At 35.5% G+C, this 144,179-nt stretch overlaps 1 protein-coding gene across 5 annotated transcripts; it reads right to left on the bottom strand.

Annotated features, from left to right (window-relative positions):
• Window positions 1-27,830: 27,830 nt before the first annotated feature.
• LOC131060987 (uncharacterized) lies at window positions 27,831-139,886 on the bottom strand. 5 transcript variants are annotated; one of them, XM_057994486.2, is made up of 14 exons: window positions 139,428-139,886; window positions 116,366-116,478; window positions 83,470-83,644; window positions 81,153-81,754; window positions 80,948-80,991; window positions 64,221-64,311; window positions 64,019-64,126; window positions 63,660-63,821; window positions 56,220-56,291; window positions 46,296-46,451; window positions 45,650-45,823; window positions 32,815-32,973; window positions 28,951-29,223; window positions 27,831-28,853 (listed from the first exon to the last, which is right to left on the bottom strand). In XM_057994486.2, the coding sequence occupies exons 1-14, from the start codon at window positions 139,675-139,677 to the stop codon at window positions 28,374-28,376; spliced, it is 2,859 nt and encodes a 952-aa protein (XP_057850469.2). In that variant the 5' UTR covers window positions 139,678-139,886; the 3' UTR covers window positions 27,831-28,373. The 5 variants fall into 5 exon arrangements, with proteins under 5 accessions (XP_057850469.2, XP_057850467.2, XP_057850465.2 ...); XM_057994484.2 differs by having other exon boundaries at window positions 56,220-56,285; window positions 81,153-81,778; window positions 139,428-139,885; XM_057994482.2 differs by having other exon boundaries at window positions 81,153-81,778; window positions 139,428-139,884.
• Window positions 139,887-144,179: the final 4,293 nt, after the last annotated feature.

Below are 144,179 nucleotides of genomic sequence, written 5' to 3'. Positions count from 1 at the left end.
CATGGTCTAAAGGATACAAGCTTTAGGACCCTATTGCAAAGAGGTTGATAAATAGTAGAAGTGCTATTTTTAGAGAAACTAACACTCCTTTTGTTACATTGCAACAAGAAAAAACTAAATAGAAGATGTGATACAACTTCTTTCCATGCTTGATAAATTTGAATCAAGAACCCTAAATCGACAAGAAGTTGAGGAAAGCTCATCTAACTCTAAATCTTCACAAGAGGAGGAGGAACCTCCAAATTAGGTTGTTTGAGGGTCTACAAGATGTAGACAACCACTTGAAAGATATTCACCTAATGATTGGTGATGTGTTTTTGCTTTGAATACTAAAATAGATTAACCTAGATCTATAAAAGAGGCATTAAATATGAATAATGAAAAGACCTCAAAAATTGCTATGGATGAAGGAATGACAACTTTGAAAAAGAATGATACATGGGATCTTGTACCATTTCCTAAAGGATGGAAACTTGTTGGTTGCAAATGGGTGTTCAAGAAAAAGCTTGGTTTAGATGGAAGAATTGAGAAGTATAAAACAAGGTTGATTGCAAAAGGTTACTCTCAAGTTGAGGGCATTAATTATGGTGAGATATTTTCTCCTTTTTTCAAAAATGGCATCCATTAGATCAAGTGTCTCCTCCTACTTAAAGCATCTGCCACCCTATTTTCCTTCCCCTTAATATATTCAATTTAAAAATCATATTCACTTAGAAACTCTAACCACCTTCTTTGTCTAGCATTTAATTGGGGTTGGGTAAAGATGTACTTTAGTCCTTGGTTATCTAACTGTAACTCAAAGGGCTTCCCTAGTAAGAAGTGTCTCCATTTCTGTAGGGCATGCACAATCACTACTAACTCTAAGTCGTGGGGTGCATAATTGACTTCATGAGTCTTCAGCTTCTTGGATTCGTAAGCTACTACCCCTTCATCTTGGACAAGTACTCCTCCTAAACCTTCGATAGAAGAGTCAGTTACGACTGTGAAGTGTCCATTCAAATCTGGTACTTTTAGGATGGGTGTTGAAGTTAGTTTCCCCTTCAAAATTTGGAATGCCTTATCACTTTGTTCTGTCCACACAAACCTTTTACCCTTCCTCTGTAATGAGGTGATGGGGTTTGCTATCTTAGAGAATCCTTCCACAAACCTCCCATAGTACCCTGCTAGCCCCATAAAGCTTCTTACCTCTGAAAGGTTTTTAGGGATCGACCATTCTACTATTGCCTTTATCTTATTTGGATCAACTGCTATTCCTTCCTTTGATATTATATACCCAAGGTAGTGAATCTTTTCCTTGAAGAAGGCACATTTTGACAGTTTCCCATATAACTTATGTTCCCTCAACCTTTGCAAAATAATTTATAGGTGTACTAAATGTTCCTCCTCATTACTAGAGTAAATCAATATGTCATCTAGAAATACCAAAACAAATTTGTCCAAGTAGTCATGGAGTACACTATTCATTAGGTTCATAAATGCAGCTTGGGCATTGGTTACACCAAAAGGAACTACTGTGAATTCATAATGCCCATATCTAGTCCTGAAGGCTGTCTTCGGAATGTCCTCCTCCTTAATTCTGAGTTGATGATATCCTGATCGGAGGTCTATCTTGGAGAAAACTGCTACTCCTTTCATTTGGTCAAAAAGATCCTCTATTCGAGGTAAGGGATACCTATTCTTTATTGTGACCTTGTTCAACATCCTATAGTCGATGCATAGTCTTAAGGTTCCATCCTTCTTCTTAACGAATAAGACTGATGCTCCCCATGGTGATACACTTGGCCTTATTAATCCCTTAGCTAAGAGTTCCTCTAATTGCATTTTGAGCTCTTGTAATTCAGTTGTGTTCATTCGGTAAGGTGCCCTTGATATTGGTTCAGCTCCCGGTAGTAAGTCGATAGAAAAGTCAAACTTCCTTTTAGGAGGTAAGCCGGGTAATTATTCTGGAAATACATCCTTAAATTCTTTTAAGAAAGGGGTATTTTCAAAGGTTGGGGTATTTTCCTCTTTTCCTTCATCAATTTCAACCATATAGATTAGGCCTCCTCTTCTTCTTTCCTTCTTTAATTGCATGGCTGATATGGTTTCTATATTAATGGGGTTAAACTTTCCTTGGATTTTGACCCTTTCCCCCCCATCATCCAAGAATTCAACAACTTTGTTATAGCAATCTACATTAGCTTGATGATTTGTTAACCAACTCATTCCAATAATTACATCATATAATCCTAGGGGTGCCACATAGAGATCTACCCTTGTCTCAAACTCAGGAAATTGTACCCTTGCCCTCGGCAAACACTTAGTTACTTCCCTAGTTGCCTTATCCCCATATTGAACCGTCCATGATGACTCCATTTGATTAAATTTTAATGCATATTTGCTTACTAATTCAGGTGAGATGAAACATTCAGATGACCCAGTGTCAATTAGAATTGAAATTGGTTGTTCAAATAGTGTACCTGTAGTTTCCACGGGAACATTCTGGAATCTTGCTCTTCGGTTCCTAACTGCTACATGAATCCTTTGTTGGGTCCCTTGTTGTGGTTGATTGGCTCTGATCTGACCTTGCATCCTAGGACATTCTCTAGCAAAATGCTTTCCCCCACACATAAAGCATCCACCTGGAGGACCCTTCCTACCTTGATTCTTAGGGGGATCATTCCTTGTTTCATTGGCCCTGGGTGGATAAGTTATCTTGTTCTGCTGGTCATTCCTATTATAGTTGCCTCTGTTATTATTGCCCCTGTTATTATTATTATTTCCATTCCTCTAATATTGATTAGGGGGTGGCCTTCTTTCAGAAGAATTATTCCTCTGACTTTTGTTGAAGTTAGTGTTCCCCTTGAATTCCTGCTTCCTTTTAAAAGAGTGGTTCCCATTATAGTTATGCCATGCTAGGGTTTGAATCTTCCTCTCTTGCCTTAGGGACTTTTCAAGTACTTTGTTCATGTTTTTGGGTCCATGCATGTCAACCTCTGCCCCTATGTTGGTATTTAGTCCCAAAATGAACTTCCTCGCTTGGCCTTCTTCATCTTTCTAGTACATAGGTACGTACTTAAGCAATTTGGCGAACTTATCCCAATATTGTTGGATTGATAGGGGCCCTTGACGTAGATTATGGAATTCTGTCACCTTCTCATCAAAGAACAATTGAGGGAGCCACCTTTTTTGAAAGTGGTGAACAAATTGATCCCATGTGATCGTATCCCTACTATACCCATTTTGCTCCTCGGTGTTGGTCCACCAACTAGCTACCTCCCCTGTGAGTTGATAGGAACCCCATAAGGCCTTGGTTGTTTCGCTAAAATCTCTTTGGTCAAAATACTTTTCCATTTCATTTAACCAATTCTCAGCTCCTTCACCAATTTGCCTCCCATCGAACTTAGGAGGGGTGATTTTCTTCAAATCCTTAGAGAGTTCCAATATGTTATTTTCTTTTCTATTGCCCATCATATTCCCCTGATTGCTACCAGGGTTCCCATTTTCAGTTCCACTTTGATTTTCAATGTCATTCTGCCTTGCCCTAAGGTCCTGCATTGATTGCTCCAGGAAATTGATTTTATCCCTTTGTTCGGTTAGCAGGTTGATTATAGCCTCGACCCCATCTTCGTTATTCCCCGGGTTATGTTGATCCCCTTCATGGTCTTCCTCATGGTTTTCTTCATGGTTTTCTTCATGATTTTCCTCATGGTTAGCTTCCCTTTGTCTCCTAGTGGTAGTACGTCTTCCATTTCCTCTTCCTCTTCCTCTTCCTCTTCCTCTTCCTCTTCCTCTAGCCACTCTAGGGTTTTACCTGGAAATTAAATTATGTAGTTAGTTCTTGATTTAAGATTTTATAATTTAATCTCTACCATTGCAAAACATTCCCTTAGTTATGTAAATTGAAGTGAGCACAAGGCCTAGATTTAAACCTTTGCTCTGATACCACATGTAATAACCCACCTTACTTAACCTAACAAAATTTGACCACTTTTTTTTGTTTGTTTATTTTAATCATTTGTGTTTGATTCAATCGCATACTCTAGGAATCCATCCATTAGGATTAGGCATTCGTCCATCCGGGATGAGCATCTAACTAGACGGGTTAGGCATCTGTCCATACGGAGCAGAATGTTTCATCTATCCAATACGAGATAGGCATCTACCCATACGAGGTAGGCATCTATCCAATATGGATAGGAGGTGCTTTGGCCAGAGACTTAGACTCATCGGGACCATTCGGGTCCTGAGTCGCTCACTAAGTACCACACTCCTCTAATAGTAGTGCACCGAGGTCGCCGTCCTTAGGAGAAATCAAAATAACATAATACAAGCTTGAATTCCGCCTCAGAATTTGGCTTAAAGCCTCGAGAAGTCAAGCGAATCCATACAGAATTCCTTCCGAGTATGCATTGAATTACTTTTTCCTTTTATTATACTTATCTTTCAAATTAGGATTCTTCTCAATCCTTCTTCTAACCAAAACCTAGACCCCATCCATGAATGCCTGAGTACTAGGGACAACTCCGTCCCTAGACTGCCTACATAACCGTTTCGGCACAGGATCAAGGCGTAAAGTATGTAGTTCTATTTTCTACTCTATGGTTTGATGTAAACTAATTAGTGGGTACGCAACCCTTTCTAGGGTCAATGTCCCAGATAGTTTCTTTGCGGTTGCTACCCACGGTGGTAGCACTTAAGCAAAGGCTCAAGATGGCCTATTGCTTATGGCTTAAAACAATTAGATCCTAATACCTATCATAAGCGTCACCCTTGACCCAATTGTCAATCGCCAACAACTCTTTGAGGTTAAATCAATTTCATAAAAGCATTTCACTCAATCAACCCTAAAGGGGGTTTACTATGGTTTTACTCAACGGATGAAAACAAATCATTTAAGGGTTATCTTATTAGATTATCGATCCAAGGGGGATTACCCACCCCTTGGATTTTAACTTCCAAGTGTCCCTTATTACTCCCTGACGATTTATAGGGACGATGCCACAGACGTCATTGATGCAACTTTATTAGGTGTTAAGTGCAATAGTTCAACACGACAACATTACCCGTAAGCGTGACCTAGAGGCATCGTAAATACTGAACGTTGCAAGGTTTTGGTTTTCTGACTTCCTTTATTTAGTTTTCTTAACTAAGAAGCTATGAAAAACATCATGCTTGAAAACAATTATGAATTGAACGTGCATAATTAGACATTGCAAAGCTTAATTAATTGAAATAACTACTTGATGAACCACGTGAAATAAAAACCATAACTAAATTATTTAATATTCAAAACTTGAAATATAACTTGCATAATAATGACAATTATGAAACTCGCATATTAATAATTAAACATGTAACTTGCATGAAGCTGAAGAAAATGTAACTTTGTCGTCAATAAATGCAATTAATGTAAAGTAATTCGCATGATGCAAGAATAGTGTAGGTTACATGCAAGGTTTAAGCAATGTTTTATTTTTACCATGAGAATAATCACATATAGAGTCACTGGTCCCAAAAATAGCAATTAGCTTAGACATTTGGTTCAAATCATATTAATATGAATTAATTGCTTTTAGTGAGTCTAAAATGCCAACTAAGTGCCCCAATGGATCTTAAATAGATTGAAAAATTCTAATTATAAAATTTGATATAATTTAATTTACAATTATAAATTTGCTAAAGATAAATTAATTATAAATTCACTAAAGATAATTAAAATTACCTAAGTTTAAATTTTATTAAACTAAAATAAAAATTATGTCAAAAATCCAATTGCCAAAAATTCAAATGTTATGTAGTGGCTTGTTAAAGTAAAGTGGGAGTGGGGGCCACGGGTCCCATCACCACTGCAGACCTGCGGGTGCAGGCCCGCAGTGATGAGGGGACCATCGTGGTCCCCTCCACTAACCTGCGGCCACTGCCGTAACAGTGTCCATAGGGTAGTGGAGGGTATCCCTCCCGGTGGTAGTAATAACTCCGCCCCCCTATGTTGGCCCATTAATCTATGCAAAGGACGAAATTTATTCTTCGGATGTCTTCGTACTATTTCGTATATATTTTGTTTTGTATAAATTATATATATATATATATATATATATGGTTTTTCATTCCAGTTTATTTAATAATATATGAGAGAAATATATAAAAAGATATATGTATAAGAAAAATGTTAATGTAATGTAAAAATGAGAATAGGAATTTAATCATAGGGATGCAAATAAAATAGAGAAATTTGTTTCGGCAATATACAGATAACTAAATTATCACAGAGATAGGTAAATGCTTAAATTTTGATTTCACAGTGATCATATTCAACAAATTTGTCTTATGTTGACATAATAAATTTTTTGATGAGATTTCCAAGAAATTGATATTCACAGAGAGAGATTTCTGAAAACAAATAAATAACAAGATAATATTTCCACAAGGATTTTATACAAATAAATTGAGAAGAATTCCTACTTGAAATATTATATCACATAGCGAGATTTCTTAGTACAATGATTATATGCATAGAGAAAAAATTATTTACAGAGATAAAAGATTTTGAGTTTGGAACAAGATTTTATTTCTTTAATATAATTCACAGCAAGAATTTGAACAAGATTTTATTTATCTAATCTAATTCATAGCAAGTATCTAAAACAAGATTTCATTAATCTAATTCACAACAAGAAATTGAAACAAGATTTCATTTAGTTAATCTAATTCTCAGCAAGTAATTGAAACAAGATTTTATTAATCTAATTCACATTGTATATGGTGAAAATGGATAACAATGATAACAATATTGAAAGGCTAAATGAATCCAACCACAAAACCCTAGCCTAACAATCAACAAAGATCCACCATAACATATGAAGATTACCTAAGACAATGCAAATCAAACGAAATCACAAAGATTATACCATCACATGTCCAATAGGGTTTTGATCTCCATTCTTCCTATCTCCATTGATCTTGCTTGATATATTTGCTCTCAGATTTTATATGCACAAGAGCTCAACAAAGAACGGAATGTGGTTGCAAGTAGGATCATAGTGTAGTCGAGTTCTCCAAATTGTCGATTAGGGTTTGATGATGAAGAAGGCATCTCCTTAAATAGAAAACACCATAAGAAATGGAGGGATAAGACTGAGAGGTGTAAAAGGAGGTCGGCTAGGATTAGAGGGTAGGTAAAAGAAATAATAAAATAATGAAAGGGGTAGGTAGTGTAGGAATTAAGAGATGATTGACATGTGTCATGGGTAGAAAAGGCTAATGAATTAAATAAATAAATAAAGATTTATTTAATTAATAGAAGAAGTAGGATAATTAAATAAATAAGAATATTTATTTAATTTAGGAAAAGGATAATTTAAATAAATAAATGTATTTATTTAAATGAGAAATAAGGCTAGAAGAGGATAAATGAATTAATTAAATAAATAAGGATTTATTTAATTAATAGAAGAATTAGGCTTAGATAATTAAATAAATAAAATATTTATTTAATTAGACTGGACAATTTTAGGTGTCTACACACATAAACAAGATTTTATTAATCTAAATCATAGCAAGAAATGGAAACAAGAAATCTAGTTCTCAGCAAGAAATTGAAACAAGATTTCATTTAGTTAATTTAATTCTCAGCAAGTAATTGGAACAAGATTTTATTAATCTAATTCATAGAAACAAGATTTTATTAATCTAAATCACAACAAGAACAAGATGCATGGTTCAAATTTAAAAAAAAAAAAAGAAAAAAAAAAGAACCTGGATACTTGCACTTGATGTAGAATCCCCTCTGAATTCTTCAACTATCCTCCCTTGATCCTTCCTTACAAGCTTGGAAAATTTTCTTCAAAACAACCTTAACTATTCTCCAAAATTAAAATATGACTACTAAAGCAACTATTTGAGAAAACTTTCTTCAAAGAATAACCAACTCCCTCTTTTGAAAACTTGCATACAATATATAGGAAAAATCCCTTAATTCCACTATCTAGAGAAATTAATTAAGAATGAGATTCTTTTTCCAATATTGGACCCATGCAAAATTGATTGATATCCTAGTGGGGGAGTTACATGCAAGGTATTGAAGATTCTTCTAGAAGCTTCTAATTTCTCCTACAACATGTGCCATAATTGGGAACGGGAAAAAGAATAAATAAATAATGCCTATTTAAATTATATTCTCCAAGTGTGTATGTGGGTCCATTATTTATTCTTTTATAATATTCATTCAATTATTTTCAATAGCTCAATCAAAAATAATATAATCGAATTGTATCAAATCAAAAAGTGATAAAGGAGGGTTGTGACACCCGTTTCTCTTTCAAGGTGTTCAACAAGTGGGAGAATGTTAGGATAATGGTGTCTCAACCTTCCAAATACATAAGGTTTCTATTTATAGTAAGTTTTCATTTGAGTATAAATTGGTCCAAATTTTTTCCCAAAGCTATGGATTGGCTAAATAAGCATGTTGGTAAATTTTTGTTGCAAGATAATGCTTGGAATCGAAGATATTAAAGTTTCTATTTCTCAAAGTTGTGAATGAAAGCTTAAAAGTTAATTTTAAAGGCCTTAGAGGCTCCATATGGGCCTAAAACTAACTAGTGTAGCTGGTTGTAGCTTGATAGACCACTTCAAGAGCTTTACAGTGCTTCAAACAATTTGTCAATCAAGCACCTAGATCAAAAGTTATGGCCTCTAGAAGTTGGGTCTCCTGAAATAGGAAATATAAAAATGTATTGGACACATAAATGAGTTGTAAAAGAGAGTTACACATGTTGGTGTGTGTTCTGACACACCATAGGGCATCCTAGATTGGACATAAGTTGGCTGCCACCTTTTTGGTGGTTTTAGCTCATTGTTTTGTAATACCATTTGACGGTTTCATGTATTATATCTCCTATACATTAGATGCATGAGGTGAAGGTTGTGTGTAAGAATCTCATAGCTATTGATTTACCTCCATAGCTTTGGTTGGTGATACTCCTTTGATAAGCTTTCTCTGCAAGTGTATTGTATTTTGTTGTTGATTTTTGAATAATATATTGAGCAACTTTTGGAGTGTGAAATTTGACTCCCGTAAGAGTTTTCCCCATGTAAATCATTATGTTATGATATGGATGTTATTTATGTAATATCTATTTAATTTTTGTAACTATTGTAAAGATCTAAAAAAAAATTAAATTACCCTCCTCTCAAAATTAGTGTAGGATGTTGTTTTGCCACCTTCACTTCCTAACAATTCTTTGTTGAATATACTAATGGTTTCATGTCTTCTTGTAAGTATGCATGCAAGGAGAAGCCCAAAAGGAAATGAAGTACAAAAATAAAGATTATCAACTTTCTTTAAAGACATTCCTCCCCTAGACTAACATTATAGATACAAACCTTGTACATTTAAATATGTAAGAATTTCTATAGAGGAAAAATGTTAAAGGAGACGAGACATATATGACATAATTCTTAGTGAAGTTGAGGTTAGTGCACATTGTTTTTCTTCCTGTGTCCTCGAGTCCCTACGATTGGTATTGGCCTGTGCTAAAGCATTTGATCAAAAGCAAAGATGTTTGGCCCTACAAGTCAAACTATCTTAGATATTAATTTAGAGGTTATTGAGAGAGTATTTGGGCTCTCCACTTATGGTCACTATGATAAGATAATTATGACGAAGGCAATGAGGTACCATGAGAGCCACACTACACAAACAATTAACTCTATAATGATAACATGTTATTGAATAAGAGGAAATATGTAGTCAAAATGACCAAGGTAATACATAAGTGTGAGTTCTAAGATCCCAAAGATGCCATCATGCTCCTTAGCAATTTTTTAAGGTTGCCTAATTCTATAGAATTATATCCTTAGACGTTATGCTTGTTAGATATGCTATAAAGCAATTAGTCTAACATAGATAACATGTCAGTTTACTAACACTTTGCTAGTATGATCAATGTGACCTCCATATAACCCACTTGTTTGGATTAAATATTGGGATGCAATTTTAATCTATCATTGGGTTTGGAAAGTGAAATTACATGGTGAATAAAGTCATTTAAAATCTATAATTAGCAAACAACATTAAGAATAGTAATACTTATGTTATAGTGACTTTAGGACGCTATCGAGTCAAGCCAAATGGTGTAGTTTCCCAATACTAGTTGCTATCTTTAGTGCTAGAATGAGTGCCTCATTCAAAATTTAATTAGGCATATGATCTATGTATGGAAATACACTAATCCAAGCAATAAAATACTATAATAGCCTACTCCAATTTTTTCAAAGTGTTGGGTGAACTTTTTTTAATGTGATTATCAATGTTGGGACAACATGCCCTCTAGTACGATGTGAAATGTTTTTTACCTAGAGCTATGAACTAATGAGGTCACAAATGGGGAACATCATCTCCATTTAACAATGGGGGTCAGACATGCGAGCACATTGGATCAAAAAAGGTATAATCTTTTGATCACAACGGTCCAACGGGGTTTGAATATTGGTGGTCACAACAATAACACCACTACTTAACCAAAACACTATGGTAAGAACCCCATGCACCACATATTTCACCCGTCTTTAATTGATCATATTTTCTAGATTAAACAACTCTTAATTTTTTTATCTAAATGCTCAAACACTAATATTAATTGAGCATGTTGTGCCCAAAAGTCACGTATGGGGTGCGACAAAACAAATAGTTTGTTTAATTATGTATTTTTATTTTCCTTAAAGTTGTGTTGCCACTACATTTGACTCATTTATTAAATTTATAAGAGTATAAATATGAAACATAAAGTATATGGAAAGAGGTATTATATATCAAGTCATATTTATCTTCGTTTCAATTACATTGTGAATCATCTTGTAAGACATTAGAAGAGCAACATTTATGTCTAATATGATTATTTCAAATAATTCCTCTCTTAACTCACAATCTTGAAAGATTTAATATATAAATATTCTTTCTAGACCAAATGATTATATTCATGTGTAACCATAAAGCTTTTAATTATGTTAGCTTCATTGCTTAAGGGACTTGTCAATGTGCATTCATTAGTTCTTGTTTTATTCTTATTAGTGATAACCTCAATTTGATAATATTTAGTTCTCTTGATACAAATATTAACATTTTCATTAATAATGTTGCTACCCTCAATATCTTTCATTTCCCTTGTACTATACACAACATCACAAATCGCTCTTTACTCCATTTAAGCTCGTATTCAATCATTTAAGTTTTACCATTTTCACCATTTGATATTGAACTCAAGGGATGGCCACTTTCTTTTGAAACCTTTTAAATAAATATATCCTCATGAATTCAATAAAATAAGTCAAAATCTAAATGTAAAGGATATTATTTGGTTGTCAAATATTCCAAATAGATACAAGATTTACACATCATATATATGTATACTATTTGAAACATGATAGAAAATTTAGACAATAACCACTAGTAAAAATTGCATCAATTCTCTCACATTTATGGCATTTCCACAAAACAACTGAAGCCATAAGAAGCGTATATTAACCCTTTAAGATAGCTCAGATCTACTAAGAGGAGGCAACAAAAGTATCTTAGGTGAATAATTGGTTTTTGAATATTATATGAAAATGTTATTCAGTTTATGGATTTAACGTTGAGATTTGTCGATGTAAATTTATTTGGTATCAATTATTATTATTCTTAGTCTTCTTCACTAGGATTACTGTGCAAGGCAATTAGAAGAAAGGCATTGGCAGTACAAGTGATTTTTTAGGCCTTGAGGGATGAGTACAGAAATGTTCAACCCCAAATCTATTCTAGCATCTAGTTGGTTGCTAACCTATAGGTGTGAATTTCAATGCAAATTCGAGTAGTTCCAACTTTCTCGATTTATATTATTTGTCAACATAAATGGTTAGTGTAAGAGATTGGGGATCTATTAAAATTACTCACCCCTTTAATGCACTTGAAGGTAGCATACTTAGCACATGAACCCATCTCTCAGAGTGATGTTGCATTCAGGAGCTTTCTTTGTGAAAGCAGATCTAGAAGATCTTGTGCCTAAAGGCAATAGGAGCTACTATTGTAGAAACTACACCAATTGAGGAAAGTGGTTGTAGATAAAGTCAAGGCTGACACAAAGGGCCCCATAGGCCAGCGAAAGAAGTAAAAAACTAGATCCTTGAGAAAGGTGTGGGAACCGGTCTACATTCCAATAGGTCTCCTTGTCACCTTTTATCATTTCTCTTTGCTTTTTTTAATTTATTTTGTCACCTTTATGGAATAGAGGACAAAAACTAACAAACCCACAAAAATTGGCAAACCCACAACATATTACTTACATGGGAGTTAAATAAGAGTGTGAAGGAAAACATAGACATGGCATGTCATGGATTCACTATAGAAGCCTCACAAATATCAAAAGAAAACACACTTCCAAAACATTTGGGAGGATTGGAGTGTATAATGAATACAAACAAAATGGCAAATGAATCTCAAATACAAGTAAAAGATCTATTAATATTTTTATGTCAAGAAGGTTTAAGATCATCATGGAATCACACTCTTCAAATGGAAGACAAATAGATTACTTCCTACCCCAGCATCCAAGTTGCAGATTTAACAAGAAATTGGGGCTCTTTATTAATAAGATCCCCTTAGAAAAACACATTGAATCCTGTAAACATGGAAGAAAGGTCGATTTTTGTGAATGCAGAACAATATAAAGGGATTCTAATGCATAGACAAACTTGGAAACTAAGATGAACTGAAAAGGGAAAATTCACTATGATTTTACCAAAGATAAACAATAGTACCATAAAGATATCTAGTAAGATATTTCAAAAAGGAGAACAAACTGATAAATCTAAGTATAAAGGAAAGGAAAATCTAGCCGGAAACATGGAGAACCTTGAGTCAAATATGGGGAAAATAGAAGGGCTTGCTGCAACCAAGAAGGTCACTGAAAAAGTGTCCCAAGAACTTTAAAGCCCCATATCCACATTGCTATTATGGTCATTAAAGTTATACGTGGAAGAGCTCATGAGAATGAAAAAGAGACTTGAAATTCTAGAAACAAATGTGATCTGTTAAAGCAGGATGCTAAAAGAAGTTATAGAGACCAACAACAAGAGATGTAAAAGGAGGATAAAATACTCCAAGAACAAATTTTAAATATGAAGAATAACACAGAAAGAGAACAAAAATAATTACTCACTTTAAAACAAGAGTTAGATCAACTAAAATAAGAATCCAAAAATGGGGGGAGAAGTTTAGAAATAATGCAAATAAAGGTGATCCAATTAGCATTAGCAGACATCGAGATAAAATAAAACCAATTAAGAGACTAGATATAAGAGGCCAAATCGTGGTCACAAGTGGTAAGTGGATCATAAAGTCAATAGAGAGAAATCATTGAAAAAAAAGTCATGAGACAAATAAGGGAAGAAAATGACAAATAAAGAAAGGCTGCAAACATTATAATTAAAGGTTTGAGAAACTTTTGGTGACAAGCAGAGTATTGACATTCTAAAAAGGGACTTCCTTAAAGTTAAGTTGAAGTGGACAAGTTATATCCAACAAGCAAACAATATTTGAAAAAAAATAGATGGAGGAAGAGATAGGCACGTAAGACTCATTTTGAGAAACATAAAGGATAAGAATGTGATTCTAAAAAATAGAGTTACTTAGAGGCACACACATTTACCTTGATGAAGATTTGACCTTTTCTTAGCATGAAGAACAAAGGAAAGAATGGAAGAAAGTGAAAACAACAAGAAATGATAGGAAGTGGGTATGGTTGAAGAATGGGAAAGCCTAAATCAGTGATCCTTTTTTCAACAAAAAAAAGGGAATAGGGGTCGCATAAGAATACTTACATGTTGTAAGTTGGAATTATAGAGGATATCCATGGAGAAGAGGACCTAGATTGGGGCCCATAGCAAAGGGAAAATATATTATCATTCTTACAAAAACACATGAACAAGATGACTGCAAAAACATTCAACAGAGGTAGGGGGCAAAAAAAGATTCGCTTTTTTTTCATCTTCACCGAAATGGGGTGAATCTTATGTCAAATTTGTTATTTAGCCTCTTTGAATCCAACCATGAGGTTCATTTTTAAAGCCATTTGTTAAACCTCCACCTCAAAACCCTCAAAATGAAGATTCGAAGGAAACCCATTTCATAATGAAGATTCAAAGGAAACCCAATTCAAAATGATTTTTCATAAACCTATATCTACAAAAAATGCCCACAAATTTTCAATCGGGCAAAACCCTAATCTACAAATAACAACCTATACCAAAACCCTCATATCCAGTCATGTCTTTCATTCTATCATCCAATCCATAGATTCAACTCTAATACATTATTTGTTCAACCTAGGGTTATAACAACACAACCATGACTCTAATACCAAATGAAAGGAAACTTGCAGCCTCATATAGACAATTTACATGTAACTCAAATGATAAATCAATGCAAACTGGCTCTTTGAATCGCTATGAAAAGGAATAGACAACATACCCATCAAAGATGACATGAGATATACCTTGGGAAAGCCCTCATGAGAGAAAAACCCAACCTCCAAAAGAATCCATGCACCATGTATTATTTAGCAATGCAACATTAAAATACACCCATGAAGGCCTTTGAACCACAATCCACCTACAAGAACTCCATGTGAAAAAACATGCAAAACATCCAATGACATGCTTCCAACCTCCACCAATGCTAACCTTTCTACTAACCTTAAACAACTACCCTTGTGGTTGATTTTATAGAGTCAAGCTCCCATTAAACCATCAAGTGGTATTTCATAAAACCATGTGCTAAAACCATCAGCTACCTAACCATTGACCTCACATATAATATTAGGTACTAAGTTTTCACTTTATTAAATTGCATTTGTCAATATTAAATAAATACAATATAATATTACAATGTTACAATACAACTCATCTAGTGGCCCCAAGAATGGAATCTCTATGTGATGCACGTCCATGTGCACCACACACAAAAAATAAAATAATATGATTACATAATATTATGCAAGGTGTACAACACCTTATTCACAACATTTTGCTCCCAAAATCTTAGTACTAGATTGTTGGAGTTTGATAGTTGGATTGCCCCATTGAGATGAAATTTGATCACTTGCCTCTTCTTGTTAAGTTGGGCATCTCTCCAATCAGTCAACATAATAAACAGGTTTACCACATGCAAAAGAAAACCCTTCCCAAGGATAAAATCCTGATAAATTAGGAAAGAGAGAATTATTTAGTGTTGTTCTTAAGAAATATTTCCATGGTCTAAAAAATATCATAGGGAATAAAGCAACCAATGAGTTGGGTGTTCCATTCACAACAATTGTTGGTCCCAATAATTCACAAGGCATTAAGTGGATGCAAAAGGTCCCATCCCAAGATGGGAGTTGCAAACACATTCCCAAAAAACCCATGGTATGATCACGGTATGATGAAAAATGTAAGGTAGCCAAGAGATCACTCAAAGAGAGAAATGAGCAAAGAAAACAAGAAAAAATATGAAAATTTTGGTGTAATAAAAAAAAGATTATGTAAATGAAAGGAAGGAACTAATCTCTCTTGGAAAACATAACCCCAAAGGTTTTTGGAAGGAACTACAGTAAAAGAGAAAAAGGTTTGAAAACAATATTTTAGATGTCCAATGCTTAGAATATGCACTATACTCCTTTATGAGTAGGTACATGATAAAGATTGTACACTAGTTGTTAACACATCAATGTAATTTTCATGGTGGATATTATTAAATAAGGAATAGATAATTTAGCAAGTGGTAAAGCGCACAACATAGATGGGTTACAAGCTAAATTTATTAAATGGGGGATTGAATCTCGTGCCCCTCATATAAAAATATTTTTTAATAATGTCAATCAGAAAGAATTTCTAGAGGAGTGGACAACTAGTGTGGTCATCCCTTTCTTTAAAAGTGGTGATATCAATAACCCATCTAATTACTATGTGATTATGGTCTATCCTCTCCTTGGCAAGCTCTTCAGGAGCATGATAGAATGAAGAATCATCAATTGGGTAGAAAATGAGTATAAAATGGAAAAGGGGAAAGAAGGCTTTAGGCCAAAATACTCTACCATTGATCACTACATCACCCTTAAGCACTTGATTGAAATTTTTTGGGACAATCAAGGTGAGGAATCTTATTGTTGTTTTGTGGACTTTAAGAAAGTTTTTGACATGGTACCTAGAGACAAAATATGTAACATAATGGAAGAATTAGGCATCTTAGATGTGTATAGAGTAGCTCTACATAGACTATATGAGAAGGTTAGAGCTAAAATCATAACAAGTGAAGGTATGTTTGAGTGTTTTGGTAGCAACATTGGAGTCAAGCAGGGATGCCCTCTATCTCACATGCTATTTGGTCTATACATTGATAAGTTGGAAGCATGGTTAAGCAAGATTGATGGGGAAGGTCTCCAGTTGGCATGGTGAAGCAACTTCTTAATGCTAACGATCTTATCTTAATTTGAAAAACAACTCATGGGTTGAGAGAACATCTGAAAACATTATAACACTTTGTCATTAGGTTGGGATGCAATTGAACATCACCAAGACCAAAACCATGATTTTCTTAATGAATAGAAAAGATAAGTAGATTACCTTTCTTTTTTAAGGCAACCCGCTAGAAATAGTGAAAGAATACAAATATATTGGGATTGACTTCCATTATAAGATTAGTTGGGAGACTTGTAGAACAAAAAGGATACATTGTGGTTTAAAAGCCTCATATTTCAAAATAGGTGGAGAAAAGTTGAGCTTTGGGATTGGAAAACCAAGAAAACCCTTTTTTTATTTACTAGTCACATTGATTGTCCTTTATGGCTATGAAGTGTGGGGACGTAGCATGTCAAACTACAATTGGAGATAACTAGAAAAAATCTAGAAACATCTAATTACAAGAAATCTCAAACATAAAACAATAGTCCCATATGAAATTGTTTTGGTCGAAGAAGGAAATTTTCCATTAGAAGCATCAACGGTAACATGATTGGCAAGTTATCTAAAAAAGGTCGAGAACATGGATAATCATCATTGGCCCAAAATGGAGGTGAAGGAGGTGATAGAACATAGGAAGAAAAATTAGATGAATCAAAACAACAACTAGATGAACATGTGGGACATCAACTTGCAAGAATGTCCTAACGCCAATGAAGAAATAAATACTTACATGGCTGAAAAATTTAGAACTGTCATGTGGGCAAAAGAGATTTGGCAAAAAAAAGCATATTACATCAAATAGTTTAACCCAACTAAGGACCATGGTGCAAAAACATATTTAGGGGCAACTATTAAAGGGAAAGTGAGGTTGTTAGTTCCACGATTAAGGATGGGATTGCATCATCTTAGGTGTGAGACTAGTACATGGAAGATAGCCAAAGAAACTCGAGAAGAAAGAGTCAATATATTCTATAATAAAGGGACAATAGAAATGGAATGATGCTTCATCATGAAATGCTCAACTTATAAGGATACCTATACTCAATACAAAAAGGGCTTGAAGGTTAACAACATGCACCAATTATTTGTGGAAGACAAGATTAACCAAACAACCAATTTGTCAAAATTAATAGTAAGAGGTCCGATATTGAAAAGATCTTCAAGATAAACTAAGGATGTTAGTCTCAGTCCCATAGATTGTTTAGTCCTATTGACATCATTGAAACCTTTCATTCATTCATTCACTTATAGTTGTAGCTTTGTTACAAGTAATTCTTCCTCCAAGTGCAACTGGGGATAACGTACTTCGGCTCCTTATTATTTCTCCAAAAGAATAAGAATGAAATCCCATGAAATTGTGTCACATAAAGGTTGATGCGATATGAAAAGCATTAATGTCTTTGAGTGTGCAGTGCACTATATCAACAGGTCTTTGAATACTCAAGGTGATGCAAGAATTTGATGGTGTGATAGATGGGGATCCTCCATGTAAGGCAATGTAGGGTGCATGCAGCTCAAATGCCTAGTAATGAATCCAAAAAAGGGTTAAATGTGGCCAGCCTTAAACCATAAACACTAAACAACATATTAAGCCTAGAGAATGTCAATCAACTTTGAGTGTTTAACACTTTTAAGTCTAGAAATCAAAGCTTAGTGGTGTGATTTAAGCCAACCGATTAAATGCAATGGGGAAAGATGCAAACTATAGGCCCTAACTCTAAAGAGTTATAAAAGCCTCCCACGGAGTCGTACATATGCATTGGGTGCAAACTTTTCCTGTTTTTCTTTTTCAAGTTGGATATTGTATGTGTTGGACTAATGATACAGTGACCTTGTTGCAGAGAGTTGGCTTTAGAGTGTTTTTGTAGCTATGCAACTAGCTTCCCCCTCCCCCTTGTCCTTCCATTGATAAAATCTTACTACATAATAAAGAGGGCCTCACACTATTGATGGCTTGACCATCAAGAAACGCAAGGCTGAGGGTAGAGCAAGCTCACATTAGATTTAGCAGTATGGTCTCTTCTTTAATTTATATTTACTTTGCATACAAGATAACTCCCTACACAAGCTATTTTAATATTGTTGCTTTAAGATGAGTATGTAAATGTGGTGGCGCTTCTATCAGGTCTTCGATTAGCTTTATGCATCTCCTTTAAAACTACTTTGAATCCTACTTCTTAATATGGCTATAATACTCTAGAATGCGCATATTAATATGATATTGATCTTGTTTATCATGATTTTTATTTATTTTTTGTTTTGTTGACAGTGCACTATTTAAATCTTGTATCTCTCTTTTCCTTTTGAGTGCAGATCCATAAAAGAGAGATTTAATGCATATATGTGGTCTAAATTTCTGATGGTCTAGAATTCGTGTTAGCCATTAGATTTATAAGATTTGATCTATTTTTTTTGGGTTTTATCTTATCTTTATACATTTACCATAGAATATATTTATAGCCATCTACTTGCCTCAAGTAAAAGGACCCTTCAACATTCAAAGTTTGAAGCAAATACAATTGTATTTAAGAGAGTTAGTTATATACAATACTTCTATTTCAGGCTAATGCATTTATAAGAAGATGAGCATATGATTTTTTGGATTATGTTTTCTTTTTTAAATTATTTGTTCAGATATCTTAGTTGTGGTAATCATGTTAGTTCACAAGTATATAACATTTCATCTAACAATGCATTGTGTTTGATTTAATCTCATAACTTACTTATTCCTTGAATTAAATACTCTTAGAAGCTTTCTTTCGTAAAGCAATTCAAACTATATATATTTAGTCACAACATTTCCATGCAACTAACCCAATATAATAATGCAATTACGGGTTATTTCCACTAGTCCAAAAAAAAGAAATCTTTTTTATAAGAAATATTATTCCAATCAAGGAAAACTTACTCATTTTCGATATTTAAACTTTGAATCCAATACAATGCTTCTTTTCTCTCCCCATACAAGAATCACAATATGAGTTACATATATTTTATCTAAACTCAAATTCACAAATAACACCCTTAAATAAATGGATTCAAAAGGTTCATAGACCAAATCTTGACCAAGATCATAACTATAAAATATAGTGAATGTCAAAACAAATGAAAAAGATTTGCTCTCCACCCACCCATATTGGCATCATGAAGCCTCATGGGTTGTAACTGAAACCTTGAGAAAGAAGGAAAAATTATGTTACCATTGAGTTCAATGGTAATGACTTATTCACATAACACATTTACTAATTTTGCATATACACCATTCTAACATTCTCTCTAACCCATATATTTTGTAACATGAATACATAGGGCAAACAACTTTACCAAAAATTAAACATAGAAAAGGGAAAGAAACTTATCTCTCCACAAGCTCTATATTTTGATCTCTATCTCCATGTGCAAGATCCCCTTTCCTCTCCCCAAACTCTCTTCTCTCATATTCTTCGTGAGGTATATAGGAATTCAAAACCAATGCTTTCTCTCACATGTGTGAGACCTTGGGAGATGTCGGGTGTACTTGTACACTCTTTTCAATACTGCCTACAAGGTGGCTTTCACATATGTGAGCCTCGTGCTAATCCCAAGTTCATTAATGAACTTTGGGGGTTGGGGCATTGAGAGTGACAAGTCACTCATCCCGAGTCCGAACACTTCAAACTCATCACATTCATAAATTTGGACTTTTAAGGGGTCACATGCTACCCCAAGGACAAGTTTACATGTCCAAAGGGTCCCATCTCATAGGTATAGGCTCTAAGGATTTGCTTTTACTCAAAGACCAAGGAAATTGACTAAACAACACCCTCTAAGACCCATTTAAGAATCCATCAGAGTTTAAATTGTACTAAGAGTCTCCAATCCGAACCCCACAACACATACCTTCACAAACTCCATTAAACTTGCCCCACTATAATAGACCTTATAAACATAATTACCCCCATAATAAAACTTCATTCCCTTCTAAGTCAAATAGTGTTACCCTTACAACTTCTCAAGAGTTGTTTGATTTGGTGCTATTGTTTCTCCTTCTCTTAGTGGTACTTTTACTTTCCTGCACAATGCAACCATGAGCTTAGTTAGATCATAGCAATTCATATTAGTTGTTAGTCAATTCTCAAAAATTTCACTTGTGAACTATTTACTCAACAATTTCACTATGGCACAACAAATCCGCCTTATAATTCAAGTCATGTCCATTAATTCATACACAGATGCATCTTTATTAATAAACAAAAGACAATTCAACATAATGCCAAAATAAGATTGAAGAGCTATTGATCCCCTATACCAGTCATTTATAAGCTAGTTCGATTTCACCATAATCAAAGAAGAGACATGTAAGTACAGTGTGCTTACTAATGATAATAAGAATATAGCCCATGTGACAGTCATACAATCCATTTCATTTTATCATCTTTAATCTAACTAACCACAATGTGTATAACAATCAAGGTTGTATTAATCTTCTACGAAGTGGATCTTACATTAATTTTCCTTATTAAAAAATACCCAATATAAATAAAAATGCCAAACATCCTTCATCTTGCAATATAACAAATCAAATGACATATACAACTCCCTTATATTGTTTACTTCATGCAGTTTATTATAATTCAATTACTTATCACTAAATACAAGTTGAAATAGTGTTTCTTCTTACAAATGAGGTTAATGATACAAGAAATTATCTCTTGGAGATAAGTATTTTAATCTACTCAATTGCCCAACTTAATAGAGTTGTCATATCATTTAGCTCATCGTAGAGATAGAAGTGCACATTTAAGACTTTTCCCCTTATTCTGCACTTGTTTTAGTGCTCACTTACAATAAACATAATTATCGACACTTTGACTACCTTCAAACCTAAATTATCCCAAAAACACTCCATCCTACATTGATGTGCCACCTTTTTCAGAAAAAACCTTTATGTCATCCCTATTATGCGCAACCACTTAAATGGTTCTAAAACTTGAAAAAATTAAATCAACAGCAAGAAAAGAAAAAAATCAACAAACATAGAAATCTAAACATAACCCAAAAACTCAAATACCAAATACAATACATCAATCAAACAAGTAATATTTCGTTTATGTCCCCATGATAGGACCTTGTACACTCATTCCATGAAATTAAACTTTCATGATTCGCACTTTAGGCACTTGCCTTTTCATGAACCACAAACCCTATTTTTTGTCTAATGGTTAAATTAGGCCTGATAATGTATTGAATTGGTGTTGTCTAACACTCATCTCACACTACCTAACACCTCTAAGATAAACTTATTATTTATTGCCCCGTAGGCCTTCCTCCATTGATACACACCCCACCTACTTTCATAATTACAATCTTCTACACATAAAACCTAGGGACATACTCTAAAATATATTTATAGTACATATGTTGGATCAAGCTTAGGGGTTTGAGTAAGGAAAACTCCTAAATGTGCTCTAGGCACCGATTTTTCTCATTTTAAGCAAAGCAATTGATGTTGGAAGTGCATAGATTTATGTTAACAAGTATAAAGGCCACAAGCATGTATAACGAAACAACGATGTGTAAAAAATATATAATAAACATAGTTCAATTTCTAACAAAATCCTGAAATAACACAATATTAAATAAATTCAATAACGTAGGCTCCTTCTAATAGATTACATAAAAACAAAACCAAAAAAATTGATCATGACTCTTATCCTCTTCTTTCCTTTTACATCTCACTTCATGCTACTTCTAACTCCTACACTCATTTATCTTGAGAAAATTGCAGTAATTAGATGCTTTATTTTATGTTCTAAATTTTTTTTTTTAATTAATATGTATTTATCTTTTATTTTTAGCTAACACGAAATTCATTTATCCAAAAAAAAATTGTGCAAGTTTCTTTGGGCTTTCTTCTTTCTTATGTTTTAACTAGTGAATACTTTTGACATCCTCAATATGTTCATCTATTGCACGTTCTTCCCAACATATCTGAGTAACTTCTTCAAAACAACATAAGGCCAAAACTAAAAACATGATATCCTAAAAGAGGATGGATCGCTTTGATCTCTCCAATTGTACTCCCGCCTTTGTTGTTTTGAATGTGTTGGCTCCCTATGCGGGAGGTTCATGCCCCTCCCCTCTTACGTGTGCCTTGGTTGGGTCCTTCGCCAATGGTGGACGCTCTACATAAGCAAGGATGTACATGTTGCTCCTGCTTTCATCCCTTCTGGACCCATGCCCTTTGCATTGGGTGAATGTCATTCCTCTACAACTACCATTGGTACCTCAGTTGTTACCCATGTGGCTGCCTTGGGTGTTTTTGCCCCGATGTTGGGTGTGGATGTCCTTACTAGGGTTGCTATTGCAAAGGGTCCTCGATTTTATGGTGCTTCTCCCCGGTCTGGCGATGTTGATGGCAACCCTGTTGTGGGTGTAATGTTTTACCCAGACCTTTTGCTGAGAAGCGTAGCTTTGCTCATGTGGCTAGGTTTGTTGCCCAACCTTCCAAGGGGGTTCATCCTCTTCCCTATGCCAAGTCCTCCCCTATGGTGGTTTGTGGACAGGACGTTGTGGACAACATTAGGTTCTTTCAACATTGTGCTTTGGTTTGTAGATTTTCTTGGCTTCGTCCTTCATTACCTAACCTTCATTGCTAGGTGAGTGACTCATGGAAGCCTTTGGTTGCTCATAGTATTGAGTTCTTTCCTTGTGCTAAAGGCATTTTTCTTGCTTCATTTTCTTCTTCATCTGATCGTGACCTGATTTTGGGCAAGTTGTGGGCTTGGGGAGTTCACTCCCTCTGTGTTAAGCCCTAGACAACTTCTTTTAATCCCCTTACTGAACCACTCAATGTGCACCTGGTTTGGGTTTGCCTTCTGAATCTCTTCCTCTTCATTTTTTGGAATATTCTTGCTACAAGGCCATCAGTAACACTATTGGTTGATTCTTGAAGGTTGATAATGCCACGTCTTCCATGGGCCACTCCACCTTTGCTTGCTTCTTAGTGGATATTGGCATCTCCTTGCCTCTTCCTGGGGATGTGGTCCTTATTGTTGGGGATAGGCCTTGGACTCAACTGTTGGATTTTGAGGGCCTCCCCTTTCGCTACCAGAAATGCTTTGCCACGGGTAATTTAGCATCGGATTGCTCCCTCCTGCACCACAAGGGTGCTGCTACTTGGTGGAAGGATGCCACTTTAGATCACCTGACTGTCTATGCTTCTGACCCTGTTGACTCCCCTCTGGAGGATGTGTCCTCCCCCCAAGATGAAGTTGTGTCACTCACCACCGATGATGTTGTTACAATTCGTGAGGATTCAACTCTTGTTGCTCCTGATTTGTAGCTTCATTCCCCAACTACCGAACTTGCTCTTGATTTTGTTCCTCTGCAACAACCTGCTCCTATTCTACAACAGTTTGTTGTTGTTCTGCACTAGCTTGTCGTTGTCCTGCAGCAACACCCCATTGGTGCTTCTCATTGTGTTCTAACGAGGCCCTCCCCACTTGATCTATCCACTGATGCTCCTAATGACAATATTGCTTGGACTGTGGTTTATCGTAGGCGGAGGGGGAAGTCTTCTCTCCCCATACCCCTCCTTGTCTAGGTTTGGGGTCTCTCCCCTTCCTTGATTGGGGTTCTAGTTGTGTTTCGGTCTAGCAGGGTTTTCTTTGGCATGTCCAACTGTGTTTCTTTAGGGTTTTCTCCTTTTTTGTTTCTCTTACTACCTTCGAGCTATTATGTAAGGGTCACAACCCTTGTTCTTACTGCTATTTTAATCAAAAACATAAGGCCAAAACTTTTATCAAGAAAATAGTTACCCATCTTTGCCATTAATTGGTCATCATTCATTTGAACTCCCCTTGTCACTAGATTGTAATATTTCAAGCAAATCAAGATTACCATTTTCATTCAAGGCCAACATTATATTAAAGATAATGGTTACACCAACCCACAAACATAGGACTTTTGTGCCATAACACTTGTTTGATTCTTCCCTCGATATCAAGAATATGGAAGACAACATGTCTAATGTAAATATCCCGAATGTAGGAATATTCGGTATTTATTTTAAAAGGTGGATCAAAAACTTGATATCAATAGACCCTAAAAACTAGGGTTTGAAGTCAATATGAAGACAAAATACATTTACTCCTAATTGAAATAACTACTACAAGATCTTTTGGGCTTTCCTTGCAAATGACTTAAATTTAGAGAAACATACCTCTCAAGCTTTGAAGCAACTATCTTGAAAACCATAATTCTATGGTTATCATTCTCTGAGAGTTCTACAGTTATTAATTTAGGCTTTCCTTGCAGATGACTTAAATTTAGAGAAACATACCTCTCAAGCTTTGAAGCAACCATCTTGAAAACCATTATTCTATGGTTATCATTCTCTGAGGGTTCTACAGTTATTAAAAAAAATTAACAAATTTTTAGGCTATTGTCTTACGGATGTTACTGATAAAAAAAAAAGTCTTTAACAATTTAGAAGTTATATGAATTTTCAAGGAATAATTAATGGTAAAAACTTTAGTTAAGCCTTAGAAAATTAGTGGTCATATTCTACAACAGTATGTTGTTGTTCTGCACTAGCTTGTTGTTGTTTTGCACTAGCTTGTCGTTGCAGCAACACTCCACTAGTGCTTCTCATTGTGTTCTAATGAGGCCCTCCCCACTTGATTTATCCATTGATGGTCCTAATGACAGTATTGCTTGGACTGTGGTTTATCGTAGGCGGAGGGGGAATTCTTTTCTCCCCCCATACCCCTCCTTGTCTAGGTTTGGGGGTCTCTCCCCTTCCTTGATTGGGGTTCTAGTTGTGTTTCGGTCTAACAGGGTTTTCTTCGGCATGTTCAACTGTGTTTCTTTAGGGTTTGCTCCTTTTTTGTTTCTTACCACCTTCGGGCTATTGTGTAAGGGTCACAACCCTTGTTCTTACTGCTATTTTGATCAAAAACATAAGGCCAAAACTTTTATCAAGAAAATAGTTACCCATCTTTGCCATTAATTGGTCATCATTCATTTGAACTCCCCTTGTCGCTAGATTGTAATATTTCAAGCAAATCAAGATTACCATTTTCAATCAAGGCCAACATTATATTAAAGATAATGGTTACACCAACCCACAAACATAGGACTTTTGTGCCATAACGCTAGTTTGATTCTTCCATCGATATCAAGAATATGGAAGACAACATGTCTACTGTAAATATCCTGAATGTAGGAATATTCGGTATTTATTTTAAAAGGTGGATCAAACACTTGATATCGATAGACCTTAAAAACTAGGATTTGAAGTCAATCTGAAGACAAAATACATTTACTCCTAATTGAAATAACTACTACAAGATCTTTTGGGCTTTCCTTGCAGATGACTTAAATTTAGAGAAATGTACCTATCAAGCTTTGAAGCAACTATCTTGAAAACCATAATTCTATGGTTATCATTCTCTGAGAGTTCTACAGTTATTAATTCGGGCTTTCCTTGTAGATGACTTAAATTTAGAGAAACGTACCTCTCAAGCTTTGAAGCAACCATCTTGAAAACCATAATTCTATGGTTATCATTCTCTGAGAGTTCTACAGCTGTTAAAAAAAATTAACAATTTTTTAGGCTATGGTCTTATAGATGTTAATGATTGAAAAAAAAGAAAAACGTTTTTAACAATTTAGAAGTTATATGAATTTTCGAGAAATAATTAATGGTAAAAAAATTTAGTTAAGCCGTAGAAAATTAGTGGTTCTATAATTTATTTAAAAACTGCAATACTATAATGCTACATTCCAACATTACAAATATCAAAATGTAAATTTTCTCTCAAAAATCCTAAAACCTTTCTAATGAGGCAAAAGAGATTAAAAAACCTGAGCTGGTGGAGAAAATTTTCATCCTATGCGGCAGTTGCAGCTGAAAATGAAATGCCAAAAACAAAGTTCCAGTTGTCTTGCAACATTTTTTCCTTTAATATCATAGGACCTCTCTTTACATGATATTATATCCTTTAGTCACCTAAATGAAACCACATCCTTGTGAATTGCACTGCCCTAGAACTTTCTTTATCCTACCAAAATCTTAGCTCCACAAAACTTAACTCTGTCAATGCCATGTAGAAATCTTCTCTTTTTTGGAGCCTATATCTGAACTAAATTTTCACCAACTTGAAGACTCTTTTACTCATGTAAACCCCAACCTTGTTAATTGTACCACTTCAGAAGTTTTCTTTGGGAAAGCACTTGCTTGAAAATCTTCCTGCCAGACTATCCGAAATTTAAGAGCTTGGAAATATGCTTCTGAAAATGCTCGAGGGGATGAGAATATAACCACTTCAATGCAAAGTGAGAAAATGAGGTAGGAGACTGATTATAAAGGCAAACAGCTCATTGGCAACTTGCAAAAAGCACAAGGAGCAAGTATTGTTGAAGAAAGAGAGACGAGAGTAGAAAAATCGCTTGAATTATAGCCTTTTTGAATCAAACTAGTGCTAATATCTTCTATCACTAGGTCCAACTTCACTCTTAATGCTTACTTCCAACCCTGACATCTATATGAACTGAAGCAACACCATATTTGCTAATAGAAAAAGAAAACTTGGCCTTTAAAGGCTATGGAAATCTGCTATCATGCTACTTAACACGCTCTTACAACATTTGCTCAATTTATTTCATTTCTAGAATATTTTTGCTAGGTAATTTAATTTAGGATATTTTGAAATTCGCTCAAAATCTTTGCTTCAATAGCTCCACCTCTCAATTTAAGGTCATAAATCATAGGGTGAATCCATCCAGTGGCCCTCCCTCTATATCTTGGGTTGGGTTGTACTGGGTAGAACCTGGATCTAGCATCCCTTTCTATCCTCACCTTTCAATAGAAGGCTATGAGATTAAACCCTCCTCAGACCCTCCCATTGTTCAGATAGGTCATTCACTCGATTGAATATTATTGCAAAACTCTAGTTTAGATAAAGCTTACAATATTACTTTTAAGCTCTTCCTTACAAAGTGATATCCAACATCAATTCTTTGTGTTGTTTATGTTTTTCCCTGTGTATGATAATTTCACACTTTTATGTGCTCTTCATCTTCTGCTCTGATATTTTGGCATGTAGAATAAATGTCTCATCATCAAACGAATATAAAATTACATAATCAATTATCAAGCTGTAAGCACAAAAATAATACATTATCAACAATAGCATTGTTCGTAGGTCACATTTAGTATTTCACAAGTTCAATAACCCCGACCCTCATTCTACTTTAGAAGGCTTATAATATGTTATCTTCTGAAAGCTGTGATTTTTAGAAAAGCAAAGTCAACGTGAGAATTATGTTTATTCTCAACTTACAAATCATTGTAAATGGAATTGAAAACCTTGGCAACTGAAGCACAGGTAAATGTTCAAAATTATGCCATCTTACAATATTTAAAGAATAATTCATTGGTGGCATAGAGTTTAGATTCCAAGGAACTTAAATAGGGTTTGACGTTGTGTCATCTACAACGCCAAAATAATACTACCATTTTGTATGGAATTTCCTTCTTTTAAAATCTGTGAAAATTGGATAATGTACTAAGCATTGGGGTGGCGGCCACAAATACATATTTAGAGCACTAATATTCCAAAATCTGGACCTTGTAACTATATCGGCAAGCATAATAACTCCGATAGAGAGAAACTGCTACAATTACAAGAAAACCATGGAAAAGCAGTGGAAACATAAAAATCAGATAGGTTTGCAGTAATAATCAATTCCCTGAGTCAATTTTGATGATGAAATTGAATCTTCTGGTTGACTCAGTATTCATCTGTGGCTATATGACATCATTGTAGGTGAGAAAGCCGGAACATAAGACTGCAACTTGCAGCTTGCCACCATTACAATAAATAAATACAACTATTTATAAGCTTCTAGGATGAAATAAAATGTCTAGTTGATTATGATGATTCCAGTTCCTCTTCTTCCTCTGGATCTGCATTTATGTCTAGATATCTTTCCCTGGTGCTAGCAGTGCACGGTGGCAATAACAAATTTCTTCTTGTCAGGTTTTTTTCTTCAGCCATCTTATCTGAATTGCAAGTGACACCTTGGTGCAAATCTTCCCCATCGACAGAGGAATCACTTGAATCTAATTCCTCAGATGAATCAGATGATGATTGCTCTGACTGAAAGCTACCAGTTGATTTTCTCTTCACCTCACTGTCTCTTTCTCCATCTCTGTCTCTGGATTCAGAATCATCTTGAATTGAAGGAATAGCTAAGGTGCCAGTGCCAATTGATTGTCTTTGAGATTGAGAGACAAAATTAGGATAATCAGGGCAGAAAGTAGAGCAATATTCTGCTCCAGGAAGCTCGCCAAGAAGCTGAATAACCATAGGATGTGAGAGGCCAAACATCTCAGTTCCACTGATAGTGATCTGAATCAAAAAGAAAAATAGAATTGTTAGCTTTATATTAAATATAAGTCCAAGGGAAAAAGATTAAGATGATGATGTCTAGAATTTAGCATCAGACCTTTTGACGTTCAATTCCCCGAATCTTACTACTAGCTCCAGCAACAATGGCCCATGCACCAGATGCTGAATCCCTTTCAATAACTGTTTCAGGGCTGTCATCTGGTATTACTCGAAACAATGGACCTGCACTTCCACCATCTCGAATCGTACAAGTGTATGTAGTCCGTTGTTCTCCATCCACCATACTTGCATAAATTCTCATAGAAGTATAGCCGATAGGAAAGACATGTCGGTCCGTATGAAAACCAGCACGTTTATATTCAATTGTACCCTAGTCACAGACAAGAAAATTTCGTGTTATTGGTCTTTGGGCCTCACAAGCATTCTCTATAGTCTAGACTCCAAGTCTAATAAAAGACCAACTACACTCCAAAGGTTCTAGATATAATGACTTGTATATTAGACTCTAAATTGAGAGTCTAGTCATATGCTCAAAAGCTTAAGCTGAGATGGACATTAAATCTTTTAAAGAGCTATAGCAACATAGAGTTGTGTTTGTACGGAAGTGATTCTTTTTTAAAAGATCTTCTAAATTCTTCTTTCTTCCTCCTTTTTCTTTCGTTTAATGATTAAGTTTTGGTAATAACCCATATTACATCAATGTCAAAATTCTAGCCCAGCCTGCTATAACACTTTCTAAACAGAAATTCTTACAATAGGTTTCATCTTGATCTCCGCAATCTCAATTGTAAATAACAAAATTAAATCACACACAAATTCCTTACCAAGTACGTATAAAATTTGGCAGAAACTAAGTTCAAAGTGTTACTGCCAGCTAAATGTTCTAGTAACTATATCCTTGAAATGCTTTCTAATCAAGAAACGGGATTTTTTTCTCATCACTAATAATTTTAAATTACATGAGGACTTCCTAGAGTATCAGCACAAAAATGTCTAATAGTTTTTCTACCCTGCTGTAAATATTATCAGTAGATTGCACTGAATGAGTCTTTAACCTTGTAGAACTGATGATAAGAGGAGTGATAACTAAATATGTTATGTACCTAACATAAAACCCAGATCCATTATTATTTGGTAATGCAAGAAACATGTTATACCTGTTATCATATGGAAAACTACCTCAAATAATTGATCAATGGATTGAAAGCCATTATTTATTTAAATGATATATAGGTTATTGACCCGTTTAAAAGTTGGAATAACAAATATGGTTCTACCATTGATGAATACATCAAGTGCAAGCGGGACAAAAGGAAATAAAAGTTAGTATTCTTAAACAATCAACCTGGAATGTGAGAAATGGACATGAGAAAAGACTGCTATAACTGATGTTGAATAGCACATTTTGAAACATGGACAATGACAAGTGATTGTTATAGCTGATGTTGGATAGCACATTTGCTAATGAGAAATCAATAGAATAAAAAAATTGATTGATAAACAAAACCTAAGAGCAGGCCTTCAAATTGGTTATTAAAATTCATTAACTTTTTACATTTGACCCTGGAAGGCCCCAAAGTGCAGGGTTTTAAACATCCATTTTTGAGTCTGTTAACATTAAGAAGAGTTCAATTTTTAAGATCATCAATACGTTCTTCAGTTACGGTATCCAATTAAATTCCGCTAACATTCTTACGAGTTACGACAGTTGTTTAAGGCTATTTTCTTTTCAGAATCTAGCATGAGCCCTAGTTCTTTCTAATGCTCTTATGCTTCACTCAGTTATTATTGTGTTACAGATATTGCGCATAAGGTCATTGTTGATGAGGATTTATTCCTAAGCTCTAAATATTCAAATGAATTCAGTTTACAAATCAACTAGAATCTAAGGCCAAAACTAAAATGAGCATACCCATCCATTAAAATTACAGTTAGGAAGCAGGAATTTATTGATTTAGAAAAATGTGTAAAAGGAGCGTAAAACAAACTAGGATTCACTTTTCATTAATTAAGTTTTATTTGAATGTCATCATAAATATTCACTTAGAGGCATCCTCCACAAAACAGTAGCAATTTTGTAAACTTACTTAGTTTTGAAAGTTAGTTTGCTTTTATATTGGCTTCTATTTTATCCAAGCTCAAAGTTTAAATTTGCATGTTAACTTGTTATTCCAAAAAAAGCATTAGCACTTAAGGGGAATGCATGGAAATGCTTAAGGGTAGCTATGATACCTGTCATCAATTGTCTATAGAAAGATAGTAAGATTATAATCACAATTGGACCTAAAGGAGCAATAGTCGAGAGCAGAGAAATTGTAGGCTCATAAAAGTACCTATTAAATATTCATAGCATATGTGTAAAGTGTATATATATAAGTCTCGAGCTTGTGCAAAGGTATCAGCAGAGCTCCATATCCTTCAGCTCTTTGCCACAGCCCAGAGGGCACACCACACACATCAAACAAATGCAGCGTACCAGCAATTGTGCAGCTGCTCAAGGTACTTACTAAATATTCATAACATTATGTACGTAAATGATAAATTTAGAGCTTATTCTAAATGCAAAGGCATCATGTCAGCTCCACATCCTGTAGTTCTTGCCACAGCAAATAGGGCACACCACACACATCAAACAGATGGAGCATACAGCAATTGTGCAGCCACTAAAGGTCTATTTTGACAGCTTTACATATACCAACAAACTGATCTAGAAAAGTGTGCACAGAAAGTTTCTATTAATCATGCATATTATTTTTTTAAATGTCTCATAACTGCATACAAATCTCTGCTGAAAAGCATTTACAAAAGCAAAACGCTGCCCCAAAATCATTTTCATCTGTACAACACATGCAACCTAGAGCATGTCCCAAAAAATATAGCTTCGAGTATATACATCCTACAAACCTTGTTTTTATCTTATTTTCAGTTTTCTAAAGGCCAGAAATGACTCCAGAAGATGGATTACCTGTATCGGGGCCTACCTTATAAGACTTGGGTATAGGCTTGTTTACAGTTACAAGTATACAATATCTCAGTTGTATCATTCTTGTACCCATGGCAAGTACAGGTATTTATGAATCTGGATAGGCGAGCCACACATCCAAATATTTTATAAAATCACCACCATGTGCATTGGCTTAGTCACATGTTTGAAGATGCAGTACAATGTAGAAGCAAGCCTTAAAGCTTTTCCTATTTTTTTTTTAAAAGATTTTTGAAGACCTGATATGACTTTGGATGATTGGCTGCCTGTATTTAGGCCTACCTGATAAGACCAAGGTACAAACTTGTTACACAGATCCGAGTATGCAATTCTGGGCTATAGCATTCTTGTACCTGGGGCAAGTACATGGATTCATGTATCTGGGGAAGGGAGCCTAATTCCAGCTGTTTTGTAAAATCACAAGCATGTTCATTTGATTTTCATCATCTGTTGGGGGTAGCATCATGGAGAACCAAAACTGAACACATCCTGACCTGCATACGTTTAAATAAACTATCTATAGCATATGATTGCTATATTAATAAAGTTAATATATATTATATCATTAATATTATGATCAGATAATATTCTTATTGTTATAGTTATTGTTTAAGCTTACCCAATAGCACATACTAGGATTTGGCATATGCAAAACAACGAAATTCTCAAATGCTTTATGAATCCTGTATTGAGTTTACTGTCAACCAAACATTTGGTTCAGAGAAAGTATGATATGAAGCCAACCGAAACCAGTGACAAATTTATGGGCCAGACATAAACATATATATATTTTGAGGGGAAAAATATGAAATAACCCTACTCAGTTTATGAACTTGACCATACATAATATAGCATATTTCAGCTAGCCTCGACCCAAAGAAAAAATTGTGATTGGATGAATAAGTTTAAAAATTCCAAATAATTAAAGAATGAATCCAAATTATAAATAGACAAAATTAGTAGATCAAAACAACTTACAAGATCCAAAATGGTGAGTCGCTCAGTTAGAGCAAGTGGAAGAACGGGCCTCCCATCAGGTGTTCGAGGAATTTCTATATGGCGGGTGCGCTTGAAACGCCTTGGTTCTTCAGTTATTTCATTCTCTTTATCCTCAACAAAATTCCGCTTACGCCGAGCCTGTTAACAGTAAATTGTACTTCCTTATATAAGAAACAGGATACCATGCAGCAGCAGGGTTTACAAAACGATAACTCATGAAAGTTCAGACCATAGTCAGAAGATAATATGTGGCAAGATAAGAAACAAAAAGATAGTTGGAAAAGACTTTTCCATTTGGCACTATTAGAACAGACACAATACTCAAAACCACGTCCAACTTTTCAAATTACAAACTAATGTAAGTCCAATGGTCTTGAATGAAAACATAAAACTGTAAGCTTGTCCACACAAGTGGAATTCAACAAAAAAAATTAAAAAATGTCAGCATTTGATACATCAGCATGGTTTGACATTTAAAGATTAAAAGAAATGAACTTTACATATTCTATTAGAATATTTAATTATATTTTAGTCACCTATATTTAGTTCCTTGTTTAATGGTCATTTAAATTTTTAGTTAATTAGCTTTTAAGCTTTATTTAGCATTTAGCTTTTTCTTTTTAGTTAATTAGCTTTTAAACTTAATTTAGCTTTTACGCTTAATTTAGTTTTTAGCTCTTTAGTCTTTTACTTTAACGTTATGTTCTAATTATAGAACATCGTCTTGTAACCTCTTTATATACATCTGTATATCATTCAATGCAATCATCCGATTATTGAATCATTCATTCAAAAAAAATTTCATGGTATCAACGGGTCGATGAGGTTATTTAAAGTTTGGCGAATTTTTTAATAAAAATTCATGACCTTCTTTCTAGAATATTTTTCAGATTTTTTTTTTTATTATTGTTTTTTTAATAAAAAACGGATTTTGCTTTTTGAAGGCTTTTTGAGGGTTTCGAGGGTATCTAGTTCGTGGGTGAATTTCTTTGTGCTGAGCAGCAGTTCATGTTTTTTAGGGTTCTGGAGATTTTCGGGCCTGCAACCTGGAGGTTTTTTTTGCAGATTGAAAATTTTCCTAGGGTTTCTACAATTTTTTACTAGGGTTTTGACCCTTCAGTTCAAGTCGAAATTTTATTCTGGTTGCAGATTCTTGATGGGTTTTTCGAGACCTCAACTGGGTTGTCATCAGATTTTTCTAGGTGCATCGTTTTTTGTGCCTCAATTTTTGAGCCGTCGGATTTGCATTCTGATTTCAAATTCTTGGTGGGTTTTTTGAGACCTTTTTGGGTTGGTCTCAACTTTTTCTGTGTGCCTCGTTTTCCGTGCCTCAAATTTTGTGCCAGTAAATTTGCCTTGGAATTTAAAAACAGTTAGCGATTTCTGCTAATTCTGTGGACGTCAGGAATTTTGGTGTCTTTTGGGCGCCGTTTATGTTGTACATCCGACCTAGGGTTTCTGCCCCTATTTTTTTTTTTTGCGTTTTTTTGGAAAACAAACTCATCAATATTTTTCTGATTTTTTTCTGCAAATTATTATTTTTTCTAATTAATTTTCAGGAAAAATTTCAGGTTTTAAGTATGCAGAAAATAATAATTTCTGGGTTTCTTCCAAACCTCGAAATTCGCGCCTTAAAATTTGTGCCAGAATTCTCCTCCAGGGTGTCAGATTTTTGTGCAGTTGCTTCTATTCTAATTTTTGAATCAGATTCTTCTGTCTCATGCTTTCACTAGGTTGACCTCATTCAACCTCCATTTTCGTGATGGCATCTTTGACCAACATCATGTTGGAACACAGTCAAAAGTTGAACAACTATCACAACACTTGGAAACAATGCACGTTCACAATATCTGAATATCGTTACCCTTTATCAGATTGATTTAGGCCAGACCTTGTCTTACATGTCCCAAGGTTTTCAGGATTTTTTGCTGAAAAATTGTCGGTCGGTTTTCTGATTTTTTCCCACAAAAAATCATGGGAGGGCTTTCACGTTTTTTCCTCAAAAATTGTTCGTAGGGTTTATAATTTTCCCTTAAAAATTATCTCATTTGTAATCCGCGATATTCGCGTAAGATTTTAGTTATCTGTCATCCGCAAAGCTTGCATGGGATTTCTAAGTTTTCATTATTTTTTCTTCAAAAATTGTTTGCTGGTTTTTACGATTTTTTCCTCAAAAATCATCTGTAACTCGCGTGGGATTTGTGATTCGCGAAGTTCTCTGGTTTTGATCAATTTTTCTCTTTGTTGCAGTCAGTTTGGGTCGCACCTGTCAGGGTGAACATCTACAACCGTGGTATCTTGCAGTCAGTTTCGGAGTTGTTACTCTTCTGCAAAAGGGTTTGCTGATTTTTTCCTCAAAATCATGGTTTCAAGCTTCAGTAATTCATGTGTGCCAGATCTCTAATTTGCATGTGAAGGCTACATTAGCTTGGATGGCTTTTGATACTCTTTGGTCATTTACATTCCGCAGATCCTGGGAGGGTCTCCATCGCAACAGATTGTTCTTTTCGTTTGTGATCAAAAGACTTGCAGTGCCTTTTGTAGGGTAGTTAGTACATAGAATGACCATTAAGGGAGGGTATTAGAATATTTAATTATATTTTAGTCAATTATATTTAGTTCCTTGTTTAATGGTCATTTAGATTTTTAGTTAATTAGCTTTTAAATTTTATTTAGCATTTAGCTTTTTCTTTTTAGTTAATTAGCTTTTAAGCTTAATTTAGCGTTTAGCTCTTTAGTCTTTTACTTTAACGTTATGTTCTAATTATAGAACATCATCTTGTAACCTCTTTATATACGTCTGTATATCATTCAATGCAATCATATGATTATTGAATCATTCATTCAATTTATTTTTCATTCCACACAATCTGATGTCCCTAAAGTATCTAGCGGGTATGAAATATTGTTAACGTGAAATAGGTTTTTTAACAACATGATACTCCTTACATCATATTCTTAATCCCTGGGATGCAAGAATTATTCCATTAAAAATAATCCTATTCAGTACATTAATGAGGAAGTAGGGCATGCTTTATGTGATTATTCATTGAGATATTTCATGGGATATTACCTTTGAATAAGCAGCACCTATTATTCCATTCATATCACCTGGATAATATTGAGATTTACAAATACATATATAGGTTACATGTGATTAATGATGAATGATTTCAGATAAAGAAAAGATGATTATCTAAAGAAATGAGTTTCAACAAATGTTCTAAAAACAAAAATTGCAACCCCATTCCACTTTGGACACATCAAAAGTTAGAAAATGTCACATGATTGCCAGGTGAAGCATCTCCTACCCCCTGAGATGTGTCTCAGAGATGGAGGTGTGTCTCCAATACCAGAGATGTCCCTGGAAACTTCTTGATGCATAGGGTGCTTATGGCTGCCGTCTCCAAAATCCCAACCGGAAATTGACATCTCCCACCAGAAAACTTAGGGCAAGACACAGTAAAAGGCAAAAAAGGAAGGCAAATAAATTAAATAAGCCTGCAGCAAAGCAAAGTCGTAGGGAAAGAACTAATAAGGAAACCATACCACAGGAAGGCAAAAGTCCATGCAAAGTTATAGTGATTAGATCTACTGAAGATCTACTGACAGTGTAGACTTTTTGAGAGGATCATGAACAGTTGTCTGACTGACTTCTTGTCATTGTAATGGTCTAAAGAGAAATTGCCTTTACTATTTAGCTGACAATATTGAGTGTGCCCAACACCCATATTACCTTACTTTCACTGAACTATTTAGAATGGCTAAGGTACCAGCAGTATAAACAATTTTAATTTAATTGTTGTTCAATTTTAAAGTTAATGTTAAACATTATCACTGTTCTTATTTTCAAACTTCTATGTCATGATATTTTTTGGAAATTATTAAATTATAAAAAAAACGACGTCTCCAAGTACCCCCCGTCTCCTGATAACCTTGGGAAATGATTAATGGGATTCATTATTTGCTCAGGAAATCTCACATGCACCTAAACATCAAATCTAACTGAGTTGCTTATAAAGCTTGACATGTGCAATGCTTTCTACCACAGTTACTAGACGTTCATTATCATTTTTCCAAAACCAACTTCTTGTAAAGTCACTAGATTCTGATAAGCATAAAACATTCATGACATTTGAAACATTACAACACTATATTGAAGGAGGCATGATGTCATTGATCTCAACATAGACCCCATGTTTTGCATGCCCTAAAGATAAGACAAAATTGGTTCTATATGAACTGTTCCACATCCCTTTCTGTGTCATTCCAAATCGTTTCAATTGTCCTTATTCTTTGTTCAACAATGACTGAATTTCCAGTATTATGAAACAGTGTTAATAGCAAAGCAGAATCCCAAATTCAGAGATATGATACCCTTCAACCTCCAATATTCACTAGTTTCTAAGGTATGGAGATGTTGAACTCATTTAGGTCATCCATAGAGACCATATTTGCTAAGAACTCTAGGATTCTCTTCTAGGTTTCTAAATTTGACTTCCAAGATAACATTTTTTCTTTCAAACCTATTGTCATGTGGGCCTTCATATTTCTTGAGATGACTTATAGACCTGAGACACCCTCCTAAGGAAACTGACTTCCACTAAAACATGTGCGAAGTGATTTGTGACACCATAGATAAAGCAAAAAGCAACCCATTTTTTATAAGCCCTTCATTATTTCCAACCATGGAAGTTTGTTTGAGGGTGGTTCTATGTAACAATATCGTGCAGATTTGTTTAAGTAGGTAAATTAACAAGGTTGGAAACATCAACCAGCAAACAACCCATTTTTTGTACCTTCATCATTTCTAACTACAAGGAAAAGTAAATTGTCTTCTATTTTTGCCATAGCTTCAGAAAAATACACTATGGACCTTACTAATATTTCAGCCTATCTGCTAGTGTCTTCAATACCGCTTTTATTGTCTATCAGGCCATTTACCTTGTAGCTTTTGTGTGCAGCATTCTTGGTGACAGGTACAATCCTGAAACTGCCATTGGGAGAAATTTTAGTGTATGAGGCTCAAAGGTGCAGACTATAATTACCTCAATTTTTATCTCTCTTAGTGGAAATTGGCGTCTTCAATCTGCCTTCAAAGTTATTCTCAGATCAGGATGATGAAGTAGGGATTAAGCATCTAGTGCAATCCCTGCTTCATACCACTCCAATTTCTAGAGTGTCCACTGTTTGATAAATTGCCCTAAAAATGTGTTCCACTTGAAGTTATCGAAATCAATTCATTTCATGAATTGAGAGCCAATATGTAGTCAACCATCCAAGAATTTTAATTTCAAATTGATACTTTTATTAATGTTTAAAAAATCCAAATTACTTTTGAGCTCCCCTCTATCATAAGAACGGGGGCTGCTAGTTCATTGATAATCATGCTACTTCAACATGCTCTTCCCCGTTTCCTCTTATTTTCTCTGTAAAGATTTAACTTGCTGAATGGAGATGGCATTTAGGGTGTAGAAGTCATTAGTTTTGGTAGTGTAAAGAATATGGTGATATTTTTCATTTTTTTGGTGAGTAATCTCCTTCAAAGATAGGCAAGAACTGACAGAAATTATACTTCTAGCCTAAAAAGAAACAGACTTCGGCAGGAAAAAAACAGCAGATTGGTGTAAAAATTGCAGGTCAGCATTTTATAGCAAAAGAAAAGAAAATATCATGATAACAAAATCTCAGTCAGCAAGAAATTCAAAATCTCGTGCAATTTTCATGAAAATATCAAGGAGAGTACAGGACAACCTCTCCCTAATGCATCACTCTACATCCATTCATTCTCCCTAATGCTTCATTCTACATCCATTCATTCTTAAGAATTAAAGAGATCAAACAGAATATTTAGGAAGTTGTGAATAAAGGACACGTCAGGCCCAGCTTTTCAACTTGCAACAATCTTATTGTGTGTGCGCCAAAGGAGGATAACAAACAGAGGTTGTGCATTGATGATGGAGCCTTCAAGAAACTTGCTATTTTGAACTAAGAAAAGAATACCTCCTGAATCAGCTCCACAATGCTGAGTTCTTTACCAACATAGACCTCTAATCAAGAATCAACTTGATCACGAATGCTTATTGATGTAACCATGTGAAATCTTTTTATGTCAACTTCTCAGATCATAATCCCTGATGCCTACTCAAGATGCATCATATTTTCTCTTCATCCCAACAATGGATCACGATGTATGATCCCAAACATTGATGTAAAAAATTCACTTGGTTACATCTAGAAGCATTCATGATAGCTAATATGGTCTGTAAATATTTTGTCTCTAGTCACTAAATTCATGTTCAACCCTCAAATCTTTGGAAACTGCATTGAAAGCAAAGGCATATTTGTTTCAATTGTTGGTTATGCTGTCTGGTTTGATCAATGACATATTGGCATTCAAGTGGATGATGAGAAACATCCCACTACACTTGACAATATCATTTGATGCTGTCTAGTGTCTACCATGACAGTGCATTAAGTCACAATAGAACATGGTTAAGAATGTTTGAATCATATCCACCAAGCACTCCACTCTCCACAACAACACACTTGTTTGCAAATATGCATAAATGCTCATTCGCCATGAACAAATACAATACTTGATATACATTAAGTACATGTATATCCAGCCGAGATTAGTGTCATTCATGAACAATCTACACTAACCATCCTCACAAAACATTGTACTTGGGTTTCGCAACTTCTATGGGAGTTTTACACTGAATTTTTCTCACATTGCTTGATCATTGACATATGTAATAGCATGAAAGAAAATCTAGATACAGTACTCTATGTGCATTAAGTGCATGTAGATCTGGCCAAAAATAGGGTCATTCAAGAATGACATACACCAAACTTTCATACAAAATCTTTATGCAGGATTGGCAATTTTTACAGTAAGTTTCTACTTTGTTTTTCCCAAATCACACGGTCTTTGGATCAGTTAATAGTGTGAAAGAAAAATTCATTTGGTCAACAAAGTGGAGGAATTGGAATGCGAACTTTGTTTCATGCTATCGCTTGCACTTCTAGAACTTTAGCATCCATTTGAAATTATGTGGACACCTTGAGTATACACTTCAAGCAATTCTTAATCAAATTGGTCACCTAGTTGTTTACCATGGTTAAACATTCACTATCATGGTAAGAAAGTATTGCACATTTGACTAGGCATGTAAGCATTAAATTGCAAAAGAAGACCATTAATCATATGTACCACAAACCCATTGCATTTGTTGAAACAGCCTACAACACAAGTGACATTAGGGATAATGTTCTTGGCTCTTAACTAGATATCCCAATAATTATTTATCATCATGGCTAGTTATCCTATCCTATTGCCCATATCTAGGATTGAGTTTAGCCATCTAAGTGAATATTGCCAATAACAATCAATACACAACCAAAGAACACACAAGTTTCCATATGCGAAATACTTCCATTATTTTATATCAACTTATCTCACATGACTACATATCATCATTAGTGCTCAATGCTTAAAATAGTTTAACCTCCTTTCCCAATCCTATCCCTTAGGCTTACAAAGAAAGTCGCCAATCTATTCTCTTCCCTTAGCCTAGAATAGACTAAATCAAGAGCTCCAAAACCTCCAATAGTTGCTGGTTTCCTCCATGTGTGAATTTATATACTCCCAAGGCTAGGATTTAGCACTAGCTAACAAGATTTTTCCCTACCCCAACACCTATCCTCCAAGTTATGCCACGTGATAGCAAATCCATGATATCTGACACATGGATGCTAAATGGGATCAAATGTCCATTATTTGTTGCCATTTGCAATCCTCACTAGTCCACCTATCTCTCACCTTATTCAATGACCTTTTATCTCAAGCTGATTGCCAATTAGTAATCATCATATTCTCCTATGATGAGCATGTTGTTGATGGTACTCTTTTTTTTTTGGTGCCAAAATCCAACACTATCTATTTATCTATCTCAGTCAAGGCTTCAGGACACTCTTCTTATACTTATGTTGTAAACACCTCCACACATGAATTGCCAATGGTGTCACTTGACTGAAAGATTTTGTTGTCCTTGCATGCCCTAGAGGCTTTAAATTTTATATAAAGATTCTTGTGTTCTTGCACTAGCCCTTGCCATTTATTCACTATCCCTAGGCATATTTCCTTGACCTCTCGACCAGCATGGCATCCATAATCTACCCTTGAAGCAATCCCTCCTTTAGAAGTTCCATCTCCACTAATGCCTGCTTTCGAGCATCATTCACTACATTGAGCAATGTTTTCAGTCCACTCTTCAATGGTTTTGCTACTAAAAAGATCTCATCCATGTCAATCTCTAGCCTTGATCTAATGATAATCTCAATTGTTTCTCTCAAGTTCCCTTCATCCCTTTCTATTTCATCTAATTGTTCCAAGGTCATCAAGATTCCTAAATTTTATAGTCTTTCACTTTTCTCTTGCTCTTGAACATCCTTTGCATACTTTCTCAAGCTCCATCTGTCACCAACCTCACCATTTGTATCTAGTATTTTTGCAGCCCTTGCATTCACCACAATGTGTTGTTCCTCTCCCTTTCCCCTATGCAAAAAAGTTATTGTGGTCATTACTGTCACCTCTACTCTCTCATGTTCTATGTTTGTGATGCATTTTAGTTGTTCATCAAACAATTTAGTTATTACATTGTTGACTCTTTTTTAGTTAATGACAATCACCAACACTCTTTAACCAGGTCTTCCCTGGCACAAAGGCTTGTTCCTCTCCCTTTCCCCTATGCAAAATAGTTATTGTGGGTATCACTATCATCTCTACTCTCTCATATTCTATCTTTGTGATGCATTTTATTTGTTCATAAGCAATTTATTTGTTACACTGACGACTCTTTTTTAGTTAGTGACAAACACCAACACTCTTTAACTGGGTCCTCTCTGCCACAAAGGCCTGTTCCTCTCCCCTTCCCTTATGCAAAGTAATTATTGTGGGCCTCACTATCACCTCTACTCTATCATATTCTATCTTTGTGATGCAGTTTAGTTGTTCATCAAGCAATTTAGTTATTACATTGACGACTCTTTTAGTTAGTGACAAACACCAACACTCTTTAACCAGGTCCTCCCTGCCGGAAAGGCCTTTGTACCACTTCCAAGAACTAAGAAAATGATTCTAAGTCTTTTATCGTTAGCAGTCATTGCAGTTTCACAAAACAAGGACCTAAATTGGTAGTGTCACAATTGATAATCCTCCCTTTCCTACCCTATCAGATTTCTTTTCAAACTCCTCACCTTCCTTCTCTTGGTTGGTTATCCCTTAAACAAGAATACCTCTTGCATCCCTGAGATCTTTACTTCTTTGGTGTTTTCTATGGCGTGGCTTATTACAACTTCATTGTTGATTTTTGTGTTTCCTTCTCTGGCATGTCCTTGGGAATTTCTATGCTCAAATCCAATCCTTAGATTTTGATAACTTTTGCCATAACCACTGGTATCTTTGCCATTTCTTCTTTTAATGGCCTCCTTTATTGCAATACACCATTGACTGTTTTTTTTCCATGCACAAACATCCATTAATTATTAAATTCTTTTGCAAACTTCTATTCCGATTCTTCCATTGTGTTTCATAGACAAATCAAGAACATCAAATTTATCTTTACCATAGACAGGTGCATAGTTGTTGGTCACATTTGTATCCAATTGGTTCAGGTAGTAAAAGATCTTTCCCTTGTCAGAAAAATAAGGCAGCATTATCACCTCTTTTAAATAACCTCTCCCAATTCACAACCAGGTGAATATTATGCTTCTAAGCATAAAAGAAGAGTTCTGAAAAGTAATCTTTATATCCTTCCGATAAACCATCCAATCAATTTATACTTCCATTCAATGGGACCTTCATGGGCCTGCTCTTTGTTTGGCATTTATACTGATCTCCATGCCAAATATGAAATTCACTTTGTTACTGCTTGTTTGAACTTGTACTTCCTTCTTTGCTAAAGTTTCCTAGCGCGTTAAGGGGCCCTAGACCCAAAAGGCTGGCGGGTTGCCAACAACACCAAGAGGGTATTTTACTTCATCAATGCTAAGTTTATGCAGAATAAGGGTGAAATGACCAAGATTATGAGTAGCAACATGACTAAAAGACCACTAAACCAATCAGCGGTAAATAAACAACCATTAGCTAACTTCAACGAATTTTATGGAATGCACATACATCCATCACATCTAGAGAAGACACATAACTAGCAGGTCCTTATGCTATGCTTATTAAGAAAAGAATCCTCCCCCTCTCCTATGAATAAACTCTCTCTTTCTGAATTCCCGACATGATAAAGAATCCAGCATTAATCTTTCAGATTTTAATGAGTTAGAGTGAGGAAGGGCAGACAATTGCAAATGCTTCCTCAGATTTTAATGAGTTAGAGTGAGAGGCAGACAATCACAGGAGATCATCTATATTAGGCAATAGATGTACGGGTGCAAATATGTATGCTCCCATGGAATACAAATCATTCAGAATACTTAAAGTCAAAGTCTTTTACCATAACCTTTGGAAACAATGAACATTTGCAAAATGATTTTTTTTCTCCAAGCTTTCACCATGCACAGTATTTGACCAAGCCCTTAAAGATATAAGGACACGCAGACAAAAAAAGGATAGAGACACAGCACACACATGTCTCACTCTAATTCATGAGGATAATACACCTAATTCTTACCTCTCTGCATTTCCATTCTCTTATACTAAATCAAATACACAGAAAATTTGAGGAGACCACCTTACCACATTCTCAAAACAGTTAGCTATCTTTTCCAGTAGAGAAGAGCACACAGCAGAACTGAGCAGAATGGAAATGGTTAAAAAGAAGAGAAGGTAATTTCTTCTAATTTATCTACACAACCTATTCTTTCCAGGGGTTTAAAATTCATAAAACCCTGCAAAGCTTAACACCCCCTTAGAAAACCTTTATCTCAAAGAAAATTTACAAGTGTGGATCAAAGGATGCAAGAAAGCTATGAGCCCTTCATCATCACGAAAAGTCACAAAAAAACTCAGGTTGCAGAACCAACGGAAAGAAAATGAAGAGAGTGAACCAGAAGCAAGAACAGAGAAGACTCTCTTTAGTTTTAACAGAGATGAGCTTGACAACCTCAAATGCAGACCCAGATTCTTAAAAAAGTGGTACTAACTGTAAAGGCTAAAAAATAACAAATCTGGATTCAGTGGGGAAGGGTGAGGGGAGGGGGCGGGAGTTGGAGGGAGCTTAAAATCATCTCACAAAGCCCACACCACCTAGGCATTGGGAGTAGATCCAAATAAACCAAATAAGTGGGGAAAAAAAAAGGGCACAAATGGGTGAGAGCCCCCATCAACTGTTATTTATCGGTTTGATTAAAGTAAGAAAAAGCCAAGAAGGGTTGCCTAATTGAGAGGGCTTGAGCTGCATCAACTACAATGATGCTTTGGAAATCTTTGCCCATAGAGAGTCAGAAGCCCCCGTCAAAGATGACAAATCACTTTCATATTCACCATCAGATCAGTGACCTCACTTCTATTCCTTCTAATATGCTCAAACGGAAGTCAACTTTTTAAGCCAGCTATTTTAATTCTTCTATTAATGCTATATGCTGAAATCCTTCACTGGCACTGCTATTATTACTTCTATCCAGATAGTACACAAACAGAGAAGCAGCAGTTTTCTGGACCAGCTTCAGAGGTTCACTTTAAAAATTAAATAACCATGCTGCGAGTAGCTGCTTTGTTGTATCTTTGAGCACTAAGGAAATTCCAAATTTTCAAAAACAAACCCAAATTTACCATGCATATGGGTAGTGAATCAGTATGTGGTCACACTCCAATGCTTGATGGTATAATAGACATATAAATGGACACAAAATACTCTTCTTAATTTTTCATATAGATCAAGTTATCCACTTGGAAGCCAAACACAAGAATGAGTTACCTTACGTATGCCTATGGAGATCCAAACCTTCCAGTAAGCAAATTTTTAAAGGTGTCTTTCAGATACTAACGAGGCTTCTTTAAATGCTATTTCAGTGTCATCTGAGCTGAGACAATGCTCTCCCAGATTAACATTTCAGGCTTTCAGCCCTAATATTGAAAAGGAGAGGAATGTAAAGGATCTTTTCTCAAGCTTGCAATCTCTTGACAAAAATGAATGTTGAAACCCTTCTGATTCTAAACGATGTAATTGTTGGCCATGGAAGTCCAATATTAGATTGCATACTAAGCTAAATCCCGAAATTCCTCCTAAGGAATCAAGGGTAACCTTTCTACTCAGACATCCTTAGAAAGGTGACACTTTCTCCCTTCTTAATCCGCCAGTAGATTTTGGTTATTCTTAATAAATAGTTCACACATTATAGTCTATATGTTCACAACAGAGTGCAATATAGGTAATCAAAGACTACAACAATTTCTTGTAATATACAGAAGCTATAAAACTGCACATACACATATAAAACAATCCTGTACACACACAATCAAAAAATCCAGAAGAAAGACCAAGAGAATTTATAGCTTAACATCAATCTACTCTCAATGCATAATTCATTATTCAGTTGATCTGAATAAATGCTATTTTTGGCTTCTGTCCAATATAATAATAATATTGGTTATTTCCATCATATCAAGAAGGATAATTTCATATTCATAAACAAGATTCCTACAAAACTATTTATCTCAACAGCTCTATTGTCCTAAGATCCATTGATATTTAACCGCAATGCTAAAATACCATCAAAAATAGGGTTTTGCAGACCTTAAGTTTTCATTATGTAAGAAGATCCAACAGCTTAAATGTTTCAAGGCAATGAGAAAAACCTTTAGCTTACGGAGGTGACGACGAAGATTACTACCAATGAATCTGAGGCGTTTCATGCAAGCTTTAGGATCAAGGTGGCTACCAGATTCTGAAATGGGATAAGCATTACTGAAGCTCAAATTGTTGTTTCCAAATATCATTTCCCAATTCCCAAAACCATGTGCCAATACACCCTGTATGCACAAACAAAATCATCCATTCATTAGAATCTTTGAAGAAAAAAGAAAAAATGTGCAAACATTCTGAATTAGCCAAATAGCAAATTTCTTTCAGTTGAGTTTGTCTCAATTTCTGTCCCTAGAATAGAATTTGGTGCTCTCAGGCTCGACAAAGTGACAAAGGAATAACCATGCAACTGATTAAGGCCCTCTAAAAAGGATACTCAATAAACTATAAAGCTTTCTATATTTCTCACAATTGATTAAGGCCATATTGCTCACACATGCTCAAATATATAACATGAATCACAGCTTACAATTACAGTACAGTTAATCACTAAGTTTGCTCTAGATACATTTCCTGCCTACAGTATGAAATTTATACTCATTGCATAAGACTCGCAGAGAAAAACCAAGCACTACTCTTCTTTAAGAACCATAAAAAGAACAAGCAAAAACTGGCATAGAAGTCAAGATAAGAACAGACCTTCACCAATTCTCTGTCATGATGCCCTGCCTCCCACCAAGATGGCATATTATTCCGTTGACTAAGTGGCAGACTTAAATGACCCCAATCTTCTCGTAAGAGATTCATTGCTTGCTTCAAAGTATCAATCAGTTCAAGCCTCTCTTTTAGACGTACCTTTCCAATAGGCAAAAAATGAAAATAAATGTGTGAGAAAGAGGGTCTGCTCAAGCAAGCAGGAACAAATCCAATGAAATGGTGAGAACCATACTTGCTAGCACAAGCAAAAATTTACAGAATACATCTACTTTGAGCAACATTTTATCTGAACATTCCTAGAGGAAAGTTAACATATCTTATATGTGGAGAAACAGCTGTTGATGTATTTCAATGATTTACAGGATGTGTGATAATAGGAATACAATTGCTGCATAAACATAAGATATTCTTCAAAACTCTACTTTCCTTCCTTATTTGTAATCAACGAATGTCTCACACAAAGCATACAAAATAAATTTTAGTATGTAAATTTGGTACTTTCTGTTACGGCCTTTTACTTTATAAAATTCTAATTCCAGCAATCTTTGGAACCTTCTAAATAACAGAGTGATGCATAAAAACTGCATATGCAAGTGTGTTCAAACCAAAAATTGTTAAACACATTTACAATTGTAGTTTTACAGGTTTTGACTTAATAATATTTCTGAATATATTTCTGTAATATTCAGAACTTATGTTAAAAGCAACAAATTGCAAGAATGTTGAAAAAATAAAAATATGCATACATGTTTACAATGATACTTTTAGAGCACATCTTTAACGTTGAGTGCAACAGGAATAACTGCGGCCCAAAATAATGGGCATTTAGTGTTTTCAAGGTTGGCAATATTAATATTTGAACTTGAGTTTGACAATGTCCTGTGTTCAACCTTTTAGTTTTTTTCATTTTTGGACAAGACCAGTCTAAATACCTATACTCAAAGAAATTCCTAAATTTAAAAGGTAAATTTTCACCATCTAGCTTTTGTTTCCAGGCATTATTCATCAACAGAATCTTGAAGCAAGACAGTTAAGGTTTTTGCAAGTATCCACATGAAATTTAGGTTACAGTCAACATAATTGATTCATGAAATCAACAAAATTGTTTCAAGGATGTGCTCAATCTGTTCAGAGCCATCAATCAACGAAACCAAGGGTAAAAATACAGGCATTAAAATAATGTTGTTTTTTATTTGTAAATTGTGGGATTACGGCCCACTCCCAATAAATGAACAAATTAAATAATAAAGACCGCCTTAGACCCACAAATGGGGAGCACAAAATTTGATGAAAAGACTGGAGAATCCTAAAGAAAGCTCAAAAGACCAAAGTCTCAAGGCATAGAGATTAACTGGCGAATAGGCTGCTCCAGACATAGCAACTAAAAATCAACCACCCTGTAGGAGCAACTCATTTAGCCTTTATGGCTATCCCCTTCCTCCTAGTGAGGAGGGCATCCATGGTCCATTGCATTCCTTCATCAATTGCATCTCTGCCTTTGATACGGAACTTCTCTGCTTCTGATTTGCATCCTTACTTCCTTTTGGAAGGGAAGTTTGGTTTGCAAATGGCACTAGCAGTTTGGGATATAGTGCATTTTCTAACAAGCACAGCCACATCATCTAAAGCCAAAAAATCAGAAAAATACTCATCTGGATCATCCATGAAAAGAAAAGAGCCCTTAGAATCACAACCATTACCAGCCACCTCAATCAGTTGGACAAGACCGAGAGGATCTGCGTTGAGCTGAGAGGGAGGTGGCTCGCTTAGAAGACCGTTGGGCAATTAAGAGGGCTGCTCCAAAGTAGAATAATCCGCAACTAGGGCCATAGGAGTAGGCACGGGATCCTCCTAAGCAGCCAAAAACTTCCAATGATTACGCCAAACAAAATCTGCATCTGGATTACCCGACTTCTTGATCCATTTCTTTTGGCTGAATCTCTGTGAAGTGGCTGCCCTGGAAGTACAACCAGCAACTTTGTGCCCGATCTTGTTGCAGTGAAAGCACCTGAAGGGGAGACCTTGTTCATAATTAAAATAAACTTGGTGTAGTTAACAAATTGAGCATTAAGGGGGGGTATTAAAATAATATTGTTATATTTAGTTATAATGGTCAATTAAGTTGTTAGGATAGACTTTAGGAATATTCTTTATTCTTTTAGTTGTCATCTGTTTTTCTTAGTTGTTGATACTTAATCTTATTCTTATTGGATAAATTGTTTGTAACTCTATGTATCATTACTTTCTGTAATATGGTATGAAAGCTTGGGTTTTCAAGACCTCAGGATAGGTGAACGCAAGTTCGTATTCGTGAGAAAGAATTTAGCAAACGAAGTCATTCAAATTGGTACAAGGGTTTTTGCCAAATTTTTTCAGTAAATTCATGGATTTTGAAGTTTTTTTTATGGGTTTCCTTTGATAAATTCATGGGTTTTATTTATGCTCCAAATTGCGCAAGGGCTTTTAGAAAATTATTTCCATTCCAAATCGTCCTGGTTTTTTGGATGAAATGCCCCATTTTTTGTCTGCAAAATTGCTCTAGGGTTATTTATGTTCATGCAACTATTTCTTCATCATTTTTGCAGCGATTTCAACAGATTTTTTGCACAGTATTTTTATAAAATCATGGGCAACAGGGTAAGAAGAGTTTTTGTATGATTTTTTTCAAAAATCGTGACATTTTTATGCTGTTTCTGGGATGTGCGAAAGGTTTTGGTGGCATACGGAACGCAATGGATTTCTAAAACCTTTTTGATGATATTTGTGGCAATTTTTGGCACGATTTTTATGTGTTTTGGTGGCGACCTAGGGTTTTCCACTTTTTTCCATAAAATCATGGTTTTTCAGTCATTCTTTTGACAGATTTGTCAAAAAATGTGTTCCTTAAGTAGTGAGCTAGGGTTTCCAGCAAATTGTACAACATTTTCTAGAATTATCTTGCAGATTTTTTTACAAAAATTATGGGTATTGTTCCCAACTACAATTTTTTACTCTTTCAATGAGTTCTCGTTTTTTATGAGTTGGGATTGCAAGAGGGATGGCTTTATTGACCATCATGTTGGAAGGCAGCCAAAGGTTCACTAGCAAAAATTACAAATAATCAATAACAGAGAATGGTCACAATCTTCAAATATTGGTGCCTTGATCAAATCATCCTCAGCACTAACAAGACCCAATCAATGGTTGCGGGTAAAGAACAAGACAAGTTCAATGAGCGTAATCGTGAAGCTGTTATGCTCATTAATTATATGTCACAAATGAAATGCTCCCGACAACACATTCAGGAAGATTTTCTACAAAGCTTCAAAAAAATTTGCGAGATCTACACAAGACATCATATAAAGGCAAGGCCTTCTTCCTTAAAGAGATGTTTCCAATCATGATGAACAAGAAGATGTCTATGTAGGATCATTTGATGAAGATCAAAGACATTCTCAAGCAATTAGCTTCTATTGGTCGCACGATGGAGGAAGACATGGTGGCTATAATGCTAAAAAGCTTACCACAATCTTACAAGCATTTCATTGAAACATTTAACATCATGTCTACCAATGTTGAGCTGCAGTTAAATGATTTGTACAACAACCTCTTGTAGCGGGATAGATGGGAAGAAGAAGTTTGGTAGCAACAGTGATTCACCGAGTGGGGAAAAGGCTTTTGCAGCCAAGGACAAGGGCAAAGGCAAGTGGCCACAAAAGAAAAGTCAAGGCTCGAATGAAGATACAAAGAATCTAAAGACTATCACATGTCATTATTGTGGTAACTTGGTCACATGAAGAAGCATTGTAGAAAAAGGTTGGCTGAAAAGAAATTCAACCAAGGAGGGCCTCCACCAAAGGCTCACATCGCAAAGCATTCTAAGGAGTTTGACTTCTACGCTTTTATGGCCAAACGACCAACAAATCACCCCAAGTCTTCCATGGTACATCAATGTTGGAGAATCTAGACATTTTTCACACAAGAGGATTTGGTTCACTGAATATACAGCTTGCTCAGGTTTAGTAGTCTTTGGTGGTGGTGAGTATACAATCGTCAGCAAAGGCAATGTTCAAATAAACTCTGGAGAGAATATGGTTGGAAGTTTACCTAAGATCCAGTAACAAAACAAGCAGTTTGCGGAGCTTTCCAAGCAAGGAAGCTACACAAAAATCCATTTTCAAAAGGGTAGGCTAGGAGAGAAAGAAGATCCTTTAGCTGGTTCATGCAGATATATGTAGACCAATTGATACATCATCGATCACTACTGCTATATATTTTCTCTTTTTTTGTAGATGATTATGGTAGGAAAATATGGGTGTGAATTCTATCCAAATGATTTCATGAACGTTTGTGCTAAACATGGTATCAAACGCTAATTCACAACACCCTATACCCTCATCAAAATGGTGTCGTTGAGAGGACGAATCATACAATAACAAAAATGGCCCGATGCATGTTGGAGGAGCAAAGTGTTCCCAACAATTTTTGGGCAAAGGCAATGTACCTTCTCAACAAGTCTTTGACATAGGCAATGAAGGAGAAGACCTTAGTGGAAGCATGGTTTGGGAGGAAACCAAGAGTGAACCATCTTATGATTTTTGCTTCTACTACATACATCTAGATTCCAAATGCCAAGAGAACCAAATTAAACTCCAGTAGTCAAAAGTTAATGCTTATAGGATACAATGACAATCATAAAGCCTATACCCCTCAGCAGAATGGCATAGTTGAGAGGAGGAACCATACAATTACAGAGTTGGCCTAGTGCATATTGTAGAAGCAGAGTGTTCCCAAGAAATTTTGGGCAAAGGCAGTTTACACTGTAGTGTACCTTTTCAATAGGTCTCTGACACATGCAATGCGGGAGAACTCAGAGGAAGCATGGTCTAGAAGGAAACCACGAGGGAGCCATCTTAAGGCTTTTCGTTCTACTACGTACGTCTAGATTCCAAATGCCAAGAGAACCAAACTAGACTCACAAAATCAGATATTAATGTTCATAGTACAATGACAATCATAAAGCCTATAAGATGATTGATGTGGATACTAACCATTTGACATTCAATAGGAATGTGATGATTGATGAAGTTGGGCCTTTTCAGCTCTCTTATGACATCAAGAGTAATGGAGATCAGCCTCTCAAGGCTAAAGATTTAGGTGTCCAGCCTCCATTAGCTACACCCGAAGGAGAGAACTCTAATGATTTTGAACAATTGGAATCTCCCAAGAAGGTACTAGTACCTGTGCCAAAAGACTTTCTCCAAGAGAACATAGATCAACAGACCTAGTCACAACCATGCTAATTTGGATGGGGAGGTTTCTACAAAGACACCTAAGTGGTGGGAAAAACTTGTTGCTGATGTTCGGGATGATGAAATGATAGAAGGCAGATCATCTAGAGGCAAGGGAAAGCAAAACACAGTTAACTTTGCTCTTATGGCTCACATTCAGAGTGTTTATGAACCCCAAGATTTTGTAGAAGCAAAAGGCAAACCTGAATGGGAGTGTCATGGAAACCGAACATCAAAGTCTTATGAAGAATAGAACTTGGGTTCTTTCAAATCTTCCACTAGGGAAGAAACCCATTGGTTGCAAACGGAAATACAAATTCAAGTACAAATCTGATGGTACAATTGACAAGTACAAAGCATGTTTGGTGGCTAAAGGATTTTCACAAAAAGAAGATATTGATTGTGAGGCAACATTTGCTCCTACAACAAACATGAGCACCATCCGATTGGTTTTAGGCATCGTAGCACAGTTTGGCTAGAAAGTCAACAAATGGACGTGAAGAGTGCCTTCCTCAATGGAGACTTGGAGGAAAAAGTGTACATGACTCAGCCTTCGGCATTTCAAGTTGCAAGAAAGGAGCATCAAGTATGTCAACTAATGAAGGCTCCTTATGGCATGAAGCAAGCACCCAAGGCATGGCACATAAAGATTGACAAGTATTTGGATGAACAAGAGTTTCTAAGAAGTCCTTCAAATCCAAGCTTGTACGTCAAAAGCGTAGGCAATAACTATTACAATCGTTTGTTGTTGTGCCAAAAGCTCAATCTATCAACACCCGATACAAACACCAGATTTAACCCGGCACAAGGGAGGCGCTTAAGCCATGTCACGAGTCTCCAAGGAGGTGTTGACCACCACGTCAACAATCTTCCCCTCACCACTGATTGAGCCTTCAACACCCATTGAAGGGAGACTCGAACCCGTGACCCAAGGCTCTGATATCAATTGTTGGAATTGTCTGCCATAGCGCCAAAAGCTCGAACTATCAACACCCAATACAAATGCCAAATTTAACCCAGCCCATAGGAGGCGGTTAAGCCATGTCACAAGTCTCCAAGGAGGTGCTAACCACCAAGTCAACAATAACATCATCCTTTTGGTCAATTATGTGCATTGTGGACAATATCATCATAACAAGAAGTGAGGTACATTTGATTGAGCAAATCAAATGGAATTTGAGCTTCTTACATTATCACCTAGGTGTAGTAGTTTGGCAAACAAGTGATGATATTCTTATTTCTCAGTATGCTAAGAGTTTGCTAAACAAGTTTAGAATGACAGATTGTGAAATCTCGTCTACACCTATGGAGAAAGGGCTAAAGCTTTCAGCCAAAACAAACTCAAAGGTGATCAATGAGTTAGCATTCAAGCAACTAGTGGGTCGCCTTATCTATCTTGCAGCCACTAGACCTACCATGAGCTATGTTGTAAGTTACATTTCTAGACTCATGAGATTACCCAAGGCAGAACATTTGGTTGCAACAAATCGGGTGTTGAGATATGTGAAAGGACACTCGACTTTGGCATTTTGTATAGCATAAGCAATGATCCTAGGCTGGTTGGTTCACAGATTTAATTTGGAAAGGTTCCTTTGATGACAAGAAGTGCACTTCTAGATATGTTTTCAATCTTGGTATGGATGCAATCACATGGTCTAGTAAGATGCAGCAAGTAGTAGCTCTATCCTTGACTAAAGCTAAGATTGGGGAACAGTCAAAGCAAAATGTGAGGCAGTATGGATTCTAAGGATGCTTCCAGACATGCAAATATCTCAAGCAGGGTCTTCAAACTTGTATTATAACAATCAAGGGGTGCTAAAGCTTGCTAGTAATCCGGTCTTCCAAAAGTGTACAAAACATGTGGAGTTTCATTGTCATTTCATATAGCAAATTGTAGAAGATGAACCACTGACATTGCAGTATGTTCAAACTGAGGACCAGGCTATGGAAATTCTTACAAAGTTCTCGAGTCTTCACAAATTTGTAAAATTTTGGGATAATCTTGGTATAGTTAACAAATTGAGCATTAAGGGAGGGTATTAAAATAATCTTGTTATATTTAGTTATAATGGTGCAATAAGTTGTTAGGATAGATTTTAGGAATATTCTTTATTCTTTTAGTTGTAATATGTTTTGCTTCGTTGTCAATCTTATCCTTATTGGATAAATCTTTTGTAACTCTTATTTAAGGAGTCTTTTGTTCCTTTGTTAATATTGAATGTCTTGGTAATCATTCATTGTATCACTACTTTCCATAATAGGTGTGACCATAACCAGACCAATGGTGTTGATTTAAACCCTAGGTATGATAATCAGATTTATCTTATTCAATTATGCCCTGGTTTGTATTAGATTTGCAGTAGTTTAGTGAACCAACATGCATTAAATTGTGCCCTAGATTGTAATCAGATTTGCAGAACTTAGTAAGACAACATAAATCAGAAATATGATAGAAGACAAACAAGCATACCCTAGGAAAACCTCCAAGGACGAAAAACCCAGCATGAAAGACCCACAGGTCAGATTATATATTCTCCTCTAAATAACAGTACAATACTTAGCTCGAATCTGATCTTGACATATCAGATCTGTCCTTGTATGCTTCAATGACTTGCCTCAAGATATGCTATGTCCCCTTGGACAATATTACACCAAACTGAATAATTCGCCCTCTTCCTTAGGTTCGCACAGCAGAGCTAATTTGCATTCTGATTTTAATTGAACTTGATGATATTGACTTGCAAAATGATCTTTATTTATATGCCTCTTTACTTTATTAAGGTCGGCCCTGTCTTGAAGTCGGCCTCCTTATATTTTAGGCGCTAATGTTATTTGGTGCTAATATTTAATTGATGTGTTTTAGCGTGGATTTAGTATAGGGCCACGTTAGGGTAGGACCCGGTCCTAAAGGAGTTCAAATGTTGCCTTAAGGCAATCTGAACCCCTATACCCTAGTTACAATCAACAAATGGAAGATGTGTCATCAAGTGGACTGCAACCTAATTTTGAACTCCTCTTCTTGCATTACTTTTTCCACTGTATTAGAAAGGATATGGATATCACATAAGTCTTTTCTTTTAAGGAATTCAGTTGTGAGGCCAAAAACTTATAAAAAGTCGTGGATGTGGTTTTTTATGATTGTTGATGGTACATGGTGTCATTAAGCATTGGTATTATTATGTAATCAGTATCTGACATTTAAAGAGATTAATGATATGGGGGTTATAGACTGAAGAATTTATTAAGAATCACTGTTTTGGAGTCCATTTATCATTATCTAGCAGTCACCATTCATTTTAATTTGGTCTTTATTGTTGATTCTAATTACATAGGTGGCATGTTTGGATGCCATGATATTCGGGATATCTCATAATTGAGCAATCACTGTTATAGCAATTTGAGTCTGAGGTGAGATATTATTTTAGTTTTGTCGCCATTACTAGGACTATTTTGTACTTCAGATAGGTTTTGAAGCATATATCATGAAACATAAAGAATTGGACCTTAAATGATTTCTAAGCCACCTCATCCCTTTCCCCTTTTGTTGGTGGGATGACACCCACATAACTCTCAATGTTTCATCTCATTGGCGAGTAATCCAACTTTAACATTACTCCAGAGGATATGAGTCAGGCTTTAAATATACATGTAATGAAGTTATAGAAACATAAAATACCAAGTTTAACAAAAAGTTGGATGTCTGTCAGGTGTAAGTAACAGTAGATTATTCATCTCTATGAAAAGTTGACGATAGCCACCTTTTAACAGCTCATCCAAGGGATCTAATACTAACATTATTGTCACATTGTTTAGCTCTTTCATGCTAATCCTTCCACTGTAGTTTGTTGCTATCTATACATGCAGCTGTAAGGAGGGCAATGCAATGCATGCACTCTCAAAACTAATTGCTCTAGATTTAGAAGTCTGAAACAGAAAAACGAGACCAAACAACGTGTTCATCCCCTCAATAGTAAATTTGTCCCTACTTATATATATTACATCATATAATATGAGTGACATTCTGACTAAACAAGTTATTTGAATTTCATGTAGTTTTCATTACTAGCTATAGATTATCTTTGAGTCACACACAACTCATTTTTAAGTCTATGATAATTTTGAGTCATCCACAACTTATTTTTTAGTTTCTATTAGGTTAAATTTCTTGAAGTTCAAATGATTTCCAAAAACATATGTTTTGCAAAAAATCCTGCAACACAAGAACTCATGGTAGCAAGTATTCTCAGATAACAGTAAATCTTTAAACTCAAAAGTTCAACGACCATATTGAAAGGGAATCAAAGAATGTGATTCAAAAAATAAAGACAAACATACATTAAATGTTGAAAAGCAAATGATGTTATAAAGAGAAACATCCTAGGCTAACACATTATAACTCATCTAAAAATTAACCAAATTGATATACCAAGTTCCAAGTTCTGCCTCAGAACCACTCCTACCAAAGAATAGATTAACTCGTAGATATCTCAATTTTAAAAGATCCAAACACAGAATGAAGTACAATTCATTAGCTATAAATTTTGTTTAGACACCAATATGATTGTCATAGAGTCAAAAAAAATTAGGAGGTGATTGAAGCCAGTTGATGTGACAATTGACATTCCAAGACACATACCGCTGTTTTGTAAGAAAGAACTTTAGGCCCAATGAGCATTGCAGAAGCAGGTTCAGATGCGTTTTTCTGTTCCTGTCAAGCAATATAGCACATGCTTAGAAGTTGAAGTATTGAAGAATCAAGACAGTAGTAAAAAAATACTATAAACAAGGAACTGCATATAATATAAATTGCTATTGTAATAGTTGTGAAAAGGTAAAGTCAAAATGATAATAACTAAGACAACAAAAAACTATCATATGACTGAGCTCTTCTATGTGCTGCAAATCCTAGCCGACCAACTACACTCCCTTAATAAATCACAGATCTGAGTTTACTAACCTTTATATGAAAGGAAAAACTGCCTGTCATACATACTGAGATAAACCAATTTGATTGATCACAATGCACGTTACTTTTGTTAACCATTACTGTCATTAGAATTGTTGTTATCATATCTAAGTCCCAATGTAATTTGCACCAAGAAAAAGTTTGAGACTACTAATTGATGTGTTTAGTACATTTAGTCCTGGATTAGTTTTCGATTGTAATGATTAGACTAATCATTATTAAAAAAATTATATCATATGATCTTCTTATCAGTGGTGAAGCATGATTGTTTTGCATCGATGTGATTAAGTGATTGATCATTGTGATGCTTTTGTTATCGATCAATTATTTGATTTGGATTACCATCATGTGTTTTGGCATTTGCTTGCAAGTTGCTAGCTAAGTATACAAGAGGATACATAATGAATTGGATGATACAGTGCAAGCAATGTTTATGGAGAGTGCATATGTAAACTCCACAAGCAACTATGACTACATTCTTAATTGTTTATTTCACTAACTTATTGATTCTTGTTAAATATTTGAGGTGCGCATTATTACAATAATTATATTTATAAGCCAAAGACTCAAATAACATCATTTGGTTATAATTTGCTAGTGGTTGTTGATATTGGTAAGCTCTTATTATGAGTGCTATAAGGATCAAATTTTGAAAATAGCGATATTAGGGGCATTGAATTTAGGAAAATTTCACCATGACTTCACATTTTGCTTGATTGTGTTGGTTTAGCATCACATAAATAGCCTTGATTATCATGGGCATGTGTTTGGTTGGTTTTAATATTATTATTGGAACTTTTAGGTCAGTATGGTACTGTTGACATATTATGTGCATGGAAGTTGTCAGCTTTGGTCAGCAATTTGCCAGAGGATAAAGACAAATTATGGAACGAGTAATTGAACTATATTTCCACTATGAGTAGACGACCCTACATGGCAATTGAAGAGCTTGAGTACCTAGAATCTAGTTCTCAACTCCATGAGCTTAAGTCAATCCTTCTCTTTTGGAAACAATGTTGAACTCTTCTTGCATTATTTTCTCTACCATATTGGAAATGATGTGGAAATTTCAGAAGTTGATTCTTTTATGGAAATCAGTTGTGATGCCTATAAAAAGTTGTTGATGTGGTTTGTTATAGTTGGTGATGGTGCTAGTGAAGAGATTATTGGTAAGGGGCTTATGAATGTTAGAAAAAAGATCAATCTCTAGTTCAATTGTTAATCATCAAAGTTTCATTCATTCCATGATACCAATTGGTGATATACAAGGTTTAGAGTTAGACTATTACGGTATGAAAATCTGAAAATTTTATGCACATGTGAAATTAAGTTGCCTTAATATGGAATTACTATGTAGATATTCAACCTCTTTATGATTTTTAGATTAGCCACTTTAACATGCTTAATACAACTATTTTAGATGAACTTAAAATAGCAATAAAAGGAAAATAACATTACCATAAGATAGCAGCACAAATCATCAACATAAGAGTGCAAGAAACTCCAAAAAATCATCTCACAACACAAGATTTACATAGAGAAACCCTTTCAGGGAAAAAACTCCACCAAGAAGAGAGGCCATGCATGAATCATCTTCAAAAGCAAGATTACAATACATTCATTTCCATCACTCCTACTATGTCTTCAATCCAACAACACCTATGTAGAGAGATTTTCCTTGCATCTCACACACTCCCTCGAGCACTTGCAAATAGAAGTTTCCTATTCACTTATTTCCTCTTGTTACTACCACTATAAGCACCTCTTAAATAATGGTTTCACCCCTTAAATAGGGTTTCCAAGTTGGTCATCATATCCCAACAACTTCCTTGAGGCAGTGTTACCCAAAAACGTGTTTCCGGCCTAAAGGCACATGTTCCGGAAACGGAAACCGTTTTAGGGACTTGAGGATGGCCGGAAACGTTTCCAAGCTGTCCCCGATCCCCAAAAAATTTCAAAAACTGTCCCGGAAACTTGGAAACGGTTAACCCTTTTTTCGGGGACCGTTAACCGTCCCCGGGACGGCTAGGGGTGCCCAAGCAGTCCCCTAACTGTCCCAGGGACGGATAGCCATTTCCAGCAGTAGGGACAATTAAAAAACAATTTATTTTTTTATAAAAATATTTTTTCATTTTTCAGACACTGCCATTAAAAATTATTGTTAAAGAAAGCAATTAATTTTTTTTTAAGAAAATCCCTGCTCGCTGATAGAAAGCAAGTAAATTTTTTTTTGTTTTTAATAATTAATAATTATTAATAAAATATTAAATAATATAATAATTTACAAACTCAGTAAGCGATTAAATTTTTTTATTTTTTTTTACTTTCACAGTTTTGTTTCCATTTCACTGTTGATTTCAATATGATATTATATCGATATACTATATGATATGGATATAGTATATATATATATATAGCCGTCCCCTGTTCCGAGAAAAAAAAAAAGGTCCCAAAAACCCGGTTCCCCGTCCCCCCATCCCAGAAACTCGGGGTAACATTGCCTTGAGGAAATCCAAGGATTTATTACGTAAATTAATGTAGGTTGTAACCCCATTAATCACTATTAAATATGAACAACTAATTTGTCCTATCTTACAAGGTGGTTTCTGTCTTCATGTGAAAGGGATATAACTGTCCAAAACATCAAGTGTCAAAAACAACTTCATGGAAATTTGGGCACCTAAAACCAACTTAACCTCCAAGATGCTTATCTGATAAATAGTAATTAGTAACTCATTGCCAGAAAAAAATTTGCTACCAAACCTAGTAAAAATTAAATTACTATACTAGTAAAATCTTAAAGGTCAATATTTATTATCACTGTTGGTGAAACCTTCATCATGAATGATTAACAAACAATATTAGCAATAGTTAAATGACATACGATTTACATGGTTGATGGCACCTCAATCCTAATAACAAACTAAAGACTTCATTAAGAAACACTGTTTTGGAGTCTATTTATCATTATCTAGCAATCCTTATTTATTTTGATTTAGTTGTTATTGTTGATTCTATCAAAGTATGATGGCATGTTTGGATGCCATGATATTTGGGAAAGCTCATGGTTGAGCAATCACTGATATAGCAATTTAAGTATAAAATGAGAAATTGCTTTAGTTTTGCTGCCATTACTGGGACTATTTTCTACTCTTTTTGACAAATCTTTTATTGTTCTTCTCATCGAATGGAAACCCTGTTGGTCTGTGTCATTATGAGACAATGGATCAGTTGTGAAAAATGAGTTTAGATTGGTTGAGCGATCATATTTGTTTGCTGTTTTAGGTTGCATTTGTAGGTCTCTATGGCAAAATATTTTGATCCTTGCCAAAGGCCAGAAAGCTGGCTGAATGTATCCGTTTGAGAAGAATATGTGATAAGGTTTCTCATTAGATTCTTATTGTTATGCACCTGTAATACCTACAGGTTTGAGACGACTGTGTTTATTGTTGAAATGTTAAATTCATTTAAACGCTGGAAGTGAAATGTCTATTGGTGACCATTGGCATCAAGTATAGATAAGTAGGGATTATAGTGTTATTCTCTCAAACCATTATAGTGTTATTCTCTCAAACCATTTTGAAAGGCAATCTTGTTTAACAGAATACAACTCAAAACTAGGTATTGGACAACTAAATGGTTCTTATTTGCAGGATGAGTCCAAATCTTGAGAGCTAATCTTAAGGCTGTTCTAATCATGGCTCTTATAAAAATGCAGAGCAATACCCGAGAACAAATTGTCAAAAACCAAAGAAATTTCTTTACAGAAAATGCTGCCTTCCTCAAACAAAACAAGTATAAGTACAGTGTAAGAAGGGGCATTTATAACCATATGAAGACAATTAGTTTTGCCAAGGTTGACCCCTCTCAGCTACGTAATGGTCACCAACATGGAATTCCATATATCAACTTTTATTTTATATCAAATGCCAACTATAAGAGAAAATTATGCTATACAACGGAAAAATGTTGTGTTGTGGAAATTGAGAGCAAAGCTAACATTTAAAAGCCACACAACATAATAGGAAGACTGTATTAAGAAAGAAATGAATTGCTTGAGTTGGAAACAGAAGTCCCAACGCCCCCTATCATCCCATGTGGGTACCGACAATTTCTCTTTCTTGCAATTGCTTGTAGCATTTTAACAAATAGCCACTTGGGTCTGGGTGCGGTATTTTTAGTTTTTGTTAATGCAAGACAAAGAATGCGTCTTGTTTGTTGTTTTCTGTATCATCAAACAAAATGCAAGTGAAAAGGACAATCGTTTAGGATTCGAGGTGTTCTTTATTCTCACGTCCTCATTTTTTATCTAAAAATTTAGTAATATTATTATTTTAGTTGGGCCCTATAATTTCTAATTTTGGGGCAACTTAACATTATTACTATAATTAAAATAAGAATTCTTTTTAACATTATTACTAATATTAAGAAAAAATACTTTTGGAAATTTTGTCTCGAGGACCCATTCTTGAGCACACTATAAATGTAGGCACCTATCTTCATTTGAGGATCATGATTCAAGTTATCCTATTGCATACAATTTACATATTTAAGCACTTTGTTCAATCTAGCTTCTAGGGTATAGGAGGATGAAAGCCCACTGTACTTGCACTTTGTTCAATCTAGCTTCTAGGGTATAGGAGGGTATTAATTGCTACATTTCTGCTGTATCTACTGTGAGTGGTTTTGCATTGTAAATTCTGAAATTACTGGTCACGGCTCTCATAATCAGCATTACATTTACTATCATGGAATAATTCCAGTTTGAAAGGTTTATATACAGCTGTGTATTCATGTCCTACATTTACCAACAAAATACATTCTGATTTTTTGGCATTTTGTTCATGTTGGCTATCCATTGGTGTAAGGGATTTTTCTGTTTACACCAGCATTACCTAGTTTCCAGTTTGCTGTTGACTTTGTTTTTGGCTCAAAATAAATCCAGAAAATAAGAAAAAAAATCAGATATGTAGAAAAATTATATTTTGGGGCATGACATTTATGGTCAAAACTCAAAAGTACAACAAAAAGTATTGAAATTGCCACTGCTAGAATCACCCCAGAATCACCTCAACCTAGATGTAATCACCCGTGTACGCTCAAACAATTTCAAACAAATACATGCACAAAAACCCATGCCCTATACTTGACTTAAATAAGATATTCATGTATGGCACACAGTTTTTGAGCATGAATTTATTAGGAATCTTTCATGAGCATATCTGGGCAATTCCAGCTAGGTTTATGGAATTCCAAAGCAATTCCAGCAACAGGCAATAATTTCAATGTGTTTTGTTTTACTTTTGACCATCACAAATGCACACTAAACAGCAGTCATTTTCACTTCCATTTTGTTTGACGAGTCAGGAAACAGCAAGCCAGAGGCATTCTTTGTTTTCAGTGATAGGGTTAAAAAATATACCATGGCTACAGCCAAGCAGATATTAATAAGTAGATAGCAGTTAAAAAGATACAAGCATATGTGAAGGAGGGGACACTGTCAATATCCACATGGGATGACAAAGGGTGTCAGGTCTTCTCAATCAAACATAAATAGTCCATCTCTTTCTTAACTTAGTCTGCCTACTCAATTGTGTGCCCTGCCAAACATAGGCTCTGCTCTTGCTTTCCAGAACACAACATTTTGTTGCAGTGTAGTATAATTTCCCCTTATAGTTATTAAACTTATAGGTCAATTGCATTCTATAAAAATTAAAAGCCAATATCTGCAATTCTATGTTGGTGGCCATTGTGTAAACAAGTGGGGAAAAGCTTGGCAAAACTAATTGTCTTGGTGAGGCTATAAATGCCCTTTCTTCCCATACACTAATACTAGTCAGGTTTGAGGAAGCCAGCATTTTCTGTAGATGGGCTTCATAGGAATAGTCAGTCATGATAATAATGATGGTGTTGATGAAGACCCATATGATGCTGATTGTTGATTGTATTATTTTAATATCGAACAACAAATATCTATCATGACATTTGAGTTTGACAAATTGATACTGAATCAGTATACCGTTTTTCAAATTTGGAATACTTATGGTAAGTTTGTTTAGCATATGCATGATGCACAGTATTGTGGACTTAAATGCTTGTTTTTTAGCCTGCAAATATGTATATATTTAAGATTTTTATATATTTTTGTACAGACATACCCAGAAAATACCCATCCAAAAAACATTGCCATAATTGTACCCATACAGATCCCCAATTCCAATTCAGCAACATGGAAATTTTACTATAAACATGTCTTTAAGACAAACATGTATACAGAGCTTGCACCCATTAATATAGAAATTATATTCAAATAGCATTTACATTTTTTCAATTGTGCTTGTACCCACAAATGCCTTATTACAACAAACCCAGAACATAAATTAACATTTCACATTCTAAATTAACAAAACTGTGCAAAATCAAGTTGGCAAACAATCATAGACCCAAAGAAAAAGGTCCCTTTCAAAAAGAATAATATGCCAAAACAAAAGTACCATGCAGACAGGCCTGTTCCCTGTCTTGTTTTAAACATTTTCTAACTTGCAAAAATAACTAACAGTCATCACTCTCTTCCTTCCTCAAGAAGTAGTTGTCAGAAATGTCTATCATCACAAAAAATTTGAGCTACATTCTAAGGCTTTTTTTTGTTTTCACTTCAAAACCCCTTTTGGACCTCATACACGATACATTCTTCCAAGACCACTTATCTTTTGGTTGCCTCAGGTATTGCCAAATATTTGGTTTCATTTGAAGCTTAATTTTTCTCTATGCTTCCATTGTTTTTTTCAGAAAACAAATTTTAAGAATATCTTCAGATTTGTGTTCTTTGTAAATTTTCATTTAACAAATTCAGAAGTAATATTTTGACAATGGACTATCACTTTGTAAAATAACTAAGCGTATTCCACATTTAGCACAATAATAATTATGTCACACACTGCGAAAATACCACCAACTTGAAAACAATAATAATCGACACAAAGGGAATCATGATATTGGTATGAAGAATATTCAGAAATTGTTCACTACAATTACATCTACAAATACAGGAAATGATCGGTTGTATCATGATTGATGTTTGTCATCAGAATACACTAAAGATCCCAGTACCTTGTCTTGAAGACTGTCTGAGGATTCTAGTAATTGCTGCATTTCTTTTCGTAAACTTTTTATGCAGTTCTCAATACTGGACTCATCCCTGTTTTTCAGTGGACCCATACTTGCCTGGTTCCTGAGAAATTGCCAGTGAGCATTTGCACTGTCTTCCATTGCCTTTAAGACAAACATGCATATAGAGCAGAAAACAACTTCAATGCCAACCAGCCGAAATAAGAGCAAGTGCAGTTATTACATCGTAGCAAATGTATGAATTTTAAAAAATAGGCCAAAAGGAATCAACATAACAAATGATGCTTGTAACAAGATATATTTTTTTAAATGTCAATGGCACTTGTCAGACACCCACATACCGGAGGACAGCCCCACATCATAAGAATTTTTACTAGCTCCAGTTTTTCCCGCTTAGTCCACCCACGAGTGGGTTTCTCTTTGATGTTCTTTCCAATTGTATCAGACTGCTACAACATAAAAAGATGCAAAAGCATTTACAAATATTAATAAACTTGATAATTGTGTTTTCCAGAAGAGGGCTGACTAAACTAATGCATGCACCTCCTTCTCAATGCGACTAATGTGATCAACTAGACGCCTCAGCCGTCGAGTGAGGATATTGGCCTCAGGCCATGCAAATTTATCTCCCTCTCTGCAAAATTCAAAAAGAAAACATAGAGCAAGAATTGATTAAAATGTAATCTTCTACATGTTTTTTATTACAACAAAACAAACAAAAAACAAAATTAACTTTAAAAACAATTAGCAACATCCACTCTCCTGAAAATAGAATTGTGAAATCAGGATCAGCTTTCAAATAATTTGCCCCCTTAACTACTACTGCTAATTACGCATGCATAATTTTGCAAGGACAGAAATGGTTCTAGATGGTACAACGTGGAGAAAGTGCCATGAAAAAGAGACAAAATACCCATGCAAGGCAGCTAGTAATTGGGTCTTAATTTAACAAGCAACACATATTGTGGGACAAACTACACATCATATTTGTGGTGTAGATGCATCATCAGTCACTCTTCTGTGCTTTGTTCACCAAATCCCCTAGGCTTAATCTCAATGATAAATGTTTGTGTCTCCTTTGGCCATGCAACAGATTTCTGGGGTCAGATTTTATTTCAATGTATGGACAGTTGCTGTGGAACTCAACACAAACTTTACTTCATCTGATGCTGTATGTGGTCCTACTTAAACATTGGCCTGTTGTTTCTTTTTTATAGATATGGGAGATATAAACTCAGTATACCTTCCCTTACTAATTTTGAAATTTGCTACATATATTTGTTGCGTCTTGAAATAACTTACAGGTACAGCACATATAACGGACTGGGCAAAGATGAATCTAAATTTTCAAGCCCAAGAGTGCCATGAAGCAAGTTACAAGTGGCACAGCTTGCAAGTAGCTAATTCAACTTAGATCTTAGGAAAGAATGCATACTTCTCATTACAACACAAAGGCTATCTGAATCATTCTCACCATGTTTTTCCATCAACTGCATAGATTTTCCAATTTGCAGCAGCTCCTGCTCAATAAACTACAGCCTTACCTGTTTCTGGCTGAATAATGATTTTTTACAGATTAATTTATGTCTTTTGCAAGTTCATCTAAGGACACCTTTTCTGGTAATTTAAAAGGATATGGAACAAATAAATGATATGGAACAAATAAATGTATTACTTGCTCGATTAAGTATTAAATGTAACAACCTTTGTTAATTATAGTCTATAAAACATTAAAAGCTTTGTTCAAGCCTCCATACTCATCATCCATATTCATTACTTTCAGATCAACGATGTTGCTTACTTTATTGGTGGGTCAAGCAATAATGCCTAATCGGAAAACTTCAGTAGATTGAAGTTTTAACCACAGTCTAAGATCAAATGCAATATGCATGTAAATTTAAGAAAACTAAAGAAAATTTTGCAAATAATGTTCCATAGAGACTAGAAAAAAAAAAAAAAAAATCAGCAAGCCATTAGAGATGATGTAAAAGCATGTAATTTTCAGAAACCAAAAACAGTTATAAAGGAGGTTAAGAACTCAAGCCAAGCATTGGAGAAAAACAAAAATAAGGAAGATAACTGCATTCAACTGGAGTTGAAATGACAAGAACCCCAGAAAGGGATATAGAGCAGCATAGAAGTACAAACAGTTAAGGGGCTGAGATAGCAGGAAGGTCTCAAATGCTGATGCTGTCTCTAGGCTTAGCTCAATTATTCAGCCATGTTTTTAAATAGATTAATAGTATCTCTAACACATCAATATCAAAAACAATGGCAAATACCTTAAAAGTTAATGCCACTTCAGCTTCTAAGCTGAAATCCTGAAAATTGTTGCTTGAGACAACACTTGTGATTAAAGAAGTGGCAGGTGATAGACCCAAGATGTAATTCTAAGAGGAGATGTATTATTTGTACTCTGGCTTTTGTATATTCTCACTTGCCTAGCATATACTTAATTGGGTGCATGCTCTATTTTATGCATTTACCTCGTGCATTGTTCCCCCAAAGCACATCCTAGGGTAAAACAAGCATAGCAGGTGATGAGAATGGCAGGACAAAGACAAAACAGCCCCCTATTGTCCCCTTAGGTGCTACCCCCAAATGAGGTCAATCAGGTGTATTATGTACTCTGGCTTTTGTATATTCTGACTTGCCTAGTGTATGATAAATTGGGTGCATGCCCTATTTTGTGTATCTACTTCATGCATTGTTCCCTTGAGGTACGTCCCTAAAGTAAAAAAAGTGTACCAAGAGACAAGAATGGACAAAGACAAAAGAACTCCCCATTGTCCCCTCAAGTGCAACCCCACAAGGTCATACCCAAGACAGCCCCGACAAGAAAGGGGTGTCCTTGGGGGTGTTCCCCTTTGGGGGGTGCAACTCAATGTAAAAAAGAACTCCTAGGGGAAGAGGACAAGGATAAAACACCCCCACTTTTGTCCTCTCAAGTGCCATCCCCAAATGAGATCATCCCAAGATAGCCCTATAGGGGAAAGGGCATCCCTAGGGATCTTCTCCTTTGGGAGGTGTGTCCAAGGGCACCCTACCATACCTAAGATAGGCAAGATAATTGCAAACTATAAAAATGCTTGTCTACCCTCACTTATCACCAACAAGAAGCTGGGAGAAGCTCAAAATTCCTTTGCACATTTTAGCCTATAAATTGACCCTGAACTGCCTGGTAGATTTCTCCCTATCCATGGCAAGGAGGTGAAAACTAGTGTCAGAAAGGTCATCAAGAAAATGTACAATGCAAAGAAAACCACATTGATCTAACATAAGTGGACGAAATCTATTGAACTCAATGGATACATGAATTCAATAAAGTTAGATAGGGAGACCTTGGCACATGACAAATCAGTAATTTGCTGGCAGTTGTATGGGTCTCCATAACTAATAAGCACACTAGCCATTCACTTCTTACCATAAGTTTGTAGTTCCTCTATTGTTGCAAAGAATTGATCTACATACAACTTCATCCACTCTATCAAGAGTAATAAGCTTACCTCTAAGAAAGTGGACAAACTTGTGTTTTTACATATTGCCTCAAGTCTCACGGATCACAAGATGATTGAGTACAAGGACAGTCCAGCAACAAAGTGGGATGTAGCCCTAGGGAGGCCAGCATAGATCGATGAGGATAAAGCACATACAAGGTTGGCTGGTTTATAATTGCAAGAGCTATATTAATATAACAATTCTAATGATGAGAAATGCCATGCACTTACTTCAAACAATGAGTGCATAGCCATTGCCCACTGTACTGTAACTTTGTATTGCAAACTTTATGAAAATGAATATTATAATATATATTTGGAGTTTTGGATCAACTGATTGTCAATTTGTTTAACTAAATGATAAAGTGCAATTCATTTTACTATTTTTAATTAATTTTTCATATCTGCTGTTTGTCTGCTGTCATCCCCAAAACTCATCCTCTCATCCTTCCACTCTCAAAAACCCCTCACATAAATTTGACAGCCATTTGAATTTCAAATTAATAATTGTATAAAAATAATTTACATATAAATTGACAATTAATTTATATAATACAATTAAATATATTATATTGATAAACTAGCATATATATGTCAAATACATCTCTTTAAAAGATGCTGAGAGATTTCAATTTGAGGCACATATATCAAATGTATAACATAAATTATATAGGCACCTCAAGATTGATATCTCTTGGCATCTTTTAGATAGATGTATTTAAGACATCTATGCTCATGTTAGATTTAGTTATGATAGTTTATCTTCAAGTGCTGGAATGTTTCTTTCAGAATTCTATAGCATTTTTTTATGAACACCCAAGGATACAATTAATATAAGTAACTGAACTTACATTTGAAGCTTGAGCATCCTTGGACAACAAAGTGATTCAACAGAATGGATATCATTTTGTTACTTTGTCCAAAAGGCCAGTTTAAATGGTTTGAAGAATATCTCACATCTCCTTGATGCAAGTTCACAACAGTCTTAAATTTTTAACAGTCTTCTGTTCAAAACTTGCAAACTAAAAACAAAATCTTTTGCCCAATATCAATACGAATGGCAAGTTCCTCCAAAGTTCGGCCTACTTTGGCTTCCAACCTCAAATCCTGAAACTTGCTACTTGAGATGACACTTATGATTAAAGATTTGATCACATGCATAATTTTACACTGGTTTTGTTTATTCTGACTTGCCTAATGTACACTAAATTGGGTACAAGCCCTACTTTTTGCATTTATTTCAAGTTAAATTAAATTTTAGATACTTCATCTTCAAGTATTGGAAATTTTCTTTTGGCATTCTATGGTAATCTTTTTGTTACTTAATAGTCAAGGATGCTATTAATGTGGACAACTATGTCAACATTTGATGCAGGAGCATCCCTGGAGAACAAAGCAATCCTACAGACCGGGTGTCACAGCTTGATGAGTTGCTTTGCAGCTCTCTCCATGCTTTCATTCTCCCTACTCAGATCACAGCTACTATGGAAGGCCAATCTACTTGGTCAAGGGGTATTTTCCACCTCTCCAATATAAGTTTGCACCTTTTTGTAACTGAAACCAAATTTAACACAATTTTGTGTCCACACCTTGCAAATTACCCAAAACAATATCCTGTGATATGTCAAAGCTAAGCAGTGATATGTCTCCCTTGAGAGTGTCATTTACTGGACACACAAATTAAATATACTTTGTTGTTAAAATTCTATATCTTTCTTACACGTCTCTATTTGATCATTTTTCACTCATTCTCAACATTGCTTCCACCTATAAAACATCTAGATTTCCACAATTTAAAGTGTTGTTCCCCAAGACTCCCTGGAATCCTAATCACTACTGCCATACCAATTTTTTAATTTGCATTTCGAAATCAATTCTACAATAAGATTATTCATGCACGCCTTTACCCATGAATATTAAAAAAAGAAAGGAAGACAGGCAGTTTCTATATCAGACTTCTTTACAAATGTCAACAAAAGAGTGAGATGGTATATCCCCAAAAGAACAACTCCCCCAGTCTTTTCACAATCATCTACCTTGAATGCCAACACATCTTTTCAACAGCATGATCCATTCAAAGTCCAAATGAATCTTGAGATTCTTGTGTTTCAAGCAAGATCAGTGTCATTCCATTGGATGAATGGATACACCTATTTCAACTGTATTTCTTAATTGAGTACTTCAAGGATGTTGAGAAGATCACCTTCGTCATGCTGAATATTTTCCACATTAATTTCACATGGTGAGATGTCTATAGCACCCAACATAAGCACAGATTCAAACTTCTCAACAAATGGGAGAAGTTTGGCAATACCATGCACAAAGAATGTTATTTTTTCAAACAATATGAAGATGAATATATGAAGTTTGAGCAATCTCCCCAATACAAGGATAAATCAATACAAAACTACAAAAACAAATTTCATGACTATCCCACACAGTTAATTGTTGCAAAGACAAAACAAAATAAATCATTAAAGCACATTAGCGGAATTTACCCTAATATTTTTTGGTCTTCTTCAATTCATGTGCAAGTAGAAGATATTGATCTTGATGTAAATTGTCTAAGCACCAACACCTCTTCCAGAAAAATCTCTAAGGCAAGAGAGCACCTCTTCCCTAACATTTGTTGGGCCAAAGATCACTCTCTTCATATCATCATTGACAATGTACGCCAAAAGGACATCAGCCCCCTGATGTGATTAAACATCTAGGCCCTATGACTTAACACCCTCAACCATACTCTTGCAATTGATTATTGTAAGGCAAAAACCATAGTAGGATTAAATTTACATGGCATTCACACAGAAAATTGAAAGTGTAAATGCAATTGAATTACAAGTGTTTTAAACAAGAAAAGCATACGAAAAAGAACACAAATTGAACCTAAACCCTAAAACATGAGTTTGACCAGATTTGACTAGGCCAAAGACATGCAAATTTGACTTAGTTCTTGAGCATTATTTAGTCCAATCAACCATGTGTTATTGTCGTTTTATGATTCTATGGTAAAGACCACAAAGTTAAGCACCAATGAACTTTTGAGCATGAAGTCAAGCCCACGAGTGATACTAACATCTATGCACCACTCAACATATGTGGCATTTTTATCAACAAGCCGTATGTTTATGGCTATAGTTGTTCCCCAATGAGATAATCCACAAATCTAGGCCACCATGGTGAAGGAGCACTTTTGCAACATTTTGGAATCTATTTTGAAGACCAAACATCAATTGGGTATTGGCCAAGCAATGATGCAAAAAATATACAAGTACCAAACAACAATTTGTGATGCTCATGACTCATCCAAACGCCCCTACATGCCAAAGTAAGAAGGCACTACTAGCATATAAATAGAGGCATGCAACAATGTGACAACACCATATTGACAACATCCTACAGTAGTACAAAAACATCTATGACATACCCAAGGGCATTCAAATTCGAAACACTCTACACAGTGAACTATCATATCAGCCTACTTCCAACATCTCCTCTTCCAAACAATCCATTGTATCACATGTCCATTTGTGTGAAAGATGGTATTAACATAAACTACACAAGCTCCTAAATCAAATCAAAGTCTTCTCCATATGGTAGTACACTAATCATTGTGCCAAAGAATAATCAAGATAATGTTGAAGAATTGATATCTCTTACCACATATTAACAACTTTCTAGACCAGCTTTAAGGTGTACAATTATTCACCAACCATCAAATTGATCAACACATCCCACATGTCTATGTAACTCTTGCACAAAGTAAACAACTTGTCAATTACTATTTTACAATCACATTCTCCACAAGCTCAAGGATCTTTGCATTTTTGCAAGCACACATTGCTCACATCTCAAATGAGAAGTGAATTAATCCAAGAAAGCAAGATACTTTAGGGTAAGCCTCACATTGTCTATACTCCAAAAATGCTTCTTTAGGATGCTATATACACTAGAAAAATCCATTTCTAGCAAGCCTCATTGGAAATGTTAGATATACAATAGAACTAGTCTACTGCATTCTATCATTGACAAATGGACAAATAGAAGTGGTCAATTGTATCATTGTACATTTGTTGTGCATATACAATAATGGACACTTGTGCACCTCAAATGATAACCTTTAAATTAAACCTTCAATAGAGATTTTGCACAATTATACTAGCTAATGTCCATTTTAGACATGCTTTGATTTCCATTCCAATACGCCCCATAGTATCTCCTATCATGAGACACAATGCACATTATCATGCGAACCAAAAATGAAGTAGACAAGGTTCACCAACACATCTAGTATATTCTCTAGCAAGTTCCAATAGATTCCCACACTAGCAACAAAAATACAAAGGGTGCTAATCATGCTTCAAAACTCACTAAAATTGTAAGTACTTGCGAGTAGCAAAGGAGTTGGACTAGTTGCCAACTTTCCCTAGTTTCTCATACCCCCATGTCACCCTCCATGCATTAGTCTTAGCAATTTTCTCACTTAAAATTCTTCGACTTCACCTAGTCTAGTGTAACTACCACTTTACTTGAGTAGCAATAGCAAAACTACCAGAACAGCTTTTGCCACTACCCTAGCAGTTTCAAATATGTCAAAGCAATCTCCCAATTGTCATAGCAATTTTGGGGCCACCAATCTACTATACTCGAAGATTCCCCCAACTACAAAAAATAAATAAAAAAGAATTTTGAATTCTTTACCTTCCCCTTATAGAATGTACCACTTCCCCTTATGTCTAGCATCTTGTGATGATCCGATTCATATCCCCTTATGCCTTTCAAGCCTTTCTTTCATTCCTTTTCGGGGGTCCTTTAATCTTGAGTTGAATATTTTGTTCCCCAAGTCAACTCTCTATGAATCCATTAACTATATATAAGTTACTAAATTGGAATTGAGTACATGGGTATGGAATGTTGGTGTGGCAAAAGTTTCTTTGGGGGTTGAGTACATTCATAAAAAAAAACATACAAAAATCATGAATATATACATATTTGTAGCCTACAAGCATGAATTAAGCTCAAAATACCACATATCAATCATATGTTAAACAAAACTACCATACATAGTACAAAGTTAAAATACAATATACTAATTTGTTATCAAGTTGTTAAACTTAAATGGCATAATAGATATCCAAAAATTGGAACAATTATAATTTCATTATTCGAAAAGTGTAACAATATTTGGAAAGCAAAACAACCTAAACTATTCGATTTTAAAATTTTAAATTTTACTATTAAATTCAAATTGTCATAAAACTTTTTAAAGTATATAATTTTTAGTTTTGTAAGTATATTTATATATGAATGTGTTAGACGTTTATTTCTATCTAAATATTAGAAGACAATACTCATATACTTAAAATTTAAAAAAATATAGAAATATTACCATTCTAAATTAGAATATTAAAAAGCAAAAACAGTTGTGGCATCTATTAGACTACTTGTTTACCTATTGATCTATTGGGGTGCCTACCTACATTTATTGTCCTTTCACCCAAAGAAAGAAAGATGCAAATTGTTCCATTGTTGTCAAACTGGCCCCTATCTATATCTGATGCAATTGAGAGTGAGCACGCAAATCTAAATCCAAACTCTTAATGTAGATCCAGATTAACGACACTCCTAATGAATGTAGATCAAGTTGACGTAAATTGAGTTTCCACCTGAAAAAAAAAACCTGGGGTAATTCTACAAGCGGTTCCAATAGGTGACCAATTATAGTACTCATATCTGGAAACGAGGGTACATCTAACTGATTCAATGACATTGACTATTACCACCATTTAATCAAGAGTTTCAACCAAGATGACTGTCCTAATGTTCTTTGCATCAACCACATAGCAGCTGAAACTTGAAAGCAACATAAAAATCAAATGCATAGATAATTACACCTTCAAATCAGCTTTTAATTTGCTTCAAATAAAAATGTTCACTAGACAACTGCACAGTATCTTATCATTGTATATATTTCTAATCTTCAAAAAGCTTGTAGGAGACGAGTTGGAGGATAAGTCTGCTTATTAATGTATATCTATGCATAAATGCACTCACTTTTTACTAAAAGTGAAAGACAAAATAGACTATCTAGAACCACTTCCAACATGTTCACTGTGAACCTGTGCAAAAGTTCCCATCTGAGCTAAAAAAAATCACAACTCCTTAACAAAGAAGAAATTTTGCGCCAATCAAAGTTTATCTCTAAATGCTTCAAACTTCCCTTTTGGTAAGGGCTTGGTCATATTTGATCTCTATGTGCTTAGACCTACCATGAAACATTAGATTCTCAGAGACTTTGATACAACTCTGACTATCATAGTAAATGACAGTGTTCCAACCCATAATCAAGCAATCCTACAAGTAACTTGTGAAGCCAAATGGCCTCACATCTAGAAGTATTTGCTGCCATGTATTCTACTTCTACTAAGCTAAGTGCCACAGAAGTCTAATTCCTATTGAACCAGGATATCACCATTGATCCCAAGCTATTGCAACATCCTAAGGCGCTCTGCCTATCTATTGCACTACCTCCCCAATTTGAGTCTATAAAACCTTGCAACTTTACTTCCCCATCTCCAAGATATCTCAAACCAAACTTTACTATGCCCCTCAAATATCTAAGCACAACTTTTCCTGCTACCAATGCACTTGCCTTGGTTACACTATGAACTAACTCAAGTGGTTAACTGCAAAACATATATTTCAAAGTGGAACCCATCAACTATTGAAAACCGATAGCTAGATCGGATTATATAAGCAAATAAATATGAACAAATGTATCTACATTGGGCTGGGCCCAAAATTGTTTATTGTAACTTGTAAATAGGGTAGGCACAATTTGGGCGGTAAAATCAAATATGCATTTGAGCGATTATTTATGTAATTGGGCTGGGCCCAAACTCATGTAGCTTGTAAATGAGTATCAAGCAATAACGTCTTCATAGGTCAAGACCTATTTGAGTGGTATACATAATATTATTATGAAATTAATAAGGCAGGCCGACTTGAGACTTGACACCACAAGTCAAGTATATAAGCAAGTCATTTGCATGGCATAATCAATCAATTATACAAAGCGAATTACTTCTCCTATGTACTCAGCGAATTCCTTTTGAAGATCAGCGAACCATCTTTAAGGCTGTCAACACCATCAGCGAACATCCTTCTTGAAGGCAGCGAATATTACTGTGTGGCAGCAGTCATCATTGAAGATCAGCAAATCATCCTTTAAGGCTGTCAACACCATTCTAGGATCTGCGAACCTCATTCTTGTGACAGCAAACTGATCTGATGTTGGAGATAAGTTTCATGTCTTGTAATTGCCTTCATATTTGACATAATATAATTGGATTTTAAGGCTGGGTTTTTCACCTCCAAGAGGGAGGTTTTCCCAGGGTATTGCTGTGTTGTGTTTATGAGCATTGTGTTTTCATTACATTTTCAGTTTACATTGAATTCTATTATATCTGATTGCTTAAATTAACATCAACAACCTAGACAACGTAGGATCCACCAACTATAAATCCAAAGTTGTCACCTTCAAATTAGTGATCATAGGTGTGACCATTACTTTGCAATCCTCCATCCAAAATCACTTCAAGGTTTCAAGTTCAACAACATGCTTACCTTGCCCAAAGAAGATCTCCCTTGATTTTTGCCAAACCTTTAAACCCAAGAATAAACTACTTCACACCCAGCAATGCTCTGCTCTACTCCTGTAATAAACAAATCATCTACATATAACACCAAAAAAAAGAAAATCAGTCTCAACAATTATATAATATAGATTAGGATCTACTTCACTATTGGTGAATCTCATACTTTAAAAATCCATCTATCCTGGAATACCAAGATCTCAGTGCTTGTTTGAGTCCATAAAAGGTTTCCTTAAGCCTCCAAACGTAGGATTCCTCCTGTTTATCTTAAAGCCTTGAGGCTACCCTATATGCACTTCTTCCTCAAAGATACCATTAGGGAAAGTTGTCTTAACGTCCATTTGATGTATCGTCCATCCTATAAATGAAATTAAAAACTTAACTGTTCTAATGGGTGTGTATCTAGTGACAAGATTGATTGTCTCCTCATAGTCCACTCTCTCTTTCTAGGAGAACCCTCTCAACACAATCCTAGCTTCAAACTTCTTAATGCTACCATCTTCAGCAGGCTTGATTTCATAGAGCCACTTGGAACTCATAACTAATTTCCCTTTTGATTTTGGCACTATGTCCCATACATCATTTTAATGATGGACATGTATTCTTCCACCACAACATCCCCCCAAACCTATTCGTCTACTACTTCAGAGAAGATTGTAAAATGCTTCTAAGACTTGCTTTCCTTGAATGTGCTCTTAGGAACCTCAACATGCTCCTAAGCATTCCCTCAATGGCTGTGTGAACCATCGAGCTCTCCTAACAAAAGTAGAATGGGTTAAATTCTCTTTTGAAAATTGTTGTTGTAAACTAGAAATAATTGATATCTTTGGAGACAACTCAACCTTGGGAGCTTACTGCTCCTCATCCTCTATTGTTGGAATGAGATCATGGAACTTCCTAGATGCAAAGTCTTCCTCAAACTTTACATTCCTATTGACTACTATCTTCCTCCACTCTAGAATATAAACCATATAACTTTTTGAAGTCTCATTGCAACCCACAAATAAACCCTTCCTATTGGAAGATCCCAGCTTGTTCCCCATCTCTATAGGTGCGTGAATATAAACTAGACAACCAAAGATGGAGAAATGACTCGCTTATGGCTTAATACTAGTGAATTCCTCTTCTGGTGTCTTGTCCTCCAAGATCCTATGAGGACACCTATTTTGAAGGTAGATTGATGCATTGCATACTTCTACCCTAAGAAACATTGAGAAGTCCTAGTCATGAATCATGGCCTTAGCAGCCCCTATAATGGATCAATGGACAGAAGCATATCAACTCTGAATTTAATTTCCTTTAAGTGCTTTAAGCTTTTCAAATCTCTTAGTTCATTGCAAATCAAATCATCGTTTGCATACTAGCATACTAAGCATTTAGACTTGAATTGTAGGATTAGCTTAAATTGAGAATTCGTTGAAGTGCATTGTTATCATATCTTTTATTATTTGGAATCTTGTTTGCTCTTTATCCTTGTCTATATCCTATTATTGTTTCATTCAATCTTCAAGATTAAATAAGTTACATTAGTAACAGAGCATATAGGGAAAATCATATAGGAAATTTACATCTGTACATTGAATACTTTTAGTTGCATTCATCTATGCTAATTTGGCTTTATTACCTTACACATTAAAAAAAACATTAGAAAAATTAGAAAACCAAAACGTTAGCTAGCTGTGACATTGCATCCTTGTGCATTCATGTGGCCTGGGATCTGGTTAGATGCCGCAAAAGAGTTGCAAGAAGAGGGTCTTCTCCCTCTTCGCTTGCTAGGTCTCCTCAAACAACTCAAAGTGCTTGGAGACCAAGTGAGAACTGCTACACCACTCCAGCAACAAGGGTTACACCTTTGCCTCACTACAAATAAGGTGCTTTCGGACCATGCCTCCCATCAACACTCTCCAGCTTCCCCACAAATACACACAACCAAGAATTCTACTTTTTCATCCTTGAGGACCTCCATTGCACTTTCTTTTGCCATGACCACAATTGAAGCCTCCAAAGGAAACTCATAGACCTAAGCCATAGTTGATCTATCTATAGTTCTTTGGTCCTGATTAGAGTCATCTTGTGCAGCTTATTGATCAAGATCCTTGCAGTTGACTTTGTTCAGCCACTGAAAGATGCGAACTAGGGATTGGCACAAATCTGATTGGTTTGTCTCAACTGAATCTTTGACCAGCGAAAAATGGTTTGGTTTTCAATACAGAGTTTTGTGTTTTTTGGATTTTTTGAGGTTTATGCTTGAAACAGGCATCCAGCGCTAGGATTGAAGGAGAATTATTGGCCTGAATAGGTAGAAAAAATGAAAGAAGCCCTTCCAACTGCAACTAATAACTCCAATGAGCTTTATTCACCTCCAAGATACTTACCAAAAACAAATCTATGAAGCAATCTTAGTTTCAGTGCAATTTCTAAAATCTTGCCAGGCAAGATCTCTAGGAATGAAGTATTTCCCTGTATTACTGAATATGCTGATCACAAATGACTTTATTTCTCCAAAATAACCATTGACTTCTTCCTATTTGCTGCTAACAATGAAATTTGAACAAAAATACTGCTGCAAAACCCCTTATTTTATTTTATTGAAAAACCCAGGCAAGCTGAAATGGTACGGCCAGGCTGGGAAATGTACGGCCAGCTTGGGGATGGTATTAGCCAGCATTAAAAGCACAATAACTGCTGGAAACTATTCCCCAATCTGCTCAAATGTGTTGTAGTTGATTTATTCTTTCTGAAAGTATGAATTTTCCTCCAGATATTGGCCCCAAATGACCTGAAAGAGGATTCCTTCAATGCAAAGGTGAATGGGTTTTCGTCCACACACTGAATAAGGGTGAGAGTTTTTGTTCTCAACCTGAAACTCTAATCAAGCTTGCTGCTGCAGAGATCTCCAGGGAAGAAATTGTCAAATATCCAATGAACAATGATTGAGATGTTGCCCCAAATGTCTTTTAAACATTCCTCGAACCCTAATTCGAATTTGGGGTTAGGGTTGTACTTTTGGCATCAAAAAAAGTGTTAAAATGTTTCTTTTTATTAAAAAATAACTTCCCCTTAGTGGTTTGACCCATTGAGGGTTTAATTCCTCATTAAAAGTGGCTATAATATTAAGTTATAACTTCTAGGGAAATGTGCCAAGGGGCTATTTTATAATTCATCATTCTTTTATTAATCTCCTTTTTAATAAAGTTACATTATAATTTTTCTAATTATAGAAGAAGTAACTTTATAACGAGTTATTATAAAGTCTATGTAACTTGAGCTCACCAAGGCCAAAATGTGACCAAGTATAGACTCCTCTTGGTAAAGCCAATCATCCCCTAGCCTCTGTAACTGCCTGTAGAGATGGCTGACAGGCAAAACTATGCAACTGAATGATCACAAGAAAAATAGGGACATTACAGCCGCACAACACAATAGATCTGCCAAACACACTTGGTGAACCCTAACTCCTAACAAACCAAATGAAACTTTATCCACTCACCAATCTAACCCACCTTGACCTAGCAGGATTTGTACATGAGATCTCTGTTTGAGGTCTCTTAGTGTGTGGTCCTAAAGCCCTAGATTTAGGTTCTTTGGTTCTCTATCTAGGATTATATGGCTTTCCCTAGCAGAACACCAATAAGTTACACGATGTGGAGATTCCTTGAAAATATTTTTTATGTATACTTAGAGCCCTAAGTGGTATTACTCTACTCTTTAGAAGGAGATACAAGATTTTATCTCTAACAGACAACCTTACTGAGATGCTGCCATTCAAATTGAGTATGATGACTTAATGAAGAATCAAACCTAGAAGCTAGCCAAATTTCTTCCAAATAAGAAGAGTCCAGTGGATGCAAAGATCTACAAGATCAAATGTAAAACCAACAACATAGTGGACAAGTGCAAGGCTCATTTGTGGTACAAGAATCATCTAATTTGTCAGTTTCTTTGTAATGTCCCCTATGTAAATGCACAGGTCTGCTATTTATATCAGTCTGATTCGCTGCCTATACTTATGTGTGTGTATGAGAATTCTTTCTATTCTATCAGGTCTGATTTTCTGGTTATTAATTAAATGTTTCCTCTTCTTTTCCTCCAATGCTTGCTTAATTATTGTTTGCAGATTTGTATTTGTGTTCTCATCTCTTTGATAAATGTATCATTCTTCCAGATTTTCTTATAATTCTGATTTAGGTCTGCTCCTAAATCTGCTTTTAATGCTTCAGATGTTTTGTTCTATTACATGGATCCTTCTCAAATGAAAACTTCTCCCCTTTATATCCTCCAATGTGAGGGAAAGTCGCACCTCTTCATAATGGTCACAACCTTTCACAATTACCACCCTTCGAAAGAGTCGCAACCCTTCATCATTACTGCCCCTTTGAAAGAGTCACTTCCTTATCTTCTTCCCATAAATGCTTCCTTAATTCCTTTGCTCCCATCTTTCTTCCTTCATCTCTTTTCTCCCCAAACGAAGTTCTCTTCTGTCCCTTTTATATCTCATGTTTGAGGGAGTCGCAGCTTTTCATATCATGCCTTTTGACCATTTATTAAACTTAGATAAATTTTAATTATATTAAATTTTATTTTTATTCTTTTATATTTTAATTTATTATTATTACTTATTAATAAATCATATTTCAATAAGGGGACATTACATTCTAAAGTCACTCTATGGGCTTAAGCAGGTTCCACAATCCTAGTACGTGAAGACTGATAAGTATCTTTGAGGTTTTGGATCGAAGTCTTTCTGATCCAAATCTCTATGTCAAAAGCAATGTTGATTTACTAAAAGAACTTCTTTCACATAGCAGTTTTGGTCAAAGGACAAAAATCCATTATATTTCAAATAACCTACAGAATATAATTGGTTGCTTCACAATTTTCATTGTCCACTAGCTTGTTCCACTGCAACCATATTAGCCATGTTCATTAAAAATAAAAGAGAGAGTTCAAAGCAATGTAACATAAACCTTGAGCTAAAAAATCACATAAAGAATAACTTGATAATTTTTTCAAGCATTCAAACTCTTCTAGTTTACAAATAATGTCTATATAAAATTTTGGTAGAGTAGTTCGGTTCACATAAAAATTGAGGTCTATTAAGGTTGGAGAGAGAGTAGTTTTCTTCTACAAGTAGGTAGTTATTTGCCATGGTGACTATAACTGATTAAATGTCACCAGCAAAACACTTTGTAGGTATCCATCGGTACTCATGTCTCACCCTAAAGTATTTATTTGGATTTCTTTTTTATAGATTTCCTGTCAATAATGATTACTAATTTTGGACATATGTTACAGCTATCTATGTATTAACAGTTCATATTTTGTCAAAACTTCAAATCTAAGGTTAATCTTGTTACAGTTCTCTTTTTTATGACATAAACCTGTTACTGAAAAAAAATCATGAAATAAAGACTTTAATTGAACAAACGTATGTGTTCCCATCTGACTTTCATATATTGCATGGCATAAGAAAGAAATCATCAACCCACAGAAATACCTGGGCATTATAAGTATTAGATTCTGATATGCAATGAACACTCAAGTTACAAAAATAAAGAAAAACGTGATGGTCCCCCAGCTCCCACAAGCACCAAAAGTTTCTCTAAAATGGGATCAATTTTTGCAACCACTCAGAAATTTCCCTAAAAATCAAAGCTTAGAATTGACCTTTTGACAAACTTTTAAAATATTGGAAGAGAATAACAATTATTGTAAAGAACTAGAAATTCTTATGGTTGTATATCTAGATTAGTTTGTACCAGGGATTTCTTGGACGTGTTTTTCAAAATATTCACCAGACAAAAAAAGTGATAGCATGCTTTATAAACTCAGTTTAAACAAACACAAAAATGAGTAATAGTCTCTAGCTAAAACAAATCACAATGTAGCAAGTTACAAACAACAAGAACTCTAAGCATTCATTTCAAGCACATCGTCCCTTCAGAATACTTTTATTATTTATAGCATGCACAATTGATTCATTGACCAGGAAATAAAATAATATGATCGATTCATGCCACCAGAATGCAGTGTACACCATATGCTTTTGATTACTATATGCAACCCCATGCCATCCTTGATATTAATTTTGAAAGAAATATACTGAGATAGAACCTACCTCAAAGCTAGATTTTCAGGATCATTCTCTACATGAAATCGGTCCTATCAAAACAAAAATCTATATTAGAAATCTCCACAACAATAAAATGCTTAACTCTTTGCAGTGACTAGTCAGAGATTTCAAACCCAATTACAAAATTAAGAAAGATAAAAAGAAAAAAAGATACAGTTACAAACTATGAAACAAAATTATAATTTTGAACCTTTGACTTAGAGATTTGAGTTCCAAGTACAGGAGGTTTGAAAGCACTCGCAAACTGTGGGTCTTTCTGCAAAGCTTCATAGTTACCAAACCCATGTTTATAAACTCCAGAAAGTAGAGCAAGGTCTGCTTCTCTGCCCCACCAGTCAAAGGGAGTAACTCCATCCTTTAAATTATCAATCGCATTATATGCTGCCTCCTGAGTTTCTTTAGATGCACACAATCGGAGAACATTTCCAAGGCTATCTAAAAGCATAAGCCTCCTAAGCCACACTGAAGCTAATTTTTCAATTCTGTCCCAAAGACCAACACGGGAACTGATTTCTGCTCCAACCTCAATGCCCAAATCCTTGGACTTTTCATACAACTTTTCTGCATAAGAGCGTTCTTTTTCATCTGCATTCAGTCCACAAAGCCGAACAAACTCCCAACAACAATCTGCAATATCCCCAAGACCATGGCGCATTTGTTTCAACATGCTCTGCATAACACTCCTAACTTTCTTAGACCTCCCAAGCCCAAACATTAGCAACCCACGTCGAAGAGCATCACGCTCTTTATTATTCCATTCTGAATGCCTACGTAATGGAGCATTTGAAGCACCTGTGGAGTTCTCCATTATATCAGCTGCAAGCCAAAAATCCATATTAAGATGGGATTCCCTTACATGTTATAGTTGTGGAAAAACAGTTGCTATCATAGGTTTGGCTTAAGTTCAGTATCACTTTACTTCTTTTTATTTTTCTGAAAAAAATAATTAAAAAATAAAAAATTTCATTAGAAAATTCTAAAACAGATAATTTAAGGACTATATTTTGCTAACAATGCCTGGTACCATGTAATAAACACTGAATTTATCTTGTAAGATATTGTGTAATTAAAGTGGAGATAGCTTTAAAGGGCAATGCTGCAATCTAATAAAATACCCATGGGAAGCATAGGCACAGGATTCACAATCCACAGCAGAAAATTTTGGAATGAACCACATTAATTTTAGATGAATTAATAATTAAGAATATTGCAAGAACGCAAAACCATCACACTTCAAATCTTACCCTTCATGGATCAAAGATGACACTATCCCATAACATTAAAATAAACTATCAAGAAAATGACCAAACAAATACATTAAAGCCATTTGTAGATGTATCCTTCAGGGAATTCTAAAACAAGGACAAGGCTAAACCTTTTTTGCAATGAGTTAAACAAATACTCAAGAAAATAAAAAAGTTACAGCCATAGATTTAGGTATTGCATATATCAAGTTATTGACACATACAGCTCCCCGTTATAAGAAGCCTTATATGCCCACTGATCAGCATAAAATGAAAAAGCGGCATTATGTAAAAATTGTTCAAGTGAGGCAAAATTACAGAATGAGCATATACATAGAGCTCTGTCATCTTAGTAAGAAAGAAAACGGCATTCTTTAGTATACCAGAACATTAGTCACAAAACCACAAGTGATCCCATAAAAGAGTAAAAGAATGCAAAAAACCCTTGGCTACTCCTTCCTCATTTTGCAAATAAGGCAAAGAACCCTGTCGCTATCTCTTTCCCTCCTACACACATACACTCTGCCTCTACCCATATCTCACAAAAGATTTTTTGTGACACAACTAATGAAAAAACAGCTACTGGAAAATAGAAGGCACGAATCAGTTACATGGAATCAAATTAGTCTTGTGCAACAAGGACATCCCATCGAATTTCAGAATATAAAAGCTTTGAAATACCTTTGTAATATTCATGTGATAAATCAAATCATGCACTATGTGCTGTCATGTATACATGGCACATGCATGTGTGTATGTACACACACATACATACATACATACACACACATACATACATACACACACACACATACACACATACAAACTTACACAAACACATACAGACAGACAGATATACATACGTACATACATACACAAATACAATTCATCGAGTTATGCAAGTGATTTTGCATGAGATGTTGCATCTTCTTTGATAGATATTTGCAAGTTCTATTGTCTAAAAATCGTTCCTTCAATTTATTATATATTTACTTTCATTGAGTTATGCAAGTGATATTGCATAAGATGTTGCATCCACGTTAATAGATTTTTGCGAGTTCTATTGTCCAAAAATCATTCCTTCAATTTATTTATTTTGTAGCAGGACAACAAGACGATAGTCTCTTTTCAAAGATATTGGTGTTCAATAATTATAAAACAACCATGCAAGTTCAATACTGAATTAAAAATGCAGTTGTAAAGGAAATATCAAAAGAAGTTTGAGGATACACAACTCCTAGAATTAGAAAGAAATAACAAGACCTGAAACATCATCATTAGAGACTGAAACGACGCTTGACATGTGCTTTGTTTTCTGCAAAGGTGTATGCGCAATCTCCATGCGCATTTGATTCTCCCTGGAAGATTTTGGATTGCTAATTCCATGCATTTCAGGTGATCCGTCACAGTCAAGGACAAGGCTTGAAGTACAGAGTTCCTGCAAACCGGATAAACTTAATAAACAGCAAGACAAAAATCACAATCAAGAGATTTTATCATAGTAATGTGAAGCACGTCATTAAATTCAAGGAAAATTGAATCATTCTTTCAATAATTGAACATGTTAATCTTCACTTCACATTTAAAACCGAGCTTTGTATAGTTCATAAACTTATATTTGTTAAAACTGGGAATTTGAATATGAGCTTGCATGTAGTACCCCACCATGTGGCACGCATTTTGTGGATACACCTTATACAGCTCTAGACTATTATTGTTGTTTTGCATAACCATGTCTGTCATGACTCATGTATTTTAATAAGACTGAGCTATATAATGACTCTTTCATACTGGCAGGCATGCTGAGATATGCTATGACGAGTTATACTCAGACTTATTCAAATCTTTGACATTTCACATGACTTTTATTATGATATCATATTGAATCTATCATATTTTATCACCTGGACTTATTTTGAATATTTAATGATGTGCAATAAATTGATTTCCTTGATGTACAATGTGAATACTGGAGTATCTTATTTGATCAAGTTATATTTGAGGTACCGAAATTCCTGTTTGCAGATCATAGGATCTATACCAAGACTATTCAAGGTTCAAGGTGGGTGCATAGTTCCATACGGGGGTAATTAACTTGCAACAGAGGAAGATGTCAGAAACAAGGGCATTTGGAAGTAAAAAGAACATCAAAAACAGACTCCTTGAAAGATATAACTTCAATCCTATAAAAAATGCAGATAAGCATTAAAAGAGTAAGAAAACAAGGCAAGGGATGTAGAATGCAATTTGTCGATAAAGCTTTTTGATGCAGACATGGCATCTTATGTGAGGTCAAGGTGACCTTACAACAGTTTGGGGATTCGTATGCTTTTTAAATGGAAAAGAAAGAAAAGAGTAGCAAACTTGTTCTAGATTTCATCCATCTGGTGAAAGGCATGGCAACTCATGCAAACATTAATTTAAAAACTACTGAATTTAGTACTCTAGTTTGGTAGAGTGGAAAGAGAGAAAACAAAAACAAACAAAAACATTTTGTGAGGATTTATTCAGTTACAAAACTTAAATAATCCCACCTTGAGGGTTGGTTATACCAAAGGTGAGAAACAGAGCAATTTCGAAGGTTGTTTAGTGAAAAGGTCTTTTTCCCAACCCTTTTGATTGGGAACAGTTAAAAAGTGTCTCTAACCTTCCTAGCACTTCACAAATTAATGCAATCCATTTTAATCAAAGGTTACTTATGTTTTTTTATTCTATGTTTTGTCTTCACTTTGCATGTTGCAGTCCTATATTAGTGCGGTGGGATGAGAGGGAGATATGAAATTTCAACAAGAATGCAAAATCTGCATTTTAAAGTTGAAAATTTTTAAACCTTAATGTATTAATTTTCATTGTAAGGCCTCACTGTGAATAGGAAAGAGGTTAATAAAGACCCAACATAGGTTTTGATGGGTGGTAGGCATAGAGAGGTGGGGGAAGTATTGGTCAGCAGAACTACTACTTTTTATGTGACTAAAATACATGTGGGATAAGAAAAGAGGTAAAGTCCAACCGCAGCTTCATAATTTTATGGATGGGAAAGGTAGGAATTGGTATGCATGATGCATCATAGCTGATGTACAGTATTGGATTTTCCTTTTATAAATTCAAGTTGACTTGGTTGAACCACCCCTTTGTGACTGTTTGCAAACTGTGAATGCTTTTTCATTTTTTTTCCATACCTTGTCCTTCTGTTTTAACTTTTGGACTATGTACGAAAAAACAAAAAAAAAAGAGTTGTGGGCAGAATTTTTGTAGTAGAAGGTGATACATAATTGCTGATGCCTTGGGATTGAGTTATGTCCATTCAGTATGTATAAAATATCATGTGTATTCCTATTTACCCCTCAATGCACCCACTATGAGAGACAACTGTAAAAGTAAATTTGCATTCTGACTGTCTGTTCTTGGTGCACACAATCCCCGTCCTTATTACTTGTTTTTATTTATTACTATTTTAAAAGAACAAAGAAACTAATAAATATAATCTGTGAAAATTTCTCCTACACTGCATTTAAGATTTTTTTGAGGGTTGCAAATGCGGTGCAATATATTTTGGGATTAGTTTTGCAGCTGGTAGGTACTGCTATAATTGAATAGTTATTTTGAATTTCTCATTTGGGATATTAAAGTGTTACCTTGGACAATGATGTGGAAATATTAAATATTGAAGCTTGTCCTCTTTCATCTTTTCCACCCATAGAAATATGGCATTATACATTTGGTAAATTTGCATGGAGTTCATGAGCCTCACTATTCTCTTAAAACAACTCTCATCTTACTTTTTATCACGCTGCATTCCAGCAATAAAATACAATGTAGTACTCTGTCATTCAGAGTACTGTTAGTCTCTTATTATCCATGAAACCACGCACGTGATCCAGGAATTTTACTGTGAATGACCACTTCATGGGTTTTGGCACCTCCCAGTTATTATTTTCTGGCTTTGCAACAACTAGAAATTTAGATTTATGAAATTAATAAATTTGGGAAAAAAATTACAGGAATAGTTGTTTCCCTGGTTTGTGGTTCGAAAAAGGAGCATTTTGGCAGAGTTCTTCGATAGTGTTGAGAAAACTTGTCCCTCTTCTATCTGGAATGAACTCGTGTATACAAAGAAACACAATTCTGTGGGGAACCAGCCACAAAAAAGAATTCCTTACCTTGAAATGGAGTCGTATCTGGTCCTCTTTTCCTTCTTTCATTAATACACATTTATTTCATTTTCTCTCTTTTAGAGAGGAGTTTTTTCCCATGAGGTTTACTCCTTTTCTCCAGTTATGAGAGATTCATTTGTTTGTACATGGGTACCTCATTAGACCTTCCATTCATGCATACATCGATGCATTTATGATTTTATCATTAGGTTTTTAACTTCTTCCTAAGTTGTACTTAAGGGGGGATGTTGAAGTAAATAGATCATCACCTAATCATCAATTAATTAATTAGGTCCCCTTTTGCTTTATTTCACTTAAGTTAAACTTAGGAGTGTTTTTCTATGTTTAGCTCATCTGATGGGATGAGAACACTATTCATGATCTAATCTAATCCTCACCCAGTGCTTCATCTTAGATTTCCTTTTGCTTTTATAAGCATTCATTATTGTATGTTGTAATAATTCAAATCAATCATAATACAGAAGTTCAATCATGATGCTTTTCTAGATCATTTCTCTTCTCAAGGTTGCATAGCACAATCAATGGCTTTTTCTCTCTTCATGTGATAGGTGTTTTGATTGTAAGTGATTTTTGGGATTTGTGGGGATCACTATCAACTCCAACATGGTAGGAAAGCACCAAATTTGTGACTTCTTGCCTGTCTTTTGAGAGATCAGATCTTGAGGGAAAAGTCGGCTCATCCTAGAGTGAAACAAGCATCATTGTTACATCCAGAACAGCCAAAACCCTAAGATCGCAAGTCCAAACACTAAAACCAAAGCAATTAAAAAAACTTGTTTGAGGCACAAATTTCTAAACATAATTATGCATAGTCATATAGGCCCTTACAGCCCATTCACTTCATCGCCATTAATGGTTGCTCCTGCATAAATCTAGTAAAAGATTTTACTTAAAAAATTCATTTTTTTAATTGTATTTTTTAATTTAGAAAATTAAAAAAAAAAAAAGCTTTCTACAAGCCTACATAGATCCTTATAGGAACAAGGCCATTCCTCAGTCTCCACGTAGGCCCACTCATGGGGAGTATTAAACTCCAACGGTGAAGCTTCCGCCAACAACCTCATACAATTAGCCAGCATATTCATTGTTGGAAACAATACCAGAACCCACCAAACCACTGTTGACATATCCCAACAAAATATTCCAACTAACAAATAGAATATTCTAACAAACAATCCAAGCAAAAGAATATTTCATTAAACAATTAGCATATGTTGACCATACCCGACTCTACAACATTTTCTGACTAGGAGAATATTCCAACCACAAGGGAATATACTAATGTTTGTATTTTGCTAACGGCAGCATTCCATTTCATGACATCAACAGTAATACCCTAACAAGCCTCCTCCAAACCCTCATCTTGGCCAAAGGAATTATTTCTTCTTTTGGCTATAATTTGTCCATGCGATGGCGGATTTTGGCAAACAATCATTGAAAGCTAGTTTTGAGCACTTTCCAGAAGTGTATGTCTCATTATCAAAAAAAAAATTGGTATAATTTAACACCCGTTGAAGTCAGATCATCATTTTTGGCTTTCCAATGTTAATGCATGGTAGCTTATGCAAGATAAGATCTTCCTAACCTTCCTTGTTCTGTTATTTATCTACATGCTTCATGTCTGACTTATATTAAATGCTATAAGTTATCGGGTTAAATTAGCCGATACATACTTGCCATCGGATGCATAAACATTGGCACCAATTCACATTTGTTATCGGGCTTAATTATATCGAGCATATTTGTTATCAGGTTTAATGAATACACCGCTTCATTTGGCATTAACATTGGTTAACAAATGCATCGGTTGGATTATATTCATCGTGCACTTTCAATCATCGGTGTTTGTATGAACCGATTCATTAAATTGATCAGTCATTATATTATGATATTACAATATGCTATCGAGGGTTTTTGAACCGATAATCAGCATTGTGTTAATGGTATAATTGTAAAGGCACCGATCAATGGGTGCATTGATCGGTCATGCCTTTGATCGGTCATGCCTAAAAGGCATGACCAGTCAATACACCAATTGACCGGTTACCTAAATAATATATATGCCAATTAAATTCATTTGGAGAAGACATAGAAAATATTAAATGATCTCTCTCCTTCAGACCTGCAGATAAAAATCAGATTTATTAGACATTGACATAATTCCTCATATCCATTTATAGCATTCATAGTTCATAACTTGTTCTTTAATTAAAATTGAAATAACTCTACATGGTATTAGAGCCACGGTAATCGAACCTAAGGCTATTCAATTTTGATAAAATTCAAGGACTAAGTTACAAACTACATCACATTTCCATAATGGCCAACGCTATCAGATTCGAAGATAGACTCGGAGGTAGCGAAGATTTTTCAGCTTGGAAGTTTAGAATCAAAATGATTTTAAGAGAAAACAAAGTTGATTCATATGTCCAAACTGAAAGTGCACAACCAGAAGATGAAACCGAGAAATCCACATGGATCGAGGGAAATGATAAGGCTATTAAAATAATAGTGGATGGGGTAAGAAATAATATAATGCCCATCATTAGAAAGCAGGAGACGGCTTATAAAATGTTCAAGGCACTTGAAAGGACATTTGAGATATCAAATGCAAGTCGTACTCTAGCACTAAAATGAGAAATAAATCATATCACCATGAACAAAGGGGAGACAATCAACGCCTACTTCATGCGGATATCAGTTCTAAAAGATGAACTTGCAACTCTGGACTACGAGATCCGAGGCAAAGAACTAACACTCATTGCTTTAGATGGGTTGCCTAGTGGATGGAGCACATTCGTCCAAGGCATCAGTGCAAGGTCCAAATATCCTAAGTTTGAAAGACTAAGAGATGACTGTCTACAAGAAGAATCCCGATTGAACAAGGTAGGAATAAAACAGAAGAATATAGATGAAGACTTGCAAGTCCTAAATACAAACATCAATAAGAAGTGCAAAAAGAAGCAATTCAGGAAAAGAAAAGCTAAACAAGGCAAGAACACTTCTAAGAAAGACCTATCACATGTTCAATGTTATAGGTGTGACAAATTCGAACACTATGTTGCAAACTGTCCGGAGAAAGGGAAGCAAGCCACATTTGCAAAAGTGAGGAAATCTAGAAAAGAAAATGACTCCGAGAACTATGTCCTCTACTCAGCACTTACAAGCCATACTTCAAACAAATCTAACTCATGGGTGATCGACAGTGGTTCATCCAAACACATCACCGGCTTTAGAGAAATACTAGACTCCATGATAGAGAAAGATGATGAGGAAGTAACCATCGGAGACGATTCTTCACATCCAGTCAAAGGAATTGGAACCTGCACCATCAAACTGAAGACAGGCATGTCACTACGACTTGAAGAAGTACTATATGTTCCAAGCATCAAAAGAAATCTAATCTCCATATCAGCACTAGAAGATCAAGGATACAGAGTGACTTTCATGGAAAACAAGGTGTTGGCTTGGCCAAAGAGTTCCTCCATCAAAGACGCTAAGGTCATTGGTCGAAGACAAGGCTATTTGTATGAGCTATGTACAGAGCCCAATCTAGCATTGATCCATGAAGCAACTAATGCAAATGAAGTATGGCACAAGAGATTAGGCCGTCTGAATTATAGAGCTTTGTCAACCATGGGAAACCTTGTCACAGGTCTACCTAAGTTGAAGCAATATCATTCAGAGGCATGCAAAGGGTGTGCCTTAGGTAAAAATACCAAAAATGCATTTCAGAATAGTACTAGGAAAACTAGCAAAGTTTTGGAGTTAATTCATTCTGATGTATGTGGACCTATGTCCGTACCCTCGCTAGGGGGATTTTTGTACTATGTAATTTTTGTTGATGACTACTCTAGGAAGACGTGGATCTACTTTCTGAAATGTAAAGAATCAGAAGAGATCCTAAGTAGGTTCAAAGAGTTTAAAACATTAACAGAAAATCTCTCTGAAAACAAAATTAAAACCTTAAGAACTGACAATGGGGGGGAATACACATCAGGACTATTTAAAGACTTTTGTAGAAATTCTGGGATTAAGAGGGAGTTGACAATACCTTATAATCCACAACAAAATGGAGTAGCTGAAAGGAAAAATAGGACCATAGTAGAAGCTACTAAAGCCATGATACTAGATCAAAATCTAAAGTTGAACTTTTGGGCAGAAGCAACTAACACTGCTGTGTACATACAAAATAGATGTCCTCATTCACACCTTGAAGATAAAACTCCTGAGGAAGTCTTTACCAAGACAAAACCAGATATCAACCATCTTAGGATATTTGGGTGTCCGGTCTATATTCATGTACCTAAAGAGAAAAGACTAAAACTAGAACCCTCTGGAAAAAGGGGAATACTTGTAGGATACAGTGAAACTTCTAAAGCCTACAGAATCTATGTACAAGGGCAGAGAAATATTGAACTCAGTAGGGATGTAATCTTCGAAGAAGATTTAGCCTTCAAAAGGGCCCAAAATACAATAGAACCTGAAATTCATAATCCTACTCCTAACCTAGAAGAAGAACCTACTCCTGAGCTTCAGAGGGAGTATCTTGAGGAAACTATAAGTGAAACACAAGACCCACCTATAGATAATTGCAAGAAAAAACCACTATGGGCCACCAAAACTATAGCAGAAGCTCAGAAGTTCGCTGCTCCTTCAGGAACCTTCAGGGAAAGCAAGAGGCCTAATAAATTCATCAACTATGTTGCACTTATGAATGATCTCTCTAAAGCTGAACCTAACAATGTTTCAGATGCACTCAAACATCAAGTATGGATAGATGCCATGACTGAAGAATATCAGTCCATTATGAAGAATGATGTTTGGGAGATTGTTCCTAAGCCAACCAAGAAGTCTGTCGTGTCTTCTAAATGGTTGTTTAAAATCAAGCGTGCTCCAAATGGCAGTATTGAAAAACACAAGGCCAGATTTGTAGCTAGAGGGTTCTCACAGAAGGAAGGAATAGATTACGAAGAAACATTTGCACCTGTTGCCAGGTACACATCAATAAGAGCTGTCCTAGCCATTGCAGCAGCAAAGGGGTGGAAGGTACATCAGATGGATGTTAAGACAGCATTCCTAAATGGCGAGATCGTGGAAGAAGTCTACTTAGAGCAACCTGAAGGGTTTGAAATTCATGATGCAAAGTCTCATGTGTGTAGACTCAAGAAAGCTCTTTATGGGCTCAAACAGGCTCCCAAAGTTTGGTATGAAAGAATTGACACCTCTCTCTCAAAGCTGGGTTTCTCTAAGAATGATGCAGATCCTAATCTCTACCTCAAAAGAAATAAAGGTGATATGTTAATATTAATTTTATATGTTGATGACTTATAAATTACAGGAGATGATCACCTAATAGATCAATGCAAGAAAGATCTATCCACAGAATTTGATATGAAAGACTTGGGGCTTCTTCATTACTTCCTAGGATTGGAAGTATGGCAGAATTCTGATAATATTGTACTGAACCAAGGGAAGTACACCTTGGACATATTGACAAGATTTGGAATGCTAAACTGCAGATCCATGACCTCTCCTATGGAAACCAACTTCCATAAACTTAAAGAAGCAGCAGCAGAATCAAGACCTATTGACCCCACTCAATACAAGCAGATAATTGGGTCCCTGATGTATCTAGTAAATACAAGGCCAGATATCTGCTATGTTGTTAATGCCTTAAGTTAGTTCATGTGTGAACCTAAGGAGATACACCTGGTTGCAGTAAAGCATATAATGAGATATCTACAAGGTACCCTAAAGCTTGGTCTTAAATATGAAAAGGTTGACATAGATCTACATGGATTTACAGATTCAGATTGGGCTGGCAGTGTGACTGACAGAAAGAGCACTTTAGGGTGCTGCTTCAGTTTAGGGTCAGCCATGATATCCTGGATCAGCAGAAAACAATCTTCAGTAGCTCAGAGTTCCACAGAGGCTGAATATATTGCAGCTTCAATGGCTGCCCGAGAAGCAGTATGGCTAAGGAAATTGCTCGTGGGATTATTTGGAGAACCTATGAAACCTACAGTCATTCAGTGTGATAATCAAAGCTGTATAAAACTCTCTGTAAATCCAGTATTTCATGACAGGTCCAAACATATTGAGATTCCATATCACTATGTACGAGATATGGTTGACAGGAATGTGATAAAGTTAGAATATGTGTGTACAGGAGATCAGACTGCAGATATTCTGACCAAACCACTTTCCAGAGTGAAGGTTGATCACTTCAGAAAGGGTTTAGGTATGATAGAAAGGTAATCTGCTTTGTAATCTATACTTCATATATTTAAGATGTTTAAGGTGTAAACTTCTTTGTCATGTTTGGACTATCTCTTGGCTTCTTGCCACCTGTGTTCATATCTAAGAGGTGACGATCTCTCAGATACTGAACACTTGTATGTAGACATCATAAGGTGACGATCTTATGATAGTCAAACCAGTAATCATGTTGGATCACTAGTAAGTCATGGATGTGCCTTGACTATGTTGTGATACAACATTTGTACAAATGTAATTGCATTATCATAACTTGGATATGATGAGAACTTAAGCACTTCTCATATGGTTATCCTTGTATTGCGTGTTAGGCAATACTGATATCACGTGTAGGTGATATCTCAACCATTGATCATGTTGGATCTCTGGTAAGTCATGGATGTGCCATGACTATGTTGTGATAAACATTTATAAATGTTATTGCACTTATCACAACTTGGATATGATGAGAAACTAACCTTTCTCATAGACTTATCCTTAAGTATTGCATGTTAGGCAATACTGATATCATGTGTTAGGTGATATCTTGATGAATCTTACAAGATCATATGTTTTGGTGATTTCTCACATGATCAGGTGATGATTCTCTTATTTTTTTAAAATAATACTTTATGTCACATGCTCAAGTGATGTTCTTCTATTTTGTATCATATGTCTTGATGGTACTTCTCATGTATAAATGATTTTTGCTGACTGACATTATCTTAGTTATGAAAAGGAAATGTGATGCAAGTTGCCTTATCTTCCAAAGCTAAGAGGGAGTGTTAATGCATGGTAGCTTATGCAAGATAAGATCTTCCTAACCTTCCTTGTTCTGTTATTTATCTACATGCTTCATGTCTGACTTATATTAAATGCTATAAGTTATCGGGTTAAATTAGCCGATACATACTTGCCATCGGATGCATAAACATTGGCACCAATTCACATTTGTTATTGGGCTTAATTACATCGAGCATATTTGTTATCAGGTTTAATGAATACACCGCTTCATTTGGCATTAACATTGGTTAACAAATGCACCGGTTGGATTATATTCATCGTGCACTTTCAATCATCGGTGTTTGTATGAACCAATTCATTAAATTGATCAGTCATTATATTATGATATTACAATATGCTATCGGGGGTTTTTGAACCGATAATCAGCATTGTGTTAATGGTATAATTGTAAAGGCACCGATCAATGGGTGCATTGATCGGTCATGCCTAAAAGGCATGACCGGTCAATACACCAATTGACCGGTTACCTAAATAATATATATGCCAATTGAATTCATTTGGAGAAGACATAGAAAATATTAAATGATCTCTCTCCTTCAGACCTGCAGATAAAAATCAAATTTATTAGACATTGACATAATTCCTCATATCCATATATAGCATTCATAGTTCATAACTTGTTCTTTAATTGAAATTGAAATAACTCTACATCCAATTCATAACTTTTTCCCTATATCTCCAATTATTGCAGTTCTTACAATGTTGAAAAGGGGTATTTCAAAAATCTTTAAATCTATCCATGCACTTTATCAAAAATCTGCTCCAAGTACTTTTTATTCAATTTTTCATGATTTCATATTTTTTCCATAAAGTTTTCTACTTTTCTCTAGTTATGAGAGATTCCTTTGTTGGCACATGGGTAACTCATTATGCCATGTAGTTGGGATCCATCCATGCATCTATCATTGCATTCATCATTAGGTTTTTAACTTCTTCCTAAGTTGTACTTAATGGGTGATGTTAGAGAAAATAGGTGATCACACTATTAATTTATTAATTAATTAGGTCTTTGTTTACTTTATTTCTCTGAAGCTAAACTTAGAAGTGATTTTTCTATTTTTAGATCATATTGTCTCATAGCATAGGATGAGGACACTTGTCATGATCTAATGTAATCCTCGCCTATAATTTCATCTAGGGTTGCTTTTGGCTTTTATCAACATTCATTATTGTAGATAGTAATTATTTAAATCAATAATAACACATAAGTTCAATCATGATGCTTTTTTGGTTCAATTCTCTTCTCAAGGTTGCATAGCACAATCAATGGCTTTTTCTCTCGTCATGTGATAGGTGTTTTGGTTGCAAGTGATTTCTAGGTGCTGCGGTGTTCAATATCAACTCCAACACAAAACAAAGGTCAACAATGGGAAGTTTTGGTTGCAAGTGATTCCTAGGTACTGTGGTGTTCAATATCAACTCCAACACAAAACAAAGGTCAACAATGGGAAGTTTTCTTACCTTAAATGGGTTTTCAAGCCTTGTAAACAATACTTTAACTTATTTATTAGTGGAAATAATCTTTCTTATATTTTGGTATAGTTAGACTTTGGTAAAAGCTTGGATACGCTTTGTCAAAGAATCGAGTCACAGCTTATAGACAGAATCAGCTCACAACAATTCATAACATTTAACCTTATTCTTTTAGAAATTGGAAAACACCATTTGATTACTCTCATCAAGAGCTTTCCAGCAATATATAATGCTTGCAGTGTTGTGCAAAATTAGGCTGTAAAGTCTTGTTTAATGCAGTCCAGTGTAGCTTATCTACAATGCTGCAGTCACTTGGCAGCAAGTTCACAGCACTTAGACTTGGAATTTTTAAATCCATAGGATACCATTGGAAGCATCTTGTTGCAAATTTTCTGATGATGTATGGTGTTTGACAAATTATGGATCAGAACACGTGTGAGATTATGTTGTCTATTCCAAGACACCTTCTGGGCAAATTACAACACTGAAACTTGGAAATTATAAATCTGCAGGATGCAATTGGAAGCATCTTCTTAGGTGCCACGTACATTTACAACCGCAAATGTTGTGGGTGTGCAATCTGTTATGGCTTATCTGCTAGGCTACAGAACCCTTGAATTTGGTGTTTTTAAATTTCCACGGCATCATTGGATCCATCTCATAAAGATCTTTCCAATGATAGACACTTGAGATATCATCTGGATTAAGAGTTGCAAGTAGGCATTTTGTATGCAGCTCATTGCTCGACTATGATAAATCGCAGTGTTACATCACTTCAAATTCACATGATTTCCTTGGATTTCCAACAAATATTATATTTCGTGTGAAGACTGCATTTCATGCTGCAAATTAGGGTTTCACTGAGAAGTGCTTTGCCAGTTTCTAGTCCAGGTCAGCATGGTTCATTTTGTGAAAACAAATAGGTAAGACTCAATGTATTGGTTTTTGGTTCTTCCATATTGAATGGTGAGTTTTATGCAAGCCTTGATGAGTACGAATTAAAATTAATATTTAACCTATTAAAATGATTTGTAAAACTGGCAAGTTACACGAATATACTTTGTGAGTGTTATGAAAGCTCATATCAATTACATGTGTATTGTTTTAAAGGTAAATTTTGTTCATATTTTATACAGTATGATTTAAGTATGTTTTTAGCCCAAATTGCCGGTTCCAGTTTGGGCTCAGGTCTGGGTTTGAGGGTTTGGTTCGCTGGTTAGGCCAAAAAAAATTTTGGGGGTTTGGGTTTGTCCATACAAAAACGTATAAAAATCAAAAATATAAGTTCAAAATACACCATACTAATAGTCAAATAACATAGAAAAATACACCACCATATTAATAGTCAAAACTCGATTGTCATGATATATATTAAATTTTTAGTTCAAAAAAAAATAATGGATGTCAACAATCAGCCATCATTGATTAAATATCGTATGGGTCATCAAAAATATCATCCTCCTCCATATGTTGTGGTAAATTAGAAGAACCACAAATAGTGTCACTAGCACTGACACTAGCTTTGGCACTAGCACTCTCATGTTCACTAGGTGGCTCACAGTCATCAACTCCAAGTGCAACAAAGTGGGAAATGGAAGCATCCAACTCAATATGATCAAGCTCAATTCTTTGTCTCCCCTTCTTTGTAGGCATTTTCTTTGTGTAAGGAGCCACAATAGTATATTGTGCTTATTGAGTGGATGAAGGAGTATGTAATCCAATTCCTCTCAGATAAAGATGAACTAGCAACCTATCAAGACAAAATTAGAGAATTAAAGAGTTACAAATAAAATTAAAATATAAATAAAACAAAGATTTTTTTTGATAAAACTTACTTGCAATAAAAATTTGATGGCAAGAGGTTGTAGGTGCGGGTATAATTCTCCATGAAAGCACCACCAACTATGAGCATCGACTACATATTTGTCCCAAAGAGCATCAAGACCACAATCATTTGTGCTTGCAAAACACATGAACTTAGCCCTCAATGCAACCTGTATGTCACAATCACCAAAGAGTATGTGAATTGCTGCCTTTTACCCTTGAGCAACTTCAAGATCTCTATACGGGGCAACTCTTGCGCCAACAATAAGGAGCTGAGAACTATAATATTTGGAACTCAATGTGAAGGCAAGAAGATGCAATGGAGTGGTCATTTTGTTCCACCTCTCTACCATGATTAGGTGTAGTTCTTTGAAGAATATTTCTTTGGGATCTTGCTCTTTTGCATTTATGATGACTTTCATCTTCTCAATCATCGAGTCAATGCCATCATATACCTCACCTAAACAAGGCCTATCCATGTTAGTATAATAGTTCGTGCTCAATATAGGCTCAGTGAAACTAAGAAGTTACTCAGCACGATCCCACCAAATCTCATCTAGGATCATTTTCTTAACCTTTCTTGTCCTTGTAGTGCTAGATTGCCTTGATATGGTCCAATTAGGGCTGATTACCATTAGATAACCTTCAAAAATCATCTCAACACAAGTGTTGGAGACAAAACAGGTCTCAGCGACCTAATTCAGAATCAAAATAAAGAAAATTAAATTAAAAATTTACTACTATAGTAAAAAATATTTATTATTTAACTTACCTTTAGCAGCTCCAATCTTGAGAGTTATCTAAATATACCATGTGACATATGGTGGTCAGTGACAAATATTTGGATCTCTTTGACATCAACACACACTTGTTTGATCAATTCAATTTTGGTGCCAAATTTTTGCAGCATTAGGTTGAGGGAGTGGAGAGTACAAGGTGTCCAAAAAATGTGTGAATAATGCTCCTCAACCAATAACCCAACAGCCCTACAATTTTGGCATTGTCTATTTATAACTTGCACAACATTTCAAGGACCCACTTCCTCAATGGCTTGGCAAAGAATGTTAGCAATAAATGGACCATCCTTCACCTGTTCTTCACAATTTACTGCTTTCAAAAACATTGCTCCTTTAGGGGACACTGCAATAACATTGATCAATGGGCAATTTCTTGCATCTTACCATCCATCAAATACGATGGACACCCCTATTTTGACCCATAAATCTTTGATGGGCTTCAAGGAGTCCTCTACATTTTTCATCTCTCTACTCTCTATCTAATAAGGCAATACGCATCTTCTCATACCCCAAGCCCGTGTACCCCTTTGGAGCCTTATTAATTGATGTCACCATTTTTTGCCAATATGGTGAGCAAACAATATTGAATGCCAATCCATTAGCATAGACACATCTAGCTATGTCTTGATCGGCAAACTCTCTAGCCTCATTGTGAAATGTTGTTTCCAATGGTCCCCTTGATCTCTTATTTGCTCTAGAGGTCACAAGTTGTTCTTTAGGTACAAACAAAAATGGATGACCCTTTGTAGGTTGAAGATTGGAAGGTGATGGATAGGCATCGATCCTTTCTTGCTATTTAGCGAAGGATGAATAGATGTAGCTTGTTACCCTACTACTTGGTCTGCCTTTGCTTGCTCTTCAATATATGCCAATACTTGTTCCTCTACAAAAAGGCCTTTACCATTTGGGTTGTTTGACAATATTTGATGCCTTGTTGAGGGATATAGCACAAATGTGCTTTCACTCGACTGTATGAGCTGTTATAGTTTTCTTTGCAATGACCACAAATCCAAGTGTAACCTCCTCTGCGTGGAAGTTGTTAAACCATTTCAACATATTTCCAAAGGGGAGAGTGTGGGTCTATTTTGACACAGGTTTGGCTACCAAAGGTAGAAGCACTTGCCATTTTAATACCTAAAACAACAAGTTCTATAAACAACATGGATAGGCACAAACCACAAAGAAAAAACTTCAAAACAAAACTAGAGAATTCATTTGTACAAAAATGCAAGGAAAAGTTTTAAAAACAAAAAACAAAAAACCTACCTCTTTTGAAGAAATCTTCCTCTACAATCTCTTTGAGAACAAACCGACACTAGCAAATGCGTAGGAATAGCACAACAACCAACTTTGAGCATTCAACAATCAATCTCAACTCTATTTGTGCAATGGCAAGCAAAAAAATAAGTTTAGCAATGGAGTAAAATGTTTCTGTTTTTCATTCACGTTAGCATAAATGAGATAGGTTTTGCCTTTTTGTCGTATTGTATAGACAGTCTAGGGTTGGGGGATCAATTTGCACTTTTTGCAATAATAAAAAAGACTTTTAAAAATTTTAAAAAGCAGAAAATTTTACTTGGGTTTGGCCAACGGCGAATTTCTAGGGGCAAATACGTCTTAAGTTCACCCGGGTTGGGCAAGGTCGGACCCATAGGCTGGACCCAATACCTTGTTCGGACCCAGAGCAAACCAGGTTGGAACCGCGAACCTGGTGCGAACTAGCCTGAGATTGTGGGTTGCAGGGGGCATACCAGTATCTTATCTTTTAGCTAGTGGCACCATGGGGGTGCTACCATGTTGCATTGCATTTTCAATGTCCTTTTGTAGAAGAAATTGCTCAAAACTAAACTGAACATCCATTCTCCATATTAGTTATTTTCCAAGACCACATATCTATAGTTCACTCCAGCATTGGTGGACAACAACCTTTCTCATTTCATCCAATTGACTCTAGAAGGATTTAAAACCAATGTAGATGATATTGTTGTTAATGCAAAATCCAGAGTATTGCTGATTTCGTGAGTTTTTAGGTGATTCAAGTCAATTTGATACTTAAAAGTATTTCCCAATTGCAAATATTGCAGCCTTCTAGATTCTAATATCCCTTTTGCAAAAGGGATCCCCAGATTTAGAAAGGAAACACTCTACAATATCTCCCACCATAAGAACCAAACCAACTAACTGTGCCATCTTGATATCTAATACACCCAGAGTTAACAAATATTCCCCCTCCACTACCCAAATATGCATTTCCACATATCAGGTATTGGATATGGATCAATACTCTTACATACAACACAGATACCATATACAAGTCCATATTTGGGTTAGTTCGAACATGTTTGGAAATGGTATCACATTGTTCAATGCCATATCCAATTTAGCATTGTAAAAAAACATTCTAACATTGAAAAAGACATGCAACACACACAAAGACACACACACACACACACACATATGTTGGTAGAGCACTCCAGCAGCGTATGGAAGGTCCTAGGTTCGAGTCCTAGCTGGTCCATGTCTCAACATGGTATCAGAGCCAGGTCCAGGCTAGGAGCCCCAAGCACACGAGAGGTGTGGCTTAAGGGGGGATGTTGGTGTTGACAATAAGCCACACCCGGACCAACGATGGACTGGTCCAAGAGGGGCCAGTAGCTCAGTGGTAGAGCACTCCAGCAGCGTATGGAAGGTCCTAGGTTCGAGTCCTAGCTGGTCCATGTCTCAACAACATACACACTACAATTATAAAAATAAAAATATTCAATTATCCATACATCTCAGACTATAGAACATTACACCAAAAAAAATTATTTATATATGAATGGGTTTAATATTTTTAGTTTATAATATTTATTTTTGCTATATGAACTAAAAATATAAAAGCTATATACATATAAATAAATATCTTTAGTGTTATGTTCTATAATCTTAGATGTATGAATAATTATATATGCGTATTTTATAATTTGCGGGTCTAAAAATTCACCATTCCATCTGATTCCATACCTGTATCGAATACTGTATCCATATATGTGCAATTATGCATATTCCACGTATGAGAAACATTTTTTGGTGCTATGGCAAGGGACTGCAATTAAAAATGGGAAAATTTGAAAAAATTAAGAGAAATTTGTGTTATTTATATTATAAGACACTCACCATATTCGTATAAAACCAAATTACATGAGTCGAATAAAGAATTCACCAGAGAGTCAACACATAAATTAACAACATTTCATTGTTTTCATTGTCAATGTGCTTATCTAACAAGTAGAACAAAAAGCCCTTCAAAAGAAACTTCAACCCTCAACCTAAAACAAACATGTCATCTTCTTCTTCATTATCCACTGAGCTGAAAGAAAAATGAAAAGAAAAGAAGAAAGTGCAATGAAATCCCATCATGATATCCATTGTTACAATGTTGAAAATGTAGCTAGGTCGTATCCCTTGATTGGGCCGACCTAGCTTGGTAAATTTTAATGTGGCCTTCGGCCTTAAAATTTATTGTGTATGGGCCTATTTGGGATATTATGTAACTTGAATTAGGGCAGGCCCTATTTGGGCGAATTACATATGTGTAACTTGTAAACACAAAATAGGTCAAGACCTATTCATGTAACTTGTGTTCATATGTAACTTGTACTTAACCTAGACCTATTCTTCTTGGCGGGAAAATTGTCTAGGCTGACCAAGAGGGATATTAGAATGTATTATCTCCTATATATTCGAGTTGTTGAGAGCATTCATTATATACATTCAGCGAACTTCTCCATTCAGCGAGATCATTTATCCGCGAAGCATTCATGAGCATCAGCGATTCACATTACAAGGACAGCGAATCATATTTCAAGGTGTGCAAACTGGTTCAAGGGACAGCAATTCATAACCCTGAAATAGTGAACCATTTCCAGTAGCAGCTAACTATCTTCCAAGGCCTCCACACTCACCTTCAAGTCTGCAATTCATCAGCGAACTCCATTGGTGACTGCAGATAAGTTACATGCTCACCTAATTCAGATGTGCTAAATGCTTCATGTGCTGAAACTAGTTGTAAAGAGACCTACTGTTCATTGATTAATATGATCTGAGAATTTAGCTGGGTTTTTCACCTCCAAGAGGGAGGTTTTCCCAGGGTATAGTTGTGTTGTGTGTCCTTCTTACTGTGCATTTTTTGTTTTCTGCTCATTAATTGTTAATCTGATCATTAAAAACTAACAACAAACAGCTTGTATATTACAGACATCAAGTAGAAAACAATCAGAAGGTTTGCTCTTCTTCCCCAAAATTGATAAGACCGCATCATTGGCAGCATTTTTCCCTCCCGTAAGCAGCAACATCAAATAGGTTTTCTTTTGACAAAGAATGAATGGCAGGCTTCAGTTTAAACTTTAAACAGTTGAACCAAAGACCTTTGAAATAAACGCATTCAGATTGATACAGGCAAAATCTGGATTATAATTAGCAATAGCAGATTATCAATATAGACTGTGCTTCAATCTTCTTGGCACTGATTTCTTTGTATGTCTGAAAAATTTTAAATATAAATGAAGGGTTGATTTTCAAATCCCTGAAATCAAAGTAGCCGGATACAACCATGCTCCTCCTTGGGCACATGTACCGCCATATCCAATATGAATACAGCTCGGATAGGAAGCGGCTAATCTCCACACAAAAACCTCCTGTATGAAAACCAGATTCTGCAAAACACGAAGGATTTATATGCAATTTTTACCATTCCAATCCTCATAATCCGCCTCTGCAATGCTGTTAAAACACAAAAAAATCCAACAAAAAATCATCACGTTATGCAGATTTAAATATTTGCAGGTGTGCCATTTTGTGTGAAGATTAGCCAATTGCACTCAGATATGCATTGGAAATCATATCCACATGTGTCCAAAAAACGATAACTTTCTTGCCATGCCAACTACTATGTGATATGATTTTTAAAAAGTTTAACGTGAACCTTCCCAAACTTAATTTAAAAAACTTCATTCATGTAATTTTTATTTTATTTTTCTGCTTTTTTTGGCAATTTTTTGTTTTTGAAGTTTAGACTATAATTGTTTATTTAGTTCTCTATATTTAAATTTTTTATTTCTAATATATTTAGATATTTTTCTTTTATAATTTATATTTACATTTTACTTTATTTTATTTTAATATAAATTTAAACAACATTATTTATTATTTAAATATAGGTCATGGTTTGTATATTTTTTTTGTATATTGTAAATTGTTAAACCAACTTATAATTAGTTATGTAGCAATTATGTGTCTATGTTGCTTTTAAAGTAATGAAAACATCCTCTGATGACTTACAAAATCGTGTTAAATATACGTGTGTTTTTTATGAACATCATATCCAGCCATATCCATATTAGGAGTCTTAAAAAATGATTGTATCTGTATCTGTTACCGTATCCATATCCGTGTCCATGCAACTTTGCCTGAAATATTTCAAGAGTATTCTAGTCAGTTTTAATATATTCTATATATTGATTTTTGTTCATAAATTTAAATCAGTTTTATATTCCAACTACAGAATTTCACTAATGGCATATTCTAGTAATTTTCATCAACTATTATCTCAAAGTCCCTTTACATTTCTTTATTTTTTTAAATAATTCAGTTCGTTGTGGGCCTAGTTGCCCCAAAACATCTGGACATCCCCAAAACAGTAGGAGATGTCCTTTCCATGTGGTGGGCTGCCATACACCCCCTCATTTCTGGAATGCTTCCAGTCAGGATAAAGGTCAAGGGGCAGATCCAGAGACATTTCCAAGGTATTCCCACTGAAAATGAGAAAAAGAAACAACGCACAAATGGATAATAGAAATGAAATACAAAAGATTACCTCGTCATTTACCTTCTCATCTCACGGATTGAATGGAACTAGAGGCACCCTTCTCTACTTGATTTGCTCCTTTTGATTGCTGTTGATGGGAGGAATGTGGTTGCTCAAACCAGTACTATAATATTAAGATGAAGATAGAATGGATAGAAAATGGACAGCAGGTAGTTAGGACATGAAGAGATATCAAAATGAGAGAAGAGGCCTCAATTTATAGATTTTCTAAAAGGAAAATCAATGGCCAAGATGTAATGATTAATGGATGGCTAGGATTGATTGGGAGAGATGGCATGGATTGAAGGCTTAACCTTGTTTCACAAGGAGGATGGAGGTGTAAGAGCTAGGTGTGTCACACATATGTGAGCACGCATTTGGAAGAACGTGAAAGAAATGTCTATGACATGTGTATTAGATAGGGTAACTTGAGAAGGTGACATGTCTATGATGTGTAAGAGGTAGGATGGCTATGAAGTGACCTTTCATCCTCACACGTGTGAGCAAGAGGAGGGTAGGAACCTACGTTGCAAGGTTCATGGCTTTTGGCCGCACACCCGAACCAAGTTAGCCCAAGTTCGCACAGGGTACGCCCCAAGCGCATCGGGTGCATGGTGGGTCTACAAGCACAAACCCACAACGCACCTAGGGCATACCCTAGACACACCCAACACGAACACACAAGGAAACATCCCAATCACTTTAAAAAGTGACTTTTTAATCCAAAAAAAAAAAAAAAAGCCTTTTTTTGCTTCTAAATCCTAATTCAACCCCTAAAACATCATTTCACTCTCTTTTTCTCATTTTGGCATTTTGAAGGGCAGCTACTTATTTTCGAAGGAGATCAATTGTGGAGTGCCTGAGGAAGGACAAGAACTTGCACAAAGGAGATTCAATCATCTAAGCTAATCTTAATTCTATTCTCTAGTCTTTTAATGAATTTTTTCAAGTTTTTTTTAATTCTTTAGGAAAAGAGAAATAAGTTCTACTATTTGTAATAATGTTTTTTTATACTTTCATTACTTTGTTCATAGTGTAAGCTTGTGTTTATTTTTTATTTTTTCTAATTTAAAATTGTGTAATTTCTTATAATAGCAAAAAATGGTGACTAGTTCCAGTTCAATGGATGGGGGTCCAAACCAAATAATTAAAATTGATAAAGGTCTCCTTTATGAAATCATACTACAATGCTTGAACAACTTCCAAGAGGTGGGGGATATATTTGGGATTGTAATTATTGTAAAACCAATTATAGGTGCACATATTATCATGTGAAACTTCACTTTTGTGACCCTCCTGGGAAAAGGATTAAAATGTGTGAAGGGCCAGATAAGAAGGGGTTGTCTGTCACACAAATAGCAGAATTCATTATAGAACAAGAAGTTAATAGTGTGGCAAAGAGAGAGAAACTAAGAGCTCATCCGTCTGCAAAAAAAAACAATGACTTTACCCATAGATCATCAACCGCTAATGGCCTCCCAACATCCTTTCTTGGAGATACCCTCTATGCAAGCTGAAGTAGAAAATTCCAATCTTTCCCACAAAAGAAGCCCATTGGACAAGGCATTAAAATAGAAGCAAGAGATATTGCAGAGCAAAAAATTGCACATTGCATCAGTGCCAATGGTCTTCCTTTCAACTTGGTGAGATCACCATATTGGCAAGAAATAGTGGAGGCAATCAATAGTGCACCTCTTGGTTTCACAACTCCTAGGTATGAAAAGGTGCACACCACCTTATTGGGAAGAGAGAATAAATTTGTAGATACATCACTCAAACCGATTAGAGATTCTTGGGTTGAATCGGGAGTTTCTATTATTTATGATGGATGGAAAGATTGCAAAACCGTCCATTAATAAATGTTATTGTAGTGTCCCCAAAGGGACAATTTTTTTGAGAGTGATTGATTCTGAGGGGCAAGTCAAAGATGCAAAGATCATTTCCAAAATCCTCATTGAGTCCATCGAGATGGTGTGTCATGAAAATGTTGTCCAAATCATACAGACAATGCAAAGGTTTGCAGGATTGCAAATGCTGGTTGAGCAAAGATATGACCACATTTTTTGGACACCATGCACTATACACTCCCTTAACTTGGTGATGCAAGCAATTGACACTCAAATAGAGTGGGCGAAAGATATATACCAAGAGAGTGAGGAGATCCAAATGTTTGTGACAAACCACCATATGTCCAAGCCATTTTTAGGAATTTCTCGAGGTTGGAATTGTTGAAGGTAATTTTTATTTATTTTTTAATTTTATTTATGCCATGTTAAATATGTTTATAGTATTTTTTAATGTGTTATTGACAAAGTGTTTACATGATTCTAGGTTGCTAAGATCCGATTTGCATCACATACAATAGTGATGGGACGACTTTTGAACATGTGAAAGGCATTGAATGCCATGGTTATTAGTAACCAATGGGGTGTTTGGAAGCAGTAAAATTCACAGAGGACCCAAAAGGTTAGTTTTTTGATCCTGGATGACAATAGGTGGGATCAAGTTAGACTTTTTTTTAACTTCACCGAGCCTATCATGAGTATGATCAGGTTTGTTGATACAAATATAGCATGTTTGGGGGAAGTCTATGATGGCATGGATACCATGATATAAAAAATGGAAGTCATAATAACGCAAAAAGAGAGTGATCCCAAAGGAAAAAATTTCGAAAGGGTGGAAAAAATCATTCTTCGTCGTTAGAACAAGATGACCATGTCATTGCACCTCCTTTCATATGCATTATCTCCCAAGTACTATAGCACTACGATACTTTCTTTGCCAGGGAGAACTCCACTATATAGAGATTTTGAAGTTTCCATTGGGTACAGGTGGGCATTCACTAGACTCGTCACAAATCCTGAAGTGGTGGAACATGTTAGGAGAGAGTTTGGCATGTTTATCTTAGGAAAAAATCAGTCCTTGTGATATTAATGACCAATCTAGAATGGATGCTACTAAATGGTGGTACCTCCATGGTCAAGATTATCTGTTCCTCCAACCTCTTGCAATCAAGATTCTATCACACAAGTTTTTTTTTTAACTTTTTATGTTCAACATTTGTATTGTAGACTTTATTATTAACATTCTTTTATTTATTTTGCATTTTTTATTTTTAAGTTTTGTTGGTTTTCTCTCTGAATCAACAAGTTGCAAGTTGTTCCACTAAACAGAATTGGAGTACATACTCCTTTATCCACTTAGTGAAGCATAACCAGTTGGCTGCAAAAAAAGCAGAAGACTTTGTTTATATTCATTCCAATATGCATCTTCTAACACATAAGGAACACCAATACAAGGATGGGTCAACGAAGCATTTGGGATATAAACCCTATGTAATGTCCCCTTTTGGGAGGACACTAAATTTTGCCCAATATACTTGTAGAATTATTGTAGGATGTCTATTTTCAGTCTATTGTGCTAATTTGGACAGATTTAGTTTGACGTTGTTTCCCTCTTTAAGTACACAGGTCTGTTGTTTATATCAATCTGATCTGCTACCTATGCTCAGATATATATGTGTGTGTGAAAATCCTTTCTATTCCATCAAGTCTGATTCTCTGGTTATTGATTTAATATTTCCTCTTCTTTTCCTTCAATGCCTACTTTATTACTATTCGCAGATTTGTATTTGTGTTCTGATCTCTTTGATAAATGTTCATATCATTCTTCCAGATTTTCTTATAATTCTGACTTAGGTCTGCTTCTAAATCTGCTTCTAATGCTCATATATTTTTTTCTATTCCATGGATCCCTACTTCTCAAATGAAAACTTCTCCACTTTATATCCTCCAATGTGAGGGAGAGTCGCACCTCTTCATCGTGTATGCCCTTTGGCAAGAGACACGCCCTACACCCTTAGCACCCTTTAAAAGAGTGTGACTCTTTATTATTTCTGTCCTTCGAAAGGGACACAACCTTTCACAATCAGTTCTGCACTTCTTATTTAAACCATATCTGCACTTTTGATTCCCAAATTATCCCCCTCAAATGAGGTTATCTTCTCCCTTTTATATCTCATGTTTGAGGGAGTCACATCTTTTCATTTCATGTCTTTTGACCATTCATTAACTTAATTAAATTTTAATTATATTTAACTATATTATTTTATATTTTAATTTAAATTATATTTTTATTCTTTTGTATTTTAATATTATTATCATTATTTATTATTAAATTATATTTCAAAGTGGGGGCATTAAACCCTAAGTGTACCAACTTGGATGCAACTATTGATTATCTTGCTAATAGTCACTATGGGTGATGATGATGAGATACCTACACACGATGCACCTAGTGGGAGTGGCACTGCTTTGGGTTCAAATGATTTTAAACTTGAAGCTAATGATGATGATCTTGATCTAGATTCTTTTGATAAATGATGAAGATAGAAGACAATTATTATTTTTGATTGACAATTTTGTAACTCTAATGATTTTCAATTGAATCATGAACCTAGACATATATGATACATTGATATATATTATATGGCATATGACATAATATGATAATACTGAAATTCTGAACAAGCAATTGGCATTTGGCATTGATCAATGATGAAGTATCATACTATCAAATATATTTAGTTCTATATATCTGTATATTTCTTTAAATTTTTGTATATAATATGTATTGTATACACACACACACATGTAAAGGGCAAAATCATAGATGCACTACTTGTCGAAAACTTGGCAAGTTTTCAGAAACCCACGAGTTTTTGGCTCAAGTGAGTAATAACGCCATTGACTTGCCACCAAAACTCACCAAGTTTTTGGCGAGTTTTCACCGATTACTCGGCGAGTCTATTTAAAAGAGGCCCAAACACATCAAAAAACTATCATTTTTTTTTTCAAGTCAGTCTCATTCTCTTCATCAAAATATATACATGGATATAACATTTAAGTATGTCACATTTCAATGTCTTTCTCCTTTCTTATGCTTTAAGTTATATTTCATGTATATATTGGCAGGATGTTTGAAAGTGGTTTCAAATCTCTAGGAGTTATAATGCAAATTCTAGGTTTTAGAAGATCTTTTAAATTTTCAAACTTAGTCAAATTTCAGTAATCAGTAGACTCCTATCAACATTCTCTCTCTATCTCTATCTCACTTTATCTGCCTTGAATTTTAGACCTAACACTCTTCCTCTATCCCCTCTCTCTACCACTCTCTATCTCACTCTCTCCTCTCTCCCTCAAGATCTAGACCTATCTCTCCACCCCTCACTCTCTCACCCTCAGACCCCCGCGAGGGGTGGTGGAGGAGCCACATTGCACTCCTAGGACTAGACCCTCTAGTTTTATCTCTCCCCTGGTTTTCACTAAGCTAGGAAGAGGAAGATGTAAAATGTTTTGATGTAATATTTACATTTAGTTTTATAAAAACAATTTGCTATTTCATTTTGTTTCAATCTGTCAACCATCAGCTTTCCACAAGAGGATGCCATTTTGTACCCAATTTGCATTTAAATCAATCAAATATATCTAGACTAAGCTTGTTTCTTTTGTGTACTCATTTATTGATTCATTGGACTCGTCATTGAATTTTTCAAAAAAAATGCATTTCTAATAAAATTTAAGCATTTTTTTAAGTTGCTGAGTTTTCGCCGAATTTTCACCGATTTTTTTTTCGAGCCTTGGCGACTTTTTGTTTTGGCAAGTAGTTCAATTATGGACAAATACATTTGTCCATACCCAAGTACTAGGTTCTCAAAACCTAAACTAGTAACATAGGTAGGGACACTTGTCACATGATGGTTGTTGATTGTAATTAGGGAATGGCGGATTCCAATTGCCTTGGGCAACATTGGAATCCGCCCAAAGGTCTGGCCCCTTTCTTCAACATGTAGGGCTGGGCCCTAAACCCCACGGCACCACTTAAACTTGCTCACGCCACACTCAACGTGCTCCTCCAAAATAGGGCCGACCCTATTCCATCAAGGCTAAAAGGAAAAGTAATAAATAAAATAAATTATAAAGCAAGCCGACATGACTAAAGACATTGCTCACCATATAAATAAATAACAACTTCACATTATCATTCATCATTCCATGCGAATTATACCTCTGCCTAAAATGCGAAGTTTGAAGACGTAATATTGGTGATTTGTATCTGTCATAAAAGGCACTAATAGCAAGAGAAAATACCATTACAAGGAGGGCGAACTATTCTGCAAATACCATTACAAGGAGGGCGAACTATTCCAGATTCAAGCAGCTAGGGCTGCAGTCCAGTTTCAGGCAAAGGTGCAGACTTAAGATACAATAAAGTGCAGACCTAGGGTGTGGATCTGATTGCTGATTACTGTGTTAAATGGGGCAGGCTTGAGACTTACAAAAGTGCAGACTTGTTGAAGACTTTATCAGCCCTATGTGCAATCATCTTCAAGTACTAAAGATAAGTGTTTTACTCTTAATATGAATATAATCCATAATCAAATCTGAGGATCTTTTCTAGCTAGGTTTTTCTTCCTAGGAGGTTTTCCAAGGGTAATTGTGTTTTGTTCTTATTTGTTCATTTCTATGCTATGCCTAGATCTAGAAATCTCTAAATTTTACAACAAACAATTTAATTAGAAACTAAATTCTGATTTCTAAGTTTTACATTAATCTGGAAGTATAAAATCAACATGTATCAGAGCCAAGTTGTACTAACCGTAATCAGATCTGGCATCCTGTAGCCTAGATCTTGCACTTTCTTGTTGTCGTAAAATTGATGACAGGTTCCAGGATCGAGGAGAGATTGAAAAGGTTTTGTGATCAAAGGTTTAGCATGGTCACAGCTTGGTCCTGTATGCTTGAAGATCTGACTCTTCGGCGTCATTCAAGCTAAGTAGTTTTGAGTCATTGCATTCTCGATTGCAAGATATATTATACTCAACTTATCCAAAAGATTGAAGTATTATCGTTTGGCTGACCTAGTTCTAGGTCGTATTGATTTTATGATTCTAATTGCCTTAGTTGGTAGACTTATCTACTATAAAACATTATTTAGATATCATCATGATCTTTGATTTGCATACTCTTTTTGTTAGAACTTAGAAGATATTCTAAATTTTTGTTTGAGTGTTGCAAGGTATCATAGATCGATTCTTCGTTAATGTTTTAATTGGAATCAGGAATGTCTTGGACTCATCATCCACAGTTGTCATCTATATAACTATGATCTAAATACTTGTTATGTTCTCAGCATATGTAATTTAGATATTGTTATTATGTTAAATAATATGGACTGGTTCTATTATTGACTTTTGATCTAAAAGTTCTAAGTATTCTTGTGATGAATACTTATATGCATTCTAAGTGAGTAGCTATGCTTGGTTGAGTAATGTTTTTTTAATGATCTTCATTCATGACATTTTTGTTGACTTGAATTCTACTTGACATGAATGACTTATGGAGATGTGTATAGTCATGAGGAGCTAATGATTGTTTGCCTTGGCATCATTGATATAAATATACCGACTGAGGTGTAGGAATTTTATGTTCTATTAATTATGGAGATGAACTCTTAATGAACAGATCGAGATCACTTTGACTTAATATTTTGGCCTATGTGTAATTTTACTAATAGGTGTTCCTGATAGAAAAGTTTAGTTGAAAGATGATCTACAATTATGTTCATAGTATGCAAGGGTTAATGCTAGACAAAGAAACTTATTTCTCCTGTCTATTACACAGCCTTGTAGTTCGTATAATATAGATCTTCTTCATGTGCTTTTTGACGTATGGAATTCTTCTACTATCATAAACTACCTTGAGATCTGTTTGGTTGTGATCAAGTATAAATTGTGCTTGGTGGTTAACAAAGGGTATAACTAATGAGTATTTTATTAATATCATTTTGCAGAATGATGTTGTTGTTAGATCAATTTTATCAATGCTCAATTGTTTTTATTTACTTCTGATTACTTCCTCTGGACTAAACTGCAAATAGATGAACTAATGGATATTATGGTTGCATTCAGTCTTTGGTCTTTTCTATGTTCTTTCTTCTGATTTGAGTGAACTATTACTTTCGTTTATTGTTACACCAATGTTATAAGTTGTTCTAGTAATCATGTGTTTCAGAACATAGCTTTGAGATATTCTCAACCTTCAAATCTGACCATTGATGTGAAGAATGAGATCTACTATAAATGTTTTATGAAGAAGTTATGTGTGGCTCCTTGTTGTTTTAGAAGTGTATTAAAGATCCCTTTTTGCTCTTGATGTTTTAGTGCAAACCTTTCTTGTTTGGTTTTGTAATACCAAAGATAATGATCAACTATGGACCTTAATGGAATCTTGAGTTCTGATAATTGTAGATTCATCACTTCTCCTATAAGAGGTTGATGGGGCACGGTTGGAGGATTTGTGAAGTTTGAGTATTCTTTATTGTACTTACTCCGTCATCTGTTCCAAGAGATTGAATTTATATCTTGTCTTACTAACGTTGCATAATGTTGCTATTCATTGGCTGAAACTATTTTCTACAAATCTGTGACTCTATTTGTGATTCTTCTTTGAAAGATTTCGCAATTGATCTCTTAGGATTTTTATTTTCTATTGATGACATTTGATTGGCAAACTTGTTGTGTAATTTCTTGATGTAAGTTATCCTCATCTTATCTCAACAATTGTGCTATGGGCCCACCTTATTGATTGAAAGATAGATGGACAGGATCTTTGAGATTAACATAAAAGATTGATTGTGCAGAAGTTAAGAGGGAGCGTCTCCTTCTGAGTTTGGTATACTCTAGCTTATGGTGGTTGTTTACCTTTTTATTATGAGTATTAGCATGGAATTTTTTCTTGGGTCAAGCATTTTTAATTTCATTATGATTGAACTCACTTGATGCTTAAGTGTATGATTTCCTATCCTTGAGTACAGGAAATTGATTGGACCTTTCAGTGGCTTGAAGTGCTTCTGAAACAGGGCATACTAATTCTTCAAGGGAAATTATTGGGATGGGCATGCACTCGAAGGAAGTTTGAGTGCTTTGGAAGCTGTGATTGGACACATCTGCTGCTGAGAGGGAGTTCCAGCTACTTTGGTATATCTTGAGTATGTATTTGGTATATCTTGAGGGTTATGAGATTCAGGATGGAGTAACTCATGTGAGCAGATTGAAGAAAGCCATGTATGGCCTCAAACAAGCCTCTCGTGCTTGGTATGAAAGAATTGATAAATACTTGTTAAGTTTAGGATTTTGTAAAAATGATGCCGACTCTAACATCTACCTTAAGTTATCCAATGATGAAATGCTAATTCTAGTTCTATATGTGGATGATTTATTTCTTACTGGTAAAGATGAACTTATCATTAGATGTAAGAAAGAACTAGCTTCAGAATTTGAAATGAAGAACTTAGGTCTAATGCATTATTTCCTAGGTCTAGAAGTATGGCAAAGATCTAACGAAATTTTTTTAAGTCAAGGAAAGTATACTATTGATATCTTGAAAAGATTTAGAATGATGGATTGTAAACCTATGTCTACTCCTATGGAATCTAACTTAAAGAAGTTAAGTGTTTCTGCAGCTAATTCTGATTTTGCAGATCCATCGGAGTACAGGAAGTTGATTGTATCACTGATGCATCTAGTTAACACTAGACCTGACATATGCTTTGCAGTGAATGCTCTCAGCCAGTTCATGAGCATGCCCAAACATGTTCATCTTGTTGCAGCCAAGCACATCCTAAGAAACTTGTGAGGCACAGTTGGTTATGGGCTGAAGTATCCACTTAACACTTCAATAACCTTGGAAGGTTATTCAAATGCAGATTGGGCTGGAAGTGTCAAAGACAGGAAAAGCACTTCCAGCATTTGTTTCAGCTTAGGATCCGCAGTGATCTCTTGGGATTGTAGAAAACAATCCTCAGTTGCACTAAGTACTGCTGAAGCTGAGTATATTGCAGCAAGCGTAGCTTCTAGAGAAGCAGTGTGGCTTCGTAAGCTTTTTGTTGGGCTGTTTGGTCAGCCTTGGGATCCTTCAGTTATTCATTGTGATAATCAGAGTTGTATCCAGTGTTTCATGACAGGTCAAAACATGTGGAAACTCATTATCACTTCATTCGAGATATGGTGCAAAGAGGCACCATTCAACTGAAGTATGTCAGCACTGATGAGCAGGTTGCAGATATTCTTACCAAGCCTCTGTCCAAAGTGAAGTTTGTGTACTTCAGGGACAGACTTGGTGTTTTGGAAAATGAAACCCTGATTGAGAGGGAGTCTCAACCTCAGTAATACATTGTGTTGTATCAAACCACCCTCTGCGGGCAATGTAAGGTGGATCCAGTCTATGCTTGTGTGCGAGGTGGAAGATTATATTTCGTAGTTCCATTATATGCTTGTGTGCAAGATGGAAGACTACAATATTCTGATTATGTAATCCATTCTTTGCTTGTGTGCAGGATGGAAGATTATGGCTATGTTTCTCCTCCCTAATTAAGAGGGAGTGTTGATTGTAATTAGGGAATGGCGGATTCCAATTGCCTTGGGCAACATTGGAATCCGCCCAAAGGGCTGGCCCCTTTCTTCAACGTGTAGGGCTGGGCCCTAAACCCCACGGCACCACTTAAACTTGCTCACGCCACACTCAACGTGCTCCTCCAAAATAGGGCTGACCCTATTCCATCAAGGCTAAAAGGAAAAGTAATAAATAAAATAAATTATAAAGCAAGCCGACATGACTAAAGACATTGCTCCCCATATAAATAAATAACAACTTCACATTATCATTCACTCATTCATCATTCCATGCGAATTATACTTCTGCCTAAAATGCGAAGTTTGAAGAAGTAATATTGGCGATTTGTATGTCATAAAAGGTGCTAATATCAAGAGCAAATACCATTACAAGGAGGGCGAACTATTCCAGATTCAAGCAGCTAGGGCTGCAGTCCAGTTTCAGGCAAAGGTGCAGACTTAAGATACAATAAAGTGGAGACCTAGGGTGTGGATCTGATTACTGATTACTGTGTTAAATGGGGCATGCTTGAGACTTACAAAAGTGCAGACTTGTTGAAGACTTTATCACCCCTATGTGCAATCATCTTCAAGTACTAAAGATAAGTGTTGTACTCTTCATATGAATATAATCCATAATCAGATCTGGGGATCTTTTCTGGCTAGGTTTTTCCTCCTCGGAGGTTTTCCCAGGGTAATTGTGTTTTGTTCTTATATGTTCATTTCTATGCTATGCCTGGATCTAGAAATCTCTAAATTTTACAACAAACAATTTAATTAGAAACTAAATTCTGATTTCTAAGTTTTACATTAATCTGGAAGTATAAAATCGAATTTAATCGAATTTCCTCTATAAAGTACTGCTATCCACCTCTAAACACAACTCAGCTGGTCGTGGGTATTCTTTGTATATGCATTGTATCTATTGGGTCATGGGTGTCTGCAACTGCTGGGTCACCCTCGGATTTTCTCTAACAAGGGTCGCTACTCTGATAATTTATTAGAAGTATACATATATTTAAAAATAAACAAAATTATAGAAGGCGAATTTTATCCGAATTTTTTTTCGAATTTTTCCCTTGTCAAATTTCATCCGAATTTCATGGTTGTCGAATTCGAATTTGAATTCGAACCTTGTGACTTAGAAAGTATACATATATTTAAAAATAAACAAATTATATAAGGCGAATTTTCTCCGAATTTTTTTTTCAAATTTTTCCCTTGTCGAATTTCATCTGAATTTCATGGCTGTCAAATTCGAACCTTGTGACTTAGTCTACACCCACGGACACACAGAAAAGACCCAAGGACACATTCCCATTTTTGTACGAATAATTGTATACGCAAGCAAAATTCCACCTATTTTTGACGCCAATATAATATAGCTGGCAAATTTTAGCCTAGGAATATCTTTCCAGGAAAACCAAGTTTTTTTATTGCATTTTTCTGGGAAACGTGCCCTTGGAAAATTCATTAAGTTTCATAATTGCAAAATACAATAGGCAATTGAGAAATGTTACAAACAACATTTCAGTCATCTTCTTCAACAACATATAAACACAATTTTGTATATTTCTGATATCCATGATATAGCTTTGTGCATTTTTTCACTAGGAATATCATTAAAGAAAATAAAGAATTTTGTGTGCATTATTTCATAGGATAATGTATAGTGAAAATAATTTCTTGCAACAATTAGCATTTGGGATACCGGTAAACATTGTAAACCGCAATATACAATAAGCAATGATTTTGCTGGAGCACTTGAAATGTTATGGAAACCTAATAACTTTCAATATGAGAAATGTTAATAATATGCTGTTGATTGTCTTCACCAACATATAAGCATGCTTAGATATATTTCCAATACAGCTGGCATATTTGATTTCCATTAGATTTTGATAGTTTTAGTTTCCTGCTTGTGATCTCACTGCATATAACATCTGGTTTGAATGCTAAAACCCTATATATAGCAGTTCACCTCCAGACTGATGAGAAAAAATTATCTCTTACACAAACATTCTACTTCTTTATGATGGTATGTTCTTCTTATAAGTCATTTTGTGAAAGAAATTAGTCCCCAAAAAATGGGTGCATTATTTAGGTTACATGAATAACACCGTAGACCATTATTTTGCCAGTACCAGATCAATACCCTTGTTAGTGTTCAATAAAGAAAATAAGAACAATACATGTATAATTCTGAAGTATTCAAAATCAAAACAATTAATCCTCAGAGATGACAGATGTCTGAACAATTTCATCCAGGCATGGCAGTATAGCTAATTTATATCAAGATTTAACTATGCGATAAACACTTTCATAAAAGTTGTTCATCATTCTGGATTCCACTCAACGGCACTGACTATTATGTATTCTGCAAATGTAATATACATGTTAAAGTCACCAATCAACATCACATTTTGCACACACACTGTACAGATCAAAAACAGATTAAAAGACAAATCTGAAACTATAACAAACACTAAAGAGAATAGAGTTCACAGTATACAGAAAGAAGTCAGCTGACCTGTTCCCATTTCCCCTGAAGTTCAAATAGTACTTGACGGTAAGATAGACATTCTGCATGATAACAAGATGCCAACTCTTTCAGCATCGCCCTCCTTTTGATTATGCTGAACACTGAAAAATTCATGAAGTTAGTGTAATAATAGGGATGATTATGCATCCAGTCTTTACATTATCCAACAGGTCAGAGGTTGAAGATTGATATGGCATGTGTTTACATAAAAGCTGTCCAGAAGCTATGATATTGACTATTTCACACCAATGATCAATTAGATAACCTAAAAGTCTTAAACCGAACAACAGTTTAGGTTGTTTAAGAATATACTGAACAAGTCAAATATATGCAACTAATGAAAAGACAAATGTCTTTAGGCCCTTTGACTTCTGCTCCTGCTTTCTTGCAAGTCACCCTTCTGAATTTTAGAATGTTAATTACTATCTCAATTTACCTTTGATATATAAATGTTGTCTCCTTATCATATCAAAATGTCCCCTTCCATCATCTCATACTAGCAGCTAAATTGTTTCAAAATGTAATTAATTACATTTGTGAGAAAAACACATCCTTTTAGCTTTTTAATCCTGTTAATTTTCCAGAGAAAGTTCAATCGTTTTGCTGAAATGTACAAAGAGATTGCCATTCATAGACATTTATATTTTCAGTTTACATCAATAAGAAGGGTGCAAGTGTTGGCAAATTTAGGGTCAATGCAAGTCATCACCTCTCTATCATGAGAACTGCTTTTGTAACTACAGCAGAAGCATGAACAAGAAAAAATGAGTCACCTTCTTAAAGCAACTCCCTCTGTCTTTGAATTGTACCCTATATCATATATAGTTAGTCAATAAGAATTTAGATTTTTAATGGGAAATGGTGACCTCCTCGTGTAATTGAAAGTCTTGTACACCACTCACAGTAAATGAGCATCATAAGCAATGTTCACAAGCTACAAGGCTAATCAAGTCTTCAATCTGAACAGACAATATAATAATCCACAAATATATATGCTAAATACATCAAAGCAAACAATTTTTTGTTGACCTAGACAGTACTCAAAACTTTGCATGCAACTATGCCACTCCTTTCACATCAACTTAATATCTTGTTGTATAGTTGGAAATTGCCTACTTCACAATTTTCACATTATGCATACATTTTAGTGTCCATTTCCATAACATGTTTTGGTTGTATTTAGCCAAATCTTCAGCCTTTTTACCAATTGTTAGATTGTCAAGTATCCCCGGTTAACCCAACTTTTATTATTAAACAGTTCCCAAACTTTGTGAAAACCTGTATGATATTGGTTGCCAACGCAATCATGGCAGTGATCTACTCACTAGCACAATCACATTAGTGTCTCTGTATAATGAACCAAATGAAATTATCAAAATCCAATCCTTTTGGCCTTTCTACATTTTCAAAAGGTTGACACGATTCTAATTTTATAAAATGGCGTTTTAATCCTTATTTGACTCTCTCCTACATTCCTATTGTATATCAATCTTTTAGAATACCCTCTCTCCATTTGAATTCTGATTTATGGCTATTCTCTCTCCCATGATTTTTATTAAGCTTCTTCCTCCATTACCAGCATCCTATATAAGTTCTTCCATATCCTTCGTGTTTTTTATGACTACCACCACAATTACCTATGCATAAACCTAAAACTTTCTGCTTCACTTCCAAACCCATGGCATCATGGCAATCAGTCATTTCTTTCATCTCCTCCATTCACAGAAACAATAGCACAAGAGTGTTAGATATCGTGTACGGTTTCACTAGTAGCTGCAATACCTTACACCCACCACAAACACCCACACCTTAGGGATCACACACTTCCAATATTTTCCAATTACACATAGGATTGAAATGCACCAAATAGGGATATGACTGAGGCAAATTCCCACGCAATCCCAATAAATTTTCTTGTTGCAAAGCTAGGAACATGAGCCCAATATCTCTGAGTACATACATCAGATCAAGAATTTGCAAGCACAGAAGGAATAAATAGACCATCATGGACAACCTCCAAGATATGAAGCTATTCCAACTATTGGTTGCCACTGCACTATGACAGTCACTAAGGTCTCCACTGTGACAACGGGCACAACTGCAAAAGTCTGCTTTCTAGTCTAGTTTTCATTTGCTTTGATTTTGTATACTTCAACTTTCCAATACTAGGGCATTGCTCCACGGATAAACTCCCCAACTCAGTTCTGATACAGCCTACCCTGATTTTTGTCTACATTTCACCAACAAACATAATCTGCATCAAACTTCAATCCAGGAACATTCTTCTTGCATCTTCTTTTTCTTTTCAACATTTTCTTTCATAACATAGCTTTATCATTTCTTAAAATCTACCTCTTTGTATAATTAGATTAATGGCACTTTGTTTACCATATGAATTTATTTTCTATAAGTAGGTAAACCTATTAGTTTAATTAATACACTAGAGCAATTTAATTCTTCCCTTCATTTGTAGCATTTTAAAGTATGAGATTTGATCTTTTCCAATACGATCTCACAACAGAACACAATTTCACATAAACAACTACTTTGAAAGCATGGGCATTGCAAATGCATGGCATTCATTACCACAAAATCAAGTATTACCATAAATATTATATATTTTATAAAGCAAACTGCACGCTTACCTAATGTATTTGTTATTTGGTATAGACTAGTCGGTTCTTGCTCACATGCTAAATGTTCACTACTGAGGATGAATAATTATTATCATAGAACAATCCTCTATCTTGGCAGGCATATTTAAAGCCTTTTGTGTACATACAAAACTTCTTACATTCGAAAAGAACCTAATAACAAAGAAAAAATATCCCATACATTGTTTGTTCAAGTTCAGTATCATTGATTCAATGTTTTTTTCCTCAGGATTAGGCATACAAAATAAAAAAGAAACATTATTGCTAGGATTCAGCAGACCAAAGCAATCAAATTATACCAGTTATAATACAAATAATAAAAATTTTACAACACGCAGATTTAACATGGTTCACCCAATGTGGGCTACATTAACTGAGAAACATGCATCCGCCCTTTTGATATTATCTAGTGAAAAATTGAATTACAACCTTGCAGCATAATTTGTTGTCGTGTGCTATATCAATGCACTCAAGCTCCCGTATGTCTCTTAACCTTTCATATTCCACAGCCACTTATTTAACAAGCCCTTTTGGCAGTTTACAATATTCGTTTACAATAAAAACTAACAACCTGCTCTTTTATTATTATGGGCATTTTTTGCTTCGGGGGCACTGCCCCCAGTAGCCCCCAATTTATAGCAAACATTACCAAACATTCAAATAGGATGGGCCAAAGGTATATAACATGCAATAAGTAATAAATTATGATTAGTCAATCTTGTATATGCTATTCGAGAGGGATGTACAGAGATATCTATGATTTTATAAAAGGCATGGAGAGAGGTGAACATGAATTTGAGAAAGGTAGGAAAAAAGAATTTTAGACTATCTGAAAATATTTTTCTCATTTTTTTGAGAAAAAAGCGAGACTTGCAGAAGGTCATTCTCCTAGCACACATAGGGTTGAAGTTATTCTCACAACATTAGAGAGTATTATTTGAGAGCTTTCCAAAGGCAATTATAATAGGAAATGTTAACATCAAGGGAAATATCAACATGTAAACTTGACCTGACAGATACAATTTACACAGGTTTACGGATGCAGAATTCAAACAAAAATCATATCCTCTAATTCAGCTAAGCAAATCAGGCACCATTTTTCAACATTGTGAAGTAAACTTCCATGTCTGCTTGCCTGTGTAACCATTTTGTGTTCAAAGTTCGTGCTAGAAAGAAATTACAGTGAAAGCAAGTTTTCTCGAAACCCTAGTCCTTAAAAAATGAAACGTGATTTATGGAATATAGGTTCTAGAGACAAAAGGATTAAATTTGGATCTTAGGCATGATGTTGTTAAGTGGTGTTGGATCTTTGTAGATGAATCATGAAAGATTAAATAATCCGATTTTAAAATAAGTTGAATAATCCTTTCATAGGGAAACTGAAACCTCAAAAACAGATAATGTTGAAAAGAGATCAAAAATTGTATGAGGAGACAGAAAATAACTATGTAGAGTTAGCAAATTGAAAGTTTAAAATTCAGTCACTTGTGGAGATGAACAACTTAAAGGAATATAGTAACGAATGGCAATCAGAAAGGGAAAAGTTTCAAACACTAATCTTCAATTGAGAAAAAAAAATCTTACCAAGGAAGCTTCGATATTGCAAATCAAGAATGTATCCAAAAGGATGTGGTCATTGTCTTGGTGTAAATCAGGACAGCAAGCATAACTTCATCAACAATGACTTGTCTTAAAGTTTGTAAGTTCAAGTAAAGAAGATCAAGGATTGGGGTAAATGTTGAGAAAGGTTAATTGTCTGAAGATTTGAAGCTGGCTATGAGAAATATTATTGCTCTCATATTTTTATGGCATTCCTATGACTGATTGGAATATTGCTCTTGGATATGGCTAGTTACAGAGTTTAAGAATTTGTTAACATAAATATGCAAAAAGAGTTCATGGAGATTTGGTACAGAAAAAAGATGCTAGCACTATTGGGTGTTCAACATAACAAGGATGGGCATCAATTATGAAAATAATTTAAAGAAAAACATTTGAAGTAATCTGAAGAATGGCAAGCTATTAAAGTATTATAGTAATATTTAGTATATAATGGTCAATTTAATCTTTAGGATAGACTCTAGGAATATTCTATTTTCTTTTAGTTAAGTTCTTACCCTTTGCTTTATTAGTTGTCGCTCTCATCCTTTACAGATAAAGATTTGGAACACTTATTTAAAAAGAATTTCACACCTTAATTTAATATCGAATATCTTGGTAATCATTATGTGTTACATTGTTTTTAATATAGGTTTAAAGCCCAAGTCACACTTCAGAATTAGCGAATGTGTGAAATTCTACAAACTATATAGTGACAACTCACAAACGTGATACATAAGGATCAAAAGGACATCATATGATATAGTACAGCATTGTATGGAATCAATTAGGGATTCCAGATTTTATTTTGATGGTATTTTTGGTAATACAAATCGTGCCCTTGCTGAAAGCAAAAATTGTGCCATTTTTTCCTTGTAAATTCGCAACCTGTTTTGCCCTATTTTCTGGAAAATTTGTGCGGCAGGCTTTTGCACAAATCACGTCATTTTTTTCATCTGTAAAATTATGCCCTCTGTGACCTCATCTATGGAAAATTGCAACAGATTTTCTAAAATTGCAAATGGAAGATAATCAACAGCCAAGGCAGCAAGCATGACAAGATTTCTAACGATTTTTTTTGGTGACTTCTTATTAAATTGTGGCTTATTTTGACAATTTTCAGCAAATCCATGACAAGCTAGGGCACACCTCATGGGTAACAGAAGAAAATGTGATTATTTTTTGTCATTTTTTGACTTTTTTGGTAACCTTTTTAGAATTGTGCCTTCTGCTATGGTTTGCAAAATTTGTAAGTCATTCCAATTACAAGGGTTTATTTTTTTCGTAGTTACAAATTGCGGGAGGGATGGCTTCATTACCCAGCATTATGTTGGCAAGCGGTCAATGTTTAACTAGCAAAAATTAAAACAAATGAAAGCAACGGATGCTCATGATCTTCAATTACAAATGCCTCAATAAGATCGTCCTAGGTACTACCACCTGACCAAAAGTTGCAAGTAAAGACTGAGACAAGTTTGATAAGCGTGATTGAGAAGCCGTCAGGTTGATAAAGTAGTTATTAGTGACCAATAAAATGCTTTCAAAGGTTCAAACAGGCAAAACCTCTACGAAAATTTGGAAGCACCTACAAGATGCATGACACATCAAATAAAGACAAGGCCTTCTTGAAAAAGATGATTTTCTCAATCATGATGGATGAGAAGATGTCTTTGCAGGAGCAATTGATGAAGATCAAAGACATTTGTGCTCAATTGTCAACAATAGGTCGCAAGATGGAAGAAGATATGGTGGTCATTACGTTGAAAAGCTTACCACAAGCCTATGAACAATTTATTGAGACACTCGATATCACATTAACCAATGTTAACCTGAAGTTCATAGAGCTATGTAATAAGCTCTTGCAGCAAGATAGATGGAAGAAACAATTTGCCAACGATAGTGATACATATAGTGTAGAACAAGCATTTGCATCTAAAGACAAGGGCAAAGGCGAATGGAAACCGCACATAATTCTTATGAAAAAAAGACATGGGTTATTTCAAAGCTTCCACCCAAGAAGAATCCCATTGGCTACAAATGGGTGTACAAAGTCAATGGTACACTTGACAAGTACAAAGCACATTTGGCTGCAAAAGGGTTTGCACAAAGAGAAGGCACTAACTATGAGGATACCTTTACTCCTACAACAAAGATAAGAACCATCCGTTTAGTTTTGGCCATGGCAGCTCAATTTGGATGGAAAGTCCATCAAATGGACATAAAACGTGCCTTCCTGAATGGCGATTTGGAGGAAGCAGTGTACATGTCTCAACCATTGGGTTTTCAGGTTGCAAGAAAGGAGCATCAAATATGCAGACTGAAGAAAGTTTTATATGGCTTGAAGCAAGCACCCAAGGGAGGGTACATCAAAATTGGCAGATATTTTATTGAAAAGGGATTTCAAAGAAGTACTTCAAATCCAAAAATGTACACCAAAAGAGTAGGCATTGAGATCATTCTACTAGTTATTTATGTAGATGATATTATCCTTATAGGTAGTAAGGCACATTTGATTGAACAAATCAACAGTAATTTGAGTAAAGCTTTTGAAATGACTCATTTGGGCCTTCTACATTACTGCCTGGGTGTAGATGTTTCGCAAACAAGTGGTGAAATTTTTATTTCTCAATATATATATGCCAGAAATTTGCTTGATAAATTCAAAATGATAGATATATGCTTGATATATGCCACTAGACCTGATTTGAGCTATGTTGTGAGTGTCATTTCAAATTCATGGCAGCCCCAAAGGTAGAACACTAGGTTGCAGCAAAGAGAGTGTTGAAACATGTGAAAGGGACACTTGATTTTGGCATTATGTACAGCAGAAGCAAAGATCCTAGGCTGGTTGGGTTCGCAGATTCAGAATAAGCAGGTTTTGTTGATGTCAAAAAATACATTTCTGGATATGTTTTCAATCTTGACATGGGTGCAATCACATGGACCAGCAAAAAACAAGAAGCAGTAGCTCTTCCTCGACAAACACAGATAAAGGAATAGTAAAAGCAGCAGGAGGATGTATGGCTAAGAAAGATGCTCTCAAACACGAAGATGCCACAAGCAGGGCCTTCGCTCTTGTTCTATTGCAATCAAGGGATGATAAAATTCAACAAGAATCCAATATTCCATGAATGTACCAAACATGTGGAACTTCATTGTCATTTCATAAGGCAACTTGTAAAAAAATGGATCAATGATTTGCAATATTGTCCAACTGAGGAACAAACTACAAACATTCTTACCAAGTCTTTGAGTCCTAACAAATTTATAAAAATTTGGGATAAACTTGGTGTAGTTAGTGAATTGACCATTAAGGGAGGAGGTTATTAAAGTATTATTGTAATATTTCGTATATAATGATCAATTTAGTCTTTAGGGTAGATTAGGAATATTTTTTATTCTTTTTAGTTGAGTTCTTATCCTTTTCCTTTATTAGTGGTCACTCTTATCCTTTCCAGATAAAGCTTTTGTAACTCTTATTTAAGGGGGCTTCCACTCCTTCGTTTAATATCAATATTTTGGTAATCATTATGTGTTATATTTTTTGTAATATAGGCAAGATATAGTAGGACAAAGAAGGATTGCAAGAAGAGCATATGGGAGGTTTCAAAGAAGAGCAAATTGAGAAATTTAAAGAATCTAAAAAACATAATGAAGATAATAAAGAAGAATTTGAACAAGAGAGCAAATTAGAATCTAAACAAAAGAATGAACACATAGGTGCAATAATTTCACACTCTTCACCTACTCAAAAGCTAAAGAAGCGGATGGAAGACAATCTTTTATAGTCAAAAGTAGCAGAGGCTACATCAACAAAGATTACAGTATATGTTGAAATAATCAAGAGAAGCAAAAATCAAAGGGGCACAATATCAAGCATCTAAAGAGAGATACTATAGACATACAGTGAATCAAGGAAGCAAATGCCATAAATGTGGTGCTCATTGAAAGGTCAAAGAACAAAACGTTATGGATATTTTTGGAATAAAAAGAGTATTGGCCATGAGCTTCATGGAAGCAAACAAGCAACAAGTAAAACTACATACCATGTTAGAGTTGCATTAGATATGTACAAGTTTGGAATTATGCAAAAGAAGAATAAGTTCATCAAAGACCAACATTTATGAAGTTCTCATTTGGATTAACGGCCATTATTGGTACCAACTGTGATCAATTCTTATGAACTCGTTATTTGAATTCTTCTTATGTCATAGGATGAATACGTTAAAAAGTGCAGAATGTTAGAATATTCAAGATTGAAAGTGGATGTTATCCACCTAGGACCACAGTATTATATTGTAAATGGGTTGTGGCGTAGCCAACTTGTAGCAAACATAACTAATGCTTAGATAGGATTGGCCAATATGTTATTTATGCACTGGGTCAGTAAAATTTAATGTGCAAAAAGCAATAAATTACAATTATTAATTTAAAAAATTTGGCCCCGTAAGGATTTATCCTCCTATAATATTTTTATATGTTAGGCTATTTATAATCAAAGATGAATATGGATTGTGGAAATTTACTTTCCCACTTTTCTCATTATAGCATGAGTATATCTTACTGTTTTGTTTTTTAAAGCAATTGGACTTTTTTTAGAATTACATTCTTAAATATCATTTCTAGGGTCGATTATGTGCAGTATTAAATGGTTGAGTCGCTTTTTCAGTGACCTATTCCTAACGTGTGGTCACTCCTATGAGCTTGAGTGATCCACACAGCGCTTAATGCATCAGGTGGTGCTTGTAGGCATGACACAATGGCATTGAAACTAGCAAAATAAAGCATTGCATTGCATCAAATTCACCAAGAGGACATATATCCAAAAATTGTAACTTCCTACAAGGTTGCCCATCATAGAACTTTCATTTGTTTTGCTGAATGTCATGTCCCACATAAAGTTAGGGCTCTATAAATACAAATTGCAGCACTGAAAACATGAGCAATAAAAGAAAATGAAAGCCAACTTAGGTTAAAACAGTGATTAGGGCCAACTAGGGGAATAAATAAATAATAAAACTAGCAACAATTAATTAAATGAAGGCCAACCCAAGGCAATGATGATAGAGGCCGACTCCCTTGGCATGGTCATCCACCATTGCAAGATTTAATACAAGATAAAATCTAGCCGACCCTGAGTACTTTGGCACCCAAGTTAATCACATATATAAAGGGCAGCTTTTGTAATGAAAAAGGGGAGCAGTTTTAGGAGCAGTAATTAATTTAAAGGCAGCGATGGTATCTGAATCTGCATAATATGTATACTCAGCAATCCATTTGCAAGTTAACACGGCAGCAAAGAGATTGAGGATATATGTTTATTTTAATACGTGTTATTAACAACTATTGAGGAGGTGTGATCACAGCAGCAGTTATTAAAAGACAAAGATTAAACCATCAAGAGTCACTACTTTGCAAAGCGGTACCCATGGGAAGAGACATGCCCTTCCATCCAAGAAGAAGATATATATACAGTATATCGACCTCCCAATGGGAGAGACATGGAATGAACAGCAAAAACCCTCACTAGCAGCAATCACACCTGATCTGACCAGAGACATATTAATCTCGTGGTGTGCAGAAATAGTTATTTAACATATTTATATATCTCTGTCATGTGTATGCAGATATGAATGTCTAAATCTAACATTAATATTTATGTATTTAATGGTGTGAATTTCTACTTGCAATAATCGATCATGTTGGGGGGAAAAGAAAGGGAATGCAAGAAGGGGGAACGGCAAGAGATCCCTCACTAGGCACACCACCTCATGAGAATGGTTAAGGACCACATGAGGCTAAGGGGGATAAGGTGTGCCCTTGGGCCTAGGGTCAAGAATCAATTTAGGGGCACCCTATTGCATGTCTTTTCTACGAACACCATATTGATCAATTGTTGACATGAGCTAGAAGGGATCCTCAATCATAACAGGAGAGAAGGATAACACGATAGAGAGAAACAGCATACAAACCCCACTAGGTACACCACTTTATGAGAACGGTCAAGGACTACATGAGGCCAAGGAGGATAAGATCTGCCCTTGGGCCTAGGGTAGGGGATATATGGGACACCTTATCATGTCACCCAATTCTACCCTCATTATGGTTGAACCCGCATATAATCATTTAGAATTGTTATGTGCTATAAATATGTATTTCCTTTAGCCCTAGAAATGGAAGTATTCTATGAATTATATCTACATCATTATCTAACTTGGTTGCAGGTTTCCAATGCAGACTTATCTCATCTTATTCGTGAGTAAAGGTTATGCCCCTAACTATATTATGTTCCTTGTTATTGTGAGTTTAGGGCAAAGTATAAGGTGATCCAAGAAAGGGACATTACACTGAACTGTCTCTTAATTGTGCAATCATGCAATCATTCCATTCACATACACTATTTTTGTCATGTGTTGTTTTATCCACAGACATGCACAAACAGTTATCACCCGTATCAACCTGTGCCCCTCTAGCTGTAAATTCATTAATGATTAATATAAAATTTTACCAAATTGCACTGCTTATTTAGCTATCATTCTACTCATTCTCTCCACTTTTCTCAATACCTTTACTTTGTTATTGAATAAAAAGCATGGTAAAGATCATAAATTTATAACACTCATTTCCACAAATAGTGTTGAGAAATGGACCAGCTAGGACTCGAACCTAGGACCTTCCATACGCTGTTGGAGTGCTCTACCACTGAGCTACTGGCCCCTCTTGGACCAGTCCATCATTGGTCCGGGTGTGGCTTATTTCCAACACCAACACCCCCCCTTAAGCCACACCTCTCGTATGCTTGGGGCTCCTAGCCTGGACCTGGCTCTGATACCATGTTGAGACATGGACCAGCTAGGACTCGAACCTAGGACCTTCCATACGCTGCTGGAGTGCTCTACTACTGAGCTACTGGCCCCTCTTGGACCAGTCCATCGTCGGTCCGGGTGTGGCTTATTTCCAACACCAACAAATAGTCTATAATATATATATCAATACAGACAATACAATCACTACCAAGGGTTAAACAAAATGCTACACAATGGAACTTTAAAATAACAATAATATGGAATATATTTACAAAAATATTAACTCTCAATTAAGGAGAACATTCCACTAATTTGCAGTCACGAAGTGTCAACATCTCATTAAAAACTTCTTGATGTTTCTTTCATTATCCATTTATTCCTAAGATCTCTTGAATTCCAAAAAAATGGTGAACCTAAGGGATTATGTGTGTTTAGCTAGCATGTTCAAACTTTAACAGTTTAATCAACAGGTTATGCACAAGATCGACTATTCTGTGTCAATAATGTTGATGAGACAAGAAAGTGTCCTATCAATACTAAACAAACTGTGAAGCTCGTAAAAAGCTAATCAAAGAATGATCAATGAATTCATGAAAACATTGGAACCAGGGATGATTATTAGACAGCTACATTGTACATCAGTGTCATGAGTACAATAGGCAAATGTTAAGGACAAGATTTAAGATTCTTCAAAATCCAATTCACTTTCAGGAGCAGCTATATAGTTTAGGATTTGAAAGTTTAGCTGCACATGAATAGGGTTGGCTCAACTCAAATTATTCTGCCACTATTTAACCTCACATCTACTAGACTGTTGCACATTTTGTACTCCCTCCTCCTTATATTTCCTTTCAAATCTTACCTCCAAATTATATTATTAGAAAAAATCAAAAATTGTTTATTACTTGAATGAACAAGTTTAAATGAGCTATGTCCCACAATTTACGCCCTTTTTTTAATAACAATCTGGACAAGCGCTGCACAAGCCAGGATGTGGAGATAGCATAAGACGCAGCTATGACAGAGGGTTTCAAACACATGACAGAGGAAAGGTAGGCTTTTATCTTGGCAAGTAAAAAGTCAGAAGTAGAGAATCCTCAATGAAGAGTGACCATGAGGTTCACAGGATCCTGAAAATATTAAAAAGCAGGGATGGGTATCCCTTTCCTTGGGTGACATTTCAGTATGCCTTGCAGAGGATGTAACAGATCTATGTCATTGTGATGAACGTATTGACCAATATTTAAAGGGTATGGATAGCAGATCTATTGTTTGCAAGTTTATGGGTAGAAGACTGAAGCTTGAGAAGACTATCAAATGGATGGGGGATACCTAGATTACTGTCAAGGCCCATCATTGTCTTTGTTCGTCCATTGTCCAGAGGCTACATCCAATTTCTATTTCAAACAACTGAGTATTAGGATTTTGTCTGGAACAATGCCCCATGGTTCTTTGGTAGGGTTGGTGTGTATATGTGCCAATGGAAACCCTTTTTCAATCTAGAAGTTGAAACACTTACCAGAGTCTCACTCCAGATCCATTCTCATAGACTTTATATGGTCATGAAAAATGCTAGATTGTTAAAGTTACTGGCAAAGAAGGTTGGAGATTTTGATAGGATTGATGCTCAGATGGGTGGTTTTCAAAATAGTTTTGCCAGGGTTTGTGTAATGTTTGACCAAACCCATTTTATATGTTTCCGGTGTAATCAGATTGGGCATAAGAGAATTTTGTGTCGTTCTTCTCAGTTTCTTGTTTCAGGAGTGGCCCATTTGCAGAAATGGATTCCCATAATAGGAAAGCCTGACATGGATTTTGCACGGAGGAACCACAATTGTTTTATGGCTGATTGGGGAAAGGATTGAACAGCTCTTCACTTACTCATTCAAGGGAGTTCTTGGAAGTTTCAGCTAGGGATTCTTCCATGCCAATCGAGGAGTTGGTTGACATGGATTGGAGAATATGAGGGAGTGTGGGTGGAGAACAAAGTAGATTTGCATTTGCCTTGTGAAGTCGATTCTCAGTTATCAAATGGTGAGGGTTTGGTACTTCAGGAAAACAGGGAGATAGAGGAAGATGAATCACTATCCACTAAAACTTTAACCATCTCTGAAGTGGAAAGCAAAATCAAAAAGGCAAACTGTGTTCCCAAAGGAAAGCACAAGCAAAAGTCCGGGAAGGAGATAAGGAGGAGGCAATGGCTCCTAGTAAACAAACTTCTATTGGCAAGTTCTTTTCTCCACGGCATTGTAAGGCTTTTTCAGGGGCTGCAGAGCTAGTGGCATAGGATTCTCCCATCCACTCTAGTGGTGATGCTGAATGGCAGGATGCTGAGAGCAGTTGGGTTTCTGAAAGGTCAGGAGTTGAATGATTGCTTGAGAAGTTTATCTCCAGCAATTCAAAATGCTCTCACCTCCACTACTCCAAAAGAAGAAGTTAAAAGGAAGGAAACAGAAACAGAGAGAATTTGGATGGAGGCCATGGAAACAATTGGAGATGACTGGCAATGGACCATGAAGGCTCTCCTTTCTCATAGGAAAGGGGGTTGATTCTTACACATACCTGATTTAGATTTTCCTCTTCTCCAAGGCCTAGTGGTGTTAAATTTGGGTAGACAAATGTCTCTTTTGTGGGTTTGTTCATAACCTATTGCTGAAGGTGTACTTGTTTTTGTGTTTGGTGTCCACTTCGTGCAACATTTTGGATGATAATATGTAAGATGTCACCTGGCTCTCTCAAGCAGGGTCAGTTAAGTTGTAGTAGTATTGCTTTTGCTCCAGCTTGGTTAAGTTTACGAAACAACCAACGGAAAAAAAATCCAACTCAATTTCCTCAATATTTTTCATCTATGTGCATAATTGAAGTTTTAATTTACATTGCATTCATTAAATGTTTGAAGTACTTGATAATCAGTTTGAATTAAAAACTCCTTGCCTCGAGAATTATTTCCAAGTGTCATCCCCCTCATTGACTCAAAATGTTCAATTCTTTTCTACAAGTACATGGAAGAAATAGTTCTCATAAATCCTATGACTTACATTCCTGTTGTTCGTAAGTATTACAACAACTTTCTTCATCAAGATAGAAATTTCATGTTAAGCTTAGAGGCTCATGCATTTCAACAAAGGCTGACACAAAATACACCTAGCATAATCAAAAACATAAGAATGATAAAGGTTGGAGGGCATTTAGGTTAAAGGATTAATTATATTCATCATTTATGTATAACCGTTACAGTCATCATTGCTTTAACAATCTATGAATAAGTTATTTCTCCAGTATCAATATTTAATTTTCTCATAACATTCACATAAACTGACCAGTGGTTGAGAGATGAAGTAGTCATTCTGTAGCAGGCATTCTACTCAGCTGGAAAAAAAGGAAGGAAAAGACCTTTATTCAAGAACCTAACATGGAGGAGGCAGGCTGATTAAGATATGTTAATCATCTACTTTGCGAAAAACTGGTATCACAGAAGACTAGGCGACATTGACCTGTACTTCTCTCCTAGATTTGTTGCTTGAATAAACAGACAACTCCCGTCTTAAAAACTCTAAGAGCATTAGGTAAGGGTGCCCATTTTTAGCTAGTTTAATCACTATTGCAATGAAATTTTGAAAAGATGCACCAATCAGGAAAAGCTGGAGAATAACATTTTGAAAACTTGAATAGCTCAGGCAAGGTTCAACAATAATATTCTCAAAACTTGATAGATGCGATTAGACTCTGAAGAGAGCTTCAAAGCATATTGTGAAAGTTCTAAAATCAGAATTAATAGGGCCCAAATAATGGATTTATTTAAATAATGTTGAATTAGTGACTTAGTAGAAGTAAGGATTGGAATTCAAATGAGCTGTTGAAATGCTTGCATTTAAATTAAAGTGGTGATAATTTTACAAAATATTCTTGAATCCTAATAATTTATTTATTTGAGTAATGTTGAATAAGCTAATATTTTGAGTGCAGGATTGGATATCAAGTGAGTTGTTAAAATTCTTGCATATTCCAGTACATTTAACAATTAAAAAGAAAGTGATGACTATTTTTTATTAGAAAAGAAATTAACTAGAATTGGCCATCTAGTAAAACATTATACTGGTAGACTTACTCTTATTAAATCAGTTCTATTGTCACTATCAATCTTTTTAGTTGAGAATGAAGGTGTTATTAGAATTTAAAATGATTCTTTGGGATGCATCTGTAAGGAATAAAATAAAAAGTAGCTTATAAATGGAGTATTATTGGATTATTGTTTGGGGTGTTGTTTGTAACTAGGTAAATATGGGTTCGGATTGCCTTAAGGCAACATCCGAACCCATTTAGGACTGGGCCCTATCCTAAAGGGGTAACGTGCCCCCAAGATTAAGCCCAGCCCTATACTTCCACGCCTCCCTAAATACTCCACGCCACAATAATAAATTGGCGCCAAAAGAAGGAGGCTGACTTGCATATCAATAAAGGCCAAGGACTCATATAAATAAAGTCATCTTGCAAATACAATTTATTCATTCATGCATTCAGCGAATTAGCTCTGCATGTAAAAGGTGCGAAGTTACACAAGTATTGTGCAAACTTGTCTATGATTGTGCGAATTTGTCCAAGAGGACAGAGACCATTTTTGGTGCAGACTTGAAGAGCTTAGAAGTGCAGATCTGTCATACAAAAGGGATCAGATCTGAAAGGGAAGCTAAGTATTGTATTTGTGCTATTAAGGGAGAATATATAATCTGACCTGTGGGTCTTTAATGCTGGGTTTTCCTCTTTGGAGATTTTCCCAGGGTATTTGTGTTTGTCTCTTGTTTACTTCCTTCATTTCTGAGTTTACTGAATTATGGTTTACTAAAATGTTACAAATCTAATTAACAAACTAGGGCATAATTAAAAGACATAAATCTGATTACTGATCTAGGGCACAAAAATTACATGGTATCAGAGCTAAGGTGTCACTAACTTCAGATTTTAGTAAATCATTTGTTGCATATAACTGCTGTTTGTTTTCATATTAAAATGTCAGGTTTGAGGGCTGAAGATAGACTTGATGGAGCCCTTGATTTTGCTGCTTGGGAAGTCCGTATTCTATTAATCCTTGAAGAGAATGATCTGCTGAAATTCGTAGAAGAAGAAAGGCTGTCCCCTCCAGAAGATGCTGAAGAGCTGAAGCAGTTCAAGAAAGACTCCCTCAAGGCTAGGAAGATCATAATTGAATCCATCAAAAGACTCCCTCAAGGCTAGGAAGATCATAATTGAATCCATCAAGAATCATCTTGTCACTGTCATATCAAAATTTGCGTCTGCCAGGGAAATGATCAAACACTTGGAAGGGATGTATGAAGTCAACAACCTCAGCAGGGCTTTTGCTCTAAGACAGCAGCTTCTTCACATGAAAATGAAAGAAGAAGACTCAATCATAGCCTACTTCATGAAGATCAATGAACTAAAGGACAAGCTAAGTACTCTTGATTGCCAAATCTCGGATAAAGATCTTGTTATGATTGCATTAAATGGTCTACCTGATGAATGGGAACCATTCATTCGTAGCATTGGTGGAAGAGTCGATCGTCCCAACTTTGAATGTCTTCAATCTGATCGCATCGAAGAGGAATCTCGAATTGAGGTAAGAGGAAAACTCAAGAACTCTCACAAAGATAATCATGTTCTCTTAGCTAAATCTAGGAAAGGTGGACATTGGAAGAAAGAAAAGAGAAGCAAAGATTTTAGATCCTCCTCCTATGATCCAAGGAAGAAGTCAAGAGATTCCTCTCACATTCGTTGCTTCAGATGTGATAAGTATGGTCACCATACCAGAGATTGTCAGAATGATCCGAAGGAAAGGGAAGTCAATTTGAATGAAGTTGTCGAACAAAGTGAGGATTATCTTCTTAGCTCTGCTCTATCCAGCAATGTTCCTACGGACAGTAATACGTGGATACTTGACAGTGGTGCCTCCAGACACATCTCAGGTTTTCGTGAGCATCTTTCAGATCTGATTGAAAAGGACACCAACCTTCATGTGGTAATCGGTGATGATGCTCGATACTCGGTAAAAGGTTCCGGTACTACCTCTTTAAAACTAGATTCTGGTATTTCCTTACAACTCTGTGATATTCTCTTTGTACCAAGTATTAAAAGAAATCTTATTTCCATTTCTGCCTTAGAAGATAAGGATATGCAAATAGCATTTTCTGAAGGGAAAGTACTCGCTTGGTCTAAGAAATCTAATTTCAAAACTACTCGTGTTATTGGAAATAGATGTGATAGTTTATATAAGCTTGCAGCTAATCGAATTCAAGCTCTCATCCATGAGGCCCCTGAATCATGCGAGCTATTACATAGAAGACTTGGACATCTACACTTTCAAGCTCTTCCCACTCTTGGTAAAATGGTTAAAGGTATGCCTAAACTTAGTTTATCTCATGATGATGCTTGTAAAGGTTGTGCAATGGGTAAGAATGTAAAGAATCCTTTTCATAAAAGCGATAGTAGGGCTAAAGAAAAGTTCGAACTTATTCATTCAGATTTATGTGGTCCTATGTCTGTAGCATCTCCTAGCGGTTTCCTGTATTATGTTATCTTCATAGATGATTTCTCTAGGAAAACATGGATCTACTTTCTTAAATCTAAAGAGTCTGAAGAAGTCCTTAACAGATTTAAAGAATTTAAATCCTTAGTTGAAAACACTACAGGAAATCGAATTAAATGTTTAAGGTCTGACAATGGAGGTGAATACACCTCAGGTAGTTTCTATGACTTTTGTGTTAAGGCAGGAATCAAGAGGGAGTTTTGTGTTCCCTACAATCCTCAGCAAAATGGAGTTGCTAAAAGAAAGAACAGGACCATTGTTGAAGCTGCAAGAGCCATGATTCATGATCAAAACCTGCAACCTTTTCTATGGGCGGAAGCATCCAAAACAGCAATTTACATTCAGAATAGATGTCCTCATAGTGCTCTAAAGAATGTAACTCCTGAAGAAGCCTTTAAAGGAATCAAACCTGACATCAGCCACCTAAGGATATTCGGGAGCCCGGTGTATGTTCATGTGCCTAAAGAAAAACGAACCAAGTTGGATCCCTCTGGAAAGAAAGGCATCCTAGTGGGATACAGTGAATCTTCCAAAGCCTTCAGGATCTACATCTCAGGTCAAAGGTATGTTGAGGTAAATAGAGATGTAACTTTTGAAGAAGATATTGCTTTCAAAAGATCTAAAGGTTCATTATCTGACAATAACGATATGGTGATTGAAAATCAAGATTCAATAGTTGATACTAACCCTAAGATACAGGAGTCCACTGACCTTCCGAATCAGGAAGTTCAGATTGACCCAATAGAACCCATGGTCTCTACCGATATACCTCAGGATATTGTGGTCTGCAAGAAGAGACCACTTTGGGTTAGAAACACGATTCAAGATGCTGAAGGATTTGTTGCTCCCAGAGGAACCTTTAGAGATAGCAGGAGACTCCAAAACCACACCAACTACATTTCTGTGGTGTGTAATATCATTGAGTCTGAACCCCACAATGTCGAAGAAGCTATGTCCCATCATGCTTGGAAATCAGCCATGGATGAAGAGTATGGGTCTATCATCAAGAATGGTGTCTGGGACATTGTACCCAGACCCAAAGGTAAGTCTGTTGTTTCCTCTAAATGGTTGTTTAAAATTAAGCATAATGATGATGGTAGTATTGAAAAATACAAAGCTAGGTTTGTAGCTCGTGGTTTTTCTCAAAAGGAAGGAATAGATTATGAAGAAACTTTTGCTCCTGTTGCTAGATATACTTCTATTAAATCTATAATAGCTATTGCTGCAGCCAAAGGTTGGGAACTGCATCAAATGGACATTAAGACAGCCTTCCTCAATGGTGTTATTGAGGAGGAAGTCTATATTGAGCAACCAGAAGGTTATGTAATCCATAAAAGAGATTCTCACGTTTGCAGGTTGAAGAAAGCCTTATATGGGCTCAAACAAGCTCCTCGGGCTTGGTATGAAAGAATTGATAAGTACTTACTAAGATTAGGATTTCGTAAGAATGATGTTGATGCTAACATTTACTTAAAGGTTTATAATGATGATATGCTTATTTGGGTTTTGAATGTGGATGATCTATTTCTCACTGGTGAAAATAAATTAATCATAAGATGTAAGAAAGAATTAGCCTCAGAATTTGAAATGAAGGATTTAGGACTAATGCATTACTTCCTAGGGTTAGAAGTATGGCAAAAATCCAATGAAATTTTTCTAAGTCAAGGAAAATATACTATTGATATTCTGAAAAGATTTAGAATGATGAATTGTAAACCCATGCATACTCCTATGGAATCTAACTTAAAGAAGTTAAGTGTTTCTGCAGCTAACTCTGATTTTGCAGATCCATCTGAGTACAGGCAGCTGATTGGATCATTAATGAATCTAGTCAATACAAGGCCAGAAATTTGTTATGCTGTGAATGCCCTCAGTCAGTTCATGAGCTTGCCTAAACTTGTTCACCTGGTGGCTGCCAAGCACATCCTAAGATACCTGCGTGGCACCATTGGTTATGGGCTTAAGTATTCGCTTAACACTTCAATCTTCTTGGAAGGCTATTCAGATTCAGATTGGGCAGGAAGTGTCAAGGACAGGAAAAGTACTTCAGGTATCTGCTTCAACTTGGGTTCTGCAATGATCTCTTGGGCATGTAGAAAGCAATCTTTCGTAGCATTGAGCACTGCAAAAGCTAAGTACATTGCAGCATCTGTTGCATCCAGAGAAGCAGTGTGGCTTCGCAAACTCCTCGTTGGAATATTTGGTCAAACTAGTGGTCCTACCACCATTCATTGTGATAATCAAAGCTATATAAAGATGTCAGTAAAACCTGTATTCCATGACCGGTCCAAACATGTGGAAACGCACTATCACTTCATTCGGGATATGGTGCAAAAAGGCGCCATTCAACTAAAGTACATTAGCACGGATGAACAGGTTGCGGACATCCTTACCAAACCCTTATCCAGAGTGAAGTTCGAATACTTCAGAGACAGACTTGGTATTGTGGAAAACGGAACCCTGATTGAGAGGGAGCTCCAATCTCAGTGACTCTATCTGCAGCACTTTGATCATTCTTTGCTCGTGTGCAAGAATGAATTGTGTCCACTCTAGGCTTGTGTGCTAGATGGAAAATTGTAATTATGTAAAGACCCACTTGTGTATTACACTTTCTATGCTTGTGTGCTAGAACCATCCTATGCTTGTGTGCTAGGTGGAAGATGTAATTCTATGCTTGTGTGCTAGATCCATTCTATGCTTGTGTGCTAGATGGAACTCTAAAGGTTCAAATTATGTATTCTCTTCTTCCCTAGTTAAGAGGGAGTGTTGTTTGTAACTAGCTAAATATGGGTTCGGATTGCCTTAAGGCAACATCCGAACCCATTTAGGACTGGGCCCTATCCTAAAGGGGTAACATGCCCCCAAGATTAAGACCAGCCCTATACTTCCATGCCTCCCTAAATACTCCACACCACAATAATAAATTGGTGCCAAAAGGAGGAGGCCGACTTGGATATCAATAAAGGCCAAGGACTCATATAAATAAAGTCATCTTGCAAATACAATTTATTCATTCATGCATTCAGCGAATTAGCTCTGCAAGTAAAAGGTGCGAAGTTAGACAAGGATTGTGCGAACTTGTCTATGATTGTGCGAATTTGTCCAAGAGGACATAGACCGTTTCTAGTGCAGACTTGAAGAGCTTAGAAGTACAGATCTGTCATACAAAAGGGATCAGATCTGAAAGGGAAGCTAAGTATTGTATTTGTGCTATTAAGGGAGAATATATAATCTGACCTATGGGCCTTTAATGCTGGGTTTTTCCTCCTTGGAGGTTTTCCCAGGGTATTTGTGTTTGTCACTTGTTTACTTCCTTCATTTCTGAGTTTACTAAATTATGGCTTACTAAAATGTTACAAATCTAATTAACAAACTAGGGCATAATTAAAAGACATAAATCTGATTACTGATCTAGGGCACAAAAATTACATGGGGGTGCTCAACAAGAAAAAATCTACAGTAGACAAATTTGCATGGAGAATGTGCACCCCACTAAAGCAAAATTGGATGAAGATTATAATGGTACAAAATATTATTGAGGTATTCTTTATCTTTACAGATTCTTTGCACATTAATTTTCCTTAGGTCCAAGGATATATGTTGTATAACATATGGAAACAAGAGTGCCCTTAAGATAATCCCATAGATATTCTCATAATTGTGCAGTGTAAAAGATTGTCACGAGACCTTTTTTGTGTTCCTGCTAAATCTATATTGTCATGAGATGATGTTGTCGACCAATGCTGCAACAAACTGTATAAGACTACTAAAAAATCAAAGTTCGAAGAATATGACTAAATCACCAAAGCATTTAAACTACAAAAGAATAAATTCCTTTAAAGAAAGTAATAAGAAAAGTCATAAGTTAATCAATTTGCAATCTTTTGCATGCTCTTTATTGCGAACATTGCCAGTTTTCCAAGACAGCTCTGGGTTGACAATAAACAAGCTATGGCCCAAGCACCGTCCCATTCATTGCATGAAAACTTAAGAATGTTTATTATGTAGTGTTTTAGCAATATGGTTGTGTTTTAGCAATATGGTTATGTGTTTCATTTTAAAAAAAGAAAAGGAAACCCTACAAAACAAGAAATAAAAACAAGGTTCAGAATCAATACTTACACCTCTGAGTATCAACTTCTCCTGTAAACATTCCCCTGCAATAGCAGGCATATATGTACAGCTTACAATTCGTTTTAGAAGGGGTTTGCAATAGCCTGACATGGAATGGACATGAACATTGAAAGCAACAACTTTAAACAAACCCTTAAGTCTTACTATAGAGTTCAAGATCAGGTCACCCCTACATCGTTTCTGAATAATATTCTGCTTACTGGTCATTGCATAGTTCATTATCAAGCCTCTTTCCTGTGGCTATTGCTTATTCTGGAAGCACTAAAATTTAGTTAAGTTACATGTATCCCTCCATATGATATGTGGAAAATCTAGCTTGTACTTAGTTGAAAACAACTATAAATATCTAGGGGTTCTTATAGTGTGTCAGTTAAGTGGTGGTGTTGTTGTTGTGGTCACCAAGGTTCAAACCCCCACTGAGCCATTGTTATCACGAGCTTGTGCATTTGCTGATCCAATGTGCTCACGGGTTTGAGCCTCAGCTTTGACAAATGAGGATGAGGTACCCTGTTTGTCGCCTCACCAGTTCATAGCTCCAGGTCAAAAGCGTTTCACATGGGACTAGATAGCGTGTTGTGCCAGTGTCACCGGTCACATTAAAAAGTTTATTTACCAGGCACTATTTAAAAAACAACAACTGTAAATATCTAACTCGTGTGTATTATGTATTGTACCAAAATTGTTTATAATGGTATATTCATAGAATGAGATAACTTCAAAACAGTATCTACAATCTGAGGCCACCACTTCCATTATATTCCTCATCCAAAAAATCATAGAACCGAGCTCCAAAAATGCTGTACAACTAATTCAATTTATGTAAAGGACTTATGCTCATATTATGTGATCGGCACCAGCATTGTACATATGCATGTTAGGGCAATTACAACAGCCTACAATCTGCAATGCTTGCCTAATTAAAAATACGAACAATTCCAATCTAGGATCACTGTGTAGGTTTAAATTCGTAATCAAAACCTTTACAATTCCTCGACAAAATTCCATAGCGAAAACCCCGATCAAAACACTAATGCAGTAAGAAGTTTCTCTGCCACAATCATGTTTACAGTCTCAATTGTAAAGTCCTCAATCTATTCCTACTGAGATCAACCCTTCTGCAACAGCTTGCAGCACCTAAACTAAAAAATGAAATAACATTTTGACTGAATTAGAATAACATGAAGAAGAAGAAGAAAAAGCCAGAAAAACACAAAGAAGAAGAAGAGAATGCCGGAGAACCAAGAAGAAGAAGAAGAAAAAGCCTGAGAGGAGCTTACTTTGGGCGGGATCGAAGTGAAACAGAAGAGCGGACGATGATTCCTCGGCGGTGGGGCGATCCTCCTCCTCCTTCGCCATCTTCGCTGGGACTGCCATAGGAACCCCAACACCAACACATGGCTCCTCCATCTCAGATGAAGATGAAGATGAGGATGATGAGGATGAGGATGAGGAAGAGGAAGAGCCACTACTGTCCGAAGAAATTGACGAGGAGGACGAATATTCATCATCATTTTTAGAGTTCACCATTTTCCCTTTCTATCAAACCTCTTCCTCCTCCCTTCCCTGCCCTTCCCTGTGCGTGTGGTCTCGCTTTCCCTTTTCCTTCATTGGGAGGTCCCAATAGCGATACCGATACCAATACCGATGCCCATCCCCATTCCCATTCCAATACCCACGCCAACTTCTTTCTTCTTCCTCGCCAATAGAATTTTCATTATAACTAGCAATTGGGTAGCACTGTTTTTGTTCTCTTCAACTGGCTCCAATCTAAACTCAACCCACGTTCCCAAAATTATAATATCAATCCATGACTCCGTGATAAACACCTAGCGTCCCTTTAACCAGGGTCCACTCTACAAAAGTCCTCTAAAGATTTGACTCCACAATTTGTGCATACATTTTTTAAATGCTACTTTTCCTCACTATTGTGGATTTAAGGTTTCTCTATTAGAAAATATTTTTTAAATGTGTATTTTTAAATGAATGTTTGTATTTATATTATATTGTATTTAATTTTATATTTATTTTAGGAGAATGTTTTAAGACATGTGTAGGTGATAAAGAGTGAACTAATGTAAATTTGGATTTACTTGTCTAATTTTTTATCTATTTGTAAATACACATGTATGTACGTTTATTCTTTTATTAACACACACATTCTTATGCAATGGCATTGTCTATTCATATCTGTGTCGCGTGTATTTGTACATCTACCATATTATAGTTAATATCTACCTCAATTCAACCATTTGGTCCATCTTAGGTAAATTCATGTTCGTAAGGTCAACCTTATGGTTGCATACTTAACCCTTGCCCTTCTAAAGTTTAAACTCTAATTCTGACTGACTAGACCCCTTTATTTTCTCATCTTCAGCCAACTAAGGATAGGTTTTACAAATTTTGGTGATGTGTGTCAGTACATAATGGCATTGTGTGCATTTATTTACACATCTCCCATTCATCAAAAAACCCAAGTATTGTCATTTGCATTTAAGGAGTAAAGCATTCAATCTAATGCACTAGAAGGAATCTGGATTTGCACAAATATTCTAGGGGCATATGTGTCTCAATGACATAACAACCCTACCAAGTTACTTATAAATGTAATGAGTATTCAAATAGCAAACGGAGCAAAATAAGTGAAGGCCATTCATGTGAATCACATAAGAGAAGCAAACATCCTACAAGGTAAAGTCTAGATGCAAAGGAAGAGTCTATAATTGTAAATTCGACCTACATTATCAAACTTGACCCTAAATATAGAGGTCTAATGCAAGGGCAAGACATTTCATTGATAATGAGATCACGGCTTTTAGTTATAGATCTAAGTACTATTATCCATGATCTTTACTTTCCTTTAACAAATATTGTAAATTGGCATATTATTAGTCTTACTTAAATCACCATTTAATCTAGATTAATTTATGCTTATGTGTATTCATCTCATTGGATTAATCTAAATGATCCCCAAGGAAAGTTTTTTCTTGGTTTATAATTTTAATTATATTGACTTGTCATTTCCTTTTATTTTCCATTCATTTTTAGCACCATTATTTATTAAGCATGAATATGTCCACTTTTAGCAACTTGGTGTTGGCATCTTGAATTTGGTGTCACATTTTATCTTACCCAAATCTCATGTTCTTGCGTTGGTCAGATTCTCATGTTGCAAAAAAGTCTAAAATGTGATTAAGCATCTTTATTGTTGAGTGTCGGGTTTTTGGCTTTTCATCTAGCCTTATGATCCTCCTATCGCTAACTCCCCTTTGTCCTTCATCCCATGAAACTCGCTAAACTCTAAAATTGCTTAAGTCTATCGCTTATTAGGCTATTGCTAAACCACTTATCCCACTACCATTTTGGCGTGTATCATTCCTCATTCCCAACACTTGATCCCTAAATGCCTTAGTATTTATCCTTTAACGCCTTCATCCATCAAGCCTATTTGTTACCTTCTTGCCTTTTCAATATGTGGTATACCTCATTGCCAATGTCCAACACTTGATAAAGATTATCTCAAGGTGGCATCAGATATGGGCATTCTCTTCTTCTAAGCTTGATGGTGGGTGGTACATGGTGGATGGTGGGTGGTACATGGTGGTCCCAAGGCTTGATGCCCAACCTAATAAACCCTAATGGATCATGGTGCAAAGTTATGATTCTGGTTGTGGCTTTCTATTCCCTTCACCTTGGTTAGTAACCCAAATTTCAAAATTCCAAAATTTGGCTAAGTGTGAAGGTCATTTGAAGTTCCCATCTTGTAGAGCATACAAAGGGTATCTCCAATTCGAGTTTGGAGAAAACTGGGTTAGAATTGACCAAGTTATACTAGTGTGAGTTTTTGGTCTGCTACTAGATTTGTAAGTAAATGGAAGTGAACTTCTCACAAGTTCAAATAGAAATATTTATCCAGAAGATTCAATTGGGGGCCAACGTCTTGCATAAAATATTTTTGTAAGGACTTCATGTGTAACTATTTTTACAAGGATTTCCAAGTGAAATGTCAATACTATAAAGTATATAATTGTTAATGGTTTTCCCACATGGACTTGAAGAAGCCAAAATTGGCTATGTAAATTTGCAGGTAGATGGAGCCCAACTTCTTGCATATCTTGATAAAGCCTAAATTCAACATTTCTATGTATCTCACCTCATGTTAAAATTATCATACCTCTTTTTCGGCATCATCGTTGGGGGCTTCCAAGTGAATCTAGAGCCAAGGTGCAATTGCAAGTGACTTTTCTATAGGTGTAGTTGTGGGTGAAATTCCAGCAAAAAGTCTAATTACACTCCCAAAACCCATGAGAAAACTCCAAAATGGCTAGAATATTGTCATTGATGCTAACTAATTCTCACACCCACCAAATATTGATCCAAGGAAGCTATAGAAAAGTCGTAAATCCATTTTTATGTGGATCAAATAGAAAGTAACAACACCCATTTCTCATTTATTAATTACAAACCCCCTCTTCTAGAAGGTGACTCTCAAAGATGAAATTGGGATGGTTTTCTAGGCAAATTCCTCGTGTTTCTTACACTCAAACCCATTTACATCATTAATTCCCAAGCATGGCATCAATCAAAGGAATGTTTTGCATGTCTTCAAAGTGGTTCTTATTTTGTAAAGGAAACATGTGTCATTTGGGCATTGGTTGAGGTCGCGACAAGGGTTTATTTGTCTTGCATGGATTTTTAATAGCTTGGATTCCTATCTATGGTGGGTATAATGGCCTTGGTTGTCATTTTATAAAGAGATGATAGTTTTGGAAGAGGAAGAGACCAGATGCAAATCCAAGAAGAAATATTATCACAATTCCACGTTATAGGTACAACATCTTAGTTTTGCAATTAATTGGGTTTACCCCCAAATTTTGTAATAGAATTATATAATGCTAAAGATAGAGTGATTAAAGGTATAATCAACATTATATATGTGTCTCCATATGTATTTTGTGCATTTCATGATGCATGTTGTCTAGTTTTTTATCCAAATGTTTGCAAAACCCTCATAAAGCCTTTACAAGGAGTCTCGTTAGCATACAAAATGGAACATGTGAACATATTTATGGATTAGTAAGTAGACCACCTTAATATTTGGTAACCGTCTATTATTTTATTGAATGAATTGGTAGAGTTTTCCTTACACGTGTATTTAGGAAGATTTGGTATTTTGCAATGTAGTAGTTAATGCATTATCTTTGTTTATTATTATTGCATAACTTGATTAAAAATAGAAACTTTGTTTCCCAATTGGATTAAGACATTAGTCCACTATTGACTCCATCTCCACATTGCCTCAACACACATACAACATATCAACACAAACATATTTTCAATTATATTCATTTTAGTGCATTCTAATCACCATGTCTAAATGTATGTGACAACACAAGGAATTGCAATAAATTACATTCGTGGAGACTTATATGGAAAATCACTTGTTTTAATAGGGTGTTTAACCTTGAGTTTCCCAAATCAACATATAAGCTCGAAGTGATAACCAAAATAGGGGTGCATTATGCAATGGGTATGGTTTGAGCTAGGATAAGTGTTATGCTTAAGTGGTGATATCTATTACAACATCTTAGAGAAACCTCCTTGGTCTTACAAAGCTAGAAGTAAAGGAGGTGTTAACCACTTCAATAATTGGCCCTTATTTGGCCAACTTGAATATAATTTTTATTGCTATTCTTCCCACCTTGGGGATTTGGGACTTGCAACTCTAATCACCAAAAAAAATGATATCATTGTCAAGGAGCATTTAAATCGAGTATTATCATTCATAACTCCACAACTTAAAATAGGGAACTTCTCTTGTTTGGTGTATAAAGTGTTAGTTTGTTGGAAAGTATCTTTGCCTCTTCCAAGAGAAGAGTGACAAATTTGTTTCTATCAACTAAAAAATGAGTAAGTCATAAGGCTTTGTGATGGAAAGAAGAGGGAAACCCACATACCAACACGAAGAAGGTGAAGATTCCAAAAGTACACAAAGATATCCATCATAGGAAGCTCAAAATAATGGTAAGCCA

Source organism: Cryptomeria japonica, chromosome 9 (assembly GCF_030272615.1).
Source record: "Cryptomeria japonica chromosome 9, Sugi_1.0, whole genome shotgun sequence".
Lineage (NCBI taxonomy): Eukaryota > Viridiplantae > Streptophyta > Pinopsida > Cupressales > Cupressaceae > Cryptomeria > Cryptomeria japonica.
The sequence above is the reverse complement of the archived record's forward strand: the minus strand, read 5'-3'. Positions and strand labels throughout refer to the sequence as shown.

Coding starts and splice junctions, on each gene's coding strand:
- LOC131060987 (XM_057994482.2), bottom strand. CDS start 139,677: ATGGTGAACTCTAAAAATGATGATGAATATTCGTCCTCCTCGTCAATT. Junction 63,822..64,018: donor TGATGTGGGGCTGTCCTCCG/GTATGTGGGTGT, acceptor TTTGTCTTAAAG/GCAATGGAAGACAGTGCAAA. Junction 28,854..28,950: donor GGGGAATTGAACGTCAAAAG/GTCTGATGCTAA, acceptor TTTTTGATTCAG/ATCACTATCAGTGGAACTGA.